Here is a 116439-nt window from a genome sequence, read left to right as displayed (position 1 = left end):
AATGCCGAAAGGTGGTGCCATGATGCAGGAAGATCACAGACTGGGTGGATCCAAGGCCAGTGGGAACCTGGCCGGGCCCCATCAGCTCTCACACATACGGGTCCACCAGAGGTAGGAGGAGGCTCAGCAAGCAGGAAGACAAGGGGTCAGAGAGAGGGGGAGGTTCCCAGTTTCTCCTTATAAGAAGGCCACACCCCCAAGGAGGTATCATCAGGCTGTGACCTGATTGACAGGTTGGACTCCTCCCCTGCGCTTTCATAAAAATGCATGTCAACACGCAATGGTCTAACTGCCACCTGCAGCAGTCCCTATGGAAATAGGGACAGTGTTTCCTCAAAAAGTTGGGAATAGAAATATCTTCTGACCCAGCAATCCCTCTACTTGGCAGACGTCCAAGAGGAATAAGAGCTACGGAGCAATTGGTGTGTGCACACCCATGTTCACCGCAGCACTATTTACTGAAAAAGAAAGAGCCTCAATGCCCTGCGGTGGAGGAAAGGATCAGTAAACTTTGGTACATACGCACACCAGACGGCTGTACCCTGTTGAAGAATAGGGATGGATTGTTGAAATACCTCATACCATGGATGAGCCTGGAAGACATCATGCTGCGTGAAATTAGTCAATCACAAAGGGACAAAGATGGCATGAGACCGTATGATAATGAGCATTCTTTGTTATCAGGGGCAGAGAGAAAAAGGAAGTCCCAGGCTAGAGGGTAGGCAGGTACTAAGGAGTCTGACAAGAAAGCCGATGCACAATAAGAGGAAGGTTAGGGAAAACATGATGGAGATGACAAGACAGTAGGCAGTTTGTTAAACATGAAAGGACACAGAGGCGAAAGCTGTTTTATATATAATCCCGCAATAATGGTGATCTCCAAGAAGATGCTTCGATAGACAGGTAGACTGAACAGGTGTGGAGGGAGAATGGAAATATAGTCATGAATATATACAGGTTTGACAGCGGAGAGTCATATATGCGTGTTTGTCTCTGTTGCAAACATATCCATGAATGGGATGGAGCATCTATAGGGCAAAGGTATGACTAGTGCTTAAGCATAACCAAGCCCACCAAGGGAATCAGTCCCCAAGTCTGCAGGCTCAAGGCCACGGTCTCAAGGGACACCAGGATCACTTGGCAAAACCAAACATGGTTCACCAAGACAGTGCTGTGTATTCTACTTTGGTGAGTAGGAACTGGAGTCTTAAAAGCTCGGGGGGAAAAGCTTGCAATCGCCAAAGGTGCCAATATTAGTCTCAACCTGTCCAGAGGAAAGAAGAGCGATGGAAATCAAGAGGCATCTGGAAACAATGAGTCCAGTGGACTCATGGGCCAGGCAAATAGCAGTCATCACAACCAAGAGACCAGAAGAGCGAGAGATCGCGCCCAGCTTCCACTACCAACTGCTCTAAAAGGGATCACATTAGAAGGTCCCAGAGAGAACGGAAGAAAAATGTGGAATGGAACTGAGGTAGTTAGTTTATTGTGCCAACCTGGCCGATAAACACATGTGGGGTTAATTGAAGGGTGGAGGGATAAATGGCTCAGTGAGCCTCGCCTTTCTAGTTCTCAGGTCTCTTGCTTTCTGATGGTCGGACCAGGGTGCAACTGCCTTAGCCAGTTCCCTGCTTCAGCTGGCAAGGCTCACTTCCTGCAAGACATCCCTGAGGAGAAGCCACATGGACCTACCCGATGCAGCCCTGGGTGCTGGAGCAGCCGTGTGGAGATCCCTGCCGGCACTGAGATGCTTACACGTTCACTGACTCGGCTTTCCTCCTGCAGTCAGCATCATAGTGTGTGTTTTGTGAGATGGAGGAGGACTTTGTGGATTGGGGTCGGACATATGGGTTAATGTTGGACTTGTGAGCTTGGGCACCACTGGGTTGGGATGTTTTCTTTATGTGCACTTACCCTTTATATAAAACTCTCTCTTATACATGAGTTTCTGTGGATTTGTTTCTCTAAAGTACCCAGACTAACACAGGAGCTCAAAAACCATTTTTAAAAAGACCAGGCTGATTAGTCAGGCAGAGACTTCAGACCTTAAATCAAATTCACCTCCATGTTAGAATAACCAGCCATTTAAAATCCAAAGGGCAGCCTTTACCCAAGGGCAGAGGGTTAGTCAGGGCAGGAGGGATGGAAACAGGGTCCACGAAGAGGAAATGGGATACATGGTGGTACATGGAAGGGATTGAAATGATTCAGCTGAGACAAAATGGGTGTACCTTGTTGAAGGTGAAGCTGTTGGTCTACTCTGTAGACCTTGACTGAATTCACAATAAAAAGTTAAAAGCAAAAACAATAACAACAAAAACACCACCAATCCTATTGGGCATGGAGTCACCAAGAGGGGAGGGGCGGGGGGAGGGGGATTTGCTGGTCGGACTCAAGCAACCACAAAAGCAAGTGGGTGGGGCTTATCTTAAAGGAGAGCACGAGAGCAGGAAGTGCAGCTGGAAGTGGAAGCAGATAACGAGGAAGCCAGGAAGTAGGGGGTGTTCTGCTGATAATGTGTGTTTTCATGGAATGAAAGGCCTGGAGGGCTGGAGAGCAGGAGTCACGGGTGGTGGTGGTGGTGGTGGTGGTGGTGGTGGTGGTGGTGGTGGTGGTGGTGGTGGTGGTGGTGGTGGTGGTGATGGTGGTGGTGGTGGTGGGTGGTGGTGGTGGTGGTGATGGTGGTGGTGGTGGTGGTGGTGGTGGTGGTGGGTGGTGGTGGAGGTGGTGGTGGTGGTGGTGGTGGTGGTGGTGGGTGGTGGTGGTGGTGGTGATGGTGGTGGTGGTGGTGGTGGTGGTGGAGGTGGTGGTGGTGGTGGTGGTGGTGGGTGGTGGTGGTGGTGGTGATGGTGGTGGTGGTGGTGGTGGTGGTGGTGGTGGTGGTGGTGGTGGTGGAGGTGGTGGAGGTGGTGGTGGTGATTGTGGTGGTGGTGGTGGTGATCTCTATCTTTGGAAGTTACAGCCCCAGGGAGGACGCAGGAGCCCACGTTTACTGAGGCAAGTTGAAGGACTGGTGGTTGCAGCAATGGCGGCCACAGTGGGCGGTTCTTCCGGGGGTAACAGTGGATGGAGGGGGCCTGGGGCTTCGCAGACAGAGGCGTTAGATAGACAGAGGCCAAGAAGGGTGAGGAGTAGGAGCTAGCGGCTGGGGAGAAGTTTCCAGAACACAAGGAGCAATGTCACTCCCGCAATCATTTTCTTACCCACCAACGTGTGTCATGCACCATGCATTCCAGCAGAGAGGTCCAGGCGGGTGGTGGGGAGACCTGAGAAGCCCCATTCCAATAACGTTCTAGAATGCACGATTCAAACTGGTGTTGGTGAAGAAGAACCCGCATGCCCTGGACTGCTAGAGGAATGAACAAGTCTGTCTTGGAAGGAGCACAGCTACAATGTTCCTTAGAAGCAAGGATGCCAAGAGCTCCTGCTGCTTACGTTGGCCACGTCATCAGGAGAGCCCCATCTTGTTGGGAGCCATCCCAGCCATGCCGTCTAGCAAAGCTCCAGCCTGGTGGAAGAAGCTTTTGCAGAGCAGAGCTTCCCAGGGAGGGATTCCAACATCCCTCAAATATTTGCTGTTGTTAAATCCATTCTTGGGAATTCTGTGCCTTGTCATGCTCACCGCACCTGGAGCGGATGTGAGGGCAGTCTTGAGAAGTTCGAATGAAACCAGATAGAAAACTTGCTTCAATATGACGGGGCTTTCCTTAACTCGGGCATTGGAGAGGCTTAGACAGCGAGACATCTTTGGGAATTCTAAGAAGTCTATGTGGGAATTGAGTGAGGGAAAAAACCCCAAAGTTGAGGTCAGAGGAGAAAATGAAACCCATGAAAAAACCCTGGATTTCATTCAGATTAGGGAGTGAGAGACTCTTTTGGCCTCCCTGATATAGAGGACCTTATGTCTGCCTCCCCCAACTGACACCCCTGTAACCTTGGACAGGGGCTTACATCGAAGGAGAGAGAATGGTTAGCATTAATAGAAAACACGTAAAATGGGAACATTAAGTCGTTGGCCAAGAATCAGATGGTTTGGCTCCCCATGGTGCCACAGGAGTATAAAAAATAAGAGACATAGGCAGACAATGGGACAGTTACCATGGGAAAGTTTGTAAAGGGAACTATTTGAGAAGCTTTTACCTCTGCTTGTAGATATTCGGCTATGAAGTAGCACATGAGAGTTTCATTGCGTTAACTTAGTCAACGAGAAAAGGAACATTGTGAGCAAAAAATGGGGCAGTGAGTAGGCTATGAGTCTAACCAAATTTTCTGAACCCCTCGATCAAGAATAGCATGTGAAGTATAAGACAAGCAGTAGAGAAAGAAAGAACCAGGAAGAGGACAGACTGATAGAAAAAGTACAGACCTTATAATGGTCTTTGATCAGGTTTTAGTGGAGACAATAAGGTTGACTTTGGAGTTCATCATAAGGCATTGCTTTTATGTGGTGGTTTGCAAAACTTTTTATAGTGTGAATAAAGCTGTTTGGAAGAACTCAGCAGAGATCGCTTCCACCAGAACATCTCTGGTGTCTGTCCCGTCGGTGTTCGCCGACTCCACACCTCCTTCAGGTATCCAGTTCAACCCTCCCAGAGCTGGACTCCGACACCATCTCTGCTTGGTGAAGTAGAGGGTCAGTAAAGAGGTCGCCTGACACAGTGGTTGGAACAATGGGCTCCAAAGTAGCAGTAATTGTGAGGCGAGGGCCGGCCCAGGAAGTCTTCTGATCGGTTATACATAAGATCCTAGGAGCTGAAACCAACCTCACAGCCCCCAACAACAATGAAGAGCCAAACAATGAAGAGCAAGGCACAACTCTTGCGATGGAAGAAAGGGGAACAGTGGTTGCCTGGGATGCGAGGGAGGGAGCTTTCTAGGGCAATGGTGGTGTGCCACAACCTTGAGGGGGAATGAAGTATGCGTGTGAATGTGTTTTCAAAGCTCCAGGACAATGACTTGAGATGTGTCCATTGCATTGTGTGTACTGCTACTCAAGAGGACAAAAGGCAAGGAGAGCCATCAACAAATATTGGACCCTGGCTAAAGATCTGAAGCTGAAGTGTTTCAGGGAAGTGGACGGATATCTGCAACTGTGTTAGTCTGGGTTAACTAGAGAAACAAATTCATCGACGCTCATTGGTGCGTAAGAAAGAGCTTTATCTAAAGAGTAATTATATATTTAAAAAATTCCCAGCCCAGTCCAGATCTAGTCCATAAGTCCGATATTAGCCCATATGTCTGACACCAATCTATAAAGTACTCTTTAGACTCACACAACACATGCAATGACACTGAATGCAGGAAGACCACAAGCCAGTGGGTGGAAAGTCTTGTGGATCCAGTGGTGGTGGAAGCATCTTAGCACTGATGTGACTCTCCACGTGGTTCCTCCATCTCCAGGGCTCTGGATCCATCAGCTTAGCTCCATGTGGCTTGTCATCAGGAATGTCAAGCAGAGAGAGTATGCCCCACCTCCAGGGAGGAAGAAAGGAGTTCCCAGAATCCTCAAGAGAAGGCCATGCTCACACAGAGACCTCATTGGCTATGACCTGATTGACAGGCTAGAGTCCATCCCTGCACAAGTTGACAGGAGATTATGTAGCTGCCGCAGCGACTTACTTTGAAAGGGGAGGGGGCATCCAATGGATAGAGGAGTAAATAGAGGGGTGAATGGGTGGATAGATGGAGGGATGGATGGAGGGATGGATGGATGCATGCATGCATGGTGAATGGATGAGTGGATTATTGATAGGGTAAGTATACAGTTATTGTGGTTAACTGTCATTGAGTTAATGCTAACATTTGACAACTCCATGTGCAACAGCAAAAAAAAATACTCTCAGCTCTGCATCATCCTCAGACCACACGCATGTCTGAGCGTATCGTGGCAGCGACTGTGTCGATCCATCTCCTCCAGGGTCGCCCACATCCTCGTGGAACCCTCGCATCCGTCATCAATGATGAGGAACTTCTCCAGAGATTGCTCCCTCCCTATAAAGCAAACCAAACGGACAGGGCCCTATTGTCTTTTGTAAGATTTTTATTGGCTAATTTGGGAAGGAGCTCTCCAGGCCTTTCTCCCTCCTTTATTTTAGCCTGCAAACTCCATTGAAGCCCGTACACCGTGGATGGAATTTGAAATACCAGTGACATAACGTCAGCATCATAGTGACTCACCACCCACCACGACTGGACAAACTGATAGATGGGGATTGAGAAGTAAGAAGGGGAAACATGCACTGTAGACTCTAGCAGCTGGTTGCTCATTCTAATATCTGGCTTTCTGCATGCTTGAAATTGTTCTGATGGAATGCTGGGATTTGGGCTGTGGTGGATACCCCCCTGAGGTCCACAGTGTGGCAGGGAGAGGAAGAGGGACCCACAGAAGATAGGATGGTGGCATGGTGAGGGTGGGGTGGTGGAAAATACTCTGGAACGACAGCCCCCCCACCATCACACTTCAAACCAGGGCATGGGAGCAGGGAGGGGGAGGAGGATCTTCGGTGAATGGCTAAGGAACTCCTGCGGGGACTGTCAGCAGACAGGGCACCTCTGGCTGACCTTGCACCCTTACACCTCACGTCCTGAGGTGGTCACATGACCTCCCTGGGGCTGAGGCAGCAAGTTGATGGTGACCTTGGATCTCAGTCTGAACTTCCTGGATGGCCTGGCCCCACCTGTCACCTCATTTTCCAAGGAAATGGCCTTGAGACAGAGAGGCCTGTTCTTTTCCAGCCCCCTTCCTTGTCATGGCCCCTTGGATCAGGAAACCCCCTTGGCTCCCAGTGTGTCCCATAGATGTCTCACACTAGGACGGAGGCGCTCAAGGGACTGTCCATAGTGGGAGACAGGCCAGGATCCCCTCCTGTCCTCAGCTGCCCTTCCCTCTCAGGCCCGATGGCCCATGAGGGTTGGGACTCTCCCCTGTCCTGAGCCTCCAGCCTCCTGCACAGAGCTCGACACAGGTGGCTTGAATGGACTGACCTGGAAGAAGCCAACAGAAGGTCATATTGTAAGTCCTGGGCTGGCCGTTCACTGCTGGTTGAGGCTGGGCATGTGCCTGGGCCTCCCTAAGTCTCAGTGTTTGCATTTTTCAATTGAGACTAATAGCACAAGCACTTACTCCCCCCCACCCCACCCCCCGAGTGTGGTGGTCAATGGAATCATGGTCTCCTCAAAGCTGTGCAGGTCTGAATCCCTGGAGCCTGCGGTGATGGTTTGCAGATGGGATTAAGTGGAGGATTTTGGGGGGTGGAGATGATCCAGTTGGTCCCAATGGAAACAGCAGGTTCCTTAAGGGAAAGAGAGACACGAACATCAGAGAAGGAGGAGGGAGGATGTGAGCAAATGAGTGACAGCATCGATGAGTGAGTAAATGCATGATTGAGGAAGTGGGTGAATCAATGAATGAGTGCATGAGTGAATGAGCTAGTGAGTGAATGTATGGCTGAGAGTATGAGTGAATTAATGCATGGCTGAGGGTGTGCGTGAATTACTGCATTCCTGAGGGTGTGAGTGAATGAGTGCATGAGTGAATGAATGAGTGAGTGAATGTCTGACTAAGGATATGAGTGAATAATTGCATGACTGAGGGTGTGAGTGAATGAATGAATGTGTGTATGAATGAATAAATGAATGTATGATTGAGGGCATGAGTGAATAAATGAGTGAGTGATGGGTGGTTGAGGATACGAGTAAATGAGTGACTCAGTGAATGAATGGGTGTATGAGTAAATGGATGAGTGAGTGATATATGATGGAGGGTATGAGTGGATGAATGAGTGAATGAATGAGTGAGTGAGTGAGTGAGTGAATGAGTATGGTTGAGTGAATTAATGACTATATGGTCAAAGGTCTCAGTGAGTGAATGAGTGAGTGGCTGAGTGAATGAATGTGTGCGTGAACAGGGAAGGGAGGGGCATCAGCCAGGCTGGCTGGTGGTCAGGTGGAGCTGGGCTTTCTTCTCAGGGCCTGGGTGGGACTTCGGCCGTTCAACTTAGGAGCACTGTCACAGGAGTGTGGTTCTGGGAACAGTGAGGACGCCGCTGGCCCCAGCTCAGCACTTGGCTGACAGCTGTGTGCACACAGCAACCTGGACGGGGTAGGGTGGAGATAGCTACCTTACAGAGGAGGAAACTGAGCCCCAGATGGGGCTGCGAAGCCAACCAGTGTGAGCAGATCCTGATGGGGCCGGGGGTCTGGGCTCCTGAGCTCCTAAGAGCCTGGGAAGTCCCCAGGTGGTAAACATGGCCTGTGCCCCACCACTAAGCAGAAGGAGCCCTGGTGGCGTAGTGGTTACACGTTTGGCTGCTCACTGCAAGGTCGGTAGTTCGAAGCCACCAGCCACTCCTCAGGAGAAAGGCAAGGCTTTCTACTCCCGTAAAGAGTTACAGTCTTGGAAACTCACAGGAGCAGCTAGTTCAGCCTGGTCCTATGGTGTCCCTGTTGGTCGTCCTCGACTCGGGTGGCAGTGAGACTAAACAAATGGTTGTTGGTTCAAACAATCCCCATAACAGCGCCACAGAGAAAGAGCCTGGCAACCAGCTTCCACCCAGATCACGGCTAAGACAGCCGTGGGTGCTTCATCACACGCTGCCAACCTGCCCTCCAGCCAGGGGCTCGTCTTGTCTTTGTAAAAGGCCAGGCTGGGGTCCTAGGTCAATGGCCACTCACCATCTCAGTGCTTCCAACCGAGACCTGGCTGCTCTCCACAACCCTGGGTGGTGGTGGGGGGAGGGGGGTGTCTTTGACCTTGGGACATCCCAGGCTGGGCTGGAGCAGAGCAGTAGGTCTGGGACTCCCCCGTGGAGTTGTGGGGGCTTCCAGAGGGAAGGGTGTGAGCTCTGTGTCCCCTTCACCCCGAGGGCTTCTGGACACACACACACACACACACACACATCTCCAGCTGCTCCCGACACCCCCAACAACACGTGGAGATAGAAGCAGCCTGGGCTCCAGACTCCAAGGCTCCAGGAAGGAGAAAACGCACAATCAGCCTCAGCCCACAGTCGCAGGTGGAGAGGGGGAAGTGATGGGGTGGGGTGGGGGTGGTGCTCGGAAGATGGAGAGCAGGAGATCCCAGTGGGCACCCCCACTTCGGGAAGCTCAGTCCTAGGTAGGAAGTGAGAGGGTGTGGGGTTCAGACAAGGTTCTCTGGTCAGGGACGGAGGCCCAGGGAGCACAGCACAGGCGGAGGGTTCTGTGACTTTCTGGGTCTCCTGGAGCCTCATCGGGAGCTGAGGAGGTGTGACTGGGGCAGGCAGGGCCCAGGGAGCAGGCAGACGAGAGAGCCGAGAGCTGTGGAAGGTTGCCGGCAGGCAGAAAGGACAGCCAGGTGTGCAGGAAGAAGGGACAGCCAGGTGCGCGCTGTGTAGGGAAGCGGCTGAGAAGGGAGACCGGGGGGGGGGGCCCTGCTGGTGTTGTCTGGGTGGGGGTGGTGGCTGGGCTCTGTAGTAGCAGAGTATGTCAGAAAGGTAGGAGAGGAGTTGGGGAGGAGGGGTGTGGGGGCCAGGGAGGAGGCAGGCAGACACCCACCCAGGGCTCCGGCTGCCACCTGGTGGGGAGAGGGCAGCATCTGAGGAGTTTGCCCCTCCTGGCCTCCTTGCTCCAGAGCCCCGGTGGCATAGTGGTCACACGTCGGGCTGCCAGGTCCACACGTTGGACTCAAGGTCAGCAAGAGCTCATCTGCCATACGTTGGGCGCAGGCACAGGAGGCGTGGGGAGGACGGCCCAGGACCGGGCAGTGTTCCCTTCTGTGGTGCACCGGGTCACTGTGGGCCGGAGCTGACTGGATGGTAACTAAAGACAACAACCGTGCGTCTGAGGTTTTACTCTAAAAGCGTGTCTGCCTGGCTGGGGTTCCACTGCGCCGTGAACATGGGTGTGCACATGGCCAGGGTGCGGTCGTGTTCGCCTGTGTGTATCTTTGCCTGTGTGGTGCACGGGCATCTCTGCCCTGTGTCTGTGCCTTGGTTGTGTTGTGCCTGTCAGCGTGGTGGTGTTATGTCGCTTCCTGGGTGTGTGGGTGGGGTCCCCGCACCCCATATCTCTCACCTTGAGTCACACCACTTGCCACTTTGTTCCTTGGAATTCCCATCCCCCACAGTACTGGGAAGAAGGCTTTCAGAACCAGCTGACTGAGACCCCAGGACACCCCAAAAGGGCAAATGCCAGCCACACCACTCAGGGAGGGAGACGAGGTGGGGCTACAGCCCCTTCTGGGACCTGGCCTCTGGGGGAGGAAATGGGGGACATCCCCTGGTGGGACAGACCAGGAGGGTGCTGAAGGTCCTAGGGTCCAGGCCACGTAGCACGCCACCTCCCTGCTCCTGCCCCAGAACCTGCCCCAGTAGCCCCGTGCCCCTCCCTACCAGTCCCCCAACACCCGAGCTTGTCTACTTGCCTGTGGTGTTAAAGTCTGGCCTCCCCAGGCCTCCCCACACTCCCATGGTCAGTGGCGGATAGGACCACGGGGCTTTCTTGGGCTGCATGTCAGACACAGAGCCCCAGGCTTCCCTTCATAGCTCATCTTAATCTGGAAGCTCCGCTGAGACCTGGTCATCACCCTGGCAACGTACACACTCACGACCCATGGGGACTGGCTGTGGGTGAAGTGTACGAGCCGGGTCCCTGCTGCTGTGGTCATCGTCGAGCTGATCCGCCAGGACAGAGCAGGACGGCCCCTGGGGGTTCCAAGACTGTAGCTTGTATGGGAGCAGGAAGCCTCCTCTTTCTCCAGCAGAGCGACTGGCGGTCTAGAACTGCCTCCCTTGCAGTTAGCCGCCCGACTCGTAACCCACTCTGCCACCAGGGGTCCCAGACACAAGTGGTGTTCAGAAATGTTGGGCGAATGAAGAAGGGAATCAGTGAAGAGACAGACAACCAGAGCCAAGAATTCAACTTCCCCGGTCTGTGAGGCTGGCTTTCATCGGGGGCGATGCTGCTCCCTGGGGGTGGTGCGGAAGAAGAAGCTTGTTTGTCACAACAGGAAAACTACCAAATACTAACCACAGGTTCAACTACTAAGTGCTAACTACTGATCACAAGGTTCGTGGATCAAACTCACCCAAAGGTTCTCCACCAAAAGATTCCGTTGTCTGCTCCTGAAAGATCACAGGTTTAAGACCCCTTGGGAGTAAGTTTACTCTGCACAGAGGGCCCAGCCAGGAGTTGGAACTGAGCCGCCGGCAACAGATTAAAGGGCCTTGGTGTGTGGGGGGTGAGGTTGGGGGTGGGTATTGGCATCCGGGGGTCCAGGCCAGGATGATGCTATGCACCCTGCAGAGCACAGGACAGCCCCACCAGAGAAGACCCGGGGCACTGGACTCCCTCCTAAGCGGATTCAGCTCAGATCCACAGTCCACGTCCTTGGGAGTCATGCATTGATTGCTGTGGGGTTGATCCTGATGCATAGCGACCATAGGACAGGGTAGCACCAACCCTAGGGGTTTCTGAAACGGTAACTGCTGATGGGAGTAGACAACCTCATCTTTCTCCCTCGGAGAGGCTGGTGGTTTTGAACTGCTGACCTTGTGGCTAGCAGCCCAGTGTGCCACCAGGACACCACCGGGGCTCCTGGACCCCCACAGCGGGAAGCACCAATGGATAAGTGGACATCGTGCTTTGTACAGAGCAGGGTCAGCCCTCTGTGAGGGGATGACGCCACAGCCCTAACAAGGACGCACACCAGCGATGGTGGAGGTGGCCCAGGACTAGGCCATGGCCCCTGCGGTTGTATAGACGGTCACCACATGCTTATTCCGGGACAACAGCTGCCCCACCTGCCCCTTCTCCCCCTCCAGACACCGAGACAGGCTGACCCAGGATTCTGTCTGCCATGAGGGTGAGTTCAGGTTCCGTGTCACCAAGTGCCGGCACCTGTCGTGCAGCAGCGGGCTCTGTCCCAGGTGCTGAGTCCACGTTCAGAGCGCAGGATGTGGCTCCTTGGCGCAAGCGTGCGCCGTGCGTTGGTCTTGGGGTGGCATCGCCGTCAGGGATGGGGATGGAGTGGAGGGGGTTCCACCGGGAGATTTTTTGGGGGGTGGTGGTGCTGGCCCTTACCACACTCCAACTCTTTCCTGCTAAGCCCGGATCCGTGCATGAGGCCCCGCCCCGCGCTAGAAACTCCCAAACGCGAAAGGAGAACCGAGACCCGGTTATCTGCGGCCACATCCGCCCGGCTTCCTGTTTTTCCCCAAACTGAGCCGCGATGCCTGCTGATACCGCAGAGGCGAGGAAGTGGGGCGGCCACCTGTCCGGGTCGCCTTGGTCTCTAGAGTCTGGGGTTGGGGCTTCACCGCCAAACCCTTGGCTTGTCTGACCTGAACCTCGGCCTGGGGACCCAGCGGGGATGACCTAAAGGTGACGGATGAGACAGGACGATGGAACAACTGGGCAGGACACCGGAAGGCTAGTGGGCTCACGCGTGCTCTGGCCGTGGGGTGGGGTGCTGGTGGGGAGAAGATTCTCCAAGGCTCTGAAACAACCCCCTCTCCCAGAGCCTTGTCTCCCCGTCCTGTCCTGGAGCTGGCCCAGCTGGACTGGTTCCCACCACTTATTGTTGGGGTAGCTCTGCAGTCCACCCAGACACCCAGAGACCCGGCACGGCCCGCAGCTCCTCCCCTGCCCACCCACAGCTCATCCATCACCTGCCAGGCATCCTTTAGATCAACCTGCTTCTCCCTGTCCTTGAAGCAGCTACCCCAGGCCATTGCCTCTGCACCCTGGGCCCCGTGAGTCTCCCCATTAGGGCTTCTCCTGCCTGCCTGAGGTCAACACCTTCCTCCTGGACCCTTCTCCCTACCTCCACCCTCACGAGGCCCTCTTGTCCTGCACCCACCCAGCAGTGCCCAGTGGCCTCTCTTTGATGCACACCTACAATTCCTCTCTTTACCATGCCCCTGATCTGCCTCCTGTCCAGTTGTGTGTGTGTGTTTGGGGGAGGGGGGCCCAGACTCCACCAGGAGCCTGATACAGGGGGCTGTTGGGAGGCTTAAACTGGACAGTGTCAGATGACCAGCATCATTGGCTCCACAGACACATCCTGATGGCTGGGGTCTTAGCTCGACCCTGGTGTTGGGGACTCACAATCTCGGTGACTCCCAGGGCTCCCTTAAAGCATGTGGCTTCATGATACCAGGAGGGTAGGGGGGAGGGAGGAAGGGGAGGGAGAAATGGGGAACTGATCACAATAATCGACATATAAACCTCACCCCCAGGGGGACGAACAACAGAAACATGGGTGAAGGGACACAGAACGGTGTAAGATATGAAAATAATCTATAATTTATCAAGGGTTCAAGAGGGAGGGAGGGGAAAAAAGGGGAGCTGATACCAAGGGCTCAAGTAGAAAGAAAATGTTTTGAAAATGATGATGGCAACCTGTGGACAAATGCACTTGATACAATTGATGTATAGATTGTTATAAGAGCCCCAATAAAAAGATATATTTTTAAAAGAACTAAGAACACCTAATAAAATTTATAGCTATATCTATATACACATACATACATACATACATACATACATACATACATACATACATGTGGCTTTAAAAGCTCAGACAGTTGTTGTCTAGGAGTGAAAGAGCTGGGAGTTCCAGCCATGACACCGGCCCTGTGGGCTCTTTCTGCAGACTCTCAGTGGCAACTGGCCCCGTGCTCCCCTCCCACTTCTGGGGTTCAAGTGAGCCTTGGCTCGCAGCTGCAGCACCATCAGATGTCTTTCCTGTGTCTCCTGGTGTCTGTGTCTCACCTCTGCTCTTGTGAGCCTGATGCATGATGGTCCTTGTAGGCGGCAAAAGGAGTGCACCTGACTGCTAGCCCAAAGGTTGCCAGTTTTCACTCACCACTCACTCAGCAGTGCGTGTGGCGGGAGAAAGGCCTGGTGATCTGCTTCCAGGAAGGTTTAACAAAACAAAAGTGAAGAAACGGTTGCCATCGTGTCAATTGCAACTCAGAGTGACCTTCTCAAACTCAAAAGTCAATGCCACTCACAGCGACCCTATAGGACAGGGTAGAAATTCCCCTGTGGGTTTCTGAGACTGTAACTGTTTTTTGGTTTTGTTTTGTTTTTTAAGCTTTTAACAGTTACTTTAAAGTACCTTCCCACCCCTCCCCTCACCCCTTCCCAGCCAGCCCTCAGGTTTTCATCTATGACATTTTAATCATCACATCCTGGTCCGTAGCTCCTTTTATTTCCCAAGTGACATCAAGTTTCTTGTTTGGGAGTCCAAACACATGGCAGCAAACAGACTCACGTCTGGGGAAATCAACACGGCAAACGCAAGGCCAGGAACAGGAGAGGAAAACCAAACCAAACCAAAAAAGGTACATGCGTGGCCGGATGACAGGCTCTCGGAGACGCTCTCAGGGTGGGGCTCACTGGGGCTGAGGCTGTGTCGTGTCGCTGCTCCTGTTCCTTTCCACCTCCCGTTCAGAAACAGGCCGGACTGCATCAGGATGACTGGCTAGTCCTGCTGCGGAGTCACAGAGCCCCGCCCCCCGTCCCGGGTTGTTCTCAGTCTTGGCCTTCGGTTGCCTGTGGAATCGTCTCACGTGGCCCAGCTGCTTTCCGTGGTGAGTGTCTGCGCTGGGCTGCATCTCATCCTCCTCCCAGAGTTTACGGGTCTCCTTCTGGAGGCCCTCGGTGGAGGCTGGCTCAGCTGCTCCGTAGCTGCCTTCCCTGCCGATGCTTGTCTTCTTTGGTGACGTTATCTATGGGTGCGGTGTCCCCAGCGGCGCATTCTGCCACCTCGTGAACCAGCACTGGGCTACGCATTGGTCTTTGCTAACTTGGGCATTTGGGGTCCCCAGAGCTATTGGTGCCATCCTGTACGTGAGATCAGATACGCTCTCTGGCTTCTCTACATCTCTGTATACCCAGCCAGTCCTTGGGACCTGTGGTAGTCTGGGTGCTTTAGAGAAACAAATCCACAGACACTCGTGACTAAGAGAGAGTTTTATATAAAGGGTAAGTGCACATCAAGAAAACAAGCCCACAAGTCCAACATTAGCCCATATGTCCGACACCAATCCACAAAGTCCTCCTCCATCTCACAAAACACACGCAATGATGCCGACTGCAGGAGGAAAGCCGAGTCAGTGAATGTGTAAGCATCTCAGTGCTGGCAGGGGTCTCCACACGGCTGCTCCAGCACCCAGGGCTGCATTGGGGTAGGTCCAAGAAGATTCTCCTTGGGGATGTCTTGCAGGAAGTGAGCCTTGCCAGCTGAAGCAGGGAACTGGCTAAGGCAGATGTACCCTGGTCCGACCATCACGAAGCAAGAGACCCAAGAACAAGAAAGACCAGGCTCACTGAGTCATTTATCCCTCCGCCCTTCAATTAACCCCATATGTGTTTATCGGCCAGATTGGCACAATAAACTTTAGTTACCCCAGGACCCTCTTGAGCTTTCCCACCAGCTACAGGAACATCAGCAGGTTCCAAACCCCACCCCAACCCGGCCCGAGGCAAAGCAACAGAGACTGGGGGTGACTGTCCCTCTTTTTGCAGGAATAGAAAGCCCCACTGCTTTAGTCTGAGTAGACTAGAATTCATGGACACTTAGATGTGTATAAGAAAGAGACTTATATAAAGAGCAATTAATTATACATTAAGAAAACATCCTTCATGAGAGAAGGAGGATGGGGGAGGGAGGGAAACAAATGAGGAGCTGATACCAAGGGCTCAAGTAGAAAGAAAATGTTTTGGAAAAGATGATGGCTAAAGAGGTACAGATGTGCTTGACATAATGGATTTTTGTATGGGTTGTGATAAGAACTGTAAGATCCCCCAATGAAGTTTTTTTTTTAAAAAGAAAACATTGTAGCCCAGTCCAGATCAAGTTTATAAGTCTGATATTAGCCCATATGTCCAGTACCAGTCAGTAAATTCCCCTTCAGACTCACACAAAACATGCAATGACACCGAGTGCAGGAGGATCACAGGCTAGTGGGTGGAAAGTCTTGTGGATCCAGTGGTGGTGGAAGCAGCTTGGCGCTGGTGTCGGTCTACACGTGACTCCTCCAGCTCCAAGACTCTGGCTGCCATCAGCATAGCTCCAAGTGGCTTGTCAACAGGAATGTCTTGCAGTGAGCTATTTATTGCCTTCATGCCTTCAAATGAGGTCATCAAGCTGCCTCCTGATTGACAGGCTAAACTCCACCTGTTCACTCTCAGTAGTCTCAAGTTGACACCAGATGATGTAACTACCATGCCCACCAAGGAGAGGCTGGTGATTTTGAACTGCTGACCCTGCAGTTAGCAGCCCAACAAGTCACCACTAAACTTCCCAGAAATGGCTGCTGGCAGACCGCTTACTCACTGCGCTCCTAGGGCACCTCTATAAAGATGACAGCCACAAAAATCCTAGGGACCCACTCTACTCTGTAACATCCCCCCCCTCCCGGGTTCCCATGAACCAAGTCCACTCGGAGGCCAAAGGGCGTTCATCATCATTGAGCAAAACCCATCCTGCTCCCGTGTAGCCACACCTTACATTACCTGCCGATCCCACCTTTAGAGACCCTATATCCAAACAGGGTCACGATGACAGAGACTAGGACTTCAATTTACCTTCTGGGGAGTGCCATTCAACCCACGATGCAGTGTCATGGGCAGGGCAGCAGGGACACACTTCATCCAGGCCTCTGCCCTCCAGGATAAGGACAGTCTGTGCCCAGAGGGTGGCCCACCCAGCCCAGTTTTGGCTGGGAGATGGCCCAAGTGGATACAAGTGGGTGAATTCTGAAGGCAGCAAGCCTGTGGGGAGATGGCCCACAAATCCAGGAAAGTAAGTTGGGAAGGTGGTGGGTGGGTTAAGAACTCATTTTAGGGTGAAAAAAAATAAATGGTGCCTGGTTATTAGAAAGACTAACATCTGGGGTCTTAAAGGCTTGTCTTCAAACAAGCAGTCACCGAAGCAACACGTCAATTAAATCCACATGGAAGAAGCATGGCAGCCAGTGTGATCCAAGGATTGTACATAATAAAATCCAAATCTGAAAGAGGGAATGGTATCAGAGCTTAAATTGTGAACACCTGGTTTGCAGAAGGCTGTGGCTGACCGTGGGAACCCAACGTCCATGTGCAGGGTCTACCCATGGAGTAAGCCTCTGGTGAATCCCCGCTGACCATAGACCAGGGATGTAAATATAGCCTGGACCTGGTGGCGCAGAGGTTGCTGTTGGGCTGCAATCTACAAGATTCAGGGTTTGAAACCACCAACCACGCCTGGGGGGCGGGAGCGACGGGGCTTTCTACTGCCATGCACCGGTAGTCTGGGAAACCCACAGGGGCAGTTCTACCTGGCCCGACCTACAGGGCCATGTGAGTCGGTATCAGTGAGTGGTAGGTAGTGAGTCTGAGTTTGATCATGCAGAGTGCTGTCGGAAAGTGGATTATTTTTTTAAACATTTTTTAGGGGCTAATACAACTCTTATCACAATCCATGCATATACATACATCAGTTGTATAAAGCATATCTGTACATTCTTTGCCCTAATCATTTTCTTTCTTTTTTTTTCTTTTCTTTTTTTACATTTTATTAGGGGCTCATACAGCTCTTATCTCAATCCACACTTATACGTACATCAATTGTATAAAGCACATCCATACATTCTTTGCCCTAATCACTCTCAAAGCATTTGCTCTCCAGGAAAGTAGATTATTGTAGATGCAGTTAGGCTACATTGTAACCCCTTATTATCTGATCTCCCTATTGGCCCATTTTAAATTGTGTTCTCGTTTTTAATATTTTCTGCTTTCTTCTCCATTGGGGTTTTTCTGTGTCATTTTGTTAATGTTGTGGGTCATTTGGTTTGTTTGTATGTTTTCCTATGTATAATTCCCAGGATAGGGAAATCTATAGAGAAAGTAACTGGATTGATGGGAGAGGTTGAGGGTAAGTGGGGGGCCTAATCACAATAAGTACAAGAAAGAAGAAACTATTCTAAAGTTGTGGTAATTCTTGGACAACTCTTCTTAATGTGACTGATCTGTTGAATTGCATGATATGTGAATTATTTGCCAATAAAACTTTATTTTTTAGAGAATATGCCTTAGGGAGGGAGAGGTAAGGGGCAGGCTACCCAGAGGTCCTCGCATGTACAAGGTGAGATCCACACAGTGAGGGCTGCAGGGGCAGGACCCACACAGCCTCGATGCAAATTCCGGCTCAGCTATTTCTAAGCTTTGTGATCTGAGGTAAGCAGCTTGCCCTCTCTGTCGACCTTCATCCACCAGTCAGCATTGACAACCAAAGCCTCTAGTCCTCGAGTCTCTGGAACATTAAGCAGGTGAACACACAGGGGTACCAAGAACCATGCTGAAACGAACTGACCAGTATCCAATCCCGATGCTGCCTCGTGGCTCTTTCCCCTCTCCCTCCCTCTGTCCCCCTCTCTCCTGGCAGCCTCGCTCCACACCTTCCTCCAGCAGCATTTCAGAGGCTTGCCTCAGCCTTGCCCAGCCTACCTTAGACACGCAGGTAATAATAGCAGGGACTTCCCCGCTTACGGAGAACTTCAGAAGAAAGCAGGCCAGGCGTGGAATGCAGTCATCCGGGGTGGCCCCGATTAGACGGTTGAGAATAGCATTCGGTGGGGTCAGTCTTCCTCTCTGCAAGCTCTCGCCACAGTCTCCAAGTGCTGCCTGCCCTGTCCCTGCCCGCCTAACCCCTGGGTGCCACTGGCCAGGAGGCCAGGCTCAAAACACAAGTGAGTGTGTGTGTAACCCCTGAGTGTGACTGTGCATACACATGGTGTGTGTGTGAAAATCTATGTGTGTGTTCTTGTGAATGTGTATGTTGTGTCTCTGTACACACAGGTGTATCTGTGTGTGAGTGTGTGTTGTGTGAATGTGTGCACATGTGAGTGCATCTATGTGATTGTGTGTGTCCTGTGTGGATGTGGACATGCATGTCTGTATGACTGTGAGCATGTATGACTGCATGTTGTGTCCGTGCGTGCACACATGTGTGTGACTGTGTTTCTATGTGTGTGAATGTGTCTTGTGTGACCCTGCGTGATCGTGCATGCACATGTGACTGTGTGGCTTTGTGCAGGTGGGTGGTTTGTCCATGTGTGTGTGCATGTGAACAGGTGTGTGTCTGTGGTTGTGTGTACACATGTGCCTGTGTGAACGGGTGTGTGGGTGTTGGGACGGGGGTGGGGAGTAGGCTGCAGGAGTAGGGGGTGTCCAGGGGTCTACAGTCAGAGAAGGGTGGGAGTGTGAGGCAGCAGGAGGAGGGTGAGGGACCTGTCTGGAGATGGGAAAGCCACTGTCTGACCCGACAGAGCAGAGGAGCCACAATGGGTGAGGGCCCTGGGAAGTGAAGGGGGGCTAGGGGACAGGCAGGACCTCTTGGGCTGTGAAACCTGGCCTGGTGGCTTGTTGCCCACAGACTCCCCGGTGGAAGCTGTGTCCTCAGGTAATTGAGCCAGCACCGAGGTCCGGGGACTGCCTTTGAAGTCCCAGGCCCCGTGTGACTTGGACAAAGGATTGCACACGACAGCACCGATGCCGGGTCCTAGAATCAAAGGCTCAAATCGGCAAAACATCACAGTCACCTGGGCCCAGACGCTGGGAGCCAGAGCCTGATCCCTAACCCTGGCCTGCCTTCCAGCCCAAGCCGTGACTGAGCGGACCGCCGTGTCAGGGAGTGAGTGTCCCATCACCAGGAGAGTCCAAGCAGCAACGCCATGGAGGAAAGATCATACGTAGGTGGGAGCCTCCCCTGGGCCTGGCAGGGACAAGCAGCCTGAGCCCCCACCTTCCACCCTGGGGCCACTCTGGAAAAAAGGGTGCATTTCTAGGAAAGGCCCAGATTGGAGGGAGGAGGGGCCCGGCTGACTTTCCCAGAATGAGGGCGGGCACGAGAGGGAAGCAGCAACACCCTCCAGACAAAAAGACCGGCCCGGCTGGGGTGCTAGGAGCCCCACGGAGCCGAGGGCAGGTGGAGTGGGAGCCAAGAGTCAGGACTCTGCTGAATGGATCCTCAGGACCAGGGTGAGCAAAGGGGGCTGGGGACCCAGGGCCGGGGGCTGCCTGGAGGCAGAGTTTGGGGAGCAAATGATGGGGGCAGGGCTCCTGAGATTAGGGGTAGAGACGGGCAACAGGCAGAGTTGGACCAGGTATAGGGTGAAGGCTGGCCTCCAGAAGTGGGGGACGAGGTGATGCAGGGGACCCGGCAGCGGCTGGGGTAATGAAATCCTTCAAGGGAGGAGGAGGGGGACGTCCGGGGTCAGTCATCTAGCCTGCTCTTGTGGGCAATGACCTGGACCCAAGTCAGGCCTGCCAGCTCCTGGGCTATAGAGAGAGCAGACGGCCGAGACGGCGCTGGCCAGAGGGACAGACCCAGAGGCATTAGGATGCAGAGATGGCCAGACCAAGGCCGGAGGCACAGACTGGGGTGCAGTGGGCTTGGACGCAGAGTGGACAGGGACTTGTAAGGCAACCACCTGCAGGGATGGTGTGCTGAGAAGTCCGGGGTCCACTGAGACCCTCTGCTTTGCTGCGGTCTCAGGACAGTCTCCCAGGACAGCGGGACTCTGATGGTGAGGCAGGCAGGGCCAGAGCCCAGCCTCAGCTAGTCGCTCACCATGTCCCTCCCCCCACACCTCTCTCCCCGCTGCTCCTACAGGGTTTGAGAAGCCCCCCAGGAAGCCGTGCTGCAGGCAGGGCACGCGGATCATATTGTTGGGGATGGCAACGGTCTCCATGGGTGCTGTGTTGCTGACTCTACTCATCCTGTGGCGTGAGAACACCCTCGTGTCCCCCCCACCCCCGCTCCCCCCAACACAAACTCGCTGAGCCTACCCATGTCCCTGCCAGAACACCCCTCTCAGACTCAAAGACCCCAGCAGCTCCCTCCATCACGTGCCTTCTCACCTGCCCCCCCACCCGCTAGAGCCCCAACCCCGCCAGCATTCCCCACCCTGTCAGCATCTCTCCTCCATCCCCTGCAGGAAAGTGGGGCAGGGGTAGGGGCATGGCACAAGCTCTCCCTCCCCCTCTCCCCAGACTGGGACATGGAGAAGAACCTGAAACAGCTGGAAGGGTTCGCCAGACAGAACGGTATGCAAGGTCCCAGGGTGGGGGTGAGGACACCAGGCTCTGGTCCCCTCCGACCACTAACCACCATGGGACCTGGGGGAAGGGGTGACCCACCTCTGGACCTGCCCTCCCCCACAGGGACCCGCCTCTCCGCCAGAGGCTTAGAGAGGAGGGCCTGGTGGGCTGTGAACATCTGTTGACGTTATAGGATTTGCATGGCCCCTCTTGGCCTCAGTCTCCTTGTCTGTAAAATGGGCGTTGTGTTCGTGCATGACGTAGACAGGAGCTAGGATTCAGGACACCCTTAGACAGTGCCTGGTAACCTGAACCAGGTAATCGGGGTGGGGGTGGGGTACGCATGCAGGTTCTCTCCACAGCATAGCTTTTTCTACAACAAAAGAAGCCACAGGCAGACACTGGGGGTGGGGATGGGGGGCGGGCGTGTCAAGGTCCTGCCCTCACGGTTCCCAAGGACCCTTTCTCTGCTGCCCCAGTGTCTCGAGTTTCCAAGGACCTGGAAAGACACAAGAGTGACCAGATGGCCCAGAAGTCCCAGGGTGAGTGACTTCAGGTTGGGGGTCCAGAGGCGGGGTGGTTGGAGGCTTGGTGACCGAGATTCCACCTGTGTCCCCACCATGGACTCCAAAATGAACGGGTGGCCCTGAGGGCCCAGGCTAAGAGGCCACCTGGACAGAGGGGGGCGGGGAGGGGGACAGACCTTGCAAGCAGTTTCTCACCCCTGACCCCTCCCTGAACAGCTGCCAAGATGCTGGAGAGCATAGAACACATCCGAGCAGAACAGAAGAGCATGCAGTCTCAGGGTGAGGCCCTGCCCAGGGGCCGGGGGCCATGGGCACCATGCAGCTGGCTGGGGGGCTGGCTGGGGGACCCTTCCTGACATCTGTTCTGTCCTTCCCACCCCAGAGGGCGAGCTCTCTCAGAACCTGGATGGCCTTGGAGCGGACTTGGACAACCTGAAAGCCACAAGTGAGCCTGGGAGGGCCGAGGGGAGGGGAGGGGGTCCCAAGGTGGTCGGAGTTAGTTTCTGAGCACTGAATCCTGCCCTCGCTTCCCCAAGGCTTGAACGAGAAGCGTGAAGCTTCAGAGTCCCTATGGAGACTTCAGGAAGAGGTGGCCAAGCTGTGGATGGAGCTAAAGATTGCCAATGGTGAGCACGTGTGAGATGGGCGGGGTGAAATCAGGGGTGGGGGAGTGGGGGTGAGGACCACAGAGGACAGAATAGAACTCCCTAGTTACTGAGGCGGTCATTCTTTGTTCCTAAATGTTTTATTGTGAATTAGGTGGCAGGGGGGGCGGGGTGGTTACATATCAGGTCATACTTTTTCTTCTTCCTTTTGTTATTATTTTTCCATCTTTCTACTTTGCTATTTATTTTCATAAATCATCTTATTGGGGGCTCTTAATTCATCTAGAGTACATTTTTATATATAGAGTGAGGCATGGTTCATTCTTCTACAAATGGAAATCCAATTTTTCCAGCACCATTCATTGAAGAGAGTCTGTCTCCCCCATTTAATCTGCTTCGGTCCTTTCTCAAAACTTAGTTATCTGTAGATGAATGGATGGGTTTATTTGTTCCTGCATTCTCTAGGCTGTTCCCATGCCTCTGTATCTCTCCTTGTACCAGTATGGACTGTTCTGACTCCCCTGACTGGGTCGTGGGTTTGGAGCTCACAAAGTGAGAGGCTCTTACTCTGCTCTGCTTTGTTCATCTTGAGTCTCTTTCCATACAAAGTCAGAGGTTCATTTTTCCATCTCTTTAAAGAATGATGCTGAGATCTGGATTGGAATCACATTCTGTCCTTGGATCACTTTTGTGGGTAGTATTGACATTTTCACAATGTTAAGTCTTCCTACCCATGAACGAACGCGGTATATTCTCTCCCATTGCGGTAGGTTTCTTTCGGTCTCTTGTAGTAATGCTTTATCGTTTTCTTTGTGCAAGCCTTTTGTTTCTCTGTGTGTTAGACTAAGTTGACTAGGGAAACAAATCCAGGGAGATTCATGCATGTGTGTAAGAGAGAACTTTATATCAAAGAGTAGTTGTATATGAAGAAAAAATCACAGCCCAGTCCAGATCAAGTCCACAAGTCTGAGATTAGTCCATATGCCCCATACCAGTCTATAAATTCCCTTCATACTCACACGACACAGGCAATGACACTGAATGCAGGAAGATCACAGGCCACTGGGTGGAAAAGTCTTGTGGAAGCATTTCAGTGCTGGCGTGGGTCTCCACGTGGCTCCTCCAGCTCCAGAGCTCTGCCTCTATCAGAGTAGCTCCATGTGGCTTGTCAGCAAGAAGACTGAGCAAAGAGAGCGTATGTCCCACTTCCAGGGAGGAAGACAGGAGTTCCCAGAATCCTCAGAAGGCCATGCCCACACAGAGGCATGATTGGCTATGACCTGATTGACAGGCTAGACTCCACCCCTTCCTCTCAAGTTGCCAGCAGATTGTGTACCTGCCACACTCTGGCAATGTTCCTTCCTATTTCTTTTTTTAGATGTCTACTGTAAATGGTACTCTTCTTGAACTCCTGTTCAGAATGCTCTTCATTAGTCTACAGGAATCTGATGGATTTATGTATGCTGATCTTACACCGTGATATTTTGCTGAATCTTTCCATGAGTTCCAAAATTTTTCTTATTGTGTCTTTGGGTTTTCTACATATAAAACCATATCATCTGCAAAGAGAGAGAGATTACTTCTTTGCCTACTTGGATGCCTTTCCCTTCTTTCTGTTGTCTGGTAGCTGGCTAAGTCTTCCAGTACAATCTCGAATGAGAGTCGGATGAAGAGCATCTTTGTCTGGTTCTCAACAGGGGAATGCTCTCAGGTTCCTCCCCCTTGAGTTTGCTGCTGTTCTTGCATGTACGCCTTTTATTAAGTTGAGGAATCTACCTCCTATTCCTATTTTGTTGAGTGCTTTTGCCAGGAATGGTGCCTGGATTTTTGCTAAATGCCTTTTCTGTGTCAATTGATATGATGGTGTGGTTTTTCACACACAAACCTTTTTTTTTTTTTAATCTGGTAGGCTGTATTGTTTTTGTAACGTTGAACCATTTTTACGTGAGACTGGAAACCTTTATGGGAGCAGATGTAGGACTGCAGCGCTGACCTTGTAGCTAGCAGCTCAGTGCTAGCCCACTGTGGCAGCACGGCCGGCTGTCTGTCCATCAGTGTGGCAGGGCCGACGATGAGGAGGCTCTTTCTGACTCCACCTGCATCCTCCCACTGCTCTGGGGAGCTCTCACACTCCCCATCCTCCAGGTAACAGCATCGCTCACCTTGCTACCCCTGGGTTCTCTGGGATATGCCCTCCTCTGCCTCAGTGCGGGAGTCTCAGCAGGATCAGAAGCCACAGCCTACACAGCAAGCTGTCCAACTCAGCTAGGGAACTAGAGGAAGTGACCCCAGCAGGGATGGGCATGATGGGGTACTGGCATTTCCCCCAGGCCCGGTGGGGATGGAGGTGATGTTGGCAGTTATGAGGGTCACGTGGGTGGCTGGGAGAGTGACCAGCGGTAGAAAGAGCGGGCATTTTCTCACGTAAACTGAGGCAGGAAGCTGGGCTTGAGAGTTTTGTGGCTTCTTGAGTTTCCTGCCACCCTGCTCCGCTTGGTTTGTGGTCTCTCTCCTCCGGGAAGCCCCAGCTTCCCCCAGAGGGTTAGAGAAGAGGAAGAATCTCGACTTGCTGTGAAGAGGGTCCTTTCCCTCGGGGCACCGTGTGGCTGTGGGGATCCCCATGAGAAATCCCATGGTGGTTCCTCCCTCTGGGGGGACAATGGGAGCCGGATCATGGTGACCTTACGAGAAGTCACCTCCCATTGCTCATTCAGGTCCTTGGCTGGTTGCTGGTATTAGCGGCCACTGAATGGGTTCCAGCTCCGAGCGACTCTGGGACCACGGAATGAAACCCGGCCCTGGGCCGTCCTCACCATCGGTGCTGGGCTTGAGCTATGCTGTCTCCATTGTATCTTCTTATCTCCTTGAGTTCCGTCCTCTTCTTCACTGACCGACTTTACTAAGCGCGCTGTCCTTCTCTGGGGTCTGCTTCCTCCTGAGAACATTTCCAAAGTCCGTGGGGTGCCGTCTGTCCATCCTTCTTTCTAAGGAGTGCTTGCTTTTCCCAAAGCCATCTTTGTTCTGCCTTCTAGTAGTCCGTCGTATGTTGCGATATCCTTCACCAACACGTCATCAGTGCACTGTATCAAGTCTGACCCAAGGCTTGAGCTCCGAGCTGGTTCTGGAGCTGACTTTGAGTTGAGTAGCATCCAGTCAGGACGCTTTGTCCCAAGTCAGCCTACCCAAGGACATTCTTTTCCTGGAATAATGTGCACCTTTGGAAGTCACAGACTGGCCCCTCTTTCCTGGGCGACAAGTGCCCAGGTCGGTTCTCCTGAGGCGGCTTTTAAACGACGATGGATCCTACGATCCTTTGAAAATGTTGGCCAGGGTGATGGAACCTCTCTCTAGGTCACTAAATGAAAGTTTATTTTCAGTCAAGAGAGTCAATCGAGCAGTAACAGGTAGCGTTGGTGGTGATGATTGTTGGCCACCAGGTGTTTGTGGCAATGGTGCTGGTGGTTGGCAGGTTACAGACGATGGCAGTTTGGGGTGATGGAAATGGGGGTTGAGGTGCTCCTGCCGGGGGTCATGTCTGTGATGCGGGTGGTGGTTGTTGAAGTGCTGTGGACAGCGGTGGTTTGTGGTGCTGGGGCTGGTGGTGATCGTGACAACGGTGGGATTTGTGGCGATGGTGGTGGTGGTTGAGGTCTTCCAGTCAGCCGTGGTTTGTGGTCATGGTGTTGGCGGCTGCTGTGCTCCTGAGAGTCGTGGTGGGTGGGACAAGGGTGTTAGTGGTGGTAGTGTTCCTGACAACTGAGGTCTTTGTGGTGAGATGCTGGCCACTGAGGTGCTGTGAACAGTGGGAGGTGGTGGTGGTGGTAGCGGCGGTGGGAGGGGAAGTATAGTTTGTGGTAGCTTGTGGCAATGGTGGTAGTTTGTGGCAATGGTGGTGGTTGGCAGGTTACAGACAATGGTAGTTTGGGGTGATGGAATGGGGAGGGTCACGTTTGTGAGATGGTGCTGGTTGTCGAAGTGTTGTGGACAGTGGTCATGTGTGGTGATGGTGGCAGCAGCGGCTGAGGTGATCCTGACAATGGTGGTCTTTGTGGTGATGGCTGAGGTGTTGTGGCCATGGAGCTAGTCCTTCAGGTCAGCATCAGTGAGCCAGGAAGAAAGACAGCCCTGTTAGCTCCTAAGCTGGGTCTGCTCCCAGCCTGGACCCAAGACTACTTCCACCTACTGCCACCCACAGCACTCCCTCTGCCCATGGTGCCCACAACAACCACCCCTGTGCCTCTCCCCCACCCCAGGCTCTGCCTGCAACATCTGCCCCGAGCAGTGGATCCACTTCCAGAAGAAGTGCTACCACTTCGGTAGATCCAGGCCAAAAAAGTGGATCCAGGCCAAGCACGCCTGCAGCGACCTGCAAGGACAGCTGGTCAGCATCCACAGCTCCGAGGAGCAGGTGGGCCTGCGCTCTGCAGGGGGTGGGATCCTCCTCCCACTTCCTGTATGGGGGGATGGGAGGGAGGGGCCTAGGCGTGGGCCCCAGTCCTCAAGTCCAGGCCTCCTTCCCAGGACTTCCTGAGCAGACACGCCAGCGAGAAAGGCTCCTGGATTGGCCTTCAGGACCTGGACAGGGAAGGCGAATTTGTGTGGCCAGATGGGAGCCCTGTGGACTACAGGTGAGGAGAAGATGCCTCTGAAGGACTTGGGAGACAGGCGAGGGGGGCCTCTGAGGACCTGGGGAGACAGGCAAGGGGGCCTCTGGGCTACTCGGGAGACAGGTGAGGAAGGGGAACCCATGGGATGAGGAGCTGCCCAGATAAGCATTTTGGGGAAAGGGGAAAGGGCTCAGAGAAGGGGTCCCCAGGCCCAGACTCAGAGGGGAAGTCTCTAGGGTGCAAATGAAAGAGTAAGGCTATGGGAGTGAGAGAGGGGGCTTTTCTGGCTGCTGGGGGGAAGGAGGCGACAAGGGAGACTTCGAGTCCAGACTGGAAGGACAATCCTGGTGCCGAGGAGAACACTGGGCAGGAAGCTCCAGGATGCTGAGGGAGGGAGGTGGGGGCAGGAAAGGACCCTTGAATGCAGGCTCTGAGCGTGGGGGCTACTCAGCTGGGCAGCGCAGAGGACCACCCAGGGCGTTTTCCAGGCTGCCATCCTGAGAGCAGCAGCTCGGCCGCCGGGTGCCAACTGCCCCCCTTTCAGTTCACAGCTGAGCGCTTCACTGTTGTGCCCCCAGAGCCCCTTGCTCTGCCCTGAAACCGCTGGGCTGCAGCTGAGGGGTTTGGTCAGGGTTTGGGCCCAGGCTCAGGCTGATGGACAGAGGAGGGGGATTCCTGGGCAGTGGGGAGGCCGGGGCACAGGAAGGCACCCAGACAGTTCAGGGGGCATCTAGGCTGCAGGGATGAGACTGGGGAAGGGCGTGTCCTTCCCTTCCCCTGACCCTGGAGCCTTCACCCTAGCAACTGGCGCCCGGGGGAGCCCAACGACCAGGGCCTGGGTGAGAACTGCGTGATGCTGCTGGGCACCTCTGGCCAGTGGAACGACGCCTCGTGCCGACACCCACTGGACGGTTGGGTGTGTGAGCGGCTGGCCACATGCTGACCATCCCTGTCCCCTGCCTTCTGGGAGCCACCCGAGCCTCCCTGGGACCCTACCCCTTGGGGTAAGGCCCCTGCCCAGCTGTCTGCCACACCCCGTGCCCCTTGCTCACCGTGCTGCCTTTACACCTCCTGTGACCACAGCCAGGACCCTGGGCACCCCAAGACCTAGACACTTGTCCTACTGAGCCTTCTGTCAACACCCGTCATGACTGTGTCTACCCCAACTCCCCAAGGTGAATTAAAGCCCTGTCCCGTGAGCGTGGGTCTTCCATGGTTCATGAGGTCTCCCGGTGGGTGGGTCCTAACCCTCATCCCTTCTGGGTTTGTGGGTCATCATGGGGGACAGATGCCAAGGACTGGGTGCCAACGCCAGGGGCAGAGGAGCCACAGGCAGGATGGACCGGGCTCAGTCCCTGGCGTGAACAACAACTGTTCTCTAAAACCACCCACTTCTGATACTTCCATGGCGGGCGAACCAAGAACCAACCAGCTGAGGCAGACTCCCGGCCATCCTATGGGCTCCGGGAGGCAGCGGCTGAGGGCTGATTTCTCAGACCACCAGGCCTTTCTTCCTGGCCACCTCTGGGTGGACCCCAGCTTCCAGCCCTGTGGTCAGTGGCCACGTGCAGTGCTGGGTAGTGACCCAAGACAGCAGGCAGTGTGACCTGTCCCTCCAAGTTCCCACAGAGGAACCCCCGCCAGCCAAGGCCAAAGGCTAGAGGCCCCTTCTTCAAGAGAGCTCAGCACCAGCCAGGGAGGGGACATCTTCCTCCGACCTCAGTGTGTATCATCTCCGACCCTCCTTTCCCTCTCTCCTTGGGGGGGGGGGGGCACACAGTCAGGGTCCCAGACACCTGGCTCCATATGTCAACTAAATAGAATGCCAGCCCTACCCCCTCCTCGGGGTTCTCCAGCCACGAGCTTTGACACTGAGGATCAGAACTGAGGGTGTGGACAAGCCCCGAGGCAGGTGACGGCTGGGGGGTGGGGGATGGTAATCCTAATTTTCCTACTGAATTCTTAGCAGGCAGGGCCTGGTAAGAGTAAGACGCTCCAGCTCAATGGTTGGACAATGGTCGACAGTTGGGGCAGAGGCCATTTTTCTATCTGTATTTACCTACGCTGCAAACATACCCATGGATATACTAGAGCACACGGGGGCGGAGTTATAAATGAAAACTTCGTATCTCTAACCAAGCATCTGGGGGGAATGAGTCGCTGGGCTCTGGGGTGGGGTGGGGGTGGGGGGGTAGACCAGGACCATTGTCCCAGAGAGCACCAAGGTCAGGTCAATGGGCATGTACGAGAGTCCGCCAAGGCAATCCTCTGCATCCTTTTTCAGCGCGTAGTGACCGGGGTCTCTCAGAGGCTGTGGGAAAGCCGTCTGGGAGCAACTCTTGGTCTCTGTCTGGAGGCAAGATGTGGGGGAAGAATCAAAGCGACGTGGAAACAACTAACCCAAAGGGGGAAGGGGGTGCATGGAGCCCAGCCCCCTGGCTCTGAGACCAGAGGAAGTAGATGGTGCCCGGCTACCACTGCTGACCATTCTGAAAGGGATTGCAATGAGTCCTACAAAGAATAGGGGAGAAAACTGGGAGAGAGTCACCAAAATGACCGGGAAACCTGACAGAGACGGGCCACACCCTTGATACTAGTGTCTTTACCTTCCCCCGGAGTGTGGATCCACACTCAGCTGTGCGGATCAGCATCCAATCACGTGGCAGCAGGCCTACAGGGTGGACAGTAACACCAGGAGCTCACACTCCTTAGACCCACCAATGCACCCAGTCACAAGGGCTGCCTTTGCCCACGGATAAAGCTCGGAAGGCAGGAAGGGATCGGGAGCAAAAACTAGTATAGTAGACTGGTTAGGCACTGGGCTGTGATCTCCAAGGTCAGCAGTTTGAAACCACCAGCCACCCCTCAGGAGAAAGGTGAGGTTTTCTACTCCTGTCAGGAGTTCTGCCCTATAAGACTGTGATGAGTTGGTATTGCCTCGATGGCAGTGATTTTGATTGGGCAAAGAACTTTCCAGATCTCCCAAGTCTTGAGGGCAAGGGAGTGACCCCTCTGAGCCCTGGAGATGGGCTGCGTTGGCCCACAGGGAGAAGAGGCCTGGGGCCTAGCGGTACTCGGGAAGCCTTAGCCTGCTTGGGAGTGCAGTGTTGGCGGTGGGAGGCGGCAGCCCGGCCTGGGAGAGGGCTGAGCAGCGGAGGGCGCTCTAGTCCCAGGCTTGGCTATGGTCTAGGGAGGGTGAAGGGGAAGGCGAGGACCCCTCATCAGATTCGTCCCCACAGAAAGAGGGGCCTGACATGGTTCTGATGTAATCCAGAGGGAGGAATTCGTGAGGGGCCCACATGGGCAGACCAAGGCAGTGGGGGGTAAGCTGGGTGCCCGTGTATCACAACACTGGGCCCTCAGGGCCTGACCTGGGTTGGGACCCACAGGTTACATGTCAGGTGCACCCCCACACCCAGGTCAGAGTTCCCCCTTGCCAGCAGCTCAGGCCAAGGTTAGGGGCCTTCTATCTGCTACCAGCCGCAAGGTCCCCAAACTGCAGCCTGGCTGTCAGGACCTTGGCACGGGTGGGGCCCGGTGACCATCCCGTGACTGGCTGTGGCTCAGAGCATCGTGAGCTGTAGGGTCTCCGGGGGATGATATTCAGAAGTTGGTCACCAGGCCTTTCTTCCTAGCCTGCCTTAATCGGTAGCTCTGATGAAACCTGTCCAGCAACAGGAAAGCCCCCAGACAGACAGACAAGACGCATGCAGGTTCTGGTTTGGAACCAAACCTGGGTCTTCTCCATGGAAGGTGAGGCTTCCAGCTACCACCTCCACAGGCGCTTTAGTGGTACCTACTTGAGGCCCCAAACCTCCCCAGTCCGAACCCTGCCTGACTGCAGCCTCCTGCTCCCCATCTGCCCTCAACTGGACCCAGACTCGTGATCCTACAGCTGGTTCAAAACTTTTCCCTTCTCCACCAGCCCCCACTTCTCCCTGCACCCCACGCTCAGGACCAGCCCTCTCCTCACCTACACCCCGCTGCCTCCATCACCGCCAGGCACCCACGGAGGTGACCTGTGCCAGGCCTGCAGGCTATGGGAACCCCAAGGACCCACGGGACTAACCCTGTGACCACACATGCAGATTCCCAGGAAAGCCACCACCCCTGCTCTCTCTTGCTGCCACCTCCCCCCTGAACTCCAGCCCCAACCCTCGGACCGGGGTCCCCGACTGGGTCAAGCCCACCCCCAGCTCCCCGGGAGCTCACCCCACACCTACTTGCTGGGCGTCATCGTCATTCAGTCTGGTGACACCACCTTCGCAATGCTAAGCCCTCGGCTGCTCCGCCCACCATCTCGGGGCGAAACTGCGCCCCGCAACCACATCCAAAAGCAACACGTGCCCACCACAGAACTCTCCTTGGCTGAATCAGTGAGGGGGTCCCATCTCAAAACAGATGCTTTTGGGTCCTAGGGGGCGGGGGGGTGGCAGTTTAGCAAGGACGATTTAAAACAAGTTCCTCTGGAAGGACGTCTGGACAGGCTCACTGTGGGGAGGCGGGCTCAGGGGCCTGACGGGGTGAGCAGGCTGGAAGGCAGCTGGGTACCTAAAGCCCACCTGAAAGGCCCTCACAATCAGGGCACCAAGATGGCTCCACCATGTGCCCGCTAAGCCCCGGCCCTTGGAGAACCAGGCTGCTGGAATGGAGGCTCCAGGGTGGAACCAAGCCCCGGGAACATTGCTCTTCACCCAGAGTTCCCAGGGTGAGTCGTCTGACATGCAGTCTGCCCTGATGGTCTAGACAGTGCGACCTACATGCCCACTCCAGGGGCAGGCACAGGGCCAGGGACAGGCACAGGGCCAGGGCAGGCACAGGGCCAAGGCAGGCTGCAGTCTGAACTGCTCTCGGCGGGGAGCAGTGCTGGGTGGAGTCCGCAGAAAGCAGACTATTTGTGTCCGGGCCTCTGGGGTGCAGGGGAGGGGCGCTAACAGTGCACTGAAAGCTTGGCCGCTTACTCAAAGGTTGGAGTTCACCCCAAGGCGCCTTGGCTGCAGGCTGGCCACGCACCTCTGGGAAGGGGGGGCAAGGGGCAGGGTGAAGCCTTCTCAGAGGCCTGGGCTGCAGAGGGGGACTTGGGGAGTCCCGCTTGCCCCACTCCCACTTCTCCAGTACAGACAGGTCCCTATGTGGTCCTGGCACATACCATCACACACACACGAGCAGGCAACTCCTGCCATGGCTGCCCATTACCCCTGCCCTCACCCAAAACCGGCAGCTCCTGCTGCAGTTGCTCACTGCCCTTTCCCCATCCCACCCCAGCTGGCAACCCCCTCCCCGGCTGCTCCTTGTCCCTGCCCCCCTACCCTCAACCCTATCTGAACGTTCAAGCCAGTCTGGCTGTGGAGAGAATTATAAGACCTGGATCTCCCTCTCTGGCTTGGGGGCAGTGGGGAGTCGGGGCCCTGAGCGACCTCTGCGACCCCCACACAACACACCAGACACTGGGGAGGGGGCTCCGCATCCTTTATCTGGCGAGGGGTCAGCGGCCCTCCAGGGCCCGGTCTCGGGCAATGACAGCCTCTTCGAACTTGATCATGAGCGTGGTGCCCTTGTGCCAGTGGGCCGTGACCTTGGCGGGGAAGCCGCTGTGCGTGAGCACTGCCTCCACAATGCCCGCCGTGAAGCTGGCGCAGTTGAGCGTGCTGTTCTCCTTGGGCACCGAGATGTAGGTGTTGATGAGCGGCTCGCGCTCGATGATGTAGAAGGTGCGCGCGTCGTCGTTGGCCTGCTCCAGCTTGTCGGCCTCCTTGCCGAAGAGAGCCTTCCACACGGCGCCCTTGACGAAGAGCAGCGCGCCCAGCACCTTGGTCTCACGCCTCGCTCCCTTCTCTCGCGCCACCAGTGCGTCCAGCACGCGCGCGCCCACCTGGCGGCCTAGCGCGGCCAGGCGCGCCTGCAGCTCGGCCACGGAGAAGACGCGGCTCTGGCAGTGCTGCACCAGCTCCGAGAAGAGCAGCGCGAAGGCGCTCAGGCTCACCTCGGTGCGCGGCCGCGCCAGCGCGCGCTCCAGCAGCGCCGACTTCCCGCGCGTGAAGCGCGCCTCCATGCCGCCCTGCGGGGACACCAGGAAAGGCGGGTGTGATCAGGGGGGAGCATGGAGGGAGAGCTAGAATGCCCCCCTCCCACATACACAGGCTCGCACACTGTGGGGGTGCTGCAACCCTGCCTCCCCCACCCCAAGAGGGGATGGAGAGCAAAGATAAAGGGGTCCCCAACCTACCCACCGCGCAGCTCGGGTGGTGTAGTGGTTTCCAGTTGGACTGCTAATTGCAAGGTCAGCAGTTCGAAACCACCAGCTGCCATGAGGAGAAACAGACAGAGCTTTCTACTCCCCTGAACAGTTTGTCTCGCAAACCCACAGGGGCAGTTCTACCCTATGGGCTCTATTCCTATAGGGTGAGTTGGCATCCACTCAATATAACAGTGTGTAGTTGTTTTTTTTTAAACATGCACTTAGCCAGCAAGACATAGACAGGGGGCGGGGCAGCTCCTATCTTTGGTGGGTGGGGCTTGTGGAGGCAGGGAAACGTGGGAGGAGAGACAAGAGGGGGGATAAGCCAGAAGTGGATGCTGGAAATTCCCCATAACCTTCGGCTATAAGACAAATTTCCAAAGAGCCTCCAAGGCGTCTCCAAGCTCCTATCCCGCCTTAAACACACCCCCACCCCAGCCGAGACACACACACACACACCACCCCCACACACACCCCATCCCCTGAGGGCTTCAGTGAAGAACTGGTGGGGGCAGAAAGGAGAGGAGGCTGCAGGGCTGAGCAGGGCGCCAAGGAGAAAGCTGAAGGCAATAGGGGGTCAGTACCAAGAGCCCAGGGGCCCCCAGTGCTACAAGGAGCGGTCCTCCCAGTCTCGCCCGGTACACGCCTCCTTTGTGAAGTGGGTGGGCCTGGGTTCGAAGAACCCCTGGAGGGGTAGCCCAGGGGCGAAGCTGCGCAGCGGTGAGAAACTGGAGGGCGGTGGCTGGCCGCTGGGTACAGACGTGCAGCCCCGGGACCCCACTGCCATCCGATCGGGTGGCTGTGAGTCAGGGCCGACGGGCGGCAGGGGGGTTGGGGTTAGTGGGAGGGGGCGCGGTGAGCCTCCCATCCTACCACCAGAAGCCATAGCGGTCGGCGGGGAGAGGGCAGGGTTGAGGGGGGCTGGGAAAACCTCCCCAATGAGGCGCCCGGGCGCTAGCAGAGGTCCTGGGATGGGGTGAGGGGGCTGAAAGTCGCAGCCATGGGCGGGGGAGCTGCGAAAAAGGGGTCGGTAGCTGGAGGGGCCTGGGACTCCTTCGGGACGACCCCCTCCAAGGCTGCAAGTCTGGGAAGTCGGAGGACCCCGGGGGGGGGGGCAGTGTCCCGGCGCGCGCGCTGACATGTGGGGAGCCGATGGGGAGGGCTGGCGCCCCAAGAATCGCGGAGGCACCGAGACCGCCACCCCGGGCGTGAACCGCATAGAAGGGCCGAGGGAGGACGCCATTGCCTTCGCGGGCCCCAGGGGAGGCCGGACGAGGCGGGCCGCGACTCGAGGACGCCAAGGCCCCACGGGCCCGCGGGGGAAGGAGGGGTCGCAGCACGGAGGAGACCTGCGCGGACAGGGGTCGCGGGCGAGCAGGTACTCACCTGGGACCGCGGCCGTCGGGCTCCGCCGAGCTGCTTTACGGCGCCGTAAAGAGCGCTGCGTGCGCAGGCGCGGCGGCGGACAGGCGGGCGGGCGGGCGGCGGTAATTCCTGGCGCGGCCGCGTGAGGGCGCGTGTGTCCGCGTCCTTTCCGGCTGGCCCACGTTTAAAGGGACAGTAGCACGTGTGGTCACCTGCACGGGGGTGCAAGTGTGACCTTGGGCCAGGAGTGCGTCCCAGGAGACACACCCATCCCAGAGCTCACATGACCTGTCTTCTCTCCCTGCCGTCGAGTCAGTTCTGACTCACAGCGACCCTCAAGGTCGGACAAGGTAGAACTGCCCCTGTGGGCCTTCTGAGACTGTTAAGTAGAAAGTCTCACCTTTCCGGCCGGGGATTTGAACTGCTGGTCTTGTGGTTAGCAGCCCAATGTGTAACCCAGTATGCCCCCAAGGCTCAATTGTCTTAGGGACTGACCCATGCTCATGGACACCTGTGGGCACACACACAGAAAATCCACTGCTATCATGTCGATTCCGACTTACAAGAACCTATAGGATGGAGCAGAACCCCTCCATGGGGTTTCTGAGGCTGTAGAGCTTTACAGGAGCCGACTGCCACAGAGCAGCTGGTGGGTTTGAACCACCAATATTTAGGTCGGGAGCCCAGCGCTCCACCAGGGAAGACTGGACACGTGCTCCGTGGCACATTTTGCCGTCGGTTCCGTGTACACGGAGGGAGACATTGTACACCTCCCCCCTAGGCACACATGTGTCCTGGCACACACTCTGGGCCACACAGACACGGAAGAGCCCTCACTCCGAGGCGCCCACCCCAGAGCAGAAGCCTGGGACAGGGACTCCGTTCCCCCCGCCCAGGTCAATGCCCATGCACGAGATTGTACACAAGGACCCCCAGAGGGTATCTGTTCCCACACCCCCTGCACCCTAGGGTCTCAGCCCTCGACTCCAGCTCCACACGCTCCCTGTGATGCCTCGCATGCCCACATTTGAGCGGCATGGGACACCCCTTTCCCAGGTCCCAGTCCGGCCGCACTCCTGACGCACCAAGAACAGATTTGGCAGCCATGTGTCCCCCGCCTTGGCCTTTATTTTCCTGGATCACAAAACATGGTGGACAGTCAGGGAACACACGGTGACCTCGTCAGGAACATCACGTGGACAGACACCATCCCGCCCACCCTCATGGTGACAGCATGTCCTGGTGTGTAACAGACTGGAACACACGGACCCCGTACATGTTCACACGGGGGTGAGAAGGACACGCCACAGAGTGAGCCCATGCCGCCAATGTCCGCGCGGTGCGCTGACACCTTTCTGTGACATTCCCTGTGACAGGGCCCCACCTGTGACTTGCCTTCAGGCACAGCACGCCCTGGAGCCCTTGCCCACGTGCACGCACACGCACACACACACGCACACACACACAGAGCAACGTGGGTGTACACACCACAGTGGCACATTCCTAGAAAATTCACCGGCACAGTCCCCTCCACAACATGCTCACACACACACACACACACAGAACTGTGACACACATCCATGGAGACACGTGATTTTCTTCACATGACAGGGAGGGGCAAGTTCACATCAAGCATGGGGCGGGAGGAGGGGAAAAGGGGTGTCCTCCTTTGGGCTTCTTCGGGTCCTGCAGCCCCTTCCTCCAAGCTCCAGGCTGTTGCTGTTACGTCCTCTCGTTTATTTAGAAGCCGGTGCTGCTGCAGAGGCTGAGGGGTGGGGGGCAAGACACCAGGGGTCAGGCAGAACCACCCCCATGTCCCGGGCTGACCGCACCGTCACCCATCGCCAACTCACGTGGACTTATCTTCGTCTCCAACTGTGTCAGTTTGTTCTCCAGCCTCACCAGGATGGTACTCTTGATGTTGGTCACATCTGGGGGGGTGGGGAGATGGGGGGACAGGAGAAAGTTGGGGAGGGGACTTCAGGCAAGGTTCCTTCTTTCATTGGAAGCCCCTCTCTCCCAGCCCCTGGCCTAGGGTGCTGCAGACCCCATGTCCTCAGAGTCCCCAGCAGAATTTAGACAAATCCCCACTGAGTTTGGGGACCATGGAGATGCTGACTGCCCCTTCCCCTGGCCCCTCAACCCCTGGTAGGCGTTGAGACAAACTGGCCAAACAAAGTCAAGGTCGTCAAGGGCACCTCTCTGCAGGATTTCCGTTAGCTTGATCTCTCGCTGGACGTCGCTCCTGACGTTGTTGATGGACTTCGTCAACTCAGCGAGCTGGTTCCTGAGGCTGACCTTGTTCCTGTTCTGCTCTTCCAGGTGCTCCCGCATCAAACTGGAGACTGAGGGTGGGGACAGGGGTGCCCGCATCACCACCTGCTCCCCAGCAAGGTCCCTGTCCTCCACAACCTTGGAACTGCCTTCCCTCACCGTTCCACAGGTCCCTCTTCAAAGCCAGCAGCTCCTGGGACATCTCAGAGTCTGTTGGGGGTGAGAGGGGTCAGGGAAACCCCTGAAGATTAATTTATCCTCCTGGGAGCCGAGTGGGGGAAGGGAGAATAGGTGGAGGGCACGAGGAACAGAGTGGAAATACTGGGTCTTCCCAACTCCTGAGGACCCCTTCCTGCTACCCCAGGTTCCCCACCACCACCACCACACACATACACAACAACGACAACCCACAACTTACTCTTCACGAGAACCATGGCGGAGAGGATGATGAAGAAGATGAAGGTCAAGGCAAGGAGAATGTACAGGCTCATGATGGCCCTGTTCAGCCAGCTGGGGGGCTGCACAGGGACGGAGGGTAGCTTGGCCTGGCCTGAGACTGAGGCAGAGAGGCAGACCAGGTGACCTCCAGGGCTCCAGTGCCCATCCGCAGTACTGCCTCCCACCCCATCCAGCGCTCAGTCCATCAACTGCCTCCCACCCCATCCAGCGCTCAGTCCATCAACTGCCTCCCACCCCATCCAGCGCTCAGTCCATCAACTGCCTCCCACCCCATCCAGCGCTCAGTCCATCCACTGCCTCCCACCCCATCCAGCGCTCAGTCCATCAACTGCCTCCCGCCCCATCCAGCACTCAAGCCCTATACTCACTCTTCTCTGGAGAAGCTCACACCACGTGCAAGCCTCTCCTCACCCTGAACAACATCAGCTGGCTCCAACATGCCCCCTCCCCGGGTACCACCAGCGCCTGCCCCTAATGCTGTCACCACCTTGACTCCCTCACCACTTGTGACGGAGGAGCTTCTGGCCCCTCAGAATTAGTGTTGGCATCCTAACCCCTCTCCTGGCAGGGCTACCACTCACCAACCGCCTTCACAAGGTGGTAAGCTCAGGGAAGGGAGCCAACTTCCATCAGGCCGTCGCATGAAAAGCCATTGGCCAGTTGAGATCGGACCCAGGTAGGGAGAAGCCCCGATTGTATCACTTAGGAGAGCCGAGCAGACACCGGGACACGTGTGTGCCCATGTGCACCAGAGAAGACAGACGGCGTGGGGGCGCCGCAAGCAAAGGGCACCAAGGCGTGCCCGCAGAATGAGGAGGGAGCTCAAGAAGGAGATCCGCCGAATGGTGAGAAACGGAACCTCTTCTTTAAAGACCCCGCCCGCACTTGGGGTAATTCTGGCAGGCTGACACTTAGGGATGGTAACTGAGATACTCCCCTCAACAACACCCTCACCGACAAGACCAACGGCCAAGATTTCACTCAGTGTCATCGTCAACAAGCCCCACCAGCCCCACCAACAGCTCTGTCACTTAGCCCTTTCGGTTCAATCACATGGTCACCTCGTCACCCAGACCTCCCACCACCCACACTATCAACAGCACCATTATCCAGTCGTCACCCACACCATCGCCAACCCCATCACCCAATTACACCAGCACCAGCGCGCCCTCCAGCACCATCACCCCAAACACCGCACCATCACCAGCCCTTCCACCACCATCACCCAAAACGTCACCCACACCAACACCCTCACCCAAAATCCCACCCACACCATCACCAGCCCTTCCACCCACACTGTCAACCGCACCATCACCCACACCATCGCCGACCCTTCTGCTGTTGTATCATGACCCCAAGTTCAGGTTTCTCATCACCGTGGCCACTTGCAAAGCTTCCCCGATCATGGTACCATTGCGATCTTCGATGCCTCCACACCCCACTCGATTGGCCCCCACCTCCCCTTGCAGTCCCCCTCCCTCGCAGCACCGGGCCCCCCCGCCCCTTTCCAAGGCTGGGGGATGTGAGCAGGTAGACATCTACTCACCCTGACTCTTGGGTGGTGGCAGGCCACCTTTGTGTGGGTCCTGGTTTCTGAAGTTCAAGGTGATGTTCTCATAGTTGGGGTCATCTGCGTCTGTGGCAGGGGTTGGAAGGAGGAGTCGTGGAAACCTGACCAGAGCTTTGTGGGGAGGGGCTCAGAGAGAGCTTGGCTCAATGAACTCCTGTACCCAAGACACTTTGGGGGTGAAAACAAGCTGGGCTTCTCAATTAAGCAGAGTGTGTGTGGGTGAAGCACACACCCTTCCACAGGATCTTGGGCACGGGTAGGAGTCAGCCACTGAACCCCTTCTCCGACCTCTTCCCTCTTGACTATCGACCCTAATTTCCCCACCCTTCACACCCCACCCCCCGGGTCTGCACCTTGGCCTTTGGCTGGGCCCCCCCGCTTCTTGTCTTTGGTGGCTGCTGCTTGCATCTTCACCTCTCGGTTCATGTAGACGTCCTCAATCTCCATGGCCCCGTCGGCCAGGATGTCCCCACCCACCGGAAGGTGTCAGGGAAGATGAAGAAACCTCAGGGGAGAGGGAAGGAAGGCGAGCTTAGCTTCCTCTCTTCGGGGTCCCCTGACACAGCTGACCCTCTCTAGGTCAGAGGCCTCAGGGGATCAGAGGTCTGGGCAGAGCCAAGGGCGGCGGCCCCTGGACTCAGGGAGGGGCATAGGCAGCCAAGAAGTGAACAGGAAACTCTGTGTGTGTGTGTGTGTGTGTGTGTGTCTGTCTGTCTGTCTGTCTGTCCCCTGCGTGGACTTTGTCCTCAGTCTCATCACTCTGGAACCTCAAATTCTGCCCTTTTAGATTAAAAACAGAACTGGAGTTCTAAAAATTAGAATTCAAGGCAGAGTTTCTGGGTACCCTAGATGTCTTCCCCTGCCCAGCTCCACCCCAAGAAATGCTGCTTCTCCCAGGCTGCTGCCCAGGACGGGAATGGATGTAGGACAAAGGGATTGTTGACCTGCTAGAACTCCACGCCCGTCTGGGCTGAAGTCAGACCTCATAGCCCCTGCTTTGCCAGCCCTACAGGGACAGCTTCCCCGACCCTGGGGACCCCAGGCTGAAGGACCTTTCTCTCGTCTACGTGTGTGGGCACTCCCCCCCCCCGCACAGCATCTTCATTCCCAGTGTCGCCGCTGTCACACAAATCCAAAGGAGGGTTGCTTTCAAGAACATATGTTTATTTTCTCACCGTTCTGAGGGCTGAAAATCCAACTCAAACTCTCATGTGTGTCAATAGCCAGACCATCCCTTAGTTCCTTGACTTGTAAGCAATCTTCGTGTGTGTGTGTGTGTGTGTGTATGTGTGTGCGTGTGTGTGTGTGTGAGAGAGAGAGAGATCTGCAGACATGTTTATAGTCTGGAAGCAGAACTCTGGAAACAGAGTTCCTATGGGAACTCCCTTTTCCACAATGGATTGGTCATGTTACATTGTTGTTCTTGCTCGCTGCCAGCTAGTCAATTCTAATGCATGGCGGCCCATGTACAGCGCAGCCAAACATTGCCTGGCCCTGCGTTTCTAAGGAGCATTCTGGCTGTACCTGTTCCTTTGGCAGTCCCTGGTATTTCAAGAGTCTTTGCCAGCCCCGTAATTCAAATGCATCAATTCTTTTTGGTCTTCCATATGAGATGATTGAAAATGCCATGCCTTGAAGCAGGGAACCAAAAGAGAGGTCTGAGGGGCCGACCCCAATCCCAACTATGTGGACAGCCACCCCTCCCCCCAGAAGAATTCACTTCAGAGAACAGCACTGAAGCTGCAGCTCAAGGGGAGGGACATGTCTGATCAGAGCTCATGGGAGCAAACGAAGGGGAAGGAAGAGAGAGTGGAGCACATCCTGGCCCACCAAGCCTTGAGGATGATATACCTGCTCAGAGCAGCCAGTGCACAGAGAGGACAATATGGTCAGCCCCACGACATTCCTCACTGACCCATAGCCCCACAGGGGACAACAATGGAGACACAGCGTGGGAATTGCACCCGATCTGATCCCACCACACCGAGGCAAAACACTAAGGGCGTGCAACAGAACAGCAAGGGGAGCAGAGCAAGGAAGTCCTGAGGGAGTACCAAAAATAGACTTTGGGGCCAGGGCGTGGCATCCCATCAGGCTCGATCAAAAACACTCCCAAAGGTCAACAAATAGACCTTGAACTATTTACAGGCTTTTTTTGGTCATTGTTTTGTTTTCATTTGTTACTTTGTTTTACTCTGTCTTGGTTTTGTGCATATTATCTCTGCAGGCCTATCTAGATAAGATAGGCTGGGTAAACACTCTGGAGGAGAAAACAATGGGACAGACGGTTCTGGAGGGACATGGGAGAGGGGGAGGCAGGGGAAAGGAAGTGGTGTAAACAAACCCAGGACAAGGGAACAACAAGTGATCCAAAATCAGTGGCAAGGAGGGTGCAAGAGGCCTGGTAGGGCTTGATTAAGGGCAATGTAACCGAGAGGAATTACTGAAACCCAAATGAAGGCTGAGTATGATAGTGGGACAAGAGGAAAGTAAAAGGAAATAGAGGAAAGAACCAAGAGGCAAAGGGCATTTATAGAGGTCTAAATACAGGCGTGTGCATATGCAAATATATTTATATATGATGATAGGGAAATAGATTTATGTGCACATATTTATAGGTTTAGTATTAAGGTAGCAGATGGACATTGGGCCTCCACTCAATACTCCCTCGGTGCAAGAACACTTTGCTCTATTAAACTGGCATTCCATGATGCTCACCTTCCCAACGTGATCGCTGAAGACAAAGCAGGTTCATAAGCAAACATGGTGAAGAAAGCTGATGGTGGCCAGCTATCAAAAGATATAGCATCTAGCGTCTTAAAGGCTTGAAGATAAACAAGCGGCCATCTAGCTGAGAAGCAACAAAACCCACATGGAAAAAGCACACCAGGCTGTGTGACCACAAGGTGTTGAGCAGATCAGGTATCAGGCATCAAAGAACACAGAATCATATCATTGTGAATGAGGGGGAGTGTGGCGTGGGGACCGAAAGCCCATCTGTAGGCAACTGGACATCCCTTACAGAAGGGTCTCGGAGAGACGAGCCAGTCAGGATGCAGCGTAGCAACAATGAAAACATACAACTTTCCTCTAGTTCTTAAATGCTTCCGCCCCCACCCCACTATCAGGATCTCAATTCTACCTTACAAATATGGCTAGACCTGAGGATGTACACTGGTACAGACAAGATCTGGAAACACAGGTAATCCAGGACAGATAAATCCCTCAGGACCAAGAATGAGAGTAGTGATACCAGGAGGGGAAGGGGAAGGTGGGGTAGAAAGGGGGGACCTATTACAAGGATCTACATATAACCTCTTCCCTGGGGGACGAACAACAGAAAAGTGAGTGAAGGGAAATGTCACACTGTGTAAGACATGACAAAATAGCAATAATTTATAAATTATCAAGGGTTCATGAGGGAGGGGGAGTTGGGAGGGAGGGGGAAATGAGGAGCTGATACCCAGGGCTCAAGCAGAAAGCAAATGTTTTGAGAATGATGATGGCAACCAATGTACAAATGTGCTTGACACAATGGGTGGATGCATGGATTGTGATAAGAGTTGTACGAGCCCCCAATAAAAAGATTTTTTAAAATAAAAGAAAGAAAATGCCCTGCCTTGGGTCAGATGCACCTCAAAGTAACATCCCTGCTTTTCAACACTTGGTCTTCTCCTTCAAATTTAGTCAATGCAATGTGATCTCTTGACGGCTGCTTCCATGACCATTGACTGTGGATCTGAGCAAGGCAAAAACCTTGCCAACTTCAGCCTTTTCTCTATGCATCGTGTGACCTATTAATCCAGGTGGGAGGGGTTGGGTCTTCCTTACATTGTTGTGATCCACACGGAAGGATTACCGTTGATCTCCATCTGCAAGTGCTTCAGTTCTCCCTCACTCTCAGCAAGCAAAGCTGAATCATCGGCACATCTCAGATTGTTCGTGAGCCTTCCTCCAACCCAGATGCCGCACTCTTCTTCATACCATCCTGCTTCTCTGATGAGTTGCTCAGCGTACAGGTGGATTAAGTATCGTGAGAGGATGCAACGCTGATACACATCGTTCCTGATTTGAAACCGTGCAGTATTCTTTTGTTCCGTTCATACAACTGCCTCTTGATCCAGGTTCAAGTTCCACGCGAGCACAATGACATATTCTGAAGTTCCCACCTTCTCAAGGCTCTCCATAGTTTGTTATGGTCCACACAGTGGCATGCCTGGCATAGTCCATCAAACACAAGTGAGCATCTTTCTGATATTCTCTGCAAGCATCTTTCTGGTATTCTCTGCTTTCAGGCAAGATCCACCTGACATCAGCAAGGAGACCCCTTATTCCAGGTCCTCCTCTGAATCCAGCCTGAACCTCTGGCAGCTCCCTGTCTTCAGAATAATCCTACTGGTGTGTGATATTAATGATATTATTCTTTATTGAGCCTTCTGTGGGGCCACCTTTCTTCAGAATGGGTACAATTAATGGATCTCTTCCAATCAGTCGCCCAATTAGCTTGTCTTGCAAATTCCCTGGTGGCTGAGCGAGTGCATCCAGTGCTTTATCGGCGGGTGGGAACATTCTAATGGGTATTTTTTCCAATCCTACAGTCTTGTTATTGGCCAAGGCATCCGTACAACTTGAACCTCTTCCTTCAATACCATTGGTTCCTGTCCCTATGCTTCGCATCAGAATGGTTGGCCATCGATTAGTGCTTTGGGGCACAATGACTGTATTGTTTCTATCTGTTTATGCTTCCTCCATTGTTCAGGAAGCCCATAGTCTCCTTCGTTAGTTCAACTCTCGGCTTGAATTTTCTCTTTCAGTTTAAACATACTGAGGGTGTTCCTCCTTTTTGGTTTTCTAATTCTAGGTCTTTGCACATTGCATTATATTTGATTTCTTTGGAAAGAAATATCAAGTATATTTCAAAATCAATTTGGTAAACCGATAATATAAGATAGCAAAAATGCACTGAGGCTATGGGGCATTTTTATTTCCAGGTCCCTACAACTAACCCACCTAGCTTTTTATTGCATGGAAACAAATTTACAGAATGTAAACAGTAGTGTGCAAAAACGTGTTAAGGTCATTTTAGTAAAATTGTGAGAGGCCAAATTGTAGTCTCACTTTGGGGGCAAAACAAACAAAACGCACAGAAAAACAGAATAATCTACTTAAGGATGAGGCGGGAAGAGTTCATAGGCATGTCATCAAAATAAGTAATCTCCCTCCCTCTACACTTTTATGCACCGCCTGTTAATCTTTTTATTATCAATTAACATGAAAAAAGACACAGACCTTCGATTGGATAATTCTGGGCATACAACGGGGGACACGGAAACGAGTTCTGACCAATTGCGTAGATCTGGAGACCCCCAAACTAAGGCGTAATTTTCTGTCAAAGGCAGCTATAAAAATACACATCATCACAAGCGATACGGAACTATAAAATTCAGTCGAGAGCAAAGAAAGCCTGGAATTTTAGAGGTGGCTGTGAGCCCAATGATCGACGCGTGTAGACAGCTAGCATCTCTGCACTCCGGTGGGATTCCGAATCTCCGGTTGGCAAGCGTCTCTCAGAAGAGAGCTTCGCAGGCGGCGCGGGCCGAGCTGCTCTGGATTCACACCTGGTCCCGCAGGCGGGCCAGCCGCTGGGAGAGCTCGTCCTGCTCGGCCGAGGCCACGCTCGTGCCCACAGAGCCTGTCTGGCCCTGAGGCAGCTCGATGTTGAGGTCGAGGCCGGCCTCGTCGGCCGTCTCCTGCAGCAGCATGTCCACTTGGCTCTGGGGAGTGGTCAGCGTCGCCGTGCTGCTCATCGTGTCCTCCATTTGCTGCGTCTGGACGTCCAGCGTCTCAAACTGGTGCTCGAGCTTGTCCATCAAGGCAGAGATCTTCTCCAGGTTCATGGTTTTCAGCGTCGCGTCCATCGACTTCACCACGCCCGCCATCGACTTGGTCACCTTGCCCATCGTCACCGCCGTCTGGACGCGGGCGGCCACCGCGTCCACCCGCGCACTCATCCTCAGGAGATTCACGGCCTGGTTCTTCTGGCGGATGGCATTCTCCGCGTGTATCCTCGCCACTTCCATGTTGCCCTTCTGAATGGCCTTCTTGATCTTGGCCTTCTCGGCCTTCTCCTCCTTGTCGCATTTCTTGGCACTCCGGCTCAGTTCTTTGGCCGCGAACTTGAGGTTGAACAGGTGTTTCTCCATGATCGACATGGTCTGGCGGCTCCCGGCAGTCCGAAGCCGGGGTCGAGAGCAGCGCGTCCGGGGAGGAGGAGGAGGAGCGCATTATATTTGATTTTGTCTTCTTTTAAAAAAAATCATTTTATCAGGGGCCCATATAACTCTTATCACAATCCATACATACATCCATTGTGTCAAGCACATTTGTGCATTCATTGCCCTCATCATTCTCAAAACATTTGCTCTCCACCGAAGCCCCTGGCATCAGCTCCTCATTTTACCCCCTCCCTCCCCTCTCCCCTCTCTCATGGATCCTGAATAATTTATAAATTATTATTTTGTCATATCTGACACTGGGATTGTGTCTTCTTGAGAGCCCTTTGAACATTTCTATTCAGCTCTTTCATTTCCTCATTTCCTCCACGAGACTTAGTTACTGTGCGATTAAGAGTACGTTTCAGAGTCTATATTAAAGTAGAATTACCCCAGGGAAGGTAAATGCATCACATCAATGACATCTGGAGGAGAATCGGCGCTACCCAAGGCCAACTGATTTAATCACAGTCTGACTGCGTAAGGAAGACCAACGAAGATGCCGCTGAACGATGGTGCTGGTGGGCTTCCAGAACAAAAGAGTGTGTGTTGGGAAAAGAACATCCAGAATGCTCGGCAGCTGGGAGGACGGCAGGCCTCTGTCTCACATGCTTAGGACATGATATCGCGTCACGGGCTTGGGAAAGCAGAGGGGCAGTGAAAAAGAGGATTCTCACAGCGACTGCAACACGAAGAGCCGGGCAGTATTTCGTTCTGTTGTACGCAGAGTTGGTGTGAGCCAGAAACAGCTCGATGGCCCTCACAACACTACCACCCTCTCTGGTCCTTACCACACTTGTAACCCATTCCCACCACGTGGATCTCAGTGGGGGCCCTCGGGAAGGGGAATTCCTGGTTGGAATCTGGGTGGGCTTCACAGGTGCCGGGAGTGGGAGCGATCCCCTTTCGTGGCCACCAGGATGGGATAGGCGCCTGGACTATCATAGAGTGTTTGTGGGGGATGGCAGGCAGCGACCCAAGACAACCTGGACAGCCCCCCCCACCCTATCACCCACTCTCTAGCCCCTGTGACATTTGAGGCTATGGTCCCTGTCACATCAGGGCCCTGAGTGGGTCTGAAGGGAGTGTCTGCCTCTTGGGGGGCGGGTTTTTTAACCCCGGGGCCACAAGTCCCTGCAACCTGGTCGGAATGGCAGGGGTTCGTGCCCACAGGGATGCAGGGGAGAGTTCCCGGTGCTTGCCCTCTCCATGGGGGCGTCCGAAGTGGGTGGGGACTGAATGACAGGGACTCAGAACTGGATGTTGGGGGATGGTTTGGGGCTCCTTCCCAATCCTGGCGCTGCTGCAGCTGGAACCCCCAGAATGTGAATGGGGCAGGTATGGGGATGGGGGTGGGGTGAGGCGGGCAGGTGGTCCTTGTCCATCCTGCAGCTGGATTAACATAGACCCCAAGGCAGACCCAACAACCTCTTGGGAAGCCTGAGACCCAGAGGGAGATGACCATCAAAGGGGGTGTCAAAGGTGACACCCAGGTTCCCTCCAGATGGTGACCCAAACTCTGGGTGGTGAAGTCATGAAGTAGAGGAAGGGGTGAGGGACTAGGTGTTCAGAAGGGGGTTGGGGCAGAAGAAAATCAACCCCCCAAACCGGTTTCTCCCCCAAAAGGAACCAAGAAACACCCCCATCGTCTCCGTTGGCACTTCGTTTATTCCCAGCCCCGCCCCTCGGAGGCCTGCCCCTGCCCCTCCCCTTGGCCAGGTCAGCGAGGCCGGTTGGCGCCCTCAGGCCTGCACGCGGCAGCAACGCGCGCCAGTCCAATCCATGCCTTTGCATTGGCAGTGGCACGTTGTCTCTGCGCGCACGTCCCAGGAGCCGCAGGCCGAGCCACACGCGCAGCCAGTGACAGCGAAACCTGCGGGTGGGAACAACGTGGGGGTACTTGGACCCGGAGCTGGGAGGCTTGGCAAGGAGGTGGGGGACCCCTGTTTGGAGGGCCTAAGGCCAGAGAGTGGGGAGGTAGGATACGTTGGAGGGCGGGGGGAGGGGAGAAGGTTCAGGGAAGTGGCTGGGGGCCTAAATGCCAGTGATTTAAGAACGTGGGGTCCCGGGGCTGGTGAGAAGGCTGGGGGTCCAGACACAAGGTAGTAGACGCTGGAGCTCCACTATCTTACAGCCTGACCATGGGCAAGAGTATTCCAAGGGTTCGGGAAGGACCGAGGTCCTGGACACCAGCATTCTGCACTCACCTTCAGGGCAGGTGGCCAGGTCCCCCCTGGAGATGATGCTTTGGCACTCCAGGTGCATGCTGTTGCAAGCCTGGTGAACTGCCGGAGAGAGGGAGGGAGGGAAGGACTTTGAGATCAACGGTCCCTCCTTGGTCCTCATGCTGACCGGCCTTGAGGGCTTGGATCCAAGCAGGAGGTCAGAGATCCTTCCTGGGGGAAGGCCCCAGAGATGGGGAGCTCACCCCCTCCCTGGGACCCCTGGTCTCCCCTTGCCTTTACAGTACGGGTTCGAGGTGATGGTTGGGATTGGAAGTGGGTGTGGGTCGAGAGACTGGGTTGGGTTACGAGTCCCTGGGTGATACAAAGGGTTAACACATTGGGCTACTGGCTGAAAGATTGGAGGTTCGAGTCCACACCAGTTGCCTCAGAAGAAAGGCTCAGGGATCTTTTTTTTTTTTTTTAAATAACTCACTGAAAAGCCCAGTTCTACTTTGACACACATGGGGCATCAGGTGTTGGAACGGATTCAATAGCAACTGGTTAACTAGTTTGAGTCAGGGTGGGGGTTGGATTTGGTGTATAAATTAGAGCTGTCATTGATGTTGAGGTTGGGTTGCGTTTGAAGCTGAGAATGGAATTGGCGTTGAGGTTGTCATTGGGTTAGGGTTGAGGTTGGGGGTTGGTTAAGGTTGAGATTTGGCTGGAATTGGGGTTTGGGTTGAGATTTGGTTGAGGTTGGGTTTGAGGTGGGGACTTGATTGGCGTTGGATTTGAAGTTGGGGTTGGGTTTAAGGCTGGAATTTGATTGGGGTTGAGTCTGAGGTAGGGATTGGGTTGGGGTTGGATTTGAAGTTGGGATTGGGTTGGGGTTTGAGGCTGGTGTTTAGTTGGGGTTGGGGTCAGGTCTGCATCAGGGACCAGAGGAACCTTCAGGAAGTCAGCTGGTGGGGATCCTCACATAGGGTGCTGGTGCCTTGCTGGAGCTTCTGGTTGATGGCTTCATCCACAGTACACAGGGACTCCCCCGACACCAGCAGCCCCAGAACGTGGAGGAGGAGCAGTGAGACCACCTTCATTCTGCAGGCTCTGTGGGGATGGGAGAAGAGGGGCAGGAGCTGAGAGAGTTACCACGGCACCCGCCCCTTCTAAGGAGCCCCAGAATCACAGAGGATCTGGGTCTCTTGGGCACTAGGCTGAAGGTCCACCTTTGTCCCCAACCCTGAGTTGGGCTGTTGATGGGGTCGCTGTCACTTACCTCTCTCGGTGACCTAAGCTGGCCAAATCTGGGACACAGATCCTCAGTGCTGCCACACTACCTCCCCTTTTAAAGCCTCTGATGTGGGGTTTCCTGTCTTGGCTAATAAGTCCCCCGCCCCCCAACCCTCCCTTCTCCTATCCAGAGCCAAGAGGAAGCCCCTGAAGCTGGCTCCAGGGGCCCAGGGGAGGCAAGCTTTATGCCTCCTTCAACCACAGCTTCCCCCTCCAAAGAACATCCTGGTTGGGACAGGTCCAGGAGGAAGTCCCCGGGGACAGTGCCCCGAGCCACAGTCTGAAAACTGGAGTCCCGTGCTGGGGTACAGATGTGATAAGAATCCATCCCAATCCAGGAACTGGCCTGGTGCCGAGTAGGTTACATATGGGGCTGTTAACCCCAAGGGCCCGCAGTCCAAGGGAGGAAGATGAGGCTGTCTGGTGCGATAAAGATGGACAGCGTTGAAAACTCACAGGGGGCAGCTCTCCTCTGTCCAGGAGGCCCCTATGACTTGGAATCAACTCGACGGCAGGGAGTTGAGGTTGCTATGGGTATTCCAAGCGTTGGACCATGTTCACCCCCAGGTGCCCATCAACTAGATCAACAGATCCCTAGAATGCTCATTTATCCTTCAAACTCCACGACAAATCCCAGTCAAACCCACCACCTGTTGTTTCCATGGTCCAGCAGCGAAGAATGGTTTTTACTTTGTTTGGTTGAAAAAGGGATTCCGCCCCCCCACAAACCAACCCTGCATTTAAATCCCTGAGAAATACCACCCTGCCAGGTGCTTTTCTTCCACGGGAAGTTGTAAACCCTTTTCCTACTGCCTAAATTGTAATCTCCCCAAACTAGCCGCCGGTGTGTACTCGGGCCGGTCCAAAAGTCTCGCAAGTGGGGCCCCAGTTGATACACGCAAGGGCTTACTCCAAACAAAATGTGTTTCAGCATGTCTCTGCCATCATCCGTCGCAGACTTGACTTAAGCTCATAAGGGGGCCTACACACACACACACACGCACACGCACACACACACACACGCACACACACACTCCAGTCACAGCAGTCCTTTGATTGGACAAGACAAAGGCGAATTGCTGGTCAGGTCAGCTCGAAGCAGTGGTCAGCTCAGACCGTTATAGCGACAAGTTTTTGAGATTGCGAAAATGCCAGAGTCTGGAGAGACGTTCCAGAAGGACCCGGGACAATCGCAGGGACTTCTTGGGAAGGCGTTTTAAGACATTAGAAGACTACAAAGATGGCGGGGGGTGGGGGGAAGCCGAGCAAGTTACACTGAGGACTATTTCCCCCTGATGACAGTGCACCTGGTCATCCTCTGAGGACAGTCGGGGCGGTCCCCGGAGAACACCTGCTGGGAGAGCATCCACCCTCTAACCCTGACTCCTTTGTGGCCCCCAGAACTCCCACGAGGACTTCAAAAGAACACGGGTTGAGTCTCGTGGAGATGCTAAGAGGACTGTTTTGATGGTGTGTGAATTGAAGCGCACAGAGTTCTTCCGGGAAGGAGGGATGGAAACGCCACCTTCAGACGTGTCCGCGCCTGAACGGAGAGAACAATCGCTTCCCGCGTTTCTGGCCGTTGCGTGAATCGGGGTTTCTGTGATCCTGTGGCAAGGCTTTTTTTTTTAAACATTTTATTAGGGGCTCATACAACTCTTATCACAGTCCATACATCAATTGTATAAAGCACATCCATACATTCCCTGCCCCAATCATTCTCAAAGCATTTGCTCTCCACTTGGCAAGGCTTTTTAAGATTTTAATTGGAACCGTTTTCATTACGCATAACTCACATATCGTGCAATCCTGGAGTGGACACGCATTAAAAAGAGTTGTGTGGTCATCCTGGCCATCCGTTTGAAAACATTTTCTTCTTTTTGGTACTTGTCACTATTAGCTCCCCATTTCCCTCCAACCTCCCCTGCCATCGCCCCCAAGAAATTCTTCATCCAGTTGCTGTCTATAGATTCACCTGTCCTGGATGTCAGACAAAGAAAAACAAAACAACAATAATAAAATGAACCAGGAAAAAAAACTTCGATTGAGAAGATAACAGAAAATAGTAAAAATTAGAACACATTTAAAAGGGGTCAAAAGAGAGACGGAAGGACAAGGTGTTCAATTTAAACCTAACCGCATCCGAGGTTGTCCACTTTCCAAGGCATCCTGAGGGCTAGCAAAGCTATGCACACCCCTGGTCAGAGGGCATTCACTGGAAGCTGAGTCCCGGTGGAGATCCTGCCGGTGGACGTCGGGCTTCCACTGCCATCCATGGTTTTCTGCGAACCAGATGCTCAGAATTTAAATTCTAATACCGTTCCTTCCTCCGGCCTTGGATTTTATGATTTACAATCCGTGGATCACACAGGCTGGTGTGCTTCTGCAAAGTGGACTTACCTGTCACCTGACTAGATGATGGTTTGTTTTAAGGCAAGCCTATGAGATCCTAGACACTTTTCTTTCCGGTGGCTTTCTTTCCCCCCGCAATTTGAGATACCTACAAAGATTCTTCATACGCAACGAGGGCTCCTTTGCCGTGCACATCAGACCATTGTCAGCATCGTGGTCTTCACGATGCTGAAGATGTTCCAGTGTAGCTGGAAGTGCTTCTTTAGATTTTTTTAAATGTAGAGAGGTACCCTACAAACTATGTACTAAGAATAGCATTGGGCATCAAAGACCCACAACAACAAAACATATCAGTGTGATTGAGGGGGAGCGTGGAGTGGAGACCCAAAGCCCACATGTGGACCATTGGACATCCCCTTACAAGAAGGGTCACAAGGAAGAGACGAGCCAGTCAGGGTGCAGTAGAGCACCGATGAAACATACAACTTTCCTCTAGTTCTTCAATGCTTCCTCTCCCTCCCCCCTCCCTATTATCGTGATCCCAATTCTACCTTACAAATCCGCTAGACTAGAGCATGTACATGGGTACAAATAAGAGCTTGTAACACAGGGAACCCCTCAGGACCAATCATGAGAGTAGAGATACCAGGAGGAGAAGGGGTAGGCGGGGGGAGAACAGGGGAACCAATCGCAATGATCTACATATAACCCCTTCCCAGGGTGGCGGACAACAGAGAAGTGAGTGAAGGGAGACATTGGACAGTGTACGACATGAAAAATAATCACGATTTAAAAATCATCAAGGGTTCGTGAGGGAGGGGGAAAATGAGGAGCTGATACCAAGGGCTCAAGTAGAAAGCAAATGTTTTGAGAATGATGATGGCAACGAATGTACCAATGTGCGTGACACAATGGATGGATGGATGGATGGATCGTGCTAAAAGTTGTATGAGCCCCCAATAAAATGATATCTTTAAAGAAAAGCATTTGACTAACTGATATTAAATATACACTGTACTTACCTGTTCCTAATTGCTCCAGGAGCCCGAGCGGTTCCCAGCTGGGCTGTGATCTCCAAGGTCAGCAGTTCAAAAGCAGCAGCAGCTCCTCCGGAGAAACCCCCGCTAATCTCGGAAACCCACAGGGGTCTTGCCTTTCAGGGTCCTATGAGTCGGCATGACTTGATGGCCAGGAGTTGAGTGAGAACTGATCTTCCTTGAGGACAAATTCAAGTTAAAGGCAGAGTTGGGCGTCGTTCAGAATCCAGAAACCACCTGAGTGAAATAGGGCATTTGGCACAACCTCCGTGACTCAGCATCCCAGAGGTGGGCAGGCACATGAGCGTACATGGATCTCAGTAAAAAGGGTCAAAGAGGTTAAGGTTAGCCAGCGGCTGCGCTTCTTTATTTCTCCCTCCTCTTCTGGGTGGTGCAGTGAGTTATGATTTAGGCTGTTAACCTCACGGTTCAGAGGTTCAAACCCACCTGCCGCTCCATGGGAGAAAGATCAGGCTTTATACTCCCATAGTGAGTCAGTCTCAGAGATCCACTGGGACAATTCTCCTCCAACCCTTACGGTCTCGGTGAGTCAGAATCGACCGGATGACAGTGTTGGCCTAGTGGTTTGATGACCTGAAGCTCAAGAGTTCAAACCCACCGACTACTCCTCGGGAGAAAGGAGGCGGGCTTCTCCTGTGTTACGGATAGGAAGCAACCGTGAGGCAGTAGGGTTGTGTGTGTGTGTGTGTGTGTGTGTGTGTGTGTGTGTGTGTGTGTGTTTAGGGCGGAGCGTTGCGTAGTGGGTACCCGTGGGACTGCTCACGGCAAGGCCAGCCGTTCAAAACCACCAGCCACTCTGCAGGGCTCAGACGAGGCTTTCGGTTCCCATAAAGCGTTGACGTCTCGGAAGCTCACAGGAGCAGTTTTACTCTGTCCTACACGTTTGTGGTTAAGTCAGAATTGACGCGGTGGCAGTGAGTGTTTGCGTTCTGTTTATAACCCTCGTTGCGCCTGGCTTCTCGGCGCCCCTGGGTGTTTTCCTGGATTCAGAACAGGATCCCTGTATGCATATAGAGTAACTACCAGGAAGAAACCTCAAGTTCAAATTTCAACACGTTGGGATTATTTTGGACAGAAGAGACGGCTGAGCAGGTGTGGAGGGTGGGGCAGGAAAAGCAACCGGGGAGGGCGCCCTGGGTGGTGGGAACTGCCCGTCCCCTGACCCTGAGGCATGGTGGGGGGTGTCAGCCTTGTGGAACTGAAAGATGGTCAGGGGTGGCTGGCAGAGAGCAACACCCCAGCACCCCTCACCTCCACGATGTCCTCTGGTCCCACGGGGACCTTTAGAGCCAGGGCCTTGTGCACCCCGTCCCCACCCCAACTCCCAGCTCACCACCCCTCCTCCTTGAAAGCCTGGGTGCAGGGGAGCTCAGAATGGGCAGAATCCATGTTCCAAGAGCTTTCATATTCGAACTTTAGAAAGTGTAAGTCATGTCAGGGTTTTTCAGGGAACACTCTTGAGGGGCGCAAAAGAAACGGGCAGGAAGGTGCTCTGCCTGGCCCTTGCGGGGAAAGTGGGCTAGGGGTGCACACAGCCCCAAAGGAGAACAGTTGAAAAGCCCTGGTTGCGTAGTGGGACAGACCCCGGGGTGGCAATCTCGGTAGCAGAGTGGTTTCTCATTGGGCTGCCAACTGCAAGGACAGGAGTTCGAAACCATCAGCTGCTCGGGAGAAGATGAAGCTTTCTACTCCTGTCGAGAGCGAGTCTCGGGTAAAAGATAAATGATCATCATTTTCATAGCTTACACTGACCGCTGTCTCCCTTCCCCGCGGTTTCGGTTGTTCAACCCCCGTGGGGCGGGGGGTTGTAGTTATGTGTCCATCATTGGTGATCGGTTCCTCCTTCCTCTCCTCACCTTCTCCGTACCCTCCTGGTATCCCTACTCCCATTCCTATTCCTGAATTCTATGTGTGGTGAGCTCTTATCTGTACCAGAGTACATGCTCCGGTCTAGCCAGAACTGAAAGGCAGGACTGGGGTCATGATAGTGGGGGTGAGGAAGCCTCAAGGAACCAGAGGAATATTATGTGTTTCATCGGTGCTATGCTGTGCCCTGTTTGACTCATCCCTTCTTGTGACCCTTCTGTGAGGGAATGTCCCATTGTCTACAGATGGGTTTGGGGTCTCTGCTCCAACCTCCCTCGTTCTCAACAATGTTTTTTTGTTTTGTTTTGGGTCTTCTGATGCCTGTTACCCGATCCCGTCAACACCTCATGATCACACAGGCTCGTGTGCTTCCTCCATGTGGGCTCGCTGTCTTGAGTGATTGTGCTGGGAGGGTGAGCATCACAGAATGCCAGGTTGTTCAGAGCGAACGGTTCTTATATTGAGCGAGCACTTAAGCAGAGACCTGAAATCCGTCCACAACCCCAGTGTATTGTCACATAGATATATGTACACAGCCAACACCTCTATCTGTATGAATTAATACATTTACTTCAGTACACATCTTTGCTTATACCTCTATCCATAGCTTTGCTTCCTAGATCTTTCCTCTGTTTCCGTTTACCTTCCTCCTGCCCCACCATCACTCTCGCCCTTCCTCTGCCTCTTAGTAATTCCTCTCAGCTAGATTGCTGTTGCTTCAACACCCCCAGATCTCTACATCCTCCTCATTGTTGATTTTAATTCCCTAGTTTTCCCCCTGACTATGGTGTTGTTTGTTCACCTCTCCCTCCCCCCCCACCTCCTCCCCCCCCAAAAATTTCTCCGGAGCAGTTGGTCCCATTGCTTTCTCCTGGAATAGGCTTGCTTCCCATGCCTAGCTGATATAGGTAGTAACCCAACAGAGACCAAACAAAAGGTAGAATAAAAAGAGACAAAAAAGAAAACATACCTAATGCCAGGTCTGTCTGCTGACCTTTATGGCTATCTCCCCAGTGGGCCTGGGGAATTCTGGAAACTTCCCCTCCTAGCCTGAAGTTTATAATTTATCAAGGGGTCACAGCATGGGGCAGGAAAGAGGAACTGATACCAAGGGCTCATTAGAAAGTAAATGCTAAGAAAATAATTATGGCAACATATGTACAAATATGCTTGATATAATTGATGTATGGATTGTAAGAGCTGTAAGAATCCCCAATAAAATGATCTTTAAGTCAAAAATACAAGCGTGAGTCTCGGACACCCACAGGGGCAGTTCCACCCTGTCTTACAGGGTCGCTGTGAGTCAGCATTGGCCCAACAGCAGTGAGGCTGGATTTTGAGTTCAGGTGCGTGCATCTCTGCAGAGCAAAGTCACCTTCTGATGCAAAATGTGTGCACACTTTGCTTTGGGCACCGATTGGGATCTCCTTGGGGTAACGACGCCCGTCCATACTGTCCTAGGCTCCCCCGCTTCTGCTCTGGGATCCCCACTTCCTCTCTGGGCTCCTCCCTTCCACCCTGGACTCCCCACTTGCGTTTTCCCTGTGTCCCTGCCTCTTCTTGCCTACTGAGGTTTGTTTGTGGGCAAACACTGCCCCTTTGACTCAGTATGGTTGGTTGCTCTGAGGTTATCCACCGCGATTGTTCCCTTTACAGCCTTGGGTATCACTTGGCTGAAAGGTTGTGGGTTCAGTTCCAGGTGAGGGTTACACCAGTCTCTATCAGACCAGTTCACCTGGCCATTTTACAATTCAGAGTGTTTACCTCCTGGTGCATTTATTAAAAATTAAATCATATGAATAGGCCTACACTGGCCCCCCTTTGCCTTCAGTTTAAACAAGCAAGGAAACAACCAGCATTATCATCAAATTGGCTTTGACTTGGGGCGACCTCAACTCGTGTCAGAAAAGACCCGTGTCCCCTAAAGCTTTCAGTGGCTAGTTTTTCTGCACAGAGATCTCCAGGCCTTTTTCCCAAGGTACCTCTGGGTGGACTTGAACTTCCAACTTTTCAGTTCTCAGCCAAGTACTTTAACTGCCTGTACCTCCCAGGAGCTGGGGAGAGAGCAGGGTGTGGAGTCGGGGAGAGAAACCCTGAATTTAAGCATATATTTTTTTAACGTTTTATTAGGGGCTCATACAACTCTTATCACAGTCCATACATATACATACATCAATTGTATAAAGCACATCTGTACATTCTTTGCCCTAATCATTTTCTTTTCTTTCTTTCTTTTTTTTTCCCTTTTCTTTTTTTACATTTTATTAGGGACTCATACAACTCTTATCACAATCCATACATATACATACATCAATTGTATAAAGCACATCCATACATTCCCCGCCCCAATCATTCTCAAAGCATTTGCTCTCCACTTAAGCCCTTTGCATCAGGTCCTCTTTTTTTTCCCCCCATTTTCTTAAAAAAAATTTCACTGCCATCAAGTTGACACCCACTCTCATAATGACCCTATCGGACAGGGTAGAACTGCCCCTGTGAGTTTTCTGTACTGTAAGTCCTTACGGGAGTAGAAAGCCTCTTCTGTCTCCCAAGGAAACGCTGGTGGTTTCGAACTGCTGACCTTGCAGTTAACATGTTGTCCAATGCGTAACCATCGACACCACCAGGGCTCCTAATACAGGTGTTAGTTAATAAAATTCCAGAGCCAGTACTTTTAAAAGCACAAAAGAACAAGTGCATACCTGGGACTTTTTAAACAATTGATCCTGTTGCTCTGAGTTCGCCTGTAACAGAAGAAAACCCTAACCCGTTGTCCCATGCCAACTTCCCCACTATTGTTATGTTTGAATCCATTGTTGGGTCATTGTGTCCACCCTTCTCACAGAGGCCGTGACCCTCCATGTTTCCCTGACCCTCTGCTTTACCAAGCCTGATGTCTTTCTCAGGGAACAGGTCCCTCCTGACCACATGTCCAGAGTGCCTCAGCTGACGGCTAAGGAGCATCTTGGCCAGACTTCCTCCAAGACAGATTTGTTTGTTCTTGGGACAGTGTCTGGATTGTTCAGTATTCAACTGCGCTGGAATTCACACGCATCAGTTCTTCTCCGGGCTTCCTTGTTCATTGTCTGGCTTGTTGTCAGGTGCCGCCCAGTCGGCTCTGACCCAAACACACGGAAGGAAACACTACACGGTCCCTCGCCATCCTTACAATGGTTCCCGTGTCTGAGGCCACTGATGCAGCACTGTGTCAATACATCTCCTCGAGGAGATGTCAATACATCTCCACTTTACCAAGCATGATGTCCTTCTCCTGAAACTGGCCTCTCCTGACAATATCCCCAAAGTGTGTAAGATGGAGTCTCCACATCCTTGCTTCTAAGCAGCTCTATGGCCCTACCTCTTCCGAAACAGATTGGTTTGACCTTTTAGCAGTCCATGGTACTCTCAGTACTTTTCTCCCACACCATAATTCATTTCTCCATGTATAAGTTCCAAAGGAGCACAATGGAGTGCTCTGGAATTCCCATTCTTCTCAAGGTCATCCACGGTTCATTAGGGTCCAAATAACCAAATGCCGTTCTCTCGTCAGTGAGCCACAAGCCAACACCTTTCTGGTGTTCTCTCCTTTGAGCTGAGACCCATCTGACATCAGCAATGATATCCCTTTGTGGGGGAACAGTCTCCACAACCGAATGGGCCCTAGGGGGTGGTTGTGTACTTGAGGGGTAAATTAAAGAAGCATCAGACAAGGCATGCAAGGGCTCACCTTGTCCATGACGACTGAAACCAGAGCGTGGGGGAACGTACTCTCCCAGTGCAGCTTAAACTGATTCCTTCAGTACCATGGGTTCTTGCTCATAGGGTACCCCCTGAAATGACGGGACTGCCCCCATGCATGTGAGATGCTTAACAATAGATTAGGGTCGCACCCACCTTAGTCCTCAAGGGACATCTCGGCTCTTTAAAGAGATCTTGTGCATTGTATTTGCCCACGTCAGCGAGCTGCTTGATGTGTTGACGGCTACGACCATGGATGCTGATTGTGGATCCGGGTCGAAGGGAGCCCTCTGCCACTGTGGTTTTCTCTCCATTTAGCAATGTTGTCATGTATGGCCCAGGGGTGAGGTATAATTTACACACCACAAAAATGCACCTATATATCAGGCATCTAACCCAGAACAAAATCATACTCGTTGTGAATGGGGAGGGGAGATATGGAGTGGAGACCTAATGCCCATCTGTAGACAATTGGACATCCCCTTACAGAGAGGTCACAGGGAAGAGATGAGCCAGCCAGTCAGGGTGCAGTGTAGCACCGATGAAACACACAACTTTCCTCTAGTTCTTTGGTGCTTCCTTCACCCCACTATCATGACCTCAATTCTACCTTACAAATCGGATTAGACCATGTCAGGGTAATCCAGCCCCTAACACATCATCACGGGTCCAGTAGGTGCAATTGTACAGGGATAATAAATAAAGATCGTAGTAAAGTCATAAAGAGCATGAGAGACAGAAGAGAGAGAGAAATAATGGAGTCAGACACATTTCGTGGTATCATGCTCACCTCAGCCCCGCTTGGTGGTCCACGTGGAGAGAGAGAGAGAATCTTTAATGCTAACCAAGGCTTTTATATTCTCTGGGAACATGGAAGCCCCCTAATTACAGGTGAAGATATATGCCACAGGAAAGGGTTGTACTATAGGTAATACAGCAATGGGAGGGGGGTGATCTAGGGGGATACATGCACTAGGAAGAGAAGGGATTGGGGGTATACATGTGGCAAGATGGGCAGATCCTAGATTCAGGATGGCAGCCTGACTTTGGATGTCACTGAGGTGGTTTGAGCTGTTCCCTGGCTCAACTGTAGAGACCCTTGTGAGTAGGGTGTGAACTCCACCTACAGGAACCAAGTTAATGACTGCAAGCCTTGCGGGAGAAGTCGCCCATTGTCCTTAGCAGCAGGGAGCAGGCCCACCCGTGGTGGGACCAGACAGTAGTCTGGCAGCTGACTGCCTTCAGGGAAGTAACTGACAATTATTAGCTGCAAGCAGTGTCCTAAGTCTAATATATTTGGGAGAGATCTTTCTGCTTCCCACAAGATCAGAGCATGCACACTGCTACAGATAAGAATCCACAATTGATAAACCCCTCAGGGCCAACAATGATAGTAGAGATACCAGGAGGATTAGGGGAGGGTGGGTTACACATTGGTCTACACCAACCGCAAGGTTGGCAGCTCAAAACCACGAGCTGTTCCATGGAAGAAAGACATGGCTTTCTACTCTTACGAAGAGTTACCGACTCAGAAACCCACAGCAGTGGTTCCGACCTGTCCTATAGGGTGGCTCTGAGTTGGAATCGACTCGATGACAGTGTGAGTGGTGGGTCCGTGTGACTATTCGTGACAGGGACAGAGACAGAGCAGGGGCTTCTACCCTGCCTGCTAAGGGAAGGAACAAACGACCCAGTAAGCACAAGTGCTGAACAAAAGCTGTGGGAACTGGCTTGGGAAAGACCTTCACCTTGAAGTCAGGCCTTGGTGAAAATCCTGGCACAGGACTGTGCTCGAAGATAAAGCTGAGACGTGCTGGCCCAGAACAGCAGCTCAGACAACATGGAAAGAAAGATGCAGGAGACCCAAGGACAATCGGAGCAACTAGTGAGAACATTGCTCGATCATCTGCGGGGCAGCAACCCCTTCCCATCCGCTCCCCCATGGAATTATTTTCTTCTAGTCATGGCAAAGAGACACACAACAAAGCATTCTCCAGATGCAACAATCTTTACGTGTGTAATCCAGCGCCATTGATCGTACACACTCTTCATGCTGGACCACCGTGATGGAGATCCTCCGCCGTATTACCCGCCACCATGAACATAAACTCAATGCCCCTAAGCACAGACTCTTCCCAGGTCACCCCTGGTAAACGTAGGTCCAGTGTGGGATCTTTTTCCTTTTCTGTTTTCTGTTAAGTAGTTTCCTTGATATGACGTTCACATGTCATGCATGTGTCCTCCCATTTGAAAGCTAGAAGCGGTGTCCCCCAAGGACACTATCAGGAGGACTTGACGTGCAAGCCCCACTGAACGAACTGGGCCCTCCCTCCAAACTGCCGGGAGTCCTTGGTCTTAGGACTGGACGTTCCCGATGGGAGAAGCGGCCCAGGAATGGTCACCCCCAAGGCTGTGGAAATGGTGGTCGTTAGACTGTGGGTGAGACCCTGGCTTAGTGGGTATCCAGTGACAGTGGGCTCAGGACTACCAGATAGCTAGGATCTCAAGGCTCCCCTTACAGTAAGATGACAGGTATTAATCTGATAGGGAAGGATGTGCCTTTTTCATTTGTTTTTCAAATCATTTTATTGGGGGCTCTTTCAGCTCTGATAACATTCCAAGTACATCAATTTCTCAAGTGTATTTGCACAGATGTTGCCATCATCATTTCCAAAACATTTTCTACTTGAGCCCTTGGTATCAGCTCCTCTTCCCTCCCCCCTCCCCACCCTTCCACCCTCTTGAATCCTTGATCAATTATATATCGTGATTAGTATTTCACATCTCACACTGTCCATTGCTCTCTTCACCCACGTTTCTGCCTTGTAAGGAAACTTTCCCCTAGCACCAACCCCATGCTCAATGTAACCAGAGCTCAAGCAATTAAAAAAATATCAACCGGTATAAAGCACCAACTCATAGATAGTAGCTCGCAGTTGAGCTATCCTCACATCAAATCCTCATAGCAACAGTATCTTAAATGCTATGCTATCGTATGGATTATTGATATTATCAATGCAAGTGCCCTATGCCCCCGGGAATGACTGACAGGAATAACAATGCTTTGACAATGTGTTTCTTTTCTGATCTGTCTGTTTGCCTTTGTTGTTGTTGGTCCCGTTTGGTTTGGGTTTTTGTCATAAGGTGACAGCTGAAGTAAACCAGAGTCATTGGTACATAAGCAAATGGAGTCTGGGTTCCCATTCGAATCTATCCCTAAACTGAGGAGCTGCTGGTGGATTCGAACTGACAACCATGAAGCTCACAGCCCAATGTGTAGCCACTTCCCCACGAGGGCTCCCAATGCAAAGGCAGTGCCTCTTTATAATATGAGCCTGCTCTCTACTCACCTTTATGAAGAGATCACTGAAGACAAGAGTGACGAAGCAAACAGATGGTGCCCAGCTTTCCGCTGGAACGGCGTCTGGGGGTGTTCCAGCCGCCAGTTGAGAGAGGCATCAAATGAGTCCCCATAGAAGAAGCACACCAGCCTGTGTGATCCAAAGCTGACGAGAACACCATCCAAATATAATGAAGGGAAACGTATCAGGGCTTAAGTGATGAACACACCGTTGATAGAAGGCTACGGAGGACGGGGGAGCCCAAAACCCAGCTGCAGAGTGTCTACTCAGATTAAGCCCCTCCTAGGTCCCCTCTGGCCTCAGGCTAGGGACTCCCCAGCTTTCCTCTCCGACAGAGATCATTGTCAGTTGATGATGGTGGATGGAAGCACGGGAGAATACGATACTTGGTCAGGTGACCATCCTCTTGACCCAACCTGAATTTGTTCCAGGCTCAAGTATTTCTCCCTTGTTCCGCCACAGAAATTTTTTTCTCTGGGTTTTTAAAATATTGTTGGTGGTCTTTTCTTTGTTACTCTTTATTTTTCTCTTTATATTATTTTTTCCTTCCTTCTGTTTCCGTTTCTCTTGATTTTTGGTGTTTCTGTTCAGGCTCCCACTTATGCAGCACGGAAGGAGTGGACGCATCGAGACAGGGGCTGGGGAAGGAGAGGGGATCTGGGCAGCAAACCGTGAAGGCGGCAGGGAGGCGCAGCACCGGAATTGATTGCGATGGTGCCTATCAACTCTTCCTGTGGGAGTGTGTGAATTTTATATCAAGAAAACCACTTTTAAAAAAAGCAAACCGTGACCACTGGTTAGCATGGGTGGAGGAGGGAGAGTGGTGGCTTAGGGGGCCCTGAGTTGATGCTCATGGTGGTGGAACAATCTGGAAAAGGGCATCCATCAGGATTGTACAGCAGGACGAGTCTCATCGGTGGCCCTGAGTTATGCACACAGACGGTGTGGAGTTGGAGGAGGTTTTGCTGAGGATATTTCCCCGCTGTTGAGAATAGGAATCATAATTACACTAACATCAGTGGGTCTAGGGGAAGAATGTTCTACAGTTGGTGGTGCTAATGTTTGTCACCTCCTCTGGCTATGGCTGAGCAACCGGATTGTGTGCTATGTGGAGGTGCCCGTAAAGTGTCCAAACAAAACCTCAAATCGTCCCCTGGAAAGCATCTCTTGTCAGCTTCGCTTTGCTCCCGGAGCGAAGTCAGTCTTATCTGTGTTTCAGGTGTCGCCAAGTCGAGACACACACACACAGAGATAGAGATAGAGATAAAGATAGAGATAGAGATAGAACAGAGAGATCTGCACCCTACCAAACTACATGGGTTTGCAACTTGCCCATTCCCCAGGAATGGCTGCCATGTGAGGCTGGCATCCCCTCTCCCAGGAAGCCAGCTTTTCTGGTTGGCTTCCATCCTTGTTGCCCTGACCACAATCCCCTGATGATGGGTGGATTTGCTGAACCCGGAAAAGCACTGGCTCCGTCTCCCAAGAGAGCGATGCTTGGATGCAGGATCGGTTCATCTCCTTCCCGGTGCCACCCGCCCTAACCAGCCAGCCCGGGAGCCTCCCTGCCCAAGGGGCTACCAGTAACAGGGGCCCCCTCCCTGGGGCCATCTGGGGCATACCCAAAGGGGCAGGTGATGATCTCAGGATTGGGGGGTGAAATCGGGGCTCCCTGTGAATCAGATTCCCTTCGCAGAGACACACTCCTCCTTTTCTCAGTGGTCCAGTAGGTGGGGGTGTGGGTGACGCCGACCCCGGGGGTTTTGCCTCCAGCTGAATCTGAGCACCCCTCCCCTGCCGGGCTCCCCGTTGAGTTCTGAGACCATCACATCCACTAGGTATTCAGTACGAGCCCCTGGGTGGGCGGCACCAATGAAAGGTTGGTGGTCCCAACCCACTTAGTGGTGCCTCAGAAGAAAGGCCTGGCGGTCTGCTCCCAAAAGATCTCAGCTTTAAAAAGCCCTACCCGAGCGTCTATTGTGCACGCCTCGGATTGCCATGAGTTGGAACGGATTCCGTGGCCATGACTGCTTAGCCCTGCGCTGACAGATTTACACACACAACCCTCCATACTTGCCCCAAGCACCAGGGTGGAGGGTCTGAATGTGTATCCACGCATCAAAGGAAAGCGTGTGGAGTGTGCTGCGGTAGCAGAGAGACCACAAGGGGGTGGGTGTGACAAACAGAAATGCATTTTCTCATAGTTTAGAAGGCGAGACATGAATTCTAGGTGCTGGCTCTAGTGAAAAGTTTTCTCTGGAGAACGGAAGCTCCTTGTCTCTTCTGGGCGATTTTTGGGTGGCTGAGTGTCTCAGCTGGCTGAATGGCTTCTTTAATACTTTTCTTTGGATTCATGGTTGCCAGGGGCCAGGCTTGGTGGTATAGCAATTACCCATTGGGCTGCTACCTCAGTGTCAGAAGTTCAAAACCACCAGCTGCTCCATGGGAAAAAGATGGGGATTTCCACTCCCGCCAAGAGTTACAGTCTCAGCGGACTTTGGGCCTCCCTAAACACAAACCCACTATTTTCTAATAACCTGGCACTCTTTGATACTCTCCTTCCCAACACAATCACTGAAGACAAAATGGATGCATGAGCAAATGTTGTGCAGAAAGCGGATGGTGTCTGTCCTTTAAAAAAATAAGTAAAAATAAATAAATAAAATAATAAGTGAAGGTGGGGCAGGGGGGTGGGAGGGAGGGAATAAAGGAGGAGGGAATAAAGGAGGGAATAAAGGGCTCAATGGAAAGTAAATGTCTAGAAAAGAACGATGGAATATATGTACAAAACGGTCGGATACAACTGATGTATGGATTGTAACGAGAGTTGTAAGAGTCCCCAATAAAATTTGGGGGGGGGATGCGAAGAAGAAAACTTTTTTTTAAATGAGGAGTCTGCGTGATTCAGACAGGTCATGAGCTTGGCAGCTGACCTATAGGTGGGGGATTCAACCCCACCCCGAGTGCGTCAGCTGTAGATCTGCTTCTAAGCATCAGCCACTGGAAACCCTTCTCCCGCCAGCTCTGCTGTGATTCACATGGGCTGGCCCTGAGTCAGCATCCCCGTGCCCGGCAGCTGCTTTGGCGTTTTCCAGTTCATGCCAATTCCTTAGCAGGAGTGGCGGACAGGAAACGCCTTGGTCATGACCGAGCGCAGACCTCTAACAACTGAAGCTGCCTGCATCCGGACTCCCAAGGAGCGAGGACACGCACGCCTTCGCCCCCAGTGCAGGAACTTGGGGGTGGAACAGAACCTGGGAGGGGTGGGTGCTGCCTCTGGCCGCAGCTTCCTGAAATAAATCTGCCCTCCCCCACTCTCCCAGCCTCCCTGGGGGGCCTCGCCCGCTGGCACACAGGAGGGACAAGTCAGGGAGGGCAGCCACAGCTCCGTGGCGCCCCTCTCTCCACCCACCCAGATGAGCTGTCTCCTCAGCCTCCCCTTCTCTTTCTGCTGGCCCACCTCGTCCCAAGCAGATGGGACCCCGAGATGCTGAGTCTCCTGAGGGGGGATTCAAGCATGGCGAGGTGTGTCTGGACCAGGCACCAGAGAGCCCTCCTCCTGGGATCCAGTCCCAGCTCAGCTACTTACCTACCTGTTCTGACACCTGGGCCGAGGGGCTCTGTGTCCCCATCTGTCCAATGGAGCGGTGGATGTGATTCCCTTCCAGGGCCATGAGGAGGGCTAAGTGATTGTGTGGTGTGAGGCTGTGCAGGCCACGGGACAGGGGGGTGGGGGGTGGTGGACAGTGAAATGTTTGACTGCTACTTTGAAAGGGTGGCACCACAGAAGAAAGACCTGGCTTCCCAGCCAAGAACCCCGCCCCCCACTCCGGGGCACTTCTACTCTGTACCACGTATAGCGGTCACCACTCCCCGGCAGCTGGCTTGGTTTTTAGTGGAGGACAGGGCCACCACTCTTCTGGGGGGTGGAGGTGTCTCTTGTGTGGTGGCAGGCTTGCCAGGATGCCGGGAGCTCTGCCGGGTGGATTTCAAATAGCGACAGGGTCACCCATGGTAGGCACGTTTTTGCGGCGTTTCCGGAATAAGACAGACGAGGAAGAAAGGCCTGGAGATCTAACTCTATGGATCAAAAGGGAACATTGTCCAGTAACAGAGCACTGGGAGGGGAGACCCCTCCGTGGCTGGAAGACACTCGAAATACACAGCCGACCACCCACCCGTCCTGGAGTGGGCCCAGGACTTTGCCTTGTTGGGCCTGGGGATGCTGTGATGTATCTGACGCAATGACACCTCCCCACACCACCAACACCTCCCCACACCACCAACACAGGACCATGAGACAGGTAACAAATGCTCCAGCAACGTCACTTTTCCAACCTTACTTTCCCGGGACTTTTCTGCCCCCCTCCCCTGCCCCCCCCCCCCCAGAGATGTTGAGGCTCCGAAGGGTCTTGAAAGGGAATGGCGGTCACCCCAGGTAGAGGGACCTCTCCTTCCTGTCCAACTTCCCCAGTCCCAAGGTCCCCTGACCGGGCCCCGCCTGGGGCAAGACCTTCCCACTCATGGGGAAATGATCTCACCTCAGATGTCTTTTCACAAGATTCTTGGCAGCAGCGATTGGTTAACTTGTGAGTTAGGAATTTGAGCAACTTAGCACACAAAAGGGGAAGCGCCCTCAAGGTTCAAGGGAGCCCCCTCCCCTGGACTCTAGGCTCCTCCCTGCCACCAGCCTTCCTTGCATAAGCTGCCCACCCAACCAGCCAACCATGGTCAAAGTCCATGGTGGGCTAGCTCTGCTCCACCTTGGCCCAGCAAGGCAGCCCCTTCCTCTCCCTGCCTGGCGCCACTAAACCCACCTCCAGAAGCCTCCAAGACCCTGTCCTGCATCCCCTGCCCCTGCCAGGGTGCCCGGTGTGTCCAGATCCCAGACCTTCACACCTTTTAAAGTCAAGCAAGTTCAAGACCACAGGCCTTTACCTGCTGAGACATCACTGTAGGCGCGACATTGCCATCAGGTGGGCGCTTGGTGACAGAATCATATGTCGCCCAACGCTACGCCAAGCCGATCTGTCTTGGAAGAAATATGACCAGACGGTTCCTTAGAGGCAAGGATGGCGAGCGAGACTTTGTCTTACATCCTTTGGACCGATGCTTTATGATTTTTCTTTGTGAAAATGTTTCTCTGGTTAAGTTTATTCCTACATATTTGATCTTTGGGGATGGTAATTCTAAATGGTATTGTTTCCTTAATTTCCTTTCCAGAGCTCTCTTCCTCGGTCTATGGGGATCTTATTGGTGTCTATCTTACACTTTGCCACTGGGCCAAAATTCTCTAATTATCTCCGACCATTTTCTTGTTGACTCGGAGGGTTTCGACCTCTAGAATCCATCCTATCACCTTCAAACAGAGTGCTTTAACCTCTTCTTTGCCAAACGTGGATGCCTTTGGCTTCCTCTTGTCCTCTAATAGCGCTGGCTCCGAGTTATCACGCGCTGTTGAGTGGGGACTCAGCGGGGAATCTTTGCCTGGTTCTCAGGGCCCTGTTGGCACTTTGGCCAACGCTCCCCTTGGCTCTCCACCAAACAGCACCATGCATGTGAGGGAGCCCAGACCTGAACTAAATCCACCAGCATCGAGTCCGTGTCGGCTTACAGAGTCCCCAACTGCATGCCAGGCCTCCCAAGGTTGGGTGCACCTTTACAGAAGCGGGGTGGGGAGAGGAAGAAGGGGAGGGGGGCCAGGGCGTCCTCCTAGACCACCACCACCAAACCCATTACCATCCCACCCAGGCCAGCTCCTGGCGCCCCCTGGTGCTATGGAGCAGAACTGCTCTCTGGGAGGTGGGGGGCTTTGGCTGCCCGACTGCCAGGCCTTCCTCTCATGGCACAGTTGGGTAGGCTCTGCCTGCCAAACTGCAAGGGAGGCGCTGTGGTTAGCTGTCATGGAGTCCGAGCAGGGTCTCAGGGCTGTGACATTTTGGAGACCTGTCACCTTCTGGTGAAGCTTGTGGTTAGGGGCCATCGAGTTGGTTCCAAACCAGCGACCTTTGGCACAACAGAGCGAAACGCTGCCCAGCCCTGCACGCTGCTCACACCTGTTCCCACACGTGAGCCTGTGGGTGCAACCACATTGTCGACCCATCTTCTTGAGGGGCTTGTTCTTTTCGCGGCCCCTCCTTTTACCCTTGACCAAACATGCTGGCCGAAGCAAGGGGACCCCCAAGAAGGCTCAAGCCATAGAACAATATCACTGGTATCGCCTGCAAGGCGCGTGTTGCTGAGGGTCATCCAGCAGCGGCTGCTGCAGTACGTGGAGAGGGAGCCGCCAGAGGCTCGGGCCGCACTCGGAAGAGGCCGTGGAGCAAGGGACAGCAAGGCCGCTGTCTGATGAGGCAGATGGGTGCACCCAGAGCGCCAGCCTTTTTGCTAGTAGTTGGTGCTCAGTCATTTGCACCTTTCAGGGGCTGTGGACCCCGTGAGACCAAAACCTAGCTAAGTCCACTGCCATTGAGTCAAGTTCTGAGTTACAGGGTTCCCGAGGCTGGATTAGAAAGCCTCACCTTTCTCCAGCAGAGTGGCGGTGGTCTTGAATTGCTCATCTCGCAGTCAGCAGCCTAATGCGTGATCCACTACCTTCTGACAAAATAATAATAACTTATAAATTATCAAGGGTTCATGAGGGAGGGGATAGCAGAGAGGAAGGGAGTAAAATGAGCTGATACCAAGGGCTCAAGCAGAAAGCAAATGTTTTGAGAATGATGATGGCAACAAATGTACAAATGTGCTTGACACAATGGATAATATGTATGGATTGTGATATGAGTCGTACGAGGCCCCAATAAAATATTTTTTAAAAAGATATAAAACTTACAGGGTTGTCCCTTCAAGTCGAGCGTCTTAAGTAAAACTTGTTTTAATATACATTATCTCATAATATATGTGTTATATTAAATGTTTATACATACATATACATATGTGCAAGTGTGTGCTTCCCTCGTCATATTAAGTGCATACATGCTGTGACTTGGGTTGTGTGGCCCCCACCATCACCCACTTGCAAGTGTTTTCCATCCTCCAACTCTACACCAACCTAGGAGCCGTGGTGGCACCGTGGGGTACACATGGAGCTGCTAAACACAGGGTCAGCAGTTCGAAACCATCAGCCATGCCAAGGGAACACGAGGAGGCTTTCAACTCCTATAAAGAGTCAGAATCGACTCCCTGGCAGTGAGTCGTGGTGGTGGTGGGGTGGGGGCGGGGGGGCTTCAAGAAGTTTGTGGGAAGAATTTCATGATATTTTCATTCCAGTTTTTCCACATGTGAGGCATGTGGCGGGCTTGGTACCCACTGAGTCGGGTCTAGTTCACAGCTACCCTGCAAAAGCCCACCCACGCCGGCACCATCATTGCAGCCACTGTCAGCTGACCTCTTTCAAGGGCCTTCGTCTTTTCCGCTGCCCCTCCACTTGACCAAGCAGGAGGCCCTGCTCCAGGGACTGGCCTCTCCTGACAACAAGTCCAAAGCAGGTACGACAAAGTCTCGCCATCCTTGCCTCCCAGGTGCATTCTGACTGTCCTCCTTCCGACATAGATTTGCTGGTCCTCTTGGCAGTGCGCCGTGCTTTCAACCGGCGTCACCAGCGCCCTAGTTCAAATGCGTGGATTCTTCTTGGGTCTTCCTCATTCATGTGTAGGAGTCGATGGGAAATACCCGGCTGGGGTCAGGGGCACCCATTGGGCTGTGCCCCTTGCAGGTCCACGTGCACAGACAGCACATTACCTGGGCATAAAGCAACACTGAGCAATGGCCGCGGGGGTTGAAGCAACGGTTTCGTCGCTGCAGAGGGCCATGGAACATCCCTGGCCTACTTTCCTGGTCCCCAAGGAGAGTCACCCGGTTCCAGACGCTCGCGAACCAAGACGTCGGAAAGCGGGACCGCAGCGCCCCCTGGTGGCCGCCATCCTCCCCTGCGCCCGCGGCTCCCTCAGGGCAGCCGTGTCCCCAGCAGGATGCCGCCAGACTTTAAACTTGAAGCGAGAAGCAAGCAAACAACACCCCCAAGGTCAAGGGGAAAACCAACCAACCCACAGACAGAACCCAGTCCCTCGCCCTCCCGCTGACCCGGTTGAAAGGGCTTCCGGCCAAGGCGGGGCCCGGTCTCCCCGGCGCGGCGCGCAGCCAGCGAGCGGGGTTTCTGGCCGCCCACGCTGTGAGCATCGTTCCCGGGAGCACGAGCCGTCGATTTTCACTTCCTGCGCTCTTGGGAAGGTTCCAAGCTCAGAATTGGGGCCAAGCCCTCCGGGGGCGTGGGCTGACGCCGGATCGCCCGCCCGCACCCGGGTCCCAGGCCGGAGGCGACCGGGAAGAAGCAGGGCTCCGCCAGGGGGCGCTGTGCCCGGCCCCCGTGAAGGCCACGCCCACTGCCCTTGCGGATTCGTTACAGCGCAGAGAAGTGCCCTGCGGATGCCCCGGGTGTGAGTCGGCACTGTAGCCGGCTGCCACGTCTTTCTGCCGGGGATCTCTGGCATCCTGCCTTACTCTGTTCCCACTAACAGGGGCTCTATAGGACAGGGTACAACTGCCCCTCGATTTCCTGAGACCAGGACTTTTTATGGGAGTAGAAAGCCTTATCCTTCATCCAAAGTGTGGCTGGTAGGTTTGAACCGCCAACCTTATGGTTAACAGCCTAATGCCTAGCCACAGTGCCAGCCGGGTTCACAGCTGTCACCCTAGAAGGGGCCCCAAAATACCTCTGCTCCAAGATCTCGCCAGCACCCCCCTAGTACTCTCTACCCACCTCCAGCTCCTGTGCCCTCCCTCCCATCTGTTCCCCAGTGGACTCATCTTCATCCTCAACTCAGCCATCACCTCCTCCTCCAGGAAGCCTCCCTTGACCATCCCCAGTCTGTCCGGTGTCTTATGGAGTATCAGCTGTGGGTGGGTGTCCCTTCCCCCTCTCTGGCCCAAAAGGGGCCTCTGGGTCTTAGTTCTGTTTCTGGGAGTTCCACACCTCATTTCAGCCCTGAAGAGGCTCTGATACAAGGGGCCCTGATGGTGCAGCGGGTTAAGCTTGGGGCTACGAACAGAAAAATTGGTGGTGTGGCCCTGCTGGCTGCTCGGCAGAAGGTGTGGCAGTGTGCTTACACAAAGATGACAGCCTTGGAAACCCTCGGGGGCATACTCTGTCGTCTAGAGTGGACATTGGACTGGACTTGCCAGCAGTGGGGCTTTGGGGGGAAAGGCTCTGATAAGCCCTGCAGCTAGGCGCTACCGAAGGGGGGGAGGGGTACGCTGGCCTGTTAGAATGTGCCCATGCCTTGCTGACCCAGATCCCCAGGAGCTGGAGACAAGCCCTGGCTGCCATGTCTGGAAACCCTGTCTGGAGAGTTCCTGGTGGGGTGTGGGGGTAGGGTGGGAGGGGCGCATCAGCATCCCTGCTAACCCTTCTGCAAAGCAGCTGCATCACAGAGCTAGGCACCCCCCCCCCAAAGCAGTAACATTAGGTGCAACTACTCCTCGGACCTGAGCCCTAGATCCCCGATTGCTATACTCTGACAACCATGAGGCCCAGGTAGGGATCTCAATGGGGGGCGGCTGCAGGGGGGGTGGGCTTGAGGGACAGGTCTTGAATGAGACCCTGGGAGGCAGCCTGCCCACAGCTGGGGGGGAGGGGTAGTTCCAGAAAGCAAGCAAGGTGGGTGGGCTAGAGGGTGGAGTTTATTTATCTGGAGAGGGTGGGGTGAGGAGCAGGAGGGTCAGGGCAGGGGGATGTCCTCCAGCTTCTGGTCCAGAGTCTTGAGGTCATCCAGGAAGCGGGTAGGGGTGAGGATGTGTGAGGAACCTGGACAAGAGGAGAAGCTGGGGCATGGCAGGGAGGGGGGTGCTGCCTGGACCCCTGACCCTAAGGTCCCAGGAGTCTAGAACTCGAGCAATGTACAAGTACAGCCCCAGTGACCCCTGCCCTGGGATGCCAGGCCCCAACCCCTGAGGCTCAGGCGTTCAGTCCCTAGCCCCCTCCCTCTGAAGATTTACAAGTCTACTTTTCCCCCACCACCACCTGTCACTCACTCTCCACCCCCAACCCTGATCAAGGAATCTGAGCCACAGGGGTTGCAGACTGCAGACCTGTGGGGGCCAGAGTAAGCAGTCAGCCTCACCTCCTAAAGAACCTGAGTCCAGCACTCTTTCCAGGGTCCCCACCCCACAGGAGCGAGAGTCCAGCACCTCCTCTATGGGTTCCAGGTCCCAGGTCCCAGGAATGAACCCCAGGTCTGCCCACCTCAGTGCCAGCCTTACCTATGAGCACCTCCCACTTGCCCTCGGTGGCTCTGGTCACCTCGTAGGCGGCCCTCATCTCCGACATGGCCACGCCACCCAGGAAGTACACGATAAGCCTCGGCCCTGCCCTCGCCTCCACGCCTGCCTTGTTCTTGTGCCAGTGGCCGAAGCGGGCACTGCAGTGGGGTGGAGCAGGTCAGCCCTGCAGGAGACCCCCGCCTCCCACCACTGTTATGGGGAGTGGAAGCCAGCTGGGGCAGGCACCTCCAGTGCCCCCAAGCCCTCACCTGACGGCAGCCTGGGAGCTAGATGTGGGGGCAGGGTCAGACACAAAGGGCCACAGCTTCCGGTCCAGCCGGTCCTCCACGGCATCCTGGGGTGGCCCAAGAGGAAGGTTGGGAGAGAGGGGGCAGAGGTAACGGTCTCCTGCATGTGCTTTGGGGCCAAGATCCCCAGGCAGTTGGCCCCACTGACATCACACTCTGGCCCCCAGCTCCTTAACCACTTGTGGACGTGTCACTTCCAACTCGAGGTGGCCCCGGGGGCCATGCTCCATAGGGCTAGGCCTGTGACCAGGCCTTCCTTCCGAGGCACCTGTGGGTGGATCTGAACCTCCCATCTTTGAGTTAGTAGTTAAGAGCATAATTGATGGTCTCGTCCAGTCCCATAAGGACGCAGGGATTATTCTCCTGCTCCAGTTCCTCAGGGACCCAGGAGTCACCACCCCCTGTCTCAGAAGTTACCTCCCCCTACCTCAGGGACCCGGGAGTCCAAGGTTCCAACCCTTAAGGATTCTGGTCTGATAGAACAAGGGGTCAATGGTTACTGGTTCCCTGGTGTAAGATGCCAGGGGTCCAGGCTCCCCGGATGGGCAGGGGCCAGGAGGGACCTGGCAGGATCAGAGAGGTCACACACCAACTGGGGTAAGGAAGGATTTTTCTACCAAGCCTCACAGTCCAGCAGGAGAGGGATGGGGGGATCCTCTGCCCCATCCTATGCCCCTACCAGCCATACCTCCATCACATCCTTGATGGCCGGCGTCCATCGGGACAGTTGGTAAGTGGGTTCCAAGCGCTCACGGCGCTCCAGCCTGCTGGAGGAGCTCGTGCCCTGGGGGTGGGGTGGGGAGTTGGGGGATGGGGATAAGGAGGGTGAGGGGGGTAGGGCAGGACCTCATCTGCTTGGGGGTGGTGAGGACAGCGATGGGGAAATGGAAGAGAGGGAGTGGGGGGGAGAGAAAGACCGGTAGAGAAAACATCTAGAGCAGCATTGAGAGCAAAGGAAAGGAATTGGGGGGTGGGGGTGGGGTGGAGGGGTGCACATAGGAGAAAGGAGGAGGGCAGTGGGCCCATGTCGGGACACGCGTGGGGAACTGAGAGCCAGAGAAAAGAAGAGAAAGGAAGAGGGCGGGAGAAAGGAGGAAACAGAACCGAGGCTACAGGAAAGGGCGCATGGAGATGGGGAGGACCAAGAGAGGCAGCAGGGGTGTAGGGATAAGAGCCACTCAGAGCGGTGGCAGGCGAGCAGAGGGGTATGGGGAGGAGGGTAATAGGCAGACCAGGAGGCAGAGCCGTCAGTAGTGAGGACCGGGCTGGGACCCCAAGGGCGGCGTGTGCGTGTGTGCGTACCCCAGGGTTGGTAACTGTCCCGCCCAGCTGCTCCAGGTTGCGGATGAGGCTGCAGTGCGCTTGCACGTTGGCATGCTGGATCAGCTTGGCCAGGTTCTCCTCGCTCACACCTGGGGAGGCACGTGGGGGGGGCAGGGCTCTGGGGGACCGCTGGGTTTCTAGCTTATGGGTGCCTGGGGTGGGGAGAAGAGCTTCCAGGACCAGGGGAGCCCAGGACTTAGTGCAGGGGGACCCTGGTGTTAGGATTGCGCAGGAGGAGCCCGGCGCGGGCGGACCGGAAGGTCTTCGAAACTCGTTGGGGGACCATGTGGTGGAGTCACAGGTGTGTGTGGGGGTGGGGGGATATCATGCTCATGGGGGTCCCATGGTCCAGAGAGTAGTCAGTGGACTCTAGGGTCCCTAGAAGGCGGGGTACACCTAGGACAGGGGTCTGGGCTCCCAGAAGACCCACCCCGCCGCCTGCCCTCGGGCCCACTCACCATTCCGCAGCAGGATGTAGAGCAGCAGCACGCGGATCTTGTCGTAGGCTGGCACCGCCGCGTCCAGCAGCACTGGCACGATCAGTTTCATGGCGTCCTTAATCTTCTCGCCCTCGGCGTCCGAGCCCAAGGCCAAGTCCTGCACGCCAGGCACCACAGCGGCCATGGGGGTGACAGGGCCCAGGGAGCCGCCTTCGCCTGGCCCCATCTCTCCACAAACCACATCCCTGGGCATCACCCTTCTACAACAGACCCCACTCCATCCACCCTGGTCCCTGACAGATTCCTCTGGGCCTGGGCACAGCCCTCTCATGGCCCCGCCCCCGGGCCCCGCCCCCACCTGCTCCACACTGCACAGCTTCTCCACCGACCCCTTGAAGTGTTTCATGCAGTCATCGGCTAAGTGCAGGTGCGTGGAATACTGCGGGGTGAAGGTGGGTGCTGTGGCAACGGCTGTGCCCAGAGAGTGGGGGTGCAAGGGTGCGCCAGCCCCTGCCCGCACCCCACCCCAGGGCACTCACCTTGTTCAGCTCCTTCTGGTACTGGGGCATCTTCTTCAGAATGTGGGACAGGTCTTTGATGTTGGCCTGAGGGCGGAGTGGGGTGGGGGAGAGGTGTCAGACTAGACCCCACCCACACGCGGCCCCACTAGGGTGCACCCCTCTACGGCCCCCTACCTTGTCGGTGGTCAGCCTCTTGCTCTCACAGAAGGTTTTCAGAAGTTCCGTGACCTTCCTGGTGGGGCGATAGGGCAGGTGAATAGGGTGAAGGTGGGGGTGAACTTAGCTTGGGACTGGGAGGTCGAAAGGCTGAGGCAGCAGGATGGGCCAGGGAAAGGCACAAGGACCACGTGGAGAGGCTGTCCTGAGGGTCCAGGACCCGGGAGCAGCCAGGGGTCAGCGGACCAAGTGCACTGGGAGGAGGGGCAGCGCGGGGCTGGGTGGGGACGCACTTGGACACATCGGCAATGTGCATGTGCCGCAGCTCCACCCACAGGTCATCGTCCTCGTCCAGCAGCACGGCCTTCTCACGAGACTCGCTCAGGCCCGTGGTCTCGTACCTGGGTGGGGGCGGGGTTAGGAGTGGGGGGGCGGTCAGGGCCCAGCTGAGAGCCAGGTTCCAGGCAGGCAGAGTGGCAGGGCTGTGCTCTGGCAGGCCCACCTGTACGTGTCCTGCTGGATGTCCAGTAGGTCGTAGGCCATGGCCTGGAAGGTGAGCTCGTGCAGTAAAGGGGACACAGGGTCGGCAGCCCGGTCCACGATCAGCAGCTGTGAGCGCATCTTCTCGGGGCCCTGGGGGGAGAGGGGACACCGAGCCTGACCCTGGGGAGGGGGCGCGGATGCCAAGGGTGAGGACTCAGTGGCCTGGGGATCCTTGGCCCTCCCCAGCATTCTCCCTCACCTCGCCCAGGCTGGGCGTGTCGGCCTTGAAGGCGTTCAGCTTGGCCAGGACAGTGTGGGCCAGCTGGGCTGTGTCCTCCGGGCCCCTAGGGGAACACGGGGACATCAGGGCGTGGGGTGGAGAGAGTCGGGCATAGACAGGGGTCAAGAAGGGAATTCAGATAGGACCAACAGCCACACGAAGGCACAGGGTCAGAAGAGATGGAGTCAGGGTGGGGGGCGGCCTTGGGGTGTGGTCCCCACTTGCGATAGCGGATGGCCGGGTACTCCTGCAGTGTGGCGCACAGGGTGGCGATCTGCTGGGCCAGCGCCTCGAGCTGCCTTGCCCGCTCACTTGCCCGGAACGGGCAGTACAGGTTGTAGGTGCTGTGGGGTGCATCCAGGGAGAACACCTGGGGAGCCGGACCACCAGATAAACTCAGCCTCTCCCTGGTGCGTTCCTGGGAGCCTCCTCAGCCCCTGTCCCAACTCCCCGACCTCTGCAGGCAAATACTCCTGCCCTCCTCCCTCCCCCCAACACACTTCCCTTTGCCTTAGTGTGTCTCTGCGAGAGCCCACCTGGCCATACCTGGGCCTCGTAGGGTAGGAAAGCCAGGTGGATCTCCTTCAGCGTCTTCACTGCCTTTGCCAGCCGAGAGCGGCCCAGCTCACTGAACAGGGGCTCAGGGCAGGCTGCGGGGGACAGGGGTGTCAGGCCAGAACAGCCCACCCCCAGCCATGGCCCTGCCCGAGCCCAGGCCCCCCCCCCCCACTTACTGTCAGTGAAGAAGACGTGCGCTGCTTTGTAAGTGAAGGTCGGGGTGCCCCGGAAGTCTGCGATCAGGGCCTGCACCGACTGGGGGAAGCAAGTACTTTTCCTGACCTGGCCTTGGCCCCCCAGACTCACCCTGGGCTCTGCCCCTGGACTGCTGCTTGTCCATCCCCATGTGTATTCACAGGTACAAAGGCACATACCCAAGTGCATGCTCCCAGGTACGTGTACCCATCTATACACCTTATGTACGCACTCAGCATAAGTACATATGAAGGTATCAGGGGTATACACATGCATATACACACTCCTAGGTGCGTGGACACACAAGCATACGTACAGTTACTTGTGTATATGTGCATACACATGTGCACAGTCCTATGTACACATACATGGCTAAGCACACATACAGGTTCCCTGCACATATGCATACACACACTGCCGGGCACACCCACATGCATAAGTATTCATATTCATGCAAAGGCACACACAGGTATTGGTGCACACTATATGCCCCCTCAGGTATGCACACCCCGGTACACACACGCACACACACGCAGACCCCCGGAACCCCCTCAGGCGAGCACCTTCTCTGTGGGGCTCAGCAGATAGATGGCCTCCAGGCTGGGTATGGGCTCTCGCCGTTTGGTGATATCTTCAACAACTGGACAGTGGAGAAAGGGAGGCCAAGGGGGGGTGGTGCAAGGTCAGGGTAGGGGACATGTGGAGCCATAGGCTTTGGGAGTTGGGACACTTGGGGGCCATGGTCAGATGCCTGAGGTGTGGTGCTCACTGCGGGTCCTAAGCAGGAAGTGGACACTCCTGGGTCACATAGTTGCGTGCCATCTGGTGGACAAGGTTTTCTATCCTTGGGTGGGGGAAAGTCCCTTGAGTCCTTTACAGGCTTCTATGGGGCTCCACACACACGGGATAGCCGGAAGCCCAGTGTGGGTGGTCCCCAGGGAGTCCCACCCTCATGGTACACCTTGGGGAGCATGCTGTAGAGGGTCTCAAGCTAATGGCTACATGTCCAGGGGCCTGTGTACTTGAGAGTCTCAGGCCATTTGGGGATACCCCAGGGGTCCCACATCTGGGCAGGCGGGGAGTAGGGTGTCCACTCACTAGTGATGCCCTCAGCCAAGATGTCTGACATCTTGCAGCAGGATGATAAGATGCGCATGCTGGGGTGGTCCATGATGAGCACCTGTCCAGGTAGATGGATGGGTAGATGGATGCACTTGGACAGAAGAGGCCTCAGCAGTCCCCACCCTACCCCTTGTGAATCAGGAGCCATGGATAGAGCAGACAGCTTCGAAGGCAGGGTGCAGTGATTGGACCCAGGGTCAATCCCAAATGGGTTTGGGCAGGGTCCCACCCATGGGTCAGGACCTGGTCCCTGGCAGTCGACTTTGACCTACCTTCCACTCGCCATCCTTTTTGACGCTGCGAATGACTCCACTCAGAATTTCTGCAAGGAAGGGGGAGGTGGGCTTAGGGTGTTGACCCTCTCTCCTGCCCTGCCCCCAGCCTTGGGACTGGACCCCCATCAAACTCCAGTAGACTCCTCCACCAATCCCAGGCCGCTAGTAGCTACTAGTGTCCCAATTTACAAATAAGGAAACTGAGCTTAAAGGAGGGCATGTAACTTACCCTGAGCCCCTCAGCACCTGTGGCAGAGTGCCCAGGGCAGAATAGCCTTAGAGAGGTACACACTTCTTATGAATGGGTACAAAGCCAGACACAGGCCTGGCTGGGTGTATACACATACACACACATGCACACGCACACGCAGGGCCCTTGCTGAGGCCGGCCGGCCGGTGGTCATCCCTTCAACTAGCCACCAGACTCAGTTTCCTCATCTGCACCAAGTCTCAGTTCTTGGCAGCTCTCCCCTTCAGTTTCTGGCTGGAGACTGCTTTTCTAGTTGTGGGGCTGCGACTTTGAGGTGCACACTGCCCTGTCCAGCGGATGGGCAGGAAAAGAAACGGGGTGGCCCCGTTTCTTGGCCAGTGTCTTACCCACTGTTATCAGACCAGCCAGAGCGGAAGGAGGCGCTGAGGCCGGAACTCCCCGGGGTGGGGGGAGGGGTGACCTCCACCCTCGGGCCTCAGAACTGGAGCCTGTGCGACCCCATGCCCTGGGGCTGCCAGGGACTCCTAGGGGCCAGGGAGGAAGGCAAATACACACTCCGCCCCTTGGGGCCTGGACACGCCCCCTGGAATCCCGAGGGCTCACATCACCTGACCGCTGACCCATGCATCCAGTCTGCCCCCTGGGGCGCTAGGAGTCCAGCTCGCCCCCAGGAAACTTGCCCAGTCCACAACCCTGGAGTCTGGGCACCCTTGGGGTCCCGGCGTCCAGACTCCAGAGCCTGCGGCTGGAACCGACGGAAGGGGACACTATCCCCAACCCGCCCTTAGGGCTCCCCTACGTCCAGTTCCCAACTGTTCTGCTCGGGCCCCAGAAGCCCGGCGGGCCAGCTGAGACCAAACCCGGACCCGCCCCCTCGAGGCTCCCGGTCTTCAGGGGTCCAGCCCGGGCCTCGACTCCCGGCTACCGGGGTGCCAGGGCCCCGTGCATCCCCAGCCCCGGATCCCCAGAGGCCCAGGCGCTGGGCGAGCACTCACTTTCCCCCACCACCGCCTTCAGCCCCGAGGGCGCCATCTTCCCCCAGGGGCGCCGCTGCCGCTTCCGCGTCTGTCCCAAGGTGTGGGCGTGGCCGCGTGCGTGTCATCCGCGTTGGCCCCGCCCCGCGCACCTGGCCCCGCCCCGCCCGCTGCCGGGCGCGCGGAGCCGCGGGTTAGCAAGTCCTCGCGGCGCCTCGTGACACGGATGTGGGCATGCACACGCGCTGCTCCAGCCTGGGTGCAGCAGCGGACGCGTGGCCTCGCAGGGCGACAGGGCCCTAATCTTCCCGGGCAAGGTGCCACCTGGTCCGATTCTGCGCCGGCGGCAGGGCATGACCCCACAACCTGTGGGCCTGGAGCCGTGACCCACTTACCCTCTGTGCGCCCGAGAGTTTGGCGGACCTGAGGGCGGGTGGGGGGCGTCCGGCGAGCCCTGAAGGGGTCCTGGGGATGCTCCAGGAGTGCTTCCAGCAGTTTGAGCTACACTAACCTGCAAGGTCGATGATTCTAGACCTCATTCGGACACTCCGTGAAAGGAAGGCCTGACGATGTGTTTCCATAAAGAACTGTCGGGTCACTCTGCCCTGCATCCTAACGCCCTGGTCCATAGGGCAGCGGTTCTCAACCTGTGGGTCGCGACCCCTTGGGGGGGTCAAATGACCCTTTCACAGGGGTCGCCTGAGACCATCGCAAAACACCTGAGACACCGCTCCTCTATCATCTCCAGGCGGGTCCGCCCACATGTGAGTACCCGGCATGAAGATTGTTACCTATGCTACCCCATGCTTCAAGACAAAATTTCATTTGTCATTAGAAATAAATAATTCATAGTATATAATTACACATTGCTTTTGTGATTAGTCAATATGCTTTATCTTCCATTTGTAACAATGAAAAGAGATCCTGAATATATTTACATGATGATTCATAACAGTAGCAAAATGACAGTTATGAAGTAGCAACGAAAATAATGTTATGGTTGGGGGTCACCACCACATGAGGACCTGTATGAAAGGGTCACGGCATGAGGAAGACTGAGAACCACTGCCATAAGGTTTTCCAGGCTCAGACCTCGCAGAAGTAGATCGCCATGGGTCTATTTACTGAAGTGCCTATGGATGGATTCCAGGCACCACTTTTGGCTGGTGGTTGATGCTTAATTGTGTGCGCCTGCCAGGGGGCTCCTCCCTAAAGCTTCCTGAGGGGCGTGAGTCAACTTTGACGTATAGCCACCTCAAGTGGCTGACTAGAAATGCCCCACGGCGTTTCCCTGGCTGTCATCTGCAGAAGCTGACTTGTCCACCCAGGATGCTTGCTGCCCAGTGGGTTCAAACCAGCAACTTTCCAGCCCTTATCAAGCTTCCTCCCGGGAAAATTCCACACCCAAACCAGACTTGCTGACCTCGAGTCACGTCTGACTCATGGTGACCCTACAGAACAGGGTAGACCTGCTGCCCCTGTGGGCTTCCCAGCCCTAACTCTCCCCAGTAGAGAATGACACCAAGAAAACAAGGTGGAGCGATTCTACTCCCTAACGCCGGGGGCAGGCCACACCACATCGGATTAGGTGTTATCAGATCAACAGACCACATCTTGCGTCATCCTCAGAATCGGTCCCAGGCCCGAGCCCGTGGTTATAGCCACTGTGTCAATCCATCTCGTCGAGGGCTTTCCTCTTCGCTGCCCCTCTGCTGTTGCAAGCACGATGTCCTTCTCCAGGGACTGGTCCCTCCGGACATGTCCAAAGTGTGTAAGAGAAGTCTCACCATCCTTGCAGCGGGCGCCACCTCGCCCAGGTGCCAGGCTCTCTGCCACTCACATGGGACAGCCAGGAGCCAAGTGTCAGGGAGGAAGACCCAGGGGGTCCTTACCCACGTGGCATTGAGAGGATGTTGGGGAGGCTGGAAGTAAATCTATGGTAAAGGAAGTATGTGGTCATGAGACAGCCAGGTCGGGGGATCCTTACTGGGGGGGGGGGCTCCTGTTCTGGGGGGGGGAGTCCCATGTCTCAGTAACAAATACCACAAGTGGGCAGACATGATAAGCACACTTATTGGTGACCCTGTGGGACAGAGTAGAACTGCCCCTGTGGATTTCCAAGATTGTAATTCTTCATGGGCGTAGAAAGTCTTTTCTTTCTTCCATGGGGTGCCTGGGGGTTTCAAACTGCTGACCTCGGAGTTAGCAGCCCAATGAGTAACCCACTGTGCCACCAGTGCTCTGTTGTTGTTAGGCGCCATCGAGTCGGCGCCGACCCATAGCGACCCTGTGCCCAACAGAAGGAAACACTGCCCGGTCCGGCACCGGCCCCATAATTGTTCCTCTGCCTGAGCCCACTGATGCAGCCCCCGTGTCCACCCATCTCCTTAAGGGGCTCCCTCTTTTTTACTAGCCCTGTACTTTACCAAGGCTGATGCCCTTCTCCAGGGACTGGTCTCTCTCTCCCGACAGTATGCCCAAAGTATGTAAGAGGAAGTCTTGCCACCCTTGCCTCTAAGAAGCCCGCTGTCCATTCAGCCGTCCTTGATACTTCCAATATTCTTCTCCAGCATCACAATGCAAATGCATCTCTTCTTCTGTCTTCCCAGGGCCCTAGGGAAGGCATTCCCCTCTGTCTCCTGGCCCTAAGGTGCTCACAGCCCAGGGACCCCAGGTCCCAAGGATGAGCTCTGGCCCCAGTTTTTCCTTCTAGGTGGCAGTAGAGACCTCTAATCTGCTCACTTATTTAATCCATTTTCTATCTCAAAAGAGATTGACTCAAGAGCCACCCTAATCCTGCCGATTGCATCCTGCCTCGTTAACATGACTACCACTAATCTGGCCTCAGTCTCCTTCTAGAATGGAAGACAACGAGTAGGCTAATTACATCAGCACACAAAAGGGGGATCATTACATAATCCTGAAAATCCTGGCCTAGTCAAATCCACGTGCTTTTTTAAAGGGGGGGGGGAGGGTGCGGCACGGGCAGTGAATAATTCAATCCATGACAATCCCAGGTGGCCTCTTTGACTTTTTATTTGAAAGGATCTGAGAGAGAAAGGCAGGGAATGGGCCTGGAAGCGAGGGGTGGGGGTGGGGGGGGCGTGGGGGTAGTGGGTGGCGGAGAGATGGTCTGCAGACACGCTGAGGGGTTTGCTCAGACTCAGCTTTTAGTGTGGAACCTGGGAAGGCCTGGGGCGACTTGAGTGGCTGGGCACCCTGGCCAGGCATTTGGGTTTTTCTTTTCAAACCGCTGTCTGGAGACACAAGTCCCAGACCACGCAGCTTGTCCGTTCGGTGCAGAGGCTCAGGTGTATAACAGACCTTTGGGCATGCCTGTCCCCCGGGCCCCAAGGTGGCTTAGTTATCATTCTGGGAGTAGCAGGGGCTAGCCCAGGGCACTCTGAGCTGGAGGAGGGAACCCCTACAGGTCTCTACCTGACCTCAGGGAATCTGCACTTGGGGGTGGGGAGACCAGGGTCTTCCCCTCAGGTGGAAGCCTGAGGGTTCTGGAGAGGGTCTCACCTGGGCCCTGGATATAGGGGAGAAAGTGTCTGGTGCGGGGTGAGTTCAGCCGCCCATTAATTCTGAGCAGAAAGCCCATTGGGCTTTGTGAAAAATGTCTTGTGGGGCGTGGGGTGGAAGTGGGGGCAGTCCTCTCCAGGGAACCCTTTCCTAAGGGGAGCTGTCATTGCTCAGGGGAGGGCCGTGGACTTCCTGGGCTCCCTTCCCAGGCCCCAGCCTTTGGCATCCAGGAAGCCGCACTCAAGAAAAGTGCACTCGGTGCCCCTCCCCACTTTCACCTTCAGGAGACAGGAGGCCAGTTGGCTCTTCCCGGGCACCCGCTGAGCTGCCTCTGGCCCCTGCTGCAGGGAGTGAACAGTGAAAGGCAGCCGGAGACCTTCGGATCTCTACCAGAAAACAGGAGTTGGGCCTGCTGGGGCATCCTCCATGGGTGGGAGGAGGGGTCCACGCCCAGCTGCCTTTATCTACCCCTGCGGAAGACAACTTCCCCCTCAGCTTCCCACGGTGGACTGAAGTGGGGCCCGTGTGCCACCTCCCTGCTTGGAGGACACTGCCTGGCCTCCTATACCACACCTTACCCCACCCCAATGGAGAGTCCCTGGGCTCCAGCAGGGTCCAAGGACAGGGCAAACTGCTCCCCACCCCACCCTGCCCCTGCACGCCCAGAATCTCTGCAGCCACAATCATCTGGATCATCTTTACGGGGCTTAAGCTTGGGTGGGAACAGCTGGGGCCGGTGCTGGGGGTTGGGGGCTGGGAGAGGATCCACTCCCTTATCTCCCAGCCTTTTAAAAAGCCTTCTCCGGCCTGGGTGGGGGCAGAGGCCAGCAAGGCAGTGGACAGAGAGTGTAGCGGGGCAGTGATGGCCCAGGACAAGAAGGCAGAGGAGAGGGGATGGGCCCAAGGCGCCCAGGTGAGAAGCCCTCACTCCTACCCCACCCACCCGAGCCCACTGAAGAGACTAATTATCTACCTAATTAGCAAGCAAGCCCCTGGGGGGCCCCTGACCCAATTGGTGGGCATGAGAATTCGAATGCCCAGCCCCAACCCATTTCAGAGTCCTGAGAGCCGACCCCTCAGTGGGGTGGGGGTGCTGGGACATAAGGTGCCCCCCCACCCTGGTCCACATCCCAGCCCCCAGGCATCAATCTGGGACGGGGCAGCCGGCGGCTCTCCCAGGAGGGGCACCACGTGGCTTGGCAGGCCAGCGGGGTGGGGGCAGGTGGGCAAGGAGGCATCTCAGCGACAGCGGCTTCACAGGGCGGCTGAGCGGCAGTGGCAGCAGAAACCATGGTGAGCGCCCAGTAGGAGGGACGGTTCTGGGTGAGGGTGGGAGCTACTGACCACAAGGGGAACTGGGGGGCTCGGGAGCCCAGGGCGACCAGGCACTTCTCTGCCCACAGGCGGGCTCCCCAGACCAGGAGGGTTTCTTCAACCTGCTGAGCCACGTGCAGAGCGGCCGCATGGAGGAGCAGCGCTGCTCGCTGCAGGCAGGACCAGGCCCGGCAGCTGAGAGCCGTGAGCGGGCAGTGGGGATGGGGGGTGTCTGCTATGGGGGCAGTGCTGTGTGTGCAGTCGTGGGGGGGTGAGCATGCATGGGGAGGGGGAGCTTTCTGGAGAACATGGGGGAGGGCAGCGGCTGTGTCCTCTGGAGTCTGTATCCACCCCCAAGGACTCCACCCCTTGCAGACGGCACCCCGGCGCCTGAGATGGACAGCCTGATGGACATGCTGGCCAGCACCCAGGGTCGCCGCATGGATGACCAGCGGGTGACCGTCAGCGCCATGCCTGGCTTCCAGCCCGTGGGGCCCAAGGTGGGCGAGGTTCTGCTGGGGTTTACTTCGCAGCCCTGCCTCCCGGCCCTCAGCCAGGAATGGAGAGGCCCCACCCTCACCATACCCAGGGTAGGGAGGGGGCGCCTGAGTGGGTATCTGGGATAAAAGTGCCCCCCCGCCCCCGTGGCTCTGCCCAGGGACCCCTGGTCCAGCAGGGTGGCAGAGCAATGACAGGTTCACAGGCCCTGTCTCCTGGCCTTGGGATGGGGGGATGAGGGAGTGGCGAAGTGAGAGAGCAGGTACCTTTCCTGGGTTGACCCCTCAGGAGGAAGACATGGGAATTGATACAAGGAAACACATGCCTGTACATGTATGTATGTTGATAGCACACATACTCAGTTCCCGTCAAGACCCTCGTGGGATTCCCCAAGACTATAGTGGTGGAAGCAGAGATGAACACAGAGCCAAACAAGCTTGGGGGCAGCAGAATGTGCTGGGAGGGCAGAATGTGCTGGGAGGTGGGATGAGGGGGTTCATGTCCAACGTCAGTGTCCCTGCCAGCCTGGATCCCTCATTCTGGCCCACCCTCTTTATCCACAGGACGGGGCCCAGAAACGAGCTGGCACTCTCAGTCCCCAGCCTCTTCTCATCCCCCAGGACCCGTCCGCTCTCAGCTTCCGGCGGAACAGCAGCCCCCAGCCCCAGACACAGGCCCCCTGAGGGCCCAAGTTATCTTGGGTCCTGCAAGGGCCCCCAAAAGCAAAGAATAAAAACATTTCCTCGGAGCAACAGGGTTGAGGAGTTGTATTATTGGGGGGAGGGGTGCTGAAGGGCTGGGGCGCAAGCTGGGTGGCCTCAGGGGTTCTGCCGGGCAGCCCCCAGGAGCTTCTCCTCCCGTTGCCTCCGGATCCGCTCTTTGAATGCTTCCAGCTCTTGGCGCTGGGGGGGGGGGGGAGGACGGGAGGGACAGAGGGTGGAGGGCGGTACAGGAAGGAAGGGGAGGGGCACACCCCTCCTTAGGGCCTGGACCCCCCTCTCTTACCACCCCCTCCCCCTACTCCCCAGGCCAGGCCTATCAGCATCCATGGGCTACACTTAACACACCATACAACGATAAGCAGGCCCCAGGAAGGGTTAAAGGCGCCCTTCTGAGAGAAGGTGATATGGAAGCACTGTCCCCTCTGCCAGGAGGCCTGATGGCACAGGGGTTACAGTGCTCCACAGGGAGCCGGCAGGTGGGCAGTTGGGAGCCACCCATTCCCGTCAGATGGACAGCCCTGGGAGCCCTCTGGAGAAGCGCTCCTCTGGGCCAAAGCATTGCTCTGAGTGGGGACAACAGCTGTAGGCTTAGAAGATTTTTTTTTAACTGCCCCCCTGCTTTGGGTCATTCGCGTCCCATCCCATCCCTTCCGTCACTTACTTGGCCCTCCTTCTCAGGTGGCCACAGTTCCCTCTGCAGGGACAAAATCACAAGTGGGGACGTGAGTCTGGAGCCCCCACACCCAAGGCTAGGTCTGCTCATGGAGGCCCAAAGGGTCCCCAGAGGGTGGGTGGACTATACCTTATCCACCCCCCGCTTGACTCCCCCCAACCCCACCCCCCTTCCCAGAAAACCCACAGAGCCAACACCTGTGCCCACCTTGCGCTGTATGACATGCTCCTCAAACCACTCAGCCTGGTTGGCAATCCAGAACATGGCGACAGGGAAGGTGAGGTAGAGCGACATCTGGAAGGGCAGGGGGCGGGCAAGAGGAACGCATGTGCACATGCAAGCACATGCCGCTCAGAGCCCAGAGGCGCCTCCTTCTCAGGCTCTCTCCACGATCCCACCTGGGCAGAAAAAGCCTCCAGGTCTCTGGGTAGTGGGAATGGCGTGCTCTTTCCTGCCTGCTAACCAAAAGGCGGCTGTTCAAATCCACTCAGCAGAAGAGCAGAGGGAATCGACCTGGTGGTGAGCACCTGGCAGAGATCACAGCCAAGAATAGCCGATGGGGGAGCTAACGCCAGTGTGTATGGGAAAGAATGCAATGTTCTGGCACTGGTTGTGATGATGACTGTACACCATTTCTTTATATGACCGCACTATTAAGTTGTATGATACGTGGGTTATATGCCAGTAAGCAACCCAAACTCACGGCCATCGAGTGGATGCTAACTCATAGCGACCCTCTAGGACAAGGTCGAACTTCCCCAGTGAGTTTTCAAGACTGTTGCTTGTTATGGATGTAGAAAGCTCAGTCTTTTTCCTGAGGTGTGGCAGGCGCTTTTGGACTGCTGACCTTGCAGTTAGCACCCCAACGGGTAACCCCTATACCACCAGGACTCCTCAAATCCCAGAACTCTTTAAAACAAAAATAAACCCCCCAAAGCCACCAAGGAACAAATTCTAGCCTGCTTGCACCGCATGCAGTCTCTCCAATGGCACAAACCAACAACAAAGTCACAATGAGCAAGAGTACACAGGCTAGCACCCTCAAAGCCCAGCCCCTAGAACCCTGGACACCTCCTCCCTAGAAGTCCCCTCCAGAGTCTAGAATCTCCCTCTCAAAGACAGACAGACAGACACACACAAGAATCCTCCTCTCAAAGGCATACACACACACACACACACACACACACACACGCACGCACGCACGCGCGCGCGCCCAGGAGCACAAGAGCCCCTCCTGCAATTACAGGCAGGATCTGCCGCAGGAAAAAAAAGCCTTCTCCTCCTGAAAAGCGCTTGGAAATCCACGGGGGTAGCTCAACCCGGTTGTGCAGGGGCGCTATAGGTCGGAAACGTCTAGCTGTCACGAAGAGCCCTCAGACGTCAGAAACAGCCTCAATCAGAGGTCGGGGACATGCCAGAAACTCAGGTGTTCATCTTCAGCCCCACTCTAAGCAGCTCCCTATCGGAGATGAGCTCTGCCTGCTCCTGACCGAGCCTGAAGCCTTCCTTCTCGGAGCCTCCTCCCCGGGTCAGAGAGGAGCTGAGCCCCCTCTGCAGACAAATCCACTGCGAGCCCTGCCGACTCCGAACCCCTCCGCTCGCACAAGTCCCTCTCAAATCACAGTGCTTTCTACCGAGAGTCCCCTCTTTGAAACCCCGCTTTTCCAGAGCTTCCTCTACCAGACCCTGGAAAATCCGGCTCCGGCCCAGCTTCCCTCCCCCCGGCTACCAGCTCACTGACCCGAAACACCTCCAATTTCACCCCCATCTCGCTTTCTTTCGTCTCCAAAGTCGCTTCCGCCCAAAGCGGTGCCCCTTCAACAGAACACCAGCTCATTGGAGTTTGGCGGGCTGCGTCGCCGCAGCTGGTTGGTCAATGTTGCCTTGGATGACGTAATATCAGAGCGCCTCTTCTCTGCTTCCGGTAGCTGGCGGCTCCGTCGCGAAAATCAACAAGACGCGCTGCGCGACTAGAAAAAGCTCAGCCAATCGGAGGCGGTCTCTGGTTCAGGGGGCGGGTCTCCAACGGTCGACGTCATCAGCGCGCGACTTCGCCTGTACAGGAAGCTACGGGAAAGATGGTGGTGATGGCGCGCGTTTCGCGGCCCGAGCGGCCAGACCTCGTCTTCGTGAGTTTGCGGCGGGGCCGGGGGTGGACTGCGTGGCCGTGGGGGGATCTGGATGCCGCGGTGGGATCTGAACCTGACCCCCGGAGGATCTAGGCCAGAGCTATGTCGGTCGGAGCACGGAGGCACCCTAGCTGACGAAAGCCCTGAGCTTGATCTCCGCACCAAGCTGACCAGCAGTAAAGTCTGGTGTCGGAGCGCGAGTTCTGGTGGCTGGTAGCTCTGGCTACCGTCGAAATTAAAGCCTTGGATTCCTGGGTCAGGGCAGATGGGGGGGCGGGGCCGCGCAGCGGGAGGGGGCGGGGCAACTGTGGGGATCACAGTATTGAAAGGGAGACCCGCAGGCCCGGGTTGCTGTCTGGTTTCTGTGAAGGCTTGACGTTTTACTCTAGGTCTGGTCCCAAGCGTTTGCGCTCAGGAGAAAGGCGCGTGTCGATGTGCATGCGAGATAGAGCTGGGGCAGGCAGTGGCCAGGGAGATCTTGAAGACCCGAAGACTTGAGAGAGGCCTAGCGGCTTCTTCATCAGATCCTTGGGGCCACTGTTAGAGACTCAGAGCTTTCCTCCCGAGGCAGAAGTCTCGTAGCCATGTTCTGGAGCTCCATCATGGCAGGTGGGAGCCTGAGAGGCCAACGACTGGGTGTCTGGACCTGAGATCGCTGATAGTCAAAGTCCTTTTGGTCATCCTGGCCTGGTGTTCAGTAGAGATGGGATCATCAGGGTCCAAGAGCCTACTTGAAAAGAAGTGCAGCCCGGGGAAGAGGCGGGACAGCAGGACCAGGGTGGCCATCACATGCCTGGTCTGAAGCCTGATTGCTTAGGCCAGGGGTCCTCAAACTTTTTAAACGGGGCCAGTTCACTGTCCATCAGACCCGTTGGAGGGCCAGACTATAGTGTTAAAAAAAAAACCTATGAACAAATTCCTATGCACACTGCACATATCTTATTTTGAAGTAGAAAACAAAACTGGGCAAAAACACCTGGCGGGCTGGATAAATGTCCTCGGCGGGCCGCATGTGGCCTGTGGGCCACAGTTTGAGGATGCCTGGTTTAGGCCGTGGGCAGTAGATTCTGCTGAGTGAAAATCTTCAGCAGAGCCTTGGTGCCTGGGCATCTAGTGACCTGACTCTGACAGTGGCCAGTGGGACCCGGGGGGCAGGGGGAGGTCTGGAGTTTGGACCCTAGTTGATTGGAGTGGTTTTGCGTTGAGACGCTGAGGCGAGGCCTGTTCTCCCTGGCCCATCCCCCGGCAGGAGGAAGAGGACCTCCCCTATGAGGAGGAGATCATGCGGAACCCATTCTCTGTCAAGTGCTGGCTCCGCTACATTGAGTTCAAGCAGGGCGCCCCGAAGCCCAAGCTGAATCAGCTGTATGAGCGAGCCCTCAAGCTGCTGCCCTGCAGGTGGGAACAATGACACACATGCAAACCTGCCCCCGTTGCAGGTGCCTGGCGATTACCCTCTAACCAATGCCGGGGGGGGGGGGGGGGTGCCCAACACATCACTGCACCTTTCCTGATGTCCTAGACCCCACCCCCCTCCCATTGCTGAGACTTGCCCACCCCCAGCCCCATCTACCCTGAAGCAGGGTGAAAGGTCTTAGAGGGATCCATAAAACTGACCAATCAGATGGCATGTGTCTCCCCTATCCTGCCAGCTACAAGCTCTGGTATCGGTACTTGAAGGCACGCCGGGCCCAGGTGAAGCACCGCTGTGTGACCGACCCCGCTTATGAAGATGTCAACAACTGCCACGAGAGGGCCTTTGTGTTCATGCACAAGGTGGGAGGCGGGGCCTCCACAGCGCAGGGAAGGGCCCTGGTGGTCAGGTTGTTGGGGGAGGGCTCAGCGCTGTTAGGACCAGACCCAGCTCTGTAAGGGCAGGTCTGCTGTGTACCCCTAGAAGCAGCAGGCTTGGCCTGCCCGGGAGGTGCTTGGCATCTTTGGCCAGAGCCCGCAGGGCCTATAGTTCGACACTGCCTCTCCCCTGTGCCTGCAGATGCCCCGGCTGTGGCTCGATTACTGCCAATTCCTGATGGACCAGGGCCGCATCACTCACACCCGCCGCACCTTTGATCGTGCCCTCCGGGCCCTGCCCATCACACAGCACTCACGGATCTGGCCCCTGTACCTGCGCTTCCTGCGCTCCTACCCGCTGCCGGAGACGGCCGTGCGAGGCTACCGCCGCTTCCTCAAGGTGAGCTTGGTGGGGCAGGCACCAAGTGCAGGGGGAGCATGCCACCTGCCACACGGGATGTGGGAAAGGGATGCCACGCAACGGGCCGGTGTCTACCCAAGTCGTTCACTTGCTGGCTTCCCAAAACTTGCTAACAGCTCGACTCCAAGCCAACCCTAGCCGCTAGTGACCCTATGGGACAGACTAGAACTGCTCCATGGAGTTTCCAAGATGCACTCTGCAGGAGCACACAGCCCCGTCTTTCGCCTGTGGAGTAACTGCTGGTTTTCGGTTAGCAGCCAAGTGCTTACACTATATCACTAACCTAAAGGTCAGCAATTCAAACAGCATCACCACCGCCTCACCCCACCCTACCCCCAGCGATATTGCTGGTCCAACTCTGACCCCGGTGATCTGCTCCTGAAAGGTCACAGCCCTGAAACCCCCCTGGAACTGCTCCCCTCTGACCAGGCGGGGCACCCGGGGCTCAGTTGGCCCCACACTAGCAGGGTGCTCTACGCCAAGCGCTGAGATGGGTGCTGAGGACAGGATGCAGAGTGAGTGGGCCACACGGAGCTTGAAATTCCGGAGTAAAGCAGTGGCCACAGGAATCGGAGAGCTGGGCCCTAATGGGCAGGGCTGGAGTGCAGTTACCCAAGCGCAGAAAGGCTGTGTTATGTCCAGAAGTCATTACACCCCACCCGGGCCAAAAGGCTCCCCCAGGATGGCCAGGATGGCCTGGCAGAACTGGGGTGGGCTGAGGCAGCCCAGGCTGGAGCAGTGTGAACAGACTGAACAGATCAGATGAGGCTCTGACCACTGTAGCCAAGGAGGGGGGGTCATTGGATAAGGCAGGATACTGGGGGCTGAGACAGGCTGTTCAAGCTAGGTTGAAGGGCAGGGGGTCTGGCCATATTGCCCCGGCCCCACTGATGGTCTGTGGTACCCCCACCCCCTAGCTGAGCCCCGAGAGCGCAGAGGAATACATCGAGTACCTCAAGTCGAGCGACCGGCTAGATGAGGCCGCTCAACGCCTGGCCACCGTGGTCAATGACGAGCGCTTCGTGTCCAAAGCCGGCAAGTCCAACTACCAGGTGGGCCGTGGGCGGGCGGGGCTGAGGGCTGGGCGGGTGGGGCTGCGGGCCAGCAGCGCAGCACTGAGACCCCTGACCTCTCCCTGCAGCTGTGGCATGAGCTGTGTGACCTCATCTCTCAGAACCCGGACAAGGTTCAGTCCCTTAGCGTGGATGCCATCATCCGCGGGGGCCTCACCCGCTTCACCGACCAGCTGGGCAAGCTCTGGTGTTCGCTGGCCAACTACTACATCCGCAGCGGCCACTTCGAGAAGGTGGGCAGGGTGCAGCTCCCTCCAGCACAGCCCTCAGTCTGCCGTGGACACACACGTGAGCGCCCAGGGCACGCTGGCTCTCCAGAAAGTGGGGAGAGCGAGGGAGCCTGCCGTGGAATCCCCAACGTCAGCGTCACTGTTCAGGGTCTGCCCTAGGCTGGGACAAGCTTCTCACTCTCTTTTTTGAGGCTGGCTTCCCCTTTGGCAAGTGGGGTGGGGGTGGGGGTCGTCCTGTGCTGGGCATCAGTGAGATGGCGTGTTGGTGCCAAGCAGGTGCCTGACCTGAGGCCCCTCCCTCGGTGGCTGGCGTTTTTGTTTTATCCTTGTTGCTGGGCCGGACTGACTGCTCGAGGGCACAGGGAAAAGGAGAGTGGAAGTAGAGGCAGGGGGGCACTGGGAGTGCGAGGGCAGGATCCTGCAGGCTGGGCCGTGGGTCAGGTCACACTGCGGGTTCCTGGGCAGCACAGGGGTCTCGCCCCACCCACCATTGGCCAGCCGCCCGCTCATCCCCCTCTTCCCCCCCCCACCCCCCCCGCAGGCCCGGGACGTGTACGAGGAGGCCATCCGCACGGTGATGACCGTGCGCGACTTCACCCAGGTGTTCGACAGCTACGCCCAGTTCGAAGAGAGCATGATTGCCGCCAAGATGGAGACCACGTCCGAGCTGGGGCGCGAAGAGGAGGGTGAGCCGGGGCGGGGTCGTGGTGGGGGCAGCCGTTGAGGGTGGACCATGGGGCGGGGCTGCAGGGGGCAGCAGAGGAGGGTGGGATGTGGGGGCCCAGGTCCTCAGCCGCCCTCCCGCCCAGACGACGTGGACCTGGAGCTGCGCCTGGCCCGCTTTGAGCAGCTCATCAGCCGGCGGCCGCTGCTGCTCAACAGCGTCCTGCTGCGCCAGAACCCCCACCACGTGCACGAGTGGCACAAGCGCGTGGCCCTGCACCAGGGCCGCCCCCGAGAGGTGCGTGAGCCCCTCCCCGCCCCACAGCCGGTCCACTCCCCCGCCCCCTGCCCCAGCACCGGTGACCACTCCCCCCCTCACCCCCCCAGATCATCAACACGTACACGGAGGCCGTGCAGACGGTGGACCCCTTCAAGGCCACGGGCAAGCCCCACACGCTGTGGGTTTCCTTCGCCAAGTTCTACGAGGACAACGGGCAGCTGGACGATGTGAGTGCCCGGTGTGCGTTTGCACGCGCGTGTGTGTGCTTGTGTGCACACCCGTGCGTGCACACAAGCTCCCACGGGCATGTGGTGTGCGGGGTTGTATTTGTTTGGTGTGTGTGAGGGGGTCTGTGGCTCTTGGTTTGCATACGTGCATGGGGCTGTGTGCATAGGCGGGTGTGTGCAGGGTACTCATACCTCAGAAGCCTGTGTATAAAAGTACGTGGTGAATTCCACTAACTTGTAATTCCAGTTTTCCACAAGCTTTTCAAAGTATCTTTGGGCCGGGGTGTGGAGTGTGTCCGTGTGGGTGTATGTGTGAGTGTGGATGCTGGGGATGTACACAATGGTCTGGCTGTGTTGATGCTGGGTGCCCGTGGGTTCGGGTGGGTGCTTGTGGGGGGTGGAAGTATACCTGGGGGTGGCGGGGCACTCGTGGCTGGGTAGTGGAAGCGCACTTGTACCTGTGAGGGTACCCAGACAGGCCTGGCCGGAGGGCCCAGGGGACAAGCGGTAGGCTGGGCGTGGGTGTCGAAGCGGGCCCTGGAGGAGGCTGGCGGGGTGGGCAGGCCTCAGCCAGCTCTGTCCCGCAGGCCCGGGTCATCCTAGAGAAGGCCACGAAGGTGAACTTCAAGCAGGTGGACGACCTGGCCAGCGTGTGGTGTGAGTGTGGCGAGCTGGAGCTCCGCCACGAGAACTACGAGCAGGCGTTGCGGCTGCTGCGGGTGTGGCCCGGGGACGGGGCCCCGGCGGGGGGCTAGGGGTCCACGGGGTGGGGCAGCCAGCTTGAGCACCCCCTCCCATGCCCCGTCCCTGCAGAAAGCCACAGCGCTGCCCGCCCGCCGGGCCGAGTACTTCGACGGCTCGGAGCCAGTGCAGAACCGCGTGTACAAGTCCCTGAAGGTGTGGTCGATGCTGGCAGACCTGGAGGAGAGCCTGGGCACCTTCCAGGTGAGCCTCCACAGTGGCTCAGGGCAGGGTGGGTGGTGGTGCAAGTGGTGGCTTCCCAGGCTGTGCTGACCCCCCCCCGCCCCTCCCAGTCCACCAAGGCCGTGTACGACCGCATCCTGGACCTGCGCATCGCCACGCCCCAGATTGTCATCAACTACGCCATGTTCCTGGAGGAGCACAAGTACTTCGAGGAGAGCTTCAAGGTGCAGCCGCGCCTCTGCCCTGCCCACGCCCACACGTGTGTGTGCGTGTGTGTGTGCGTGTGTGTGTGTGTGTCGGGTGGACAGGAACCCCACCCAGTGTATCGGGGTGGGCGCGCGTGTGGTGGACTCCTGCCACCTTGCTTGTCCGTCCAGGAAGAGCGCGTGTGGGAGGGGCTGCGCTGCCCCCACGAAGCCGAGTGCTTGCACAGGAGGTTGTAGGGGTGGAGAGCCGCCTCCTGTCCCTCCTCCGGGCACAGAGCCGGGCACAGCCTTCACCACCCAGTGCATCAGCTGCTGCCCGCCCCACCCACCGTCCTTGGTCCTGGTGTTCTGCTGAGGAAGACAGGGCTGTGGGGAGGGGCGTTAGCTGGGCCGCGGGGGGGGGGGGGGCAGGCTACCTCTGCAGAGCATCCCAGGGCCCCTGTGCGTGCTCACCCGTGACTGGCGGCTCCTTGGACAGGCATACGAGCGCGGCATCTCGCTGTTCAAGTGGCCCAACGTCTCGGACATCTGGAGCACCTACCTGACCAAGTTCATTGCCCGCTATGGGGGCCGCAAGCTGGAGCGGGCACGGGACCTCTTTGAGCAGGCGCTGGACGGCTGCCCTCCGAAATACGCCAAGAGTGAGGGCCGGGTGCGGACGGGTGGGGCGCGGGACCTTGGCCCGACCGGGTCCCCTGACAGCCGACCCCTGACCCCTGCAGCGCTGTACCTGCTGTACGCCCAGCTGGAGGAGGAGTGGGGCCTGGCGCGGCACGCCATGGCCGTGTATGAGCGTGCCACTCGGGCCGTGGAGCCTGCCCAGCAGTATGACATGTTCAACATCTACATCAAGCGGGCCGCCGAGATCTACGGCGTCACCCACACCCGCAGCATCTACCAGAAGGCTATTGAGGTGCGGGGTCGGGTCAGGCCTAGGGGAACAGGGTGGGGAGCTTTCTGGAAGCCAGGGCCAGGCCAACTCCCCTCCTGTGCCCTGCGCCCAGGTGCTATCCGACGAACATGCCCGGGAGATGTGCCTGCGGTTCGCCGATATGGAGTGCAAGCTGGGTGAGATAGACCGCGCCCGCGCCATCTACAGCTTCTGCTCCCAGATCTGCGACCCCCGGGTAGGTGCAGGGCCTCCCGGGTAGGGAGCCAGGAGAGCAGGCAGGCTGGTGGGCCACCGGGCATGGCTCACACGCCTCTCACCCGCTCGCAGACGACCGGGGCGTTCTGGCAGACGTGGAAGGAGTTTGAGGTCCGTCACGGCAATGACGACACGATCCGGGAGATGCTGCGCATTCGGCGCAGTGTGCAGGCCACCTACAACACCCAGGTCAACTTCATGGCCTCGCAGATGCTCAAGGTGTCGGGCAGTGCCACGGGCACCGGTGAGTAGTGGCGGGCCTCAGCCCCTGGCACACCAGACTGCCCGCATCCTTCCTCTGCCAGGCCCGCCCTGTGGGTAGCAGCAAAGGGCTGGCAGGGAGGGTGGGTACTAGGTGGATGGGGAGTTGGACAGGTTGGTATATGCATGAATGGATTAGTGGCGGGGGATAGGTTGGTACATGGATGAGTAGAAGGATCCATGAGTGAGTGGCTAGATGGGTTGATGATGGATGGTTGGTTGGTTAGATGGATGGAGTGGGTGGAGAGGTGGGCGGGTACGTGCATGGAGAGGTAGGTGGCTGGGCAGCAGCCCTGAGTGATGTGGGGAGGCTTGCCTCGGCTCTGTCTGAACACCGTCTGCCCACAGTGTCGGACTTGGCCCCTGGGCAGAGTGGTATGGACGACATGAAGCTGCTGGAGCAGCGGGCAGAGCAGCTGGCAGCAGAGGCTGAGCGGGACCAACCCTCTCGGGCCCAGAGCAAGATCCTCTTTGTGAGGTGAGGTGTGGGGCCCCCAGGAGATGCAGGGGTACAGTAGAGGGTGTGGGGGCTGGTGCTGACAAGCTGTGTGGCCCTGTCCTAACCTCCCCTGCCAGGAGCGATGCGTCCCGGGAGGAGTTGGCGGAGCTGGCCCAGCAGGCCAACCCCGAGGAGATCGAGCTGGGGGAGGAGGATGAGGACGATGAGATGGACCTGGAACCCAACGGTGGGTGAGGGGCGTGCGGGTTGGGGTGGGAGTGGGGTGAATGCCGGAGCCTTCCCATGGTGACTGCCATCTCTCCCGCCCCCCCAGAGGTGCGGCTGGAGCAACAGAGTGTGCCTGCTGCTGTGTTTGGGAGCCTGAAAGATGACTAGCTCCATTCCCCCAATAAAGCCTGTGTTTGTACGTCAGTCTGGGCCTCCTTCCTGCTGCCCAGGTGCCCGTGGGGACTGCCCGCTCAGTAGCAACCTGGCCACAAGCCAGACTGCCTTCCCCCTCCCCCCTCCAGAGATTGGCTGGGGCCAGGGGTGGGGCGGCCGGGCATGGAGCCAGGCTACAGGCCCCACCCCCACCCTACCCACAGAGCCAGTTCTAGACTCTGAGCCACCAGGTCCTTGGCTGCCCAAGGCAGTTCCTTCCAGAAGCTCTGCGAGGCCAGAGCCTGGGCCTCCCCCCACGCCCAGCTCCTCAGCAAACACTTCTCCGAGGGCGCAAGCCACCAGCCCCCAGAAGGTTGGCAGAGCACCCCAGTTTTGGCGGGGCTGGCCAGAGCTCAGCTGTGGGAAGTCAGGGTGCCCAGCCCCCAGGGGGTCGAGGCTGGAGGCAGGCCAGGAGGCTAAGCTGCTGCGAGGCTCGGCCGGGTGTGGCCTGAGGCCGAAGCTCCAGGAGTCATTAGGCTCCCAGCAGTCCCAGGCATGGAGTGGCAGCATAATCTGATTTCCCCCGGGAGCTTACAGGGCTTGTGGGTGGGAAGGACAAGGAAGATGGCCAGGCCTGGATGGGTCAGGGAAGCTGCCCCAGGCCACCTGACCACAGGACAGCCATGCTCTGGGCCCGTCTCCCGGCTGTGGTGGTGCCGATGTGTGAGGTGTCCAGTGGCCATGCCAAGGATGCAACCAGAGACACTGGCGTGGGTCCGGTTAAAACCTGGCCCTGGATCAATGTGGCAACCAGTGCCAGCAGCTGGGGAGGGGGTAATGAGAGGGTGTGCGTAGGTGGGGGAGGGGCACATAAGTGTTTGTGTGTGGGGGGGAGAAGAGGTGAAATGAAGCAGGGAGGGGTGGAGTAAAGGTGGGAAGGGCTGACAGGGAGGCCTAGCAGGAAATAGGGAGAGCCTGGAACAGGTGCAAGTGCAGGAACCAGAGAGGGCTGGGGGGGGGGGGGAGGAACCCCAGCCAGCCTGGAAACTTGAAACCGACTACTCTTTAAATTATTTTATTCAAGGAGGCCAGAGGGGCTGAGCTGAGCACCGAGCCCCTGCACCTCCCAGCTCAGCCCCCGGCCCCAGGACAAGATAGACTGGGGGCGGGGGGTTGCAGACCCCAGCCCCCACGCAGACAAGGTCGGAAACAGGCAGGACCCGGGAATGCCAGCTGTCCCCCGGCAGGAAGGGGCTATTTGGGGGTGCCGCCTCCCTTCTTGGGCGTGGTGGGCTTTTTGCTCTGCCAGAGGTGTCCTTGGATGGTGAAGGCGTCCACGCTCATGGACATGGTCTTGGCGGGGATCTGCGTGAAGCGCTTGCGGTCCGAGTTGTACTTGTAGATGCCCTCCACCATGGCAGGCGTGACGGTCCTCGGGCCATAGCCGGTCAACCTCGACAGCTCCTCCGTCTCCCCGGACAACGTGTAGAGCGCCCGGAACTGGCAGCTGGAGTCTCGGAAGAGGATCAGGAAGTGGTTGGCCTTGCTCTTCTCAATCTCCTGAAGGGGTGGGGGGTCGAGGGGAGCAGTGTCAGCAAGGGCCACCTGGTGACGTGGGCTCTGAGCAGCCAGCCCCACCCTGCCCCGCCCCGCCGCCCGGCCCACCTCGAGGATTCGGTTCTTCTGCGGCTCGTTCACCTTGCCCGCCAGGCAGCAGTGCGACAGGGCGTTGTGGATGATGAACTTGTTGGACTTGGCGCTGGGCTCCTTGTAGAGCCTGGGGCCTGGGGGGCAGGAGAGGTCAGCAGGCAGGGCCTGGGGACATGGAGAGCCCACTAGCTACCTGGAGTGCCCCCTACCTGTGTACTCGGGCACCGACGCCGGGGACGAGGCATTGCTGCCGTTCTCCCAGTCTCGCTCTCGGCTGCCAGGCAGGCGACTGGGGGACATGAGGCCAGACGGGGAGGGAGCCCTGTGAGGAGGGAGAGAGGAGGTGGCCAGGGTAGGGGTCAGCTGGGGGTGGGAGGCTCTCAACATGGGATGAGAACAGGAAAGGGGCGAGCCCAGATGACTGCCAAGAGGGAGGCCTGGGAGGGGCTGTACACGTACAGGGCGCACACCCCCAAGTCAACGTACAGGGCGCACGCTTCGGCACTCCACGCACACTCAGCGGTCCTCAGGGGCACGCGTGCACACCTCACACACTCGTACTTACACATGCATAGACACTGAAGCTCCTCACGGGCTCGTGCACACCCACACGCACCACTTTACACAGACACGGATGCGAGCATACACAATAAGACTTCTGGGGCTCACTCACCGAGACGTGGGTCTCTTCACACCAAGATTATTGGGGGCCTCGTTGGCCACCGTTGACAGTGACAAGGTAGACTGGGAGTAGACCTTGCTGAGCCTGGAGCCTGGAGCAAAAGCACTGGTCAGCCCCCACCTGAACTCTCAGCCCCACAAGTGCCCAAGGGGGCCTGGCCCATCAAGCTCTAGAGGAGGCTCATGGCCAGTCCTACCCAAGACCCCCTCACCCCACTGAACCCCTGCTAAAACTTGCCACAACTCAGGACCACCCCCACCCCACGGTATCAGAACAGAACTCCAACCACCGGGCTGTTAGGGGCTGGTTTTGGAAGGAGGTCACCATCTACACCACCCAGGGACTCTGAACACCGAGTACAAGGGAGAGATGTGCCCAGCAGGCCATGCCCCTCACCCCACACATAACTGAGGGGTCTCTGCCACCAAGCCATGAATGTACGTCAGAACCCACCGAGCCACCTCCTGTAAGCTCTCTCACACACACACAGGGCCCCCACCAAGTCTGGAACAGACCTCCCCGCGCACACACCCCTGCCCCTGCAATGCTCACCCAGCAGGCCTCGGGCGGGGCTGCGGGCCAGGGCAGAGTCATCGCAGCACCCCGAGCGAGGCCGGGGCCCTCGCCGCCCACCTCGGCTCGGCCGTCCAGCCCCCGCCCAGGGCCGCAGCACCTTGTCCAGATCGTCCATCAGCTTCAGCTGGGCCCGGCGCTCATACTCCAGCCTCGTGAACTCCCCTCGCCGGGTGCTCACCTCCTCCTCGCCTGTGGCCCGGCCTGCGGGGGCCACAGGGGCTGTGGGGGCCGAGGGAGCCGGGGGTGCCGCCTCCTCCTGGGCTAGCCTGCAGTATGAAGGGGCGATCAGACAGGCCGGGGGGGCCACCAGCGCTCAGGACGCCCAGGCCCGGTCTCCGCCTCACCGGACAGCCGTCTCCTTCCGCAGCTCCTTCTCGGCCTCTTGCCACTGCTTCCGCCGCCTGGCCTCCTCCGCCCGCCGCTGCTGCCGCTCCAGCAGGCTGGCCCGCTTCTGCGCCATCTCGTCCTCGGGCTTGTCTTCCCCCTGGGGACAGGCGCCCGGTCAGAGGCCACCCTCCCGTGGCCCAGCCTTACAGAGGCAGACCACCCATTCTCTGCTGACCCCAGGGCTCTGCATTCTGTGAAGATTACAGGGCAGGACCCCGCCCACAGCACAGCCTTCCTCGGGCAGGGGCAGGGTCTGAAACTTGACGGCGACTGTGAGGGTGGGTGCAGAGCCCTACTCTGGGTGCTGGGCCACAGAAGGGAGCTGGGTGGTGCACAGAGCTGATGCCTGTAGTGGCTACCCCAGAGTGTGAAGCTTCAAGTCTACCTGGACATGCCTCGGAAGGAAGGTGTGGCAACCTCCTTTGGAGAAGAAAAAACCAAAAAAATCCACCACCCCAGAAAACCCACGGGGTGCAGTTCTAGACCGGCACACGCAGGGTCACCAGGAGTGGGGTCATCCATTCAGGGGCCACTGGCCCAATTGACGGGCAGCCCTATGCTGGGCACTGGGGTGAAGCTGGTGCTGCTCACACAACGTCTTAACCCACAGAGAAACTGAGGAAGATGGCCAAGAGAAGCACTGGGCACTGCCAGGCACTCTGGGAGAGGGACTGTCCTCATCCCGGGCACCAAGGGAGGTTTCCTGGAGGAAGCAGGCCTCCGGCAGGACAAGAACCTGACTGTGTCCAGGAGCGGGGGCAAAGAAAGTATTCCCAGCACAGGAAACAGCACGTGCAAAGGCCCTGAGGTCAGAAGCCAAGTAGGGCCTGTAGGAGAGCCTGGGAGGGTGGGCCCAGGGCCCCTGGAGAGAAGAATCAGTTTCTTGCTAAAAGTGAGGGACAAAGAATGTAAACAGGGGCGTAGCAAGGGCCATGCTTGCCTTTCCCACAAGCCACTCCCACTCCCAGCTCAGTGGGAAAACGGGATGGGGGGCAGTACGAAGCAGTGAGATGGTGACCGTAGGTGCCCAGGTGAGAGATGTCAGTGGTTCGGGCTGGGGGGCCAAGAGAATGGGGGGTGAGTGGACATGGGGCAGGGGCAGGACAGGCAGGGGGTGGGGATATTTAGAAGACCATACTCATGTTTGTCCATCCACTGTCCATCTATCCATCACCCACCTGTCCATCTACCCAGCCCTGTCTATGTGACCAACCATTAGTCCATCCATCTCCCCATCATGCTCTCTACTGACCCACCTTATCTATCTGTCCATCAGACCACCCCACATCCTGTCTGTCCACACTGTCTACCTACCTACTCACATATCCATCCGTCTGCCCGTTCACCCATCTGCCATCCATCCAGTTACACACTCATCTACCAGTCCAGTCCTATCCATCCAACCATCCTTATAGCCGTGTCCACCCACCCACCCACCTCCTCACTCCCTAATAGATCCATCAACCCAGTCACCCACTCGTTAATCCATACACCTACCCAGTTACTCACTCATCCACCCATTTGCTCTCCTATGACTGATATGTTGGTTCATTCCCTTAGCCATTTGTCTATCCACCCACCTGGCCACCTATCTGTCCACTCCACCTATCTGTCCATCAGCTCATCTTGTCCAAACATCTACTTGGCCGGCCATCCATCAGTAAAGCCCTCTGAATTCAGTGGTCCAGCTCCCCAGGTCCATCCACACCCCATATCACCTATCCTACCCACCCACCCACCCACCCGTGCACCCAGTCCCTCAGTAAAGCCCTACCATCTGTTAGGGACAGGCCACCCATTTGTATTTCTGTTTCAGCAGCCCTGAGGAACTGAGACACCACCCAACCACTGGTGCAGCACCCACTCACCCCAACCAATGGGCATCCGGACCCCTGCCCCCCTCACCTTATAGAAGAAGCCCAGCCCAGTCCTGGGCTCTCCCTCCGAAGATCCCTCTTCCTCCAGAGAGTCCTCAGCCCCTGGGGGGCTCCCTTCTCCCTCATCCTCCACTGAGGGCCCTTCCAGGCTGCCCAGCGGGATCTCAATGAGGCCGGGCCGGCTGGCAGGCTGCTCGGGTGGTGTGCCCTCAGCCAGGAGGATGGAGGACCGTGTCTGCACGGGCACCTGGCTCGGCGAGAACTTGCGCAGGTGGGGGAGGCTGTCAACATCATTGGGGGGTGTGAGCACCCTCGTCAGGGGCGCCAGCCGCAGCTCTGCTGGCCGAGCGTGTTTGGGGCTGCGTGGTGCCAAGCTGGGGCCTGGCGCAGAGCTGCGACGGGGCATGGAGGCTCGACGAGTGGGGCTGGGGGACGCAGCTTTGGGGCCTGTCGTTGGACCAGGGATGACCCAGGCTGCAGGCGGTGAGGCGGGTGCGGGAGCCTCGTGTGGCACCAGAAGCCGCTGCTGCTGGTCCGTGAGTCTCTGCATGTCTCGCTGCAGCGAGTTCAGCGCGGCGCTCAGTTTGCTGACCGCCCGGTTGTACTCGCCCAGGCCCTCGGGGGGCGGCGCCCCCAGCTCTGGCGAGAAGGTCACGGCCTTGGGCCGAGGGGAGGGCTCGCCCTGGCCCTCGCCTGCCGGCCGCTCCCCACCAGGAACCCCGTCAGCCTCCCCTGGGGCAGCGTCCTCGGTGGTGGCAGCAGGGCCAGCTGTCTCTCGGGGCTGCACCTGCAGGAAGGCGCTCTTGCCCAGGCGCTGGCGGTGCTTGGCGAAGATGGCCTCGATGCGCCGCTTCTGAGCCTCGATGGCGCGCCGCTTCTCCTCCAGCCGGGCACCCAGCTCGCTCATCTCTGAGCTCAGGGCCTCGGGGGCCGCTGGGGGCGTCCCTGGGGAGCCCCCACCTGCCTCAGCTTCCGCCTTCACCAGCTGCTTCTTGCGCTCGGCAAAGCTGGTCATCTTGACTTCCGAGTTGGTGGCCGCTGGGGACGAGGCCACTGCCTTCGGGGACCCCTCCGAGGGGGCCAGGGGTTTTAAAACCTCCCCGGCTGGGCAGGGGCCCTCGGGGTGGGGCAAATAGATGGGGGCCTTGGGGAGCCCCTCCGAGGGGTAGGAGGAGCTCAGCGGCTTCGAGGGGCCCTCGGGGGAGTGGAGGTAGAAGCTGCCGTCTGCCGCCCCATCGGGGAGCAGCCGGGGCTCGGCGCTGTGGATAATCTGCAGGGCCTCTTCAATGGTGGGCAGGTCTCCGGGCTCCGGTGGGGGCTGTGTGGGGCGGGGCGGCCCCAGGCTATCCGAGCTGACCGAGCGGAGCAGGACAGGGTCTCCCATGACAACGTCCACGTCGCTGTCCAGGCCAAAGGGGGTGCTGAACGACACAGCCTGGGAAAGGGGACGGCTGGGTGGCCGAGGGAGGGGTCAGCCCCTGGGGTGTGCCTCAGACCCACCCCGCCCACCCTGCCCACCCACAGCAGCGCTCACCTGAGCTGGCGGTTCCAGACTTTGCCCAGGGCCTCCATATGGGACATGGACGGTGAGGACTGCAGGGAGCCTGAGGAGGCGGGACAGCAGTGTCATTGGACAAGTCACTGATGGGGTATTGTGTGTTCTGCTCAGACCAGACCATGCAGGGTCAGGAGGAGGCTCTGGGGGAACCCGTCTCTGATTGGGTGGGGTGTCCCCCCCAGCTCACCTGTGGATCCGCGGAGTGGGGACTGAGGGCCACCGGGTGACAGGAGTGGGTGGCGGAAATTGAAGACGGGAGAACTGCCAAGAGATGCCAGTTAGCCCAGGGATGCCCCACCCCCACCCTACCCCTCTCTGCAGCCCAGGGAAGAAGCAGGAGGGGGAACTGTACCTGCCACCACTGCGGTTCTGAGGCGGGGAGGCTCGGGGCGAGGTGGCTGTGAACAGAGAAGGTGTTCAGACTTGGCCAGGCAGGCTGCCCACACACATGCCTCCCCGCCTCCTGTCCCTAGACCAGGCCTCACCGTGCCCATCAGGCAGGGCCATGGGCTGCACAAAGTCAGGTCTCAGCACCTCAAAGCACGTGAACATCTCCGCCAGCAGCACCACCAGGTTGACCTGCAGGCAGAGCCGGCCAGGGTCAGCCGCCAGGCACCCCAGCCTAGGACACCCGCCTTGGCCCCTCTGGCCCCACGGTGGCTTCACCTTGAGGGGTGGGGGTACGTAGAGCAGGTCCTCCAGGGACAGCGGGCACCCACGGGGAAGGCGGGAGGCGCAGAAATCCTGCACCAGCTGCAGGTTATACAGGCTGTCGGCCACCGACATGGGGTCCTTGAGGCAGACCTCTGGGGGACAAGAAGCCAAGGTTCCTGACTTTAGGGACAGGAGGGGCACCAGGGCCCAGCAGCAAAGACACCAACGGCCTCCACCCATAGAGAATCTCCTCCAAGCCAGACATCCCTCAGTGAGTCCACGAGACTGTACCCCTGGACCTCGGCACCTGCTCTCCCCACTGTGGGCATGCCAACCCCCGGAGCTAGCTTCCGGGGGCCTCAATTCAAGTCCCCACCCCAGGAATGTTGCTCCTGACTGTCCACAGCCCTCCAGGGGAGGCAATAGCCACTCCAGCTATAATGGACTGATGAAGCTTACTGTTCACCCCTGAGGGGTGGGGAGCTGTCCAGGGGCTGAACCCCAGGAAGCTCAAAAGTGGGAGGCACCTCATACAAGGCCACGTGACTCATCAGAAGAAGGGCAAGGTCTCTGGAAGGCCCATGGGACCCACCCCACCGTCCTGCCCCGGGTGAGCTTGGAGAACTGTTCGGAAGACAGAGGCCTGGCTCCTGGGTCGTGGGCCACCGGCTCCCAGTGCCGGGTCTGACTCACCTTCCAGTCGCAACAGCTGGGGACAGTAGCAGTGGATGGTAGCTGCCAGTGCGGCCCCACTGGCCAGGTCCTGGAGGCCAGTCACCGTGGGAAAGCAGGGAGCCCGTCGGGCCACGGCCCGGTCCTTGCGGTACCGGATCTGCATGTGGGTGGGAGTAGTAGGGCCAGGTCAGCGGGAAGTCTGGCCCCTTAGGTCAGAAGTCATGCAGGCCGGGTGGGGAGAGCCTCGGGTCCCAGAGCCAGAGTAGGGGGCCAGCCTGGAGCGGGGGAGGGGCAGCAGCGAGAGGCAGAAGTGGTGCCTGAGTGCAGCCAGGCCAGCAGCAGAGGGCTGGGGGCGGGGATGCCTGGGACCCCGGGGCGGGGGATACGTTACCATAGGGGGTTTGCTCCCCGACTCCTTCAAACAGAAGGCAATTGCGTGCTGGGGGGAGAGGAGCAGCCGTCAGCCGGGCAGGAGAGGGTGCTGACTTGCTGGGCCCCCAAGCCCACCTGCGGGGGGGGGGATGTCCCTGACATCTGACCTGAGCCCTGGCTGTCCAGCTGCCTATCTATGCTCCGGCTGGCTGTGGGGACCCCCCCAGAGCAGCGCCCCCATGCAGGCACCCCTCCCACAAAAGACCAGGCGCCCAGCTTAGGATGAAGACGCATGGGAAGCAGGTAGGCAGGAGAGGACCCCCACCCCAGGCCCAGGATGGGTGGAGAAGGCAAGAGCAGAGGTGGGGACACCCTCCCCACTGGGGGAGTCACAAGTACTGGTCCGAGTCCCACAGGGGACTAGGCTCTCAGTTAAGGAGGGTCCTCTCCCATCTTCTGGGTTTTAGAGTCTTTCTCTTGGCTGGAGGATATCTTCCCACATGCCCCCTAGGGTCACCATGCCTGAGGTCTGATGGGCTGGGGGGTCTCCCCACTTGGCTAGGGGGCAGAGGCTAACAGGGAAGAGTTAAGGGAGTCAGGATGTAGTTCTTCTCTCTTGACTAAGGTGGAGGGAGCGTCCTCCACACCCCACCAGTTAGTGAGGGGGAAGCCACCCTTTCCTTGGTCAACAGGGGTCTTTCTGTTCCCTGGGGTTTGGGTCTGCCCTCCTTTGCTCATTGCTGGCGGTTGGCAGGAGAGGGCTCTAACAGGCAGGCAAACAGACACACAGCAACACGAGGGGCAGGCCGACAGGGTGGACAGGCAGCCCACTTACAGGAACCAGCTTCCAGTACCAGCGTGTGGGGCACTGAGACCCGAGAGGCAAACAGGAGAGCAAGGGGGGTGCAGGGGGAGGGGGGCACAAAGAGAGAGAGAAAGAGACAGTCACCGGCCGGCAGCCCACCCACTGCAGGAAGGGTGCAAGGCACAGCCCGCCCTGCCCACCCAGCCCCTAGCCTGTCTTCCCCTCCAGCTCACCGAGGGCTGCGCTGGGGCCACCCCGTCGGCGGGGGCTGCCGGTGAGGCACGCTGGACTGCTTCCTGCTCCGTCTTTTCCTGCAGGCGCCGGACGGTCTAGAGGGCAGCACAAGTCAGCGCTCAGCCACTGGGGGGGCCCTGGCCCAGCCTTACCCCAAGCAGGCCCTACCTACCGAGTCCACCCAGAGGAGGAGCTTGTGCTCCAAGCTGCCCAGAGCCAACGTGCCAGGCAGCGTCTTCGTCCATTCAAAGGCGAAGGCAACCATGAGGGCGTCAATGACAGCTAGGTGGGCACCCTGCAACAAGGGCTGGGAGTGAGGCCGGGATAGGTGGAGCAGGGGGAGAGGGCGGGCCCAGAGTGGGCGTGGCAGAAAGGAGAGGGCAGTGCTAGGCTGGCCAGGTGGGACGAGTGGGCGGGGACAGGAAGGAGAAAGCTGGGCAGGTGCAAGTAAGTCTAGGAGAGGGTGGGGCTGAGGTGGGCGGAGCATAGAATGGTAGGGACTGGGAGGGTGGTACTAGAGTGGGCGTGGCCTGGAGGGTGGCACTAGAGTGGGCGTGGCAAGAATGAGGGGGCGGAGCTCCATTGAGGGCGCACGGCAGGAGTGGGCAGGGCTGGCGGCCGAAACCTCAGGGGTGGGGTCAGTGGGTGGAGCCAAGGGAAGGAACTAGGATAAAGGTGCCAGAAGAGACAAGCTTGGTGGTGGGCCTTGCAGCCAAATACTAAGCTTAGGAGTGGATAGAACTTTTAGGGGTGATACCTTTAGGGGAGGAGCCAAATCTGGTGGGTGGAGCACTGGAGAAGTTAGGTCTCAAGATAGGGTGGTTGAGGGGTGGAGCCAGGCCTAGGTGGGCATGAACTGGGGCGGAGCTAAATCAGGGGGCGGGGCCTACCATAAGGATGGGCTGGTGGCGCAGGTCAGCTTCGCACACGGGGCGCTCGGGCAGGGCGGGCACGGAGCCCTTCCGCGCCAGCAGCGCCAGCAGCGCCGAGGGGCTGGGGGGAGTCTCCAGCTGCGGCAGCGCCTGGCGCCAGGCTCTGCAGTAGAGCTCGGCCGAGAGCAGCAGCCGCGTGACGGGGGGCTTCACGTGCTCCTGCGCATACTGGTCGGTGTAAAAGGGTTCCCACAGCTCCGGGGGCACGTGCTCTGTGAGGGGCAGAGAGGAGCCGGGCCAGTCAGGGGCACTGCAGAACCCCTAGCTCTACCCGAGACCCTCCCTGAACACACGGTCCCAAGGGCCCTGACACGGGTGGGTGCCCGGGCTGGGAAAGTAGCACCTGGACTGAAACAGCAAAGTGGGGAGGGCATTGCGGGGAGGGAGGGAACAGAGCAGCTGTACTGGGCCCCAGGGTAACCCCGTGGCCAGCTGGAAGAGCGCCTTAAAGGGGAGAGGCCAGACCTGCCTCCCCAAATACTTGGAACCAAAAAAACTCAAAACTCCCTGCCCTGCGGTCCACTGGGACTCATAGAGGCCCTGGTAACCAATGGGTTAAGCGCTGAGCCACGACCAGCTGAGCAGTTCAAACCCACCACTGCTCTTAAGGGCAAATATAAGGCCGTTTGGTCCAAGAAGCTTCACAAGCCTTTGCTGCCCTGCGGGTCTCTGACTCAAACGCTTGATTGCGAAGGGGAAAAAGCAGTGACCATAACAAACTGAGTCACCCCCGAGTGTGGCCCCATTTGAGCCTCCACCACGATTCTGGAAGGAGCTCAGGGCCAATTGTTAATTGGCTTCCGGATGAGGAAACTGAGGCACTGAGAAGGAAAGCATCCCACCAGAGGCCACACCGCAGGATGGCCAAGGATGAGGTGGGGCTCACCCTCAGGCCTGACCATCCCACCATCATCCGGCTCTCGCCTCGGGCTGCTGGAGGCATGGGGGTAGGCACCCTGGGAAAGGTCAGGTTCTCAGGCAGGACCCTAGCACACTTCAGGGGGGTTAGGGGGTGCTGAGCCTGCAACCTGACTTGAGAAAGTGGAGAGAGGGAGGCACCCAAGGCTTGTTGGATCTGGGATCTGAGGGGAGAAGATGGAGCAGCCAGGCAGTGGGTTGAAGCTGAACAGGGAGGCCTTGGGGCTAGGAGAGCTGGCCGGGCATACCAGAGAGGCAGCCATGGCAGCCCTGAGTGAGCAGGGCAGGGAGGAAAAGGGAGGAGGCCCCACTGGGGGAAGCAATGGGCAGGTGGGTGGCAGAGGGCCAAGCAGGACCCAGCACTGAGGACATGCACAAACATAGGAGCTGCCAGGCTGATTCGGAGAAGGGGACGGAGGCCAACACTGCCCTGAAGGGAACAGGGGACTTGATCTGACAGGGAGACCTGCCCTGGGGGTGGGAGGCTCCTGGTCCTCCTGCTGCTCCCAGAAGAACAGCTGTGTTATCTATTGAGGCTCGATGTAGGTTTGAAAGGAGTCCCTGGTGTTAACCGAAAGGCTGGAGACTCAAAACCCACCCAGAGGTGCCGTGGAGCGGAAGGCCTGGCAATCAGCATCCCAAATGCCGCAGGCCTGAAAACCCTACGGAGCCAAGTTCTGCTCTGGCACAGTGGGGCTACCAAGGTAGTAAGTGGTGAGGACGGTCTATTTCAAAGAAGGGTTCTGTGCCTTTAAAAAGTCTTTGAAAAGACTGCAGGGACTCGAGGGAAAATGGTGACTCCATAGGACTCACCCGTCCGGAGCACCTGCTGCCAGACCAGAAAATAAGGAGTTCTTAAATGCTCCCCCCCACCCCCACTGCACCCACTATCATGATCCCAATTCTACGTTACAAATCTGGCTAGACCAGAGGATGTACATTGGTACAGATAGCAACTGGAAACACAGGGAATCCGGGGCGGATGACCCCTTCAGGACCAGTGGCGAGAGTGGCGATGCCTGGAAGGTGGAGGGAATGTGGGGTAGAATGGAGGAACCTATGACAAGAATCTACGTATAGCCTCCTCCCTGGAGGATGGACAGCAGAGAAGGCGGAGGAAGGCGTTTGACAATGTAATATATGACAAAATAATAATAATATATGAATGATGAAGGGTTCATGAGGGAGGCAGGAAATGAGGAGCCCCTATTAAGGGCTCAAGTAAAAGGCAAATGTTTTGAGAATGATGATGGCAACAAATGTACATATGTGCTTAACACAATGAATGTATGTATGGATTGTGATAAGAATTGTACAAGCCCCCCCAAAACGATTTTTTTGTCTTTAAACGTGACTCCCCCATCCTTCCCCAAGTCACCCTCTTCACATCCATCCCCGAGACCCCACTCTAGCCCTTGAGGTCCCAGGGCTCCTGGGCTCTAGCATTCTTTCCATAGGCTCCTTCCCTACACCCCAAGATCGCTCCTGACCTCCCCTGTGCCCCCCCACTGCTGCCTACAGACCACTTCCTTCTCCAGCTCAACGCAGCCCCCACTCCTAGCCTGCCTACCCAAGGCCAGCAGTGACCGGCTGAGGCACACTTGTGGGCTTAGATCTTGGGCTCTGTGCCTGAAACTCCCTCCTTCCAGACTTCCTCCTCCTGAGTCTCCAGGCTTTCTCACCCGGGCAGCCAAGTCCTCAGGGCCACATCATGAGGCCCTTTGATGTGGGCTCCCGGTGGCTTATCTGAGTGCCTTGGCTTATCTGAGATGACTTCCCGTGACTATGCTGGGCTGAATTCTGACCACATGTCAAAAACAATGCTAAAATCTTCACCCCTGGGCCCCTGATTTGGTTTGGAGAGATGCGCGCGCAGCTGAGTTCAAACGAGCTCATTCTGGAGTAGGGAGGGTCTTCGTCTGGCACATGCCAGCTGCCGTACGGCAGATTCTGGTTTCCAGGGATCCCGCATGTGTCAGAACAGAACTGCACGCCCCAGGCTTTCCCACTGCTGTGCTCGGACAGAGGCAGATCACCAGGACATTCCTACAAGGGCCTCTGGGATGATTCAAACCCCCACGATGTTGGTCAGGAGTTAAGTGGGCGCCCCACCACCACCAGGGACTCCCATCCAATATCTATGAGTGCTATCTTTGCAGAAGAGACAGCGAGAGGGGGTGGGGGGACAAAAGCGAGACTGGGGACACTGAGGCAGAGAGGAGTGATACCACCCCAGACCAAGGACAGCCTGAGGCCACCAGAAGTTGGGAGAGACCAGGATCCTCCCCTAAAACCCTTCAGGGGGCACCTGTGCTGCTGCCACCCCGAGTTTCTATTTCTGGCCTCCGGAGGTTCGAGAGTCCCTTTGCTGTGTGTGAAGACACCCACCCGGGGTGTGTCGCCACGGCAATCCTCGGAGGTCCTGACTGAACCATAGGGCGGTGTCAATGGCTCACCCACACAACGACAAGCCAGGAGGTCGGTGGTCCAGACCCACCCTGGGAGGGTGCCTGGGAAGAAAGTTCTGGCTATCCATTTCCAAAGGTCACAGCCTCGCAGTGCTGCTCTGGACACGTGGGGTTGCCAGAGACGGAGTCCACACCACAGCAACCACCTGAAGCGACACCATACTTGGGGGCGGGGGGTGTCCCTGGGGCACATGGTTTGCTCTTGGCCACTAACCTACACTTTGGTGGTTCAAACCAGCCCAGTGGAACCACAGAAGACAGACCTGGCCATCTGCTCCCGCTAAGACCCCAGCCAAGGGGGATCCCCGATGGTGCTCATTTCTAGGCCGTGTTGCAGGCATGACCCATGTTCTCTCTGGGGCAAAATTGCTCCCGGGTGGAACCCACTGCGCTATACCACTGAGTGTTGACCAGGCATTTCCTGTCCACCAGCGCTAACAGAAATAGAACGGGAGCCCCAGCTGGGGTTGTTGTTTTTTCTACATTAAAAATAGCGAAAAAGAGAAAGCAGCAAGTGAAATTAATTTAGGAACATATTTTTTTAAAGCCCATTATACTCCAAGTGGCGGAGCCCTGGTGCAGCCTAAGAATTATATATTGGGCTGCTACCCGCAAGGCCGGCAGTTTGAAACCAGCAGCCGCTCTGCGGAAGAAAGATGAGGCTTTCTACTCCTGTAAAGAGCTACAGTCTGAGAAACCCACAGAGGTAGGTCTACCCTGTCCTGCAGGGTCACAATGAATTGGAATCAACTTGATGGCAGTGGGTTTGGGGAGATGCTCCAAGGAGAGGGCCCTGCTGGTGCACTGGTTAAGTGCTTGGCTGCTAACCCCCAAAGTCTGCAGTCTGAACCCCCAGCTGCTCTGAGGAAGTAAGACGTGGCAGTCTACTCTCATAAAGATCACAAGCGGCAGTTCTTTGAGCCGGAATCCACTCCACAGGAATAGGGTGTTTACACCCAAGCGGTCATCACTTCTACATGAAATCAATCGGAGACGTCATGAATGGAACATTTTACTCTCCTCTCTTTGGCTAAGTCTCCAGGATCTGGCATGTTTCTCATATGCTCACTGGACCCCGGGAGCCAGGCCAGCCACCTGGCAGTGCCCAGGCGTGCCCTGGACTACACAGCTCACACTGACTTGTGCCCTGACCTTGCATGCCTTCCCTCTTCTGAGCCTTACCCCCTCCCTCTCCACAGATGAGAAGACCCAGGTCCTAAGAGTCAAGCCGGCTAGGTGAGCAGACCTGAAACCCGCTTCCCTCGACTTCCCAGAACCATCTCTGAGTCCACCTGCCCGCATTCCTGCCCAGCCTCCTCATTCCTGGGTGCTTATCACATCCCCACGCACAGCTTCCAGTCCCTCCCAAAGTAAGGCCAGTCCTCTAGCACCTCACCACCTGGGATGTGCAGCCTGGAGTGCTCCTCACAATGCCTTTTCTTTCTCAGAGGGGTGTGTGTGTGTAGGGGAGGTGAGGGGTGGGGCCTGCCTGCATGGGAAGCAGCAGGGAGAGACTAGGAGGAGGAGGAGGAGGAGGAGGAGGAGGAGGAGGAGGAGGAGGAGGAGGAGGAGGAGGAGGAGGAGGAGGAGGGGAACGGGCATCTATCAGTATGTTCTCCAAGAACCTCCTGCGACGCCACCCCCAGGACTCCTTTACATTCAGTCTCCTTCCCCTGGCAAACTCCTAAGTCTCCTTCAAGGCCCTTTCTCTTGGGGAGCCTTCTCCTCCCTCCCATGGCGATTTCAGGGATTTCCTTCTCGGGATGCCCAGGCACTGATCACGCTAAGCAGCTTAGCCCTCTAAGCAGAGATAATCGGTCCGTCCCCCTCCTCCCCTCTACAGCCTCAGCACCTAGGACCAGCCTGTCACCACCCTCCCAGGGCTCTGCCCTCACTGTCTTCCTTCTCCAGTCCCCTGTTTAGAGTAGGTGAGAGGAGGGCAGTTTGGACTGGGCCCACAGGGGAATGACAGCTACCTGAGACATGACAGTGGGGTGTGGATGCTGCTAGGTCAGTGTGAACCAAACCAGCAAGACAGGGGGGTCAGGAAATGTGGCTCTGGCCACAATGTTAATATTGGAATAATATTGATGTTATTACTGATAATTACAGCCAAACTCGCAGCTGCAAATGAGGGCATCTGTTTTGAGTGAGTTTGGTTTTTTGGTTTGGTCTGAGAGCAAACTCGCTGCCATCGAGTCAATGCTGGCGGCACAGCGACCCGCTGTGGGTTTAAGGGACTGTTTATGGGAGTAGAAAGCCTAGGCTTTGTCCAAGAGCTGCTGGTGGTTTCGAACTGCCGACCATGATCGGATCGCATGCAGCACAGCTCCTCGCAGACAGAACACAGGGATTTCTAGTCGGCATCCCTTCCATGCCCGAACACATGGGTGCCCCCCACACATCCACAAACTTGAGTCAAGACCGGAACTAGGGTTTCCCAGGAAGAGGGGAAACCGGAAGCTCGGAGAACTGAAACCATGCTCTGGGAGGGTTAGCACGCAAAGGCAGCATATGACTCCCAAGTCCAGCCTTCTGGCACCTGGGATGTGAGGGGCTGGGGCGGTTCTGGGTCCCACTCATGCCCTTTTCCTTCTTGAGCAGATCCCGGGTGGGGGACGGGAGAGGCCCCAAAGTGGGGCCCACATGGAAGGCGGCAGTGGAGCGAATCTAGGATCAAGAGTAAGGAACAGGCTCGGGCGGATCCAGAGGCTGGACCGCTGTCACCGAGACCCACACCCAGAACAGGTTGATCTGGGAGGGTCACGGGAGGGGGAAGGGACTGTACCCAGCTGGTGCCAGGCCCAGTGGGTGGGCAGGGCGGCCCCCCAACCCCACCCCCACCGCCTCCCAGGAAAGCCCAGACCGTAATTAACCCCACCGGCCTGCCTGCGCTGCCAGCTCTGGTAGCAGGCGTCCAGGGCCTCTAATCCCGGACCCCCTCCCCGTCCTCATCAGGGCGGCCCAGAGCAGACCGAGGGGTCTGCAGAAGGGCGGGGAGAATCTGCCCGGGGCGGAAGGCCCTGCTTCCCGCGGCGCAAGGACCGGGAACCGCGATCAGCCCCAGGTGATCTTGGGCCAACCCTCTCCCTTCTCCCGGGCTCGCCGGCCTTCTCGCGTAAATGAAGCAAGCGATGGCTCACACCTGCCGGAGGCCGCTCGGCCCGGGGCCCCCGGAGGCGCTGGAGCCCCGGAGCTGCCGGGAGGCGCCCGCAGCGCAGGCCGGGCCCGCGGGGCGTGTGTCCCGGCGGGGGCCGGGCGGCAGGGACGCGTGGTGGAGTACGCGAGGCGGGGTCTGGGGGGGAGGCCCGGGGGAGCCCGGAGGCCGCGCGCCGGCCGGGGACCCCTCGGCCTGCAGACCCGCCGCTCACCTGGGGGCCGGGCCGCCTGCCCCACCCCCACGGCGCTCGGCCGCCCGGCGGGCAAAGTCCAGGCGGGCCGGAGGCGGCGAGCCCGGAGCGGCGGCCGCGCTATTGTTCCGGGCGCGCCCCGCCCCCCGCACCTGCCGCGCGGCCCCGTACCTGCGCCCCCGAACGCGGCCCGCAGCACCCACGCCAGGCTGGCCGCCGCCTTGGCCCGCGAGAAGTCGTACTGGTCCAGTGACTTGATCTCGGGCACCAGGAAGGTCCTCCGCAGCGGCCCGGGCCCGGGGGGCGCCGCCTCCACCATGGCGCCGCCGGGGCTGCGGCGTTCGGCCGGGCTGCGCTGCGCCGCCGCGCTCGTCCCGCTTCGCGCCGCCGCCGCCGCCGCGCTCGTGCCCCGCCGCTCGGCCTCCGCCAGCACCGCCGCCACTGCCGCCGCCGCCGCGGAACCAGGTGCGGCCTCGGTGCCCGGACGCTGCGTCGGCCCCGCCCCGGGGCGGAGTCCAGGTGCGCCCCGCCCCCGATGCCCGGGCCCCTCCCGCCGCGCCGGTCCGGGCGGGGCGGGGCCCGCACTGCGGAGCCGGTCGGTGGGCTGTGCGCGCGTGTGCGTGCGCGTGTGCGCTCCGGTGTGGGACCCGTGTGCTGCAGGCTTGTACATCCTGGCCGGCGGTGCACCTGCTTCCGGTTGTGTGTGAGGATGCGAGGGTGTGTTCCTGTGTGGACTTGATGGAGGGCGTGTGCCCGGACACAGGGCTCAGCGTGAGTTTGTGCGTGTCTCTGTCGAATGTACATGGATCTGAGAATGGGACACAGAGATGATTGGCTTTTGGTCCCACCCTGCCCTGGTAAGGCTCATTAATAGACAAAACCGAACACTGCCATCAAGTCGATGCTGACTCATAGCGACCATATAGGACAGGGTAGAACTGCCTGTTTCCAGGACTCAAACTCTTTAGAGGAGTAGAAAGCCCCATCTGTCTCCTAAGTTTCGAACTGCTGACCTTGCAGTTAGCAGCCCACTACACCACCAGCGCTCCCTAACATATCAAAGAAGACCCCTGTTTCCAAGCACCGCCCCATTGACGGGAACAGAGATTAGGGTTTAGACACATATTTGGTGTGTGTCGGGCCGGACACAATGTAATCCCTAACAGGGCAAGCATGAGTATATTTGCGGGTGAGTGAATGGAGATGTTTGTGTATGTGGGTGCAATTGTACGGGTGTTGAGTATGCAACCATCTGTGTTTTGCCAGTGGGTATGTGGGTACACACTTAAATGTGTGTGAGTTTGTGTTTTTCATGTGTGTTGAGTGTCCGAGGATCTATATTTTGTCGGTGTCGGTGTCCTCCGCGTGGACATGGAGTGAGTATGTATATAAATGTGAGTGGCGACAGTCAGAAATGAAGGGTGCGTACGTGTGCATACCTGGGTGTGCGTGGAGCAGGGTATGTGTGTGGGTGTGCGAGTAGATGTTTATGTGCTAGCATATGTTTTATCAGTGGGTACAGGTGTGGGTGTATTGTGCCCATCTAAATGTATGTGTGTGTTGTAGAAGCTTGGGCTTCGTGAACAAGTAAGGCTCACTGATGACACCTTGGGTTAAGCAACTGGCTGTTAATCCAAAGGTCAGCAGTTCAAACCCATCAGCCTCTCCCCAAGTGACAGATGAGGCCATCTGCTCCCATAAAGATTTACAGCCCCATTGACGGCCTCCTAAGGAGGATTGGGTCAGAACTGACGAGCGGGCAATGGGTTTTCTCCAACAAGTAAGTCAGTGATGGAAGGAGGCAGCTTGTGTCGGTGAGTGAGACTGTGGCTGGTGCTGGGTGCGTGTGTAAATGCCTGTGCCTGCCTGTGTGGTGCCCCCAGTCTCTGCGTGTGTCGCTCTGCGGGTGTGTTGGTGGGAATGCACCAGGGTCAGTCAAGAAATCTTGCTGCTTCCAGTTCGTACACGTAGGGGTTTCGTCCAAAGACAATGCGTTGAGACATGTCTCTGCGATCTCAGTGGATGGCTGCAGACGAGTTCTCCCAGTCAAAACACTTGTCTTTGTCTCCTTAGGACGCCTTCAAACAAGGCCCGTCAGAACAGTGGCTTTGGGGGCATCTGCTGGGCGGGTTAAACTCAGGCCTGTCTTGCTGAGAAAAAGGTAGGGCAAGTTGCACTGACAAATGTTTTCCATCGCAACAATGTACCCGCTCGTTCCTTCAGGGAAGCCAGGTCTGTCTGCAGGAATTGTGTTGGAAAATCATACCCCCATCCTCCCTCCACCCCTGATCTTGCCCCTTCAGACTTCTTTGGGCTTCCAGAATTCAAAGAAGCATAATTGGAATGTCTCAGGGGTGTCAAAGCTGCCAGCTTGATGTGGGGGTACAGAAATGAGAGCGCAGACTTCTTGGGGGGAGGGTAAGAGAGGTAGAAACGGGACTTTCAGAAGTATGCCGAGCTGGGCGGGAGGAGATGTTGAGAAACTACAGCTTCTTCACATTTGGATCGTTTGGGTTTGACAGCAGTGTATGAATTAGTAACTGACCCCCATGCGTGTCTGGGGAGTGGGCAACCGTTTCTGCATGCAACCTGTGCGTGTTGTTGGCATTGCTAAGTGCTGTCTACTCGGTTCAGGCTCATGGGCACCCTATGTGAAAGAAACAAAAACACTGCTGAGTCCTGCGGCAGCCTCATAATTGTTTCTGTGTGTTGAGCCCATTGTTGTCACCCCCGTGCGACTCCCGCTCATCCAGGGCCTTCCCATTCTTTGCTGAGCCCTCGGCTTTACCAAGCCTAGCATCCTTTTCCAGGGACCGATCTCTCCTGATGACATGTCCTAAGTATGTGAGAAGTCTCTCCATCCTGACTTCTAAGGAGCTTTCTGGCCGTACTTTGTTCAAAACCGAAACTCGTTTTTCTGGTAGTCCCTGATACTTTCTTTTTTCTTAAATCATTTTATTGGAGGCTTGTACAACTCTTCTCATAAGCCATGCATCCATCTATTGTGTCGAGCACATTTGTACATTCGTTGCCATCATCATTCTCAAAACATTTGCTTTCTACTTGAGCCCTTGGTGTCAGCTCCTCATTTTTCCCTTCCCTCCCCACTCGCCCTCCATCACTAACTCTTGATAATTTATAAACTGTTATTATTTTGTCATATCTTACACGGTCCGACGTCTCCCTTCACCCACTTTTCTGTTGTGCATTCCCAAGGGAGGGGGTTATATGTAGATCCTTGTAATCGGTTCCCCCTTTCTACCCCACCCTCCAGGTATCGCTATTCTCCCCACTGGCCCTGAAGGGATCATCCTTCTTGGATTCCATCCTGGTACTTTCAATATTCTTCATCAACATCTTAACTCAAATGTATCCAATTTCCCCTGGTCTTCCTTCTGCAATGCCCAGCCTTTACCTGTGTACACGAGGTGATGGAAGATGTCATGCCTGGCTGGAGTCAGGTGCTCCTTTGTCTCAAAGCGATATCTTGGCTCGTTCACACTTTAAAGAGGTCTTGTGTTATCACTCAGACCCGACGCAGTGAGAGTGTATTTGAGTTGACTGCTAGGCAACAGAGTTACCTAATGCAATACGCCGTTAGATCCCTTCACCGTTGCTTCTATGAGCACTGACTGCGGACTCAAGCAAGATGGACTCCTGGACAGCGTCCATCTTTCCTCCAGTTATCATGCTGTTACCTCTTGGTCCAGTTGTGAGGATTTGGGTCTTTAGTTTTTTTCATTGAGGTGCAATCCCTACTGAAGCCTGCAATCCTTGATCTTCCTCAGCAGGTGCTCCTCGCTTTCAGCAAGCAAGGTTGTGTCACCTGCATGTGGCGCGGGTGGTTAATAAGCCTTCCTCCCATCTTGATGCTGTATTCTTCTTCATAGAATCCAGCCTATCTGAGGATTTGCTCAGCGTACAAATCAAATGATTACGGTGAGAGGACACAACTGTGATGCGCGCCCTTCCTGATGTTAAGCCGTGCGGCAGGCCCTCGTTCTGGCTCCACAACTGTCTCTTGGTCATGCACAGGGGCCACCTGAACATGACGAAGTGTCCTGGAATGTTTTTTATTTGAGATGTTTTCCACAGTGGGTTATGTAACACGCACAGTAGAATGTGTTGGCATGGTCCACACAACACAACACAGGGAAACATCTTTCTGGTACTCTCTGCTTTCAGCCAGGATCTGTGTGACGTCCCACGTGAATCCGGCTTGGATTCCTGGCAGTGCTCCTGTTGAAGTTTTGTGCATAAATGTTTGTTTTTGTTGTTGTTTTTGCATAAATGTTTGTATGAAACTGTGGACATTGTTTTAAAGTAACTAGAGCGAGCCTGGTTCTGCTATTGAAGTGAATGAGATGCAGGGATCCCCGGTGGCAGACGGGGCTATCCTTTAGGCAGCTAAGCACCAAAGTGAATAGATGTGTGTAAGACGATCGATTTCTGAATGCATGTTGAGAGCGTGTGTGTG

General features: G+C 56.3%; 10 protein-coding genes across 13 annotated transcripts; 3 read left to right on the top strand and 7 right to left on the bottom strand.

Moving 5' to 3' along the window:
• Positions 1-19700: 19700 nt before the first annotated feature.
• Positions 19701-27751, top strand: FCER2 (Fc epsilon receptor II). The gene is made up of 10 exons (XM_075536168.1): positions 19701-19722; positions 20642-20755; positions 21022-21075; positions 21549-21611; positions 21813-21875; positions 21979-22041; positions 22133-22222; positions 26455-26609; positions 26723-26829; positions 27610-27751. The coding sequence occupies exons 1-10, from the start codon at positions 19701-19703 to the stop codon at positions 27749-27751; spliced, it is 873 nt and encodes a 290-aa protein (XP_075392283.1).
• Positions 27752-32260: 4509 nt separating this feature from the next.
• On the bottom strand, positions 32261-34553 carry TRAPPC5 (trafficking protein particle complex subunit 5). Of its 2 annotated transcripts, none has more exons than XM_075536166.1 (2): positions 34433-34553; positions 32261-32866 (listed from the first exon to the last, which is right to left on the bottom strand). In XM_075536166.1, the coding sequence occupies exon 2, from the start codon at positions 32858-32860 to the stop codon at positions 32294-32296; it is 567 nt and encodes a 188-aa protein (XP_075392281.1). In that variant the 5' UTR covers positions 32861-32866; positions 34433-34553; the 3' UTR covers positions 32261-32293. The 2 variants fall into 2 exon arrangements, with proteins under 2 accessions (XP_075392281.1, XP_075392282.1); XM_075536167.1 differs by lacking the exon at positions 34433-34553 and adding an exon at positions 33035-33097.
• Positions 34554-35529: 976 nt separating this feature from the next.
• MCEMP1 (mast cell expressed membrane protein 1) lies at positions 35530-39253 on the bottom strand. Its single transcript, XM_075536165.1, has 7 exons — positions 39068-39253; positions 38691-38780; positions 37104-37241; positions 36845-36895; positions 36610-36756; positions 36265-36342; positions 35530-36176 (listed from the first exon to the last, which is right to left on the bottom strand). The coding sequence occupies exons 1-7, from the start codon at positions 39159-39161 to the stop codon at positions 36148-36150; spliced, it is 627 nt and encodes a 208-aa protein (XP_075392280.1). The 5' UTR covers positions 39162-39253; the 3' UTR covers positions 35530-36147.
• A 5073-nt stretch (positions 39254-44326) lies between these two features.
• Positions 44327-44926, bottom strand: LOC142431170 (charged multivesicular body protein 1b-like). The gene has a single exon (XM_075536164.1). It carries the CDS (start codon positions 44924-44926, stop codon positions 44327-44329), a length of 600 nt encoding a protein of 199 aa, XP_075392279.1.
• A 1769-nt stretch (positions 44927-46695) lies between these two features.
• RETN (resistin) lies at positions 46696-48517 on the bottom strand. The gene is made up of 4 exons (XM_075536163.1): positions 48428-48517; positions 48131-48258; positions 47194-47271; positions 46696-46859 (listed from the first exon to the last, which is right to left on the bottom strand). The coding sequence occupies exons 2-4, from the start codon at positions 48246-48248 to the stop codon at positions 46729-46731; spliced, it is 327 nt and encodes a 108-aa protein (XP_075392278.1). The 5' UTR covers positions 48249-48258; positions 48428-48517; the 3' UTR covers positions 46696-46728.
• Positions 48518-70477: 21960 nt separating this feature from the next.
• On the bottom strand, positions 70478-78048 carry STXBP2 (syntaxin binding protein 2). 2 transcript variants are annotated; one of them, XM_075546006.1, is made up of 19 exons: positions 77942-78048; positions 76733-76782; positions 76437-76518; positions 75902-75978; positions 75320-75398; positions 75132-75235; positions 74807-74955; positions 74565-74649; positions 74325-74455; positions 74116-74223; positions 73841-73898; positions 73685-73750; positions 73504-73584; positions 73164-73302; positions 72685-72794; positions 72071-72166; positions 71344-71429; positions 71075-71232; positions 70478-70619 (listed from the first exon to the last, which is right to left on the bottom strand). In XM_075546006.1, exons 1-19 carry the CDS (start codon positions 77976-77978, stop codon positions 70534-70536), a joined length of 1782 nt encoding a protein of 593 aa, XP_075402121.1. In that variant the 5' UTR covers positions 77979-78048; the 3' UTR covers positions 70478-70533. The 2 variants fall into 2 exon arrangements, with proteins under 2 accessions (XP_075402121.1, XP_075402131.1); XM_075546016.1 differs by lacking the exon at positions 73504-73584.
• Positions 78049-82307: 4259 nt separating this feature from the next.
• PCP2 (Purkinje cell protein 2) lies at positions 82308-83940 on the top strand. The gene is made up of 4 exons (XM_075541472.1): positions 82308-82358; positions 82849-82963; positions 83135-83259; positions 83821-83940. Exons 1-4 carry the CDS (start codon positions 82308-82310, stop codon positions 83938-83940), a joined length of 411 nt encoding a protein of 136 aa, XP_075397587.1.
• Positions 83941-84009: 69 nt separating this feature from the next.
• On the bottom strand, positions 84010-86512 carry PET100 (PET100 cytochrome c oxidase chaperone). The gene is made up of 4 exons (XM_075536162.1): positions 86394-86512; positions 84860-84946; positions 84641-84673; positions 84010-84159 (listed from the first exon to the last, which is right to left on the bottom strand). The coding sequence occupies exons 1-4, from the start codon at positions 86487-86489 to the stop codon at positions 84076-84078; spliced, it is 300 nt and encodes a 99-aa protein (XP_075392277.1). The 5' UTR covers positions 86490-86512; the 3' UTR covers positions 84010-84075.
• A 180-nt stretch (positions 86513-86692) lies between these two features.
• Positions 86693-94875, top strand: XAB2 (XPA binding protein 2). Its single transcript, XM_075545993.1, has 19 exons — positions 86693-86781; positions 88031-88179; positions 88434-88557; positions 88775-88972; positions 89911-90045; positions 90135-90299; positions 90838-90982; positions 91106-91257; positions 91347-91466; positions 92054-92185; positions 92280-92411; positions 92501-92614; positions 93075-93237; positions 93319-93509; positions 93601-93723; positions 93816-93987; positions 94353-94482; positions 94581-94690; positions 94778-94875. The coding sequence occupies exons 1-19, from the start codon at positions 86731-86733 to the stop codon at positions 94837-94839; spliced, it is 2568 nt and encodes an 855-aa protein (XP_075402108.1). The 5' UTR covers positions 86693-86730; the 3' UTR covers positions 94840-94875.
• A 1019-nt stretch (positions 94876-95894) lies between these two features.
• On the bottom strand, positions 95895-112281 carry CAMSAP3 (calmodulin regulated spectrin associated protein family member 3). Of its 2 annotated transcripts, XM_075536160.1 has the most exons (19): positions 112134-112281; positions 105185-105438; positions 104467-104589; positions 104294-104389; positions 104091-104123; positions 103275-103322; positions 102902-103040; positions 102221-102360; positions 102040-102133; positions 101907-101952; positions 101742-101815; positions 101531-101600; positions 100025-101447; positions 98077-98216; positions 97709-97998; positions 97148-97247; positions 96684-96796; positions 96490-96608; positions 95895-96384 (listed from the first exon to the last, which is right to left on the bottom strand). In XM_075536160.1, exons 1-19 carry the CDS (start codon positions 112279-112281, stop codon positions 96079-96081), a joined length of 3756 nt encoding a protein of 1251 aa, XP_075392275.1. In that variant the 3' UTR covers positions 95895-96078. The 2 variants fall into 2 exon arrangements, with proteins under 2 accessions (XP_075392275.1, XP_075392276.1); XM_075536161.1 differs by lacking the exons at positions 103275-103322; positions 104091-104123.
• Positions 112282-116439: the final 4158 nt, after the last annotated feature.

Source organism: Tenrec ecaudatus, chromosome 1 (genome assembly GCF_050624435.1).
Source record: "Tenrec ecaudatus isolate mTenEca1 chromosome 1, mTenEca1.hap1, whole genome shotgun sequence".
Lineage (NCBI taxonomy): Eukaryota > Metazoa > Chordata > Mammalia > Afrosoricida > Tenrecidae > Tenrec > Tenrec ecaudatus.
Note: the sequence above shows the minus strand (reverse complement) of the source record. Positions and strands in the feature narration are given on the sequence as shown.

Bases quoted from the DNA above. Each gene is read 5' to 3' on its own strand.
- FCER2 (XM_075536168.1), top strand. From the start codon at position 19,701: ATGGAGGAAAGATCATACGTAG. The intron at 21,612-21,812 runs GTGAGTGACTTC...CTCCCTGAACAG, and splicing joins GATGGCCCAGAAGTCCCAGG to CTGCCAAGATGCTGGAGAGC. The intron at 26,610-26,722 runs GTGGGCCTGCGC...CCTCCTTCCCAG, and splicing joins TCCACAGCTCCGAGGAGCAG to GACTTCCTGAGCAGACACGC.
- TRAPPC5 (XM_075536166.1), bottom strand. From the start codon at position 32,860: ATGGAGGCGCGCTTCACGCGCGGGAAGTCGGCGCTGCTGGAGCGCGCG.
- MCEMP1 (XM_075536165.1), bottom strand. From the start codon at position 39,161: ATGGAGATTGAGGACGTCTACATGAACCGAGAGGTGAAGATGCAAGCA. The intron at 37,242-38,690 runs GTGAGTAGATGT...TCTCTGCCTCAG, and splicing joins GCCACCACCCAAGAGTCAGG to TCTCAGGCCAGGCCAAGCTA. The intron at 36,177-36,264 runs GTGAGTTGGCGA...CCCACCCCTCAG, and splicing joins GGAGACGAAGATAAGTCCAC to CCTCTGCAGCAGCACCGGCT.
- LOC142431170 (XM_075536164.1), bottom strand. From the start codon at position 44,926: ATGTCGATCATGGAGAAACACCTGTTCAACCTCAAGTTCGCGGCCAAA.
- RETN (XM_075536163.1), bottom strand. From the start codon at position 48,248: ATGAAGGTGGTCTCACTGCTCCTCCTCCACGTTCTGGGGCTGCTGGTG. The intron at 47,272-48,130 runs GTGAGGATCCCC...TCTCTCCGGCAG, and splicing joins GCAAGGCACCAGCACCCTAT to TTCACCAGGCTTGCAACAGC. The intron at 46,860-47,193 runs GTGAGTGCAGAA...TCCCACCCGCAG, and splicing joins CCTGGCCACCTGCCCTGAAG to GTTTCGCTGTCACTGGCTGC.
- STXBP2 (XM_075546006.1), bottom strand. From the start codon at position 77,978: ATGGCGCCCTCGGGGCTGAAGGCGGTGGTGGGGGAAA. The intron at 75,399-75,901 runs GTGCTCGCCTGA...TGCTTCCCCCAG, and splicing joins TGCTGAGCCCCACAGAGAAG to TCGGTGCAGGCCCTGATCGC. The intron at 73,751-73,840 runs GTAGGGGGCCGT...CTCCGCCCTCAG, and splicing joins AGAGGCTGACCACCGACAAG to GCCAACATCAAAGACCTGTC.
- PCP2 (XM_075541472.1), top strand. From the start codon at position 82,308: ATGGCCCAGGACAAGAAGGCAGAGGAGAGGGGATGGGCCCAAGGCGCC. The intron at 82,359-82,848 runs GTGAGAAGCCCT...CTCTGCCCACAG, and splicing joins GATGGGCCCAAGGCGCCCAG to GCGGGCTCCCCAGACCAGGA. The intron at 82,964-83,134 runs GTGAGCGGGCAG...CACCCCTTGCAG, and splicing joins AGGCCCGGCAGCTGAGAGCC to ACGGCACCCCGGCGCCTGAG.
- PET100 (XM_075536162.1), bottom strand. From the start codon at position 86,489: ATGAGCTGGTGTTCTGTTGAAGGGGCACCGCTTTGGGCGGAAGCGACT. The intron at 84,674-84,859 runs GTGGGCACAGGT...TTGTCCCTGCAG, and splicing joins AGCATGTCATACAGCGCAAG to AGGGAACTGTGGCCACCTGA. The intron at 84,160-84,640 runs GTAAGTGACGGA...CCCCCCCCCCAG, and splicing joins CACCTGAGAAGGAGGGCCAA to CGCCAAGAGCTGGAAGCATT.
- XAB2 (XM_075545993.1), top strand. From the start codon at position 86,731: ATGGTGGTGATGGCGCGCGTTTCGCGGCCCGAGCGGCCAGACCTCGTC. The intron at 90,046-90,134 runs GTGGGCCGTGGG...CTCTCCCTGCAG, and splicing joins CCGGCAAGTCCAACTACCAG to CTGTGGCATGAGCTGTGTGA. The intron at 93,724-93,815 runs GTAGGTGCAGGG...ACCCGCTCGCAG, and splicing joins CCCAGATCTGCGACCCCCGG to ACGACCGGGGCGTTCTGGCA.
- CAMSAP3 (XM_075536160.1), bottom strand. From the start codon at position 112,281: ATGGTGGAGGCGGCGCCCCCCGGGCCCGGGCCGCTGCGGAGGACCTTC. The intron at 104,590-105,184 runs GTAGGCCCCGCC...CCCTTGTTGCAG, and splicing joins GCCACCAGCCCATCCTTATG to GGTGCCCACCTAGCTGTCAT. The intron at 104,124-104,293 runs GTGAGCTGGAGG...CTCGGGTCTCAG, and splicing joins TGGCCCCAGCGCAGCCCTCG to TGCCCCACACGCTGGTACTG.